Source organism: Apium graveolens, chromosome 3 (assembly GCF_009905375.1).
Source record: "Apium graveolens cultivar Ventura chromosome 3, ASM990537v1, whole genome shotgun sequence".
NCBI classification, from domain to species: domain Eukaryota; kingdom Viridiplantae; phylum Streptophyta; class Magnoliopsida; order Apiales; family Apiaceae; genus Apium; species Apium graveolens.
Genome location: NC_133649.1, coordinates 94,064,573 through 94,208,751, shown reverse-complemented (window position 1 = coordinate 94,208,751; position 144,179 = coordinate 94,064,573). Strand labels below are relative to the sequence as shown.

Genomic DNA, 144,179 nt, shown 5'->3' with positions numbered 1-144,179 from the left:
TTTCTTCTAATCGGGATGAAATTGTATATTGAACTTTGAAATCATAGTAAGGGTGCCAAAATGATATTGGTATTCTAAATTCAATTCTATTTGAGAATCTGATAAAGTATATGAACAAGGGCATCTATGAGTGTACCATTTTATTGGCAAGAAATATTTGATGAGAGGCTATCAATTGTTCCGATGCTAAGACCACTCAATTTAGAGTTATAATTGCTTTTCTCAGCCCCAATTGGAAAACTCTTTATTTTGAAATCGTCATCCAGGTAGCCACAAATTCTTAGTGGTAACAATATTGAGATTCTCTTTTTTGAACAAACTAAAATATGCTTAATTTTATATGTTCTCATGAACGACTAGTTAATGTCCTAACTAGTCGAAATTTTAATTAATACGATGAAAGCCTAGCTACTCGCTCTAGCTAGTTGCTATGGGCCAAACCGATTGAGCTGACCATTTTCTTAGCCGATTAATAATATTGCTTGATATGGACTATTATTATTTTTCTAGTTCCACTTCCAATCAAATTTTTTTTACAATGCATTATATATGCAAGATTAATCGTTGATGAAATTTTTAAAGGATGATTTAATTGAGACCTAACTAGGTCTCCCACTCAAACGAGAATTCATATTTAGTTTTATGAAATATTTTGTTCATAAAATATTCTATTCTTTCATTTATATAACGAATATCGAATTAAAATCATAAAGTGATTGAAGAACAATATACTTCCCTATTTGTTAACCTTTGAATAAAAGTTCTTCTATCAAATAGCATCTCTTTGAAACCTCAATGATTAACCTTTGGTTGAGGATGTTATTTCAAATTTCCTTCACTATTCGAAAAGAAAAGTATTCTTTCAATGGAAATATCTTACAAGTATCATTCGTATGATGTTATTATTCAGCAATTATTGCTTTTAATGGATATTCTTTATAATATCACAATATAAAATTCTAAGGACATGGAAGGATAATATTTGTTGTATTCTTCCTTTCAAGTTATAAATCTTTTGAGTGTTGCGACTCTTTTATTCAGAGCTCATTTTTTTCAGATATTAGATTTTGAAATCTGGTTAAGATTGTCTAAATTGCATCGATATCGTAAAAAATATTCTTCCAAGGCTAATTGCCTTCCGAACAAAGAGAGGTATAGTTAATAACTGATTGTTGTAATATGAGAATGAAAAATTCAATGTTATGATGGTGCAATCGAAGTATCGTGATGAGTAAGTTATTTTAAAAAGGGAATACCATGTTTGGTTATCATCCTAAGGATCTTTAACATGATTATAGAAGAACGATAATAAGATACCAACGTGATTAGTGAGGTACGCTTCTGTGAAACACTATCGGGATAAGTACTAATAAATTCGGGAAAGACCGAGCATGTATGAATTCGAGGAATATGATTTTGTGTGAAGTATAATGATTTGTCTATGCGACTTAAGTACCGTGACATAAGGTATTCTAATAATAATCTAGAATAATCGCGATAAGGTTCGCACTAAAACGGACAAAAAGTTTAACTTATGAGTAAATTTTGGAAAGGAAAGGCTAGGATTCAAATTTTGGCGATTGCGGCTTGTAAATGACCCAAATGGGAGTAAGAGTTTATTATAATAAATTTTGAAGGAGGATTATCAAGAAGCAAGTTAGTTGTCGTGCTATTTGAGGATTTTGAGTGATAGATTAAATAGGACCGCTTATTTTATTATGCAAGGATAGATCTCCACTCTACAAAATTGTTATGAACGCAGAAGAGATAATTCGGACAGAGAGACCCCGTGATGACTGCGCCGCGCAAGGACCCAAGATTTAATTTCACAACGGGACTATTTTCCAAGATATTTTGCGAAAAAGGACGGACAAAGGCACGACTTAGAGTTCTCAAATTGACAAGTAGAATGAGAGGACTATCCTGACCATTGAAGATACGTCTAGCGGCTTACCTTTTATTTGAAACGGTTTGGGGAATCGCCTATTGTTGACAGATAATTCGTGTAGATGTACTTACTATGCTAGAATATGCTAGCATATGAAAAATAGTCGCCGATATCCCTTATGAAGGACAACGTGAAAGAATGAAGGATGTTATTGTTAGAGCTGATAGAAGGAAAAGAAGATTGTACACGCCCTATAAAGGCCACTAGTAGCAGGTACTAATAAACATGAATACGTCTAAGACGCTAGCGAGAATAAAAAGTACGACCAAGAAGGTATCGTTGTACTATAGATATTATACGGGAAATGATTAAAGAAGTCCGACCGATGACGGAAGCTGAACGTTCCATGATCCTAAAACGTGTGAATCAATTGCGTATGACATGGTGCTTCCTTCAAGGTGGCAACATGAGGATGATTTGCCGTACATTACTACAGGAAGAAATGTTAAATCTGACGCTAAGTGTGTAACAGGAGACGGGCGTGTAGAAATGCGACGAGAATTTCTTACATAAAATAATCGACAGAGATGATGCGCCAAAATGGGAAAACGTTAAGGAACGAAACTCTAGCACTAGTAGGAGCGATGGAGGGGGAAACGAATAAGTTAAAGGATGATTCTAAACACTAGAAGATGCATTAATCGTCCATATTATAGATTTTTAAGGGAAATGAAGCGACCAATTGACGTTAATCGAATTACCAACAATAACGAGTTATCATGCGTGCATTGGAACAGGTACAAAGCTTTGTACGGAAGAAAGAATCGTTCTCTCTTAGGTTGGGAAGAAATTGGTAAGCGGAGGATACTGGACCATAGTTGAGTCAACAGACCGAAGGAATTCCTAGAACTTATCAGAACCCAGCTAGTGGCAGCCCAGGATAAACAATAGAGATATACGGACCAGAACTATAAAGACAGAAAGTACGAAGTAACAGACCAAGTATTGTTGAAAGTACCTCCCGAGGAGGGAGTGATGAGATTCTAAAGGGAAAGAAATGTTGAACCCAAGATTTATTGGACCGGTTGAAGAATTAAAGGACTAAGAAAGTTGACTTATAAATTAGCACCATCATCGAACGGTAGCCAAGTTTATAACGAATACCACGAATCGAGGTTAGGAAATTTAACCGTCAAAGCCATACATATGATTGAAAATGAGCTAATAAACTTGCAGCCAAAATTAGCGTATGTGGAACAACGTGTAGAGATCATAGATCTACAATAACAAGTACTATAAAATATATTTGACGGAGGAGTAAAACTTTTATGAAGAGATCAAATACTGCAAAGCCAACGTGAGAACTCGAGGTTGTCATGTGAGAAGCATATCCTTGCCTGTTTCTAAACTAATTCCGGGACGGAATCATTTTAAGGGGGGGAGACTGTAAGAACCCAAAATTTTCACATCAGTAAAAGACCTTTATGAATAGTAATATAACAACTCAAATTTTTGAGACCTTGTAAAAAAGCTTAATGAATAGTAACCCTGACAGATGGGAAAAACTTTTTAGCCCACACTATGTTGTGCATGAGAAATTGAGTTCCGGAGTTGATAACATGATTATACGTACCAAATAAGTGTATGTAAACGCTATTAGTTTTCGAAGAAAACGAACTTTGAAAAATGACCATATCTACGAACAATCAAGGATTACAAGAATCACAATATAATTGCTAATTTAAAATCCTACGAATTTATATCCAAGAACGATACTTCAAAACACAAAGAATGTATGTGAAATGATTTACACCGCGAACCGTTTATGAGAAATATTACGAAAATGATTAAGCGATCGAGCAAACGCGTAAACGAATAAATAAACGTATCAAACCAAACTAACTAAACTAACTAACCATGGTTAGAAACTAACCATGGCTAGGTTACCAAATAGTAACCTAAACTAGGAAGCATGATAACCTAAAGCTAGGAATAGTAAAGCTAAAACCTAAGACTAAATAAATTAGCTTGTAACCTAGGAAGCTAGCAAGATATGTCTTAAGATATGCCAACATTATCTATTCCTAGGATATATAATAGAAGATATACAAGTCATATAATACAATCTTCCAAGAGAAGCATTCAAGAAGCAACAAACTCTCTCTCTCTCTCTCACAAAACACCATGCTGATTTTCAAGAACACCATGGAGAGAAAAATTCATATCTCATTTTCTAATCATTCAAAAATCACCAAATTTTTACCAAACCTCTCTCATATCATGGGTAAGTCACTCACCAAATTTCATGTCCATCCATGAAGTTATCAATTTTATAAAAATGTTTGAAGTTGAGGGTGAAGAGTAACTCCGAAAATCACTAACTTGTTTTCTTGATTTTCATGAAAGTTTAAGGCTCCTAAATCTAGACCAAAGATTCATCAAGGATCTTAGGACTTTATTAAGTATTAAAAAGCTTCAAGGAAGGTATAAACATTCATCCAAACTTTGTTTAAGTTTTAAGTTTCAAGAAAAGTAAGGATCTTGGATATAAGTATGGTTTTGATGATTAATTTCATATTATCTTGATGTTTAGTTAATTAGTTTTAAGGTTGATGATTGTTGCCTCAAGAACATGATTTTCTTGAGAGTAGTTAGTGTTTATATGATGATTTGATGGTTGTTGATGGTGGTATAATGATTTAAGACGTAAATGAAACGCGGATCGTAATCATAACCTCGTTAAAATAAACAAAACTCAACTTAGGTTTCTGCAGAAGTTCCTGAATTTATAAACTGTAGTTTCCTGAAACGTGAGATTGATTATGATAGACAATGTTATGAGGATCGTTTAGGTGCTTGAATCGCTTGATTTCGATTTACGGATCAAAAGTTATTCGATTTCCAAAGATCGTATTCCCTAAACTATAATTTATTGTTCGAATAATGAGTATTATCTAACTATCCATTTATGATAGGAGAAGTAATCTCCAACGATTATTATTTCAAACCCAAATTATTATTAAAGATTACTTAAATTACTTAAACATAAATTAGTTGAGGAACATTGTTTCAAATATTCTTTAAAGTATAATTATTCGAGGTTTAATTATTTAATTATTAATTATTTATGAAATGATTTATTATGATTTAAAAATCATAAAACCTATTCAAAAATACTCCAGGATTTCAGGAAACCATACGAATACTTTCAGACCGTCGATGAATTTATCTCGACTTATTTTAAATATTTGAGCATAGTTTCAAAAGAAACTCCCCCTTATTTAATTATCTGTTGACAACGGTCAACTCACATCATTAATACTTCCTCCGAAAAATTCGGAAGTACGTATACATATACATATATACGCTAATAAAACAAGCTATTTCTATCAATAATTAAAACGCTTGGGGGAACTTCGATGTGGTTCGAGTTCTCAAGATATGATAGAATTCTGTTAAAGGACAAGGGAGAGGTGGACTCTAGTACTATGTGTGCTAGGTGGACTACCAAAGGTACCGCATGCGAAGGTACTCTGTGTACTCAGGAACTTGTGAAGTATGTGTATACCGAAAAATGGGACACGTAGCCCGAATGCGGCAAGGGTGATAACTGGGATACGAAGGTATCGTCCTTCTACTAGTAGAAAAGGTTACTATTTTCCTGTAGTACGACTGATCATCATATGCGGTGGCTCCAATTAACGTCCTATTCTTCCAACTGGAATTGTGATGCAATACCGTAACCCAAGCTTAGTGTTGGGTTTACCATTAAGGTATTCGCAGGATAATAAATCCACTAAAGAATTGTTTTCAAAAGAAGGTGTGTATCACCAAGGAAAACTATTTTTGAATAAAACATTTTTATCATATATGACGTTTTACTTGAGTTTATCATATAGTTATTTCATACTGTACATTATTATGCTGGGCATTATAGCTCACTCTTGCTTTCTTTAAAATGACACAGCACAACAGATAACCAATATGCTGGTGTGGGACTTAGTCGCTTGCAGTCATGGGGAGAATCTCTGGCAGCTTTGTCTCAGGTGGGCCAGAGTATCAGATAGGTATAAGATATCATTCATAATTATTGTAATTCATGTAAAGGTTATGAATAATTATTTGAGATCCTGTAAAGTATATTTGAGTTTTAATAACATATGATACTTGTTGTACGTCGTTTCTAAGGCTATAACTTGTGAGTGTGTGAGATTGGGGGTCTATGATATGGAATTATTGGATTGTTGAGTTAATGCAAGTTATACATGATTGAAGGATTGCATGACGACCCAGATTCCTGACCCCGAATTTGGGGGCGTTACAATGCACATTAAATCTCACACATAAACTATATCACATACATACATGGCAGATCCGATTCATGCTTAATAGATTGAAAAACTGTTAAACACGTAACCAAATCATCCCATTATACACATAGCTTTGATACCATTGTTATGGATTCAGACATATAAACGCAGCGGAAAATCAAAAATTTTGAATCCCTACCTCAGGATCTATCTATAATGAGCGGATGATTATGGAGAATAGGATCATGTACCTTAATAAAGCTTTCTTTCTGAATATGATGAACATTCTGATCTTGATGAACCACAACAGCCCTCCTTGCGAAGATCTACTCTCCAAAGGTATCCACACGAATGTCCGATCGTCCAACGATCACCGGAGCCGACACTAGCCGATATGGTTGTCTCATTCTCTCTCTCTCTCTCTAGCCTCTCTTAGATGTAGAGCTGCTATAGTTTTTCTTTAAAAATGAGATGCAACTTCTAACCCTAAAATTATACATCTTAATACATATATAGGGGAGAGAGAATTAGGGCCTAAGACTAAACCTAATGGGCTTCTAAAAAGAGCGATTCTATTTTGGGTTTGTATTATTATTAAATTCGAATTCTAATATATTTACAATTAATCAAGTCTCACTTAATTAATTAAATTCGAATAAATAATAAAATATTTAAATTCATAATTTAAATAACACTCTGTTCAAACGTTCTTTGTGTGTGGCCCTTTAGGTTATTATTACGTTGGCAATAATTTTATTTTCCAATAATAAAATTATAAATAATGAATGGCATCTAGTAATACATCATTGATCCCAAGTAATAATAATAAATGGTGATTCAATTAAACCTTTCGTGAATAATGTACAATGTAATATAATCCTTTTAGCCTTATATTATAGATCAAACTCGATGCATGCATTGTGTCATCCTCTGCAAGCGCTTAATCCTTCTTTCCTTGACCAATGAGTAAACTATTAAACAAATCACTATCTGAGCACGGCCATATATTTTATAGTCTTACTCAATCAAGAGGCCAATAATATAACTCCTTTAATATAGGAGGGCTAAATCCCATCTAGATTATTCATATTTCTCATACGATTCATAATATACCCAATGTCTACCTTTATGATTACCCGGTCAAGGATAACTTTCAATAGTATCAAAATATATTAATTCTCGTATAGAAATATAATGATTTCAGGTATAAGGACCAATACATCATTATCATTGTGAGATTAACTTATGACATCTTAAACATGTAGTATCTCACAACAGGTCAATCCGGCACCATGTATTTAATATATGTGCCTGTGTTTTTTACTATAGTATCACCATACCCATGATCAATAAGATGTGATCATCAGTCAACAAACACACTAGTCTCAACGAATTTTATCGCCCCTAAATAATAATACCTGAGTAGGGACCTTTAGGAATAATAATACTATTCTCATAATCTCATTTCTAAGTCACGTACTTAGAGATATAGATTTACATATCATATTCCAAGGATATTTATTAATCTAATATTTTATCGCAGAAAATAAAGATATAATAAATTACTAAAGAATAATCCATAGAATCATAATTAATAATCCAAATGTTTCATAATATAAACATAATAGTGTTGTCTCTAGGGTACAAACACTAACACTGAGACGATAGAGGATAAACTCGTAACCACTTGAGTTATCCAACTCTTAAAATTTAAGGAATTCTTACACAAATTAGTGGTCCAACAATCTCTTAAGTGGCTCGTCAAAAGTTTAGACATCCTTATAATCCCTTATGTTTAAAGAAGTACTTGTCATTGCTTATTTTGTTTTCACCATTAAATATCCATTTCCCTCCTCATCTACATCTTCATAACTTTTTATTAGTGAAATTTGAACTTAATATTGTCATATTTATAGAGAGCAAAAAAAGGAGTGTTGTTGGAGTTGACTTGTCATATAATATCCTCAATTACTGAAAATTATATTATTTATTATATTTATAAAGAATATGTTAAGATATTATTGGACTTGCACTAATGGTTCATGTAAGTAATGCATTGCATTACTCTACATGTTGGGTTTCGAGGCATAAAACGCAGCGAAAATAATGTTTAAAACTGTAAAAATCAGAAAAATTGAAACTCATCGCAAGATCCATGCGAAAAGACAATATTTAATTCGTTGTTAAGATGTTTACCTTAAGAAGTTCTACGATTTCTGTTGTCTAATGGAGGTACAAGCTTTCAACAATCACCACGTATCCCGTCGCGAAACGATCTACGCCTTGAAGGTATCTACACGAATGATCGAACGGAGGATGAGCGTGTACTAGCACTTATAAATCAGAAACCGCCTTTTCTATCTCTCTTTCTCTCAAGCTATTAGGGTTTGTGTTTTATCTTATAAAAATGTAAAAACCTAGTTGAGGCTTAAAAAGATAATATATAGGCAAGAGAAAAAAACTATTAACCCTAAACTAATTTAGAATTTTAATAAATCCAAAAATTCTAGTTATTATTAATTAAGTCGTACTTATTCACCCAATAACTCAATTTCAGATTTAATACTAAATTCGAATTTCTTATTTATTTAATTAATTAAGTCTTACTTAGTTAATAACAAATTATTCGAATTACTTACATTTAATTTAAATCTGAATTTAAATTAAATAATCCTCTGATCATTCTTTGTGTGACCCTTGAGGTTATTATTATGTTGCCAGCAATTTTAAATCTAATTTAAAAACGTAAACAATGAGCGGCATCTAGTAATACATCATTGCTACCCGATTAATAATAATTAAATCGGTAATCGATTAAACCTTTCGTGAATAATATACAATGTAGTATAATCATTTTAACCAAATATTATAGATTAAACTCGAGGCATGTTATGTGTCATCCTCTTCATGGTTTAATCCAGGTTTTCTTGATCAATGAGTAGCCTATTATTTCAAATCAACATTTGAGTGCGACGCCACGCATTTCATAGTCTACCTCACACAAGAGGCCCACAATATCTCTCCAAAATTAGGAGGGTTAAATCATTTCTTGATCATTCATATTTCTTACAGGATTCCTAATATACCCGAAATCCACTTTTATCATTACTCGGTCAAAGGCAACTTTTGATGTAATCAAGGTATATTAATCATCGTGTAGAAATATAATGATTTCAAGTCGAAGAACCATTATATCATTATCACTATGAGAATTATTTATGACACAACAGACATGTAGAATCTCACATTGGGTCTATCCAGCACCATGTATATTTATATCTGCTTGTGCTTTCGACTTTAATATCTTTATACCTATGATCAATGAGATGTGATCGTCATTCAACAAACATATTAGTCTTAATGCATTATTATTGTCCCTTAATGATAATATTCGACTATGGATATTTGGGAATATCGATACTATTCACATATTCTCATTTTTAAGTCACATACTTAGAGATATAGAATTTATATCATATTCCAAGGACATTTATTAATCTAATATTTATATTGCATAAAATTAAGACTTAATAAATTATTAAAAGAATAATCGATAGAACATAAACATTAATAATCCAAATGTCATAAATAAAATATAATAGTGTTGTCTCTAGGGCACAAACACTAACAATCTCCCACTTGCACTAGAGTCAATCACCCATGTATTTAATACCCATGGAACTAGTATGACCGTCATGCTTTTGCCGCGATAAAGCCTTGGTCAGTGGGTCTACAACATTATCATCAGTATGCACTTTACATATATGTATATCTCCTTTCTCATTAATCTCTCAAAGAAAGTGATATCTTCTAAGTATATGCTTTGCTCTGGAATGGGCCCTTGGTTCTTTAGCCTGCGCAATGGCTCCCATTGTTATCGCAATAGAGATCAGCCAGATCTGCGATCAATTGAACCATACCAAGTCCCGTTATGATTTTTCGCTACCAAACAACCTCTTTGGCTGCTTCACTGGCAGCAATATACTCAGCTTCCATTGTAGAATCATCTACTGTCTCTTTCTTTGAACTCTTCCAGCTTACAACACCTCCATTAAGGTAAAACACAAAACCTGACTGAGATACTGAATCATCCCTGTCTGTCTGGGAGCTAGCATCAGTGTAACCCTTTACAACTAGCTTCTCATCTCCTCCATACCCCAAAAATGAATCTTTAGTCCTCTTTAAGTACTTGAGAATATTCTTGACAGCTGTCCAGTGACCCTCACCCGGATTAGACTGGTATCTGCTCGTCATACTCAAGGCATATGAAACATCAGGACGAGTACATATCATCGCATACATTATAGATTTAATTGTCGAAGCATATGGAACTTTGCTCATACAGCCCTTATCATCTAATGATTTAGGGTAATTATCTTTTGAGATCACTATCTCATGAGACATTGGGATACATCCTCTTTTTGCCTCTTGCATCCCAAAATGATGTAATACTTTGTCAATGTATATACTCTGACTTAGGTCGATTAATTTCCTTGATCTATCTTTCTAGATCTTGAACCCTAATATATAGGTAGCATCGCCTAAGTCCTTCATTGAGAAACTATTTCCCAACCAAGTCTTAACAGCCTGTAGAGAAGGTATGTCATTCCGTATTCGTAATATGTCATCTACATATAGTACTAAAAATGTCACATGGCTCCCACTAACCTTCTTGTAAACACACGGTTCATCTTCGTTTTGAATAAAGCCAAACTCTTTGACTGTTTCATCAAAATGATGATTCCATCTCCTTGAGGCTTGCTTCAATCCATAAATAGATCAAAGCAACTTAAAAACCATCTTAGCAAAATTTGGATCGATAAAACCCTAAGGTTGTATCATGTAAACATCCCCTTCAAGGCTCCCATTTAAGAAAGCAGTTTTGACATCCATTTGCCAAATCTAATAGTCGTAGTAAGCAGCTATTACTATCAAAATCCTGATGGACTTGACCATAGCAACTAGTGAAAAAGTCTCATCATAGTCTATACCATGTATTTGTTTAAAACATTTTACAACTAGTCGCGCCTTATAGGTCTGTACTTTACCATCCATGTAAGTTTTCTTCTTGAAAACCTACTTACACCCTATAGGTTTTACCCCTTCAGGTGGATCAACTTAAGTCCACACTTTATTTTGATACATGGATTCCATCTCGGATTTCATGGCCTCTAGCCATCTCTCGGAGTCTAGACTGTTCATAGTTTCTTGGTAGGTAAGAGACTCATCATTGTCTATGAGCATCATATCATCATCTTGAGTCAAGAGAAATCCATAATATCCCTGTGGCTCATGACGAGTCCTACTAGATCTACGAACAACCTGTATTTCCGGAGCAGGAATATCTTGATGTACATCCTGCCCACTTTTCAACTCCGGTTCAATGTTATTTTGTTCATCTTGATATTCATCGAGATTTATAATCCTCCCACTATTTTTCTTTGAAAGTAACTCTCTTTCAAGAAATACAGCTGTCCAAACAACAAACATTTTGTTCTTTGTAGGATTTTAGAAACTATACCCTTTTATTTCTTCAGGATATCCCACAAAATAGCTTTTATCTGATTTTGGTCCTAGCTTGTCAGAGACCAAGCATTTCACAAATGCTTCGCTTCCTCATACTTTCATAAACGACATGCCATGATGTTTCTCAGCCCATATCTCATATGGAGTCTTTTGAACAGATTTAGTTGGAACTCGGTTTAGTGTATATGCAGCCGTTTCTAGAGCGTAACCCCAGAAACTTATTGGAAGATCTACTAGAATCTTCATCGATCGCATAATGTCCAACAAGGTACGATTTCTCCTCTCAAAAACTCCGTTCCATTGAAGCATTCCATTGAGGCATTCCAGGAGGAGTAAGCTGTGATATGATACCACACTCCTTCGAGAAACCTTTAAACTCGAGGCTTAAGTATTCTCCTCCACGATCCGATCATAGAACTTTAATATTTTCCCCTGTTTGCTTTTCCACTTCGGCCTTGTATTCTTTGAACTTTTTAAAAGGATCAAATTTATTTTTCAAAAGGTACACATATCCATATCTATTGAAATCATCAGTAAACGTAATGAAGTACTAAAAGCCACATCTCGCCATCGTACGCAATGGACCACATACATCACTATGTATAAGTCCTAATCGTTCGGTGACCCTTTCACATTGTCCGGTAAAAGGAGTTTTAGCTATTTTTCCAATTAGACAAGATTTGCATTCTTCATATGATTCGAAATCAAACTTATCCAGGTAACCATCTTGATGTAACTTACCTCATTTATGTGACCTAAACGACAATGCCAGAGGTATGTAGGTATGTTTGATTTGAGTCTATCGTCTTAATACGTTTATTATCATTACAATTTACATTATAGACAGGAGTATCAAGATCAAGAACATATAAACCATTAAACAAACGTGCAACCCTGTAGGTAACATTATTCAATGAAAAGGAACAACTATTGTTCTGAATCAAAAATAAAAAACCTTTCTTGTCAAAAAAAGAAACCGAAATAAGGTTTCTGCAAATCACAGGCACGTAAAAACAGTTATCTAGTTCTAAAATAAGCCCAGTGGGCAACGATAAATGATAAGTCCCTACAACTAAAGCAGCAACTGTTGGTGAGACTACGTAGCTGTATGAACAGTTACATGATAACTCAACATGATAACAACACTAGAACAGGACAGGTTAATAATACTACGTCTACACAAGAAATCAGGAAGAATGAAGACAAGGCAAATATAAAGAATCAGAAGATTAGAAGAAGGCCTGAAGTCTATTTATAGGTCACTGAAAGAAGTTCATTAATATGATCATGCCTCAGTGAAGAACAAAGGTTAAAGACTTTCAGGGTTTCATAAATGTTGAAGATTCAATATACAAGTGCTACCAGAAGATTTCAGTGTATTGGTATTGATTGAAGATAGACATGGCTCGAAGCATAGTAATCTGAAAAATTGAAGACAGGGTATAGACAGAGGTTAATGAAGACGTTGTCTAAAGTACCATAAAGGATTCCAGTGAAAGTACAGTTGTTTATTGACAGTCAGTGTCTGAAGCAATAAAGTTGAGGCAAGCTTAACAATGTAATCAAGGTTATAATACGAAGACCTGAATCGGGGTTAGTCGTCTATGAACCAGACCAGTTGCACTAGGCGTCAACAGCTCGTGAAAGGAATCTGGGTATTATTTTTACAAGAATTTTTAAGTTGAGGAACGTACTTGGATTGAACGTTTATATGTTAAAGTACGAGAAGAGGTGTGCGGGGTATACAGCTAAACAACTCAGGGGACGGGCGAAGCTCAAAGTTTAATTGTTAAATTAAATAAATTATTTAATGGACTTTAATATAATTTATTTAATAAACTTAAAGTGATTTATCTTATAAACTTTAAATAAGTTTATTTTATAAATCTAAAATAGTTTATTTATATAAGTTATATTTAAGTTTATTTTATAAATTTATTTAATTACAGTTTAAACTTATAAAGAAAAAGAAACAAAAAAAGAGAAAAAGAAAAAGAAAACAAAAAAAGGGAAAAAGAAAAACAAAAGAAAAAGAGAAAAGAAAAACAAAACAAAACAAAACAAAAACAAAACAAAACAAAAAAAATAAAAAAAAATAAAAAAAAAGAAAACATACAACCGTGTACTTGATGTTTTGGTTAAGTACATGCATAATTTAGTACTAGTACTATGTAAGGAGTACGCGCCACAAAAATAAACAGAAGATGCCCATGTGGTCACCACAGGGGAGTTAAAATAACAAGGCAATCTCTCCAAAAGCTAAATGATCGCCACAGAACACATGTACACCTGTCGCCACAGAGCTTCCTGTCGCCACAGAGGTCTCTCAATCTCAGCCACACATTTTATTGGATAAAGTCTACACTTTGCAGCAGAAGATAAGCAGCCATTCATTTTTCTGTTCATCTTCTCTCCCAAGAGAGAAGTGAAAATGGCAGCATTGATTTATAGAGAAGCTCAAGCTTTTTGTATATCCATTTAATTTCTCACTTGAGTAACGTTATAATGCCCGATTTAATTCTTGTATATTCATTGGGGAATTATAATTGTTACCCGATAATTAAATCCTAGACAAACAAAAGCTAGATCATTGTATAGGATTTGATTTGTAAATCTTTGTAGTAGCTAGAAACTTTATTATTCTTAGATTGTAGTCGGTTAATTTATTTATCGGAGTGTAGCAATACCCTCGAAGATTTATATACGAATATATATTTCCCCTAATATCTTGTGTTCCTTGTTTTTATCGTTCCAAACACTATTCCTCTCAAGAACACGAAACCACTAACCGAGCACTAAATATTTTATCCGCTAAAGATTCGAAAGAATTTTTTAATTTAGTGATTATCGTATTCAACCCCCCCCCTTCTACGATAATTCAGGATCTAACAATTGGTATCAGAGTAGACTGATTGATACACAAATCAGGATCCTTAAATTAATTTATTTTATTAATTTGCATTTACATAAATTTATTTTGTAAATTTGATTTAACAAATTTAATTTATAAATTAAATTTAAATAAGTTTATATGAACTTAATTTAAATAAATTTATTTTATAAATTTGATTAAATTAATTTATTACTTAAGTTTTAGTAAATAAATTTTTTAATTTAAATTAATTCTCTCGGATTTTTGCTGCCAGTTTCAGTAGCTAAGGTTATTCAGTTTGTTTTTCTGTTGATTTAGCTGCCATAGACTCAGGTGGTGAACAAAGAAAAGAAACCAATAGAGTTTGAAAAGTAATATTTAATTGGCAGGTCGTGTCTTTATTTCTCTGTAAGTATGTGAACAAAAGAAGTGTTTTTGGCAGCCCGAGGTTAAGATACTTGCGCGGAAAAGTTGAGCAGGCCCGAGTGAAGTTGTTGGTTTACGCGCCAGGCAACTAATAGAAAACAAACAAAACTAAGTGGCACACGCGGGAATCACTCACGCGCCTACACTAGCCTCCTGGTTATTGTGTTGTCGCCACACAGTCCCTTGGCGCGGAAACAACAGCTTCTGTTTGATTAGTCGCCACAGCGCCGCGCCAGTAGTGCTGGAGACACGCGCAGAAAGTGGAAGCAATGAGGCTGCCTGATTGGTGACAGTAAAGGCCACGCGCGGGGAAAAGGAACCTCAGGAATGCAGAATTTGATTACCAAGGCGTACATTTGAAGTCAGCCGTTCTTGTCGCCATACATCTATTGCCACCTGATTTTGTCGCCACAGAAAAGTATCTCGTGTACTGTGCATGGAACATCTGCTGAAACAGTCGCCACAACCGATATCTGCACTCTACAGTCACCATAAACGAGGTCGCCACAGAATTTTGAGATGGAATTTTATTAAGGCAAAAACTCTTCTGCAATCTGTGCTCACTTGTAGAAGGCTGGGTCAACTTAAATATTCTTTTTGCCCCTAATTTCTCTTTTCTGGTTTATTTATTTTTTCAATAAAATTTAAAATTCTTTAATTTAAATTTTTCTTAGATAATAATTTATGTTTTATTTAATTTTTAAGAAAATTTGAAATTCTTTAAAATTAGATTTTACGTAAATATTTATTTTTGATTAATTTATTTTACGTAATCAAGGTATTGGTAGACTCAGGATTCCTCCGGGCTTTTTAAAGTGGATTTTAATCTTTCGAAGAAAATGAAGACCATGTGCTATTCAAACGAAAATTATAGATAATGGTTTTCTTACTCCAAAGGAATTGATTTCAAGACCTACAGACGAAAATTGTGGAACTTCCTCAAAGGCTTACTTCATAGGATACCACTGGATTTTCAGACGCAGGGAATGAATGAATATTCAACGGGTACAATTTTTCTCGGAGATTTTAAGACAACTCTATGATTCTAGATTATACAGTCACACCATGATTTGTACCAATGCTATATTTATCCGGGAATCAATGAGATCATACAGGCAGGAATTGTGGAAGTCAGAGAGAATAGTCGGGACAAACAAACATCTCAGTTACATACAGTGTAGTTGGAACCTCAGGACAGAATGTAAGAGTTACTGATAGCTGAATCAAAGGAAGCTCAGGTAGAAGTACTTGAGGGACTAGATGTCAGGGCAGTGTTTCACTTGTCAGGGAAGTTTAGTTGAATCAGATTCACAAGGAATACATAATCTATATCCAAGGATCAAGCCTATCTATTCTGAAGCATAGATTCTTACAGATTCAGTTCAAGGGGTGATTACAAGACTGAGAATGGGACATTAACAAGATTTGATAGCTACAGGTATGACAAGACATATGTGTCAAGTAACTATCAGGGGTTTTGCTACAACAGAACAAGGAGCTTGATAAACAAGGTTGAGTAGGGATTCAGTTGAAGAGTTATGACAAAGGTGGAATGTTTTCTTAGGAAAGCAGCCAGTCAATACTTATAGTGCATGGAAAGAGTTGGGATGGATCAGATGATGAGAATAATGAATATCATATTTTCATAGCAATCTCTGAAGATGATCCAACTCACATATCTCAGGTTTCAATTTCTTGAACCACTGCAATATCTTGTTCTCAATATTCAATGCATGATAAGATCTTAGTGTTTAAATGTTTAACACTCGCACAAGCATGATAGCATCACACATAGATAATGCTGAACTAGTTTACTAGATTATTTTTCTGGTAACAAGGATTGATGTTTAACTTGTTCATGTTACTTTAGATGATCTTAAATATGTGTTTGAATATTTGTTGAACATGATTAATTGCTTTAGTGAGATAGATGTTTTCCAGCATATAAGACCTTTGTTTTTGCTTATTCTCTGTATCCTATTATAATATGATTTGCTCATTTATTCTGAATTATTTATTAAGATGTGTTAGTTATAATTGGATTGAGATAGCTAGATGAGATTCTTCAACGGGATTGGACTAGATAGAATTAGTGATTTATTTGTTAATTCTATTTGTTCCATATCATGTCTGTCTTGCTTAATTCTTATGCCTAATATTTCTGAATGAATGCCATGTATTCTTAATATAATGCTTGCTTATTCTTTATGCCATGAATGCATCTCCTGGTACCTGCATTAATTATAGAAGAAGCATATTTATGATTACAATAGGGCAAAGACTGCTAGTCCTCCATATATAAGGTTGGAACCAATTTTCCCCTAGCCTAGAGACAATATGTCAAGGGTATTAAAATGGAGAAAATGGTCAGTCAAAGATAAGAATTAGCATGATAAGGTTGCAGCTGTTGTTATCTCAGTTTATAGTAAAATCTCTAATCCACCTGGACCCAAACTGATAAGTTGGGTACCAAGATATGTTAATCCATTTGTGAGTGCAGGACATAACAGGTTAATTGATTCATATGTATTATTGGTAATTCATACTCAAGGCATATGATCAAAGAAAGAGCCTCACAATCAAATGTGATCAACAAAAGCTATTCCGTCAATAATCTTTGGAGATGACAGCAAAGGTTTTCATTACGGGACAAGCTATGCAGAAAAGGAATGTCATCATGGATTCAACAATTGCTATCACTGATAACAACTAATCATTGGAGTCACTGATAATAGTTAAAGCAACTTCCTTGCTAGAGAATCAAGGCACAAATCCTCTTATCAGACAGTTCTGCATCAAAGGACAAATTGTCAATTCAAAGAAGGATTAGTGTCTCATCTGAAGCAGGAAGGTTGAGAAGCTTGCTCTTCTTAGATTAAGGAAAAGAAATGCTCGTGGCTAGGCTGGAATCTCAGTAAAGGTGAAGTCAATGGTTTGCACCGTAAAGCCTCATCTGACAAAAGTTTAGCTATGGCATTAAAAGCTCTCACCCTTGAACATCAACTCAAGGAACTCTTTTGTGAAAAGTGGTTTGTGAGAGGACTGCCTCATCTGGAATTCAGAAGATGATAAATGTGAGGCATGTCAGAAAGAGGAGTCAAAGATAACATCACATCAAATCAAAGATATACCTTAGTGATGGTGGTTGACTACTCTTATGAAACAAAGTTGTTGTTCGTGTGTTCTCAAGACTAGACATCACAGATGGTGATTGATCACATCAAAGAAGATCAAGCTGGAAGTAATTGTAAAAGAAATGATCTTGTGGTCAGATAATGGGACTGAATTCAAGAAGCAGTTCTGATTATTATCTGTAACACCAAGAATATTTGAGACATATTCAGCACTGGAAGCTCCGTATCAAAATGGAGTGGTACAAAGGAAGAACCAGAACTTGATTAAAGCTACAAAGGAAATATCAAGCTAATCAAGACTTTCTAAATACCAAAGGGCTGGAGCAGTCAAAACAGTTTGCAACACGTAAGATCAAGCCTTGATATGGATGTATACATGAAGACCACTAATGAGTTAATGGCCAACAGAAGCAAACACTGGATAACTTGAAAGTATTTGAGAGAATGTTCTGCAAAAGCAAACAATGAAATGTTTTTATTTGTTTGAAGATCTTGGCATTTGCAGCTCAGACTTGTGAGGATATTCTTCATGGCTACTCAGTGGAGTCTACAGCCTACAGGGCATTTGTGGTTAATCAACAGAAGATGATAGACAGTCTAAGTGTATAGTTCAACAACTCAATGCTCCAAGCTTTTACAGGAAAAATTAATGGTATTGATGATTCATATCCAAGTAGTGGAATGACAGTGTATCTACACATCTCATTACTTCAAAGAAGCCAGACAGCAAGGATATGGATTTTCAGGAAATCCCAGCAACAGCTTAGGGGGAACAAAAGAAGGATCAACTAGTCAGACACTACACCATATTGAAAATTCAGAGAACAAAACAAGAACATATCTGCTGAGACAAAGGGTTTGATGTCAAGTCTATTCCCAGAGTCTAGTTCTTAAGTGATCCAGATGGTGGAGTAATGATTAGCAGGGCTACTGAGTGCGAATGATTATTTCTCTAGTTTTCTATCTGAAGAAGAAACTAAGAAAGTTACAGAAACTCTGATAGATCTGGATTGGTTGGGTGATTGCAAAGCAAAATGAACTCAATCAGTCAGCAAGCAGATTGTAGGGAAGCTGGTATCCAAACCAAATGACAGTATTGTAATTGGTACAAGGATAACCAGAAGTCAAACTGGATAATAATGGCATTGTTACGAGGGACAAGGCCAAACTGGATGCTAGGTTATTATCAGGAAGCAATATCTGACAGAAAGTACCAGTGACGAGACTTGAGGATATTATGACATATCAGGCACTTAATACATATTACACTTGGAATTGGACTCTAGTTGATGTGTACAAGTGCACTCCTGGTTGGTGAGTCAAAGGAAGAAGTCAATGCACCACAGTTCATGGACTTTGCAGTTGCAGATCTATTGGACTATGTATATCTCTTCTTCACAAGCTCACTTCAGGTTGGTATGAACTAGAATACTACTCAAGCAATCGTCAAGGACATGGTATGGCACTCTAACTGAAGTTATAATTTAATATGAACTAGTAGAGTCGTCATATTAGTAACTCTCTTATCACTAGACACAAACATATTGTTTTATATGTGTAGTGATATAATGATAATGTTATATGTTAGTCTAGTAACAAAAACTTGTGCAAGATTATTTGCTAAGTAATTGCAGAGTAGGTATGGAGGAGCATGTTGGAAAGTTACAATTCTTTTTGAGATTACTTTAAGCAGGCCAATAGAATAATTCTTTTAGGAGCTCAAGCAAGCCAAATGAACAATTCTTTTAGGAGCACAAGTAAACCAAAAGAATGATGGCAATACAAGTAAGTTAAGGATCTTTTGAAGATGCAAAATTTGGAAGATTCTGAACATGCCAAGACTACTTACCAACAGAAACCACTAAAGCTTGATCAGTGCAACTCAGGTATAATGACAAGCTATAGAGGTATGATGAGCTCACTCTTTTACTCAAATGCTAATAGACAAAATACAATGTTCTCAAGATGCCAATGTGCAAAGTTCCAAGTGGATCCTAGAGAATCCAATCTTATAGCTATTAACAAGATTATTAGATATCTTAAGGTACTATCAACTCTTGGAGTAAAGTACCCTAAAGATATTGTGCTTAACATGTTTGGCTGTATAGAAACAGATTATGCAGGTTGTAAGAAAGACAGGAGAAACATCTCTGAAGCTGTCAACCTTAGTGACAGGAGAAGTATCTCAGGAAGCTGTCAACTTCGTGGAAGAAGATTGATTTCTTATTATGATAAGAAACAACCTCAAATCTAACAACTCTGTGGACACTCTATGACAAGGCACCTTAACACCAGGTATCATTACTTTAGAGAGCATGTCTTTTAGTCAAAGAGTCACTTGCAGAAATATTTATTAAATCACTTGTTAAAGTTAATTTTCAAGGCTGGTTTGTAAGTGTGGGATACCATTCATTACACATTAGTTGGAAATCCCATCTGTAAGGAATTCTTATATAAGTTCACAAGTATTAAATCTTCAATATTTAAAGGACTTGTGAATTTATCAGTAATTCAATACCTCGTACTTAGTGCTACTATCTTCAATATCATGATTACAATGTCAGATACATGTGTGGTAGTTAAGTATTATAGCATTAAGTTCGAATACTATTTTAATTGATTTAAATTATGACTGTAGACAATTTCATTCCATATCAGTCTCATAATTTAAATTATATTAAAATCATATGCAACATAGTTATTTGTATCATGTACGAATAATTGTGATACTTTTAGTATTAGTGATGTTATTTAGAATTTTTATTCTAAGTAATCAATGCTTATTTCTAAAATCACTAATATTGAAAGTTGAAGTATTTTCTAAATTATGTGTATAAAAGTCACAATATTTTATATGCTTAGAAAGTATTTCTAAAATTACTAATTATCCAGAGAGTGATTGCCATGTATATAAGTCATATATTCTATTGGTGCTTACTCAAGGATAATTATAAATATTTAAGTGCTAGTATCTAACTCATCGATATTTAGTATTTATTTATTTAATACTTATTTTGGGTTGTTTGGATTATGGAATTTGAAGCAATTCAATGATTTTATTTGCTCCATAATTCAAACTAACTTAAAATAAATAAGCAGCATGATTGATTATAACTAAATCTGTCAATAATTGATATTAGTATATTGATTGTAACTTATGTGTTATAAGTTAATTATGAGATTTTGTTTTAGTGAATTTAGCAATGATTATATCACAAGAATTCACTGAAATTAGAATCATGATTGTAGCATGATTAGTTGTATGCTAATTTTTGACTTATATCAGTTAATGATGTTTAGTTAAGAGTTCACGTATGAACTAATTATGAAGTATTAGTATTTGGGATATTACCTAGAACTCCTCTAAGTAATCAATGCTTATCTTCAGTCACTTATACTAATATAGAAAGTGTGGAAATTTTTCTTAAGTACAACTATGGTTAAAATGTTTGATTGCTTTATTATAAGTAACCATATATTGTCAAGTTAGAATAATTTATATACTTATTTGCAAATTACTAAACACTTTGATAATAGATGCAATACTCAATGGATCAAAGTATATGGAACTTAGAATGGTTTTCTAAGATTGTAAACAAGACAATGTTGGTTAATGTTGCTTTATTTATCGAACCAATATTGTTTGAGATACTACAGTTGTTAGAAGTTAAAAATTGTATAGAATATGATATTGAATGCTAATATCTAGTTGATAGATAATTGGTATTTAATTAATTGATATCTTACTCTAATATATTTGAATTATGATGTTCGACAATTCCATGTCAAATCAGTTTCATGATTCAACTTATATTAAAGTAGGATGCAACATAATTATTGGTATCTAAAGTACTTGACAAGTATCAGTCAATGATATATTGTTAATATTTTGTTGCAGATAATTGTGAGATTTTAAGTTCTAGTGAATTCGTATGAGTTGCTATATCTGAAAGATTCACTATAATTTGAAATTAGCAGCATAGTCATTCTTTTTAAGATTATTTATCAATAAACAATTTTGTTGGTAATAATCTTATTAAGAGAGATTATGGAGCTTTTGACATGAATGAGAATTGCTTAGACTTTACCCTAAGTGATCATTGCTTTTACAAAAACTCATTCAAATTGAAAGACAAAATCTTTATTTCTCTTCTTAATACTATTAGGTCATCAATCTGTGTCTTATCAAATCATTTATCTATTTAGGCATAAAAACAGACTTGTGCACTCGAACAGTTTTAAGAGTAAAATCAAACTTCTTTCTACATTGGTGATTGTTTATTTCATTAAAATCTTTTGAAATCACTATTGTACATCATTTCTCTCAAAAGATTAAATGCATAATTTTCATTCATTATAGATCTTAAGTGCATTTTATCTCTACATTACAATATGCTCTGTGATACAGGTTCAGCCTCCAATGGCATTCTTTTATTTGATAGTCATGAGGTTGAAAACCCACAAATTCCATCCCAGACTGTAAAGACAAACACAGAAACAGAACCAACCAACACTCTCTTACCCCTAAAATGAAGTATGAATGAGCGTGAGGGAGAAAATGTCTTAGTGCACCACATAAGGAAGGTTCTGAAGTCAACCCAACAGCTCTGTCTCCTACAAAGTTGAGTAGTAGTTTTAAAACTGAGGCAACTGCTAGCCCCCATTCATCTTTTCAAAAAGATGTAATGGCTGAAAAGGCACAAAAACAGTGACGAGATTCATCCTCTCAACAGGGTATGTCTATTGAAATTTGTCTGTCGGCCAGGGTATCCGATGTAGTGTCACCACCTCAAACATAAATAATTCTTGATGTACAAGGAAAGGTTACACACACAAAGGATGAGTTGACGGAAATAAGAGTTTTGACCATTTTACGGCCAAGTTCAATTATTCAAGGTTCTTTAATGGACCAATTGCCTTTACAGGTGTTAGGAGAGGATACTGATCCAATAGCCATATGTCAGTGGTCAGTGTCTACCTCCCCATGCTTAAATCCCCTGGATGCATCTACGGATAGTGGATCTGACATAGGTGCAGATCGGAAACTTGTTGACAATGATTCGGATATTACCTGATGAGTCACAAGGAAATGTCTTCATAGACATAAGAAGGGAACTTTGATCTTTATGCTAAATTCTTCAGATCATTGTTAACCTTCCCAGAGTTTAAATCTGGAACCCTAAAAGGGAAACTAGAAACTTGTAGATTATGACTCAGATTCATCTGACGAGTCTAACAAGGATGGGGATTTGCGAACTCCCATTGCACCACCTGTGACCTCCTTAAGGATGGCTAAGGTGATTTTCCTTGCAGGTACAACTGGATTTTGGAGCTATGAGAGGAGTGATACACTAGTGAGAATGAGTGTAAACACGAGTGGAGAGAAGAGTGAAACACTTGTGAGGTACACAAAACAGTATCACACACTCACAGTGAAAAAAAAAGAGAAACACCATATCCCATTCCTTATCCCTAAACATGGTTCTTGTTACTCCAAGTCTCGATTCTTTTTATGATTGGAACCTAACTCTTAGGAACCTAATATTTACAGATTGGATTAGAAAGGAACAAGCATCTTTACTCAAGAAATCTGGAAATGCAGTATTTGATACAGAAAACAAGTAGCATTATTTACAAGTCCTGGTACATTACTTTTTCTAGTTGTTAGTTGTGTTATCTCTCTCTATTTAATTTGTGTGTTACATTTAACAATCAAATAGGGGGAGATTGTTGGTGAGACTACGTAGTTGTATGAACAGTTACGTGATAACTCAACACGATAACAATACTAGAATATGACAGGTTAATAATACTACATCTACACAAGAAATCAGGAAGAATGAAGACAAGGCAAATACAAAGAATCAGAAGATTAGAAGAAAGCCTGAAGTCTGTTTACAGGTCACTGAAAGAAGTTCATTAATATGATCATGCCTCAGTGAAGAACAAAGGTTAAATACTTTTAGGGTTTCATAAATATTGAAGATTCAGTATACAAGTGCTACCGGAAGATTTCATTGTATTGGCATTGATTGAAGATAGACAGTGTTCGAAGCATAGGAATCTGAAGAATTGAAGACAGGGTATAGACAGAGGTTAATAAAGACGTTGTCTAAAGTACCATAAAGGATTTCAGTGAAAGTACAGTTGTTTATTGACAGTCAGTGTCTGAAGAAATAAAGATGAGGTAAGCTTAACAATGTAATCAAGGATATAATACAAATACCTGAATCGGGGTGGTCGTCTATGAACCAGACCAGTTACACTATGCGTCAATAGCTCGTGAAAGAAATCTGGGTATTATTTTTACAAGAATTGTTAAGTTGAGGAACGTACTTGCATTGAACGTTTATATGTTAAAGTACGAGAAGAGGTGTGCGGGGTATACAGCTAAACAGCTCAGGGGACTGGCGAAGCTCAAAGTTTAATTGTTAATTTAAATAAATTATTTAATGGACTTTAATATAATTTATTTAATAAACTTAAAATGATTTATCTTATAAACTTTAAATAAGTTTATTTTATAAATCTAAATTAGTTTATTTTTTTAGGTTATATTTAAGTTTATTTTATAAATAAATTTAATTACAATTTAAACTTAAAAAGAAAAAGAAACAAAAAAAGAGAAAAACAAAAACAAAACAAAAAAAGGAAAAACAAAAACAAAAGAAAAAGAGAAAAGAAAAATAAAAGAAAACAAAACAAAAAGAAAACAAAACAAAATAAAATAAAATAAAAAGAAAATAAACAAAGAAAACATGCTACCGTGTACTTGATGTTTTGGTTAAGTACATGCATGATTTAGTACTAGTACTATGTAAGGAGTACTCGCCACAGAATTAAATAGAAGATGCCCCTGTGGTCACCACGGGGGAGTTAAAATAACAAGGCAATCTCTCCAAAAGCTAACTGATCGCCACATAACACATATACACATGTCGCCACAGAGTTCTCTCAACCTCAGCTACACATTTTATTGGATAAAGTCTATACTTTGCAGCAGAAGATAAGCAGCCATTCATTTTTCTATTCATCTTCTCTCCCAAGAGAGAAGTGAAAATGGCAGCATTGATTTATAGAGAAGCTCAAGCTTTTTGTATATCCGTTTAACTTCTCGCCGGAGTAATGTTATAATGCCTGATTTAATTCTTGTATATTCATAGGGGCATTATAATCGTTACCCGGTAATTAAATTATAGACAAACAAAAGCTAGATCATTGTATAGGATATGATTTGTAAATCTTTGTAGTAGCTAGGAACTTTATTATTCTTAGATTGTAGCCGGTTAATTTATTTACCAGAGTGTAGCAACACCCCTCGAGGATTTATATACGAATATATATATCCCCGAATATCTTGTGTTCCTTGTTTTTATCGTTCCAAACACTATTCTTCTCAAGAACACGAAACCACTAACCGAGCACTAAATATTTTATCCGCTAAAGATTCGAAAGAATTTTTAATTTAGTGATTATCGTATTCAACCCCCCCCCCCCTTCTATGATAATTCGGGACCTAACAGCAACCTTTGCTCCATTGCCAACACGTAGGTCGACTTATCCTTTTTTCAATGTCCCACTTCCCCGCATTTCCTACACATTTATACAAATATGAGAACCACATCCAGTATCTAATACCCATGAAGTAGAACTAGACAAATAAACTTCTATAACATAAATACCTGAATCAGAAGCTCCAGTATAACACCCCCAAATCCGGGGTCGAGGATCCGGGTTGTCACGAGTTCCATTTCCCTTAATAACACTTAATCTTAATAAACAACCAACTACTGCGTACTGTGACCCCAAAATATACACACACACCACAAGTTATAGTCTCGGAGATGAATATCAAAAATAACACAAGTCATTTTATTCCACAATTATAAGCCATTACACCTCAAAAGGGTTTCTGAATAAATTTATATTTTCTTTGCCATTATTACAGTTCATAAATATACATAAGTTTGGTACATCAACAGTTGAAAACCTAGCCTATTGGTAGTTCCTACCTCAGCTACAGCGGCATCAACGCTTATAGGAAACTGTGGAACGTTTCCTATCCGCTCGCGAATTGGGAGCTTGGTCTTGTTCATCTTTTCTAGCTGTTGTTGTGTGATGAAAGAATAAAGCAAGGGTGATAAACACGCCCACCAAAATAACATGTATAATAATTAACAATATATGAGCATTCTTATAGTACTCATGAAAGTCTTGGTCAAGCAGAATTGAACCAAGTTTGATATCTTAACGCGACGAAGTCGCAAAATATTCAGTATATATACATATATACTTTTAAAAATCTTTGAAATCCTCTGACATGTATAATATACACAGAGTTCCAGTTTATAACCATATAAAAAAATATCGTTACAAGGTGATCTCATATATCAAACCTTATCTCAATGTTTTTCTGAAAATCTTTGTCATGCATAAGATAATCCTTTACTAGATATAAGTTGAAAAGATGAAGTCACAAGATACTCCCATATACTTCTATCTTTTCCGAATACTACTTGAACTACCACCGTTCAAGGTATACTAAGTGTCAAAAGTTCATCACATAGATGAGACTACAAGAAAAGACTCGAATAGAATCAATCTTTAAAATATCATTTAAAATAAATAAAGTTACGAGATACTTCATTAATTCCCGATATATATACCTATATATATATCATACACTCCTTGAAAACCTCTGTTTTGAAAAGTATAAACAGAGTTGTAATACCCAATGAATTTGGAAAGAAGAAAACTTTGGCATAAACCTGATATCTTGCTGATCAGGCAAAGATACCAATTAAGTAACCTTTTCTACTAGTAGATTGATGAATCCCCCACCGGTCATCACCCTGACCGCATTAGGACCTTGTGTTGGACCGCCACCCAGCCTCTTACACGTTGATGGACTGCCACCCAGCCACTTACACTTTGATAGACTGTACCCCGTCATGTCGCTTATGCCGACTCATTTAGAAGGACTTACTTCCCGAATGTTGGGCAAGTAATCAAAAGCTCTTTATCAAATCAGCAACCTCGTTGGGAATATAAAATACACCACAGAGTCGGATCCCTTAGGTTTTGAGCGAGTATTTAAATCCCCTTCAAAAGGAAGATCTTAAATTTTAAAATGAGTTTTGGGATCCGCTCTAACTTTTAAAATCATTTTGAAGACTCGAAAATATTTTTGAAAGCGTTTGGAATAAGGATGATTTGATAGAATAAATCAATTCCAAGATAATCAAAGAATATCTGAATATTATGCTATAAATAATATTCCACTAACGAATATCTTTTATCAAAGTAAATGAAGTAAAAGTTTTAAAAATAACTTTCTGAAAATATTTACGGTAAGAATGATTGACGATATCAATCATTTCTCGAATACTTGGAGAATAACGAAACATTATTCTTTAAGAAAATAAAGAATATTATTTAAAAAAATAAATGGAGTCGTAAGTCCTCGAATGAATATTCAAACTAATATTCACTTATAATTTAAACTATCAAATAAACATTATTCGATTAATAGTTTTGAAAACTATATATATATAATATACTCGGGAACATCGCCTCCCGGTTTAGAAAAATGTTCAGCTCTGGGTCCCATATACTAAGGGTATACGCAAGTACTGCTTATCTCTAGCATAAGTAATATGCAGTTTATAAACAATTGAATTGATAACAGGATATCAAGATTCTGAAACAGGCATGTATATATATATATATCATGCTTCAATATATCGCAAGATTTGCTAATAACAACCATGCACTTATCTCAAGATAATGCATATCTATATTTACATCACAACAACAGTATAACGGGTAGAATACTTGCCTGAGTGTTCCAGGGTAGACTTAAGCTTAGAGTGGGTCCAGTAACCTATGAACAATAACATAAGCCGGAATTAAATTACGGTCGCTTAAGAAACTAGACTTTATCCACTTAGACCCTAACGTTCGCTTTTGCGCTTGACGATTTTCATTAGTCGCTCGAGTACCCTCGGCTCCACCATTATTATAAAATTAACCATTTAACATTTTAAGGCGACTATTTCGCAAATACTTTACCAACTGCCTAATAACCTTACATAAATTGTTTTGTAATCCAATTAGTCTTTTAAGGGCCTTAAACAAGGTCTCAAATTTATGCGAGGGGTAAGGGTTTGTTCGCGAAACGCCGTTACTTTAAATGGTCATTTCTCATAAACCGTACATCGGATCTAAGCGAACCACATACCAAAATGAATCTTACGACACGATCTAGTTAAACATGGTAAAGGTACAGTTTGGTCAGTGAGTGTTATGTTCCGAAAGTCAAGAACAAATAGTCTATAGGTAAACGGACATTACAACGGCTATGTTTACGCGATTTCTAATTTTTACCAAATCAATTTAATTCATCATCAATCCAACAATCCAACCAAAATCAATCCACCATTCATTCACCAATAACATACCATAACCTAATCCACCAATTTCTAAGTCAAATATTCAAGATTCATAACTTTAATCACTTAAGCATAATCATGACTAACTAATGATAATAAACAAGCATAAACTCATCCAAATCATACTCATTTCCTAGAATACTCCCATAACTATCATAATATGCTTAAAACCATATTAAACCAACTGATTTCTAAGGGTTCAAGAGCTTTATACCTTTCTTGAAGAGTGAGGATTCACTTAGAAGCTTCAAGGAGTGCTTATATGGCCTTAGGAAGCTTGGATCTTCAATGGAACCTAAGAAAACCAAAACACAACTAACTTGGTTACTATTCACCCTCCACTAAAATGATTTGTTTGAGCTAGAAAACCTTGGATTCAAGCACTCAAACTACATGCTCTTCTTAGTTATGAAATATAGGATCCAAAAAAACAAACCTTGTCATTTTCCATGAAGTATAGCTTGTGTTTTGAATTTCTAATTCACCATTTTTATGAAAAATTCGAAGTGAAGAAGATAAAATGGGGGGGGGAGAAGCTTGCTTTGTTTTATTGATCTTTGTGCATAAAAAATGCTTGGTTGATATCAATCCTTGGCTAAATATCTTGCAAATTGCTTGCATCATCTTGCCTACCTCATCATCTTTCCACTTGTCCAATCTTCATGGTGTGATGATGTCACCTTCTCTTTTAACCACATATTTTAGCTTCTCTTGGAAGCTTCCTTCCCATTCTACTTGTATGTGCTTGTCCCTTGGTCGTTTATTTGTTTTACGGTTCGCTTAACTCTCGTTCTCGTTGATCATTTGAGGGATCATATCTGGGATCTTATTACTCGGGTTTCCCTGAACCTTTATTAATATCTTATATTCCTTTAATGATCCTCTTCTATAATCCTTAAATAAAAATCCTTTCAATTATGTTGCCTTATACTTAATCCTTTCGGTATCTGGTGGATTTTTGGAAAAAAAACAAAATTTTCGAATCTGAATTATGACGACCTTTACATACACTCATTTCCTTTATGGAATACTAATACGATCTCAGAATTTCCATAACAGTACTCCTATATAGTGTGGTTTGATAATTTTCCTTAATCACCATCATCAGCAAAAAGTTACTATTCATCAGGGTTTCAAATATTTCCAAAAATTGGGTTTTTTACATCCAGTAGCCTTCTTCTTTTTCAAATCCTCCAAATAAGCATGACAGTTTCTCATCCAATGACCCGGTTTCTTGAAAAAGTGACAAGTATCACCCTTTGCAACACCACCTCCAGGCTTTAAAGCCTGTTTGGGAGCAGTTTTAGGAGTAGCAGCATGTAGCCCGCACTTCCGTAATATTAATTCTAAATCAAAACTAAGAGAAAATACAATTATCAAACCAAAATTCTATTACAATGATAACTATTATTACAAAAGCGCAGCTAACGGAAGTCCAAAAGTCAATTTATTCCAATACTAAGGCCCTTGAATTCTAATGTTATCCGACTTGGACTGTTACACGAAACCTAAAATATTAAAAGGGGTGAGCTACAATGCTCAGCATGTACAAATTGACTAACTATTTAACGGGAAAACAATGGGTGTTTTTAATAAAATGATTTTTCTCAAAATGATAATAATCTTGTAAAACAATTTCTAAAGTAGATCCAACCCAAAATTTTATATTTTAAAATTCAGAATTTAAAACAGAGTAAAACAGAATGAAACAGGACGAAATGATAATTCTTATAAAATACCATAGTCTTGATCTACGGTCACACTTTGCCAGTACCTGGCATCTAATTCTTATTCTTATTCTTTATACCACACTTTGCCAATGGTCGGTATCTAAAATTCAATAATTACGCGCCCTTAATAGGTATCTAAAGTTGCACACTTGTGCGCCTACTAAGGGTATGTAAGGCTAGTTCCGGAACTATAGTGTAAATTACGAACGAGTTCGAAAATGTAGACATTGGGTTTCAAAAGATTCTCGTATCTTATTTCTTATACAGTTCAAAACAAAATTCTTATATCTTATACGAAATTCAAAAATTAAAGTATCCAAGCTTTTTCGAAAATAAAAATTAAGTCAAAAAGTACTTACCTATGAATTTTACGATGATTTTTCTAAGAATTTTACAAGACTGCTGATTTTGAGAGAAAAAGACCTATGAATTTTAATACAAAAGACGAGGAAGACGAATATGATGTATTTATAACGATACAAAACCCTATTTCTTAATCTACAAGTTATTCATATTAGAATCTGATCCAAATTTTAGGGTCATTAGTCTAATCCAAATTTTAAATGCTAATCATTATCTAATTCTAGTCCTTTTTCCTATTATTCTTTTATTAATCTAATTCTAAAAATTACGGGATATTACAGAAACCTGAAATTGTAAGTAATAAGCTAAACAGCCCAACAACAAAACAACTGATACAACTAGTAGGCCAAGTAACACATACACATATAACAAAATATGATAATCTATACGATACTGTAATATCCCGTAATTTTTAGAATTAGATTAATAAAAGAATAGTAGGAAAAAGAATTAGAATTAGATAATGATTAGGATTTAAAATTTGGATTAGACTAATAGGCCTAAAATTTGGATCAGATTCTAATATGGATAACTTGTGGTTGAGAAATAGAGTTTTGTATCATTATAAATACATCATATTCATCTTCCTCGTCTTTTGTATTAAAATTCGTAGGTCTTTTTCTATCAAAATCAGCAGTCTTGTAAAATTCGTAAACAATTCATCGTAAATCGCAATTTGTTGATTCTATACTTTTCAGAAAGATCTTTTCGTTCTCTTCAACTTTTATGTTTCGTATTTTTCAAGAAAACGTCGTTTAGAGGGTCAAAGGAGTAAATTCAGACCTGGTCAGGTTTTGAGATAAGTTTTCGATCGATCTTGCTAGTTTTTTCAAATTGTGTGTTACGTGTTTATATTTGATTATCAAAACTTGGGCTAAGTGGTGATATATTTGATAGTATTATGTGTTATAGTATATGTATCTTTGTATATGTGTGGTGTCGAGATGATAATTTTGGATATCTGATTTGTGTCATGTTTTGTGAAAATATCGAATGAAAACTTAGGACCGTAGTCACCAGATTGTAGTGACAGTATTTTGAAAATTTAGGACCATTATCACCTGGTTTTAGTGATCGTGGCATGAGTTATTGATTTTGATTATTGTTGTTTATATGGTATGTATATCGTGTGTATAGAATAAGAATAAGAAAGTGTATCGAAAGTATTTGTTTTATATATCATATCTGCAACAGCCCGCACTTCCGAACTATTAATTCTAAATTAAAACTAATATAAAATACACTTTTAATCCAAAAGTCTATTACAAAGATTACGTTACGAAAGCACAGCTAAAAGCGGAAGTACAAAATTCAGTCTACGCCAAACCTATGTCCTCGAACTCCAATGTTATCTAACTCGAACTCTTAGACGAAACTGTAATATCCAGTAATTTTTAGAATTAGATTAATAAAAGAATAAGAGGAAAAAGGATTAGAATTAGATAATAATTAGGATTTAAAATTTGGATTAGACTAATGGGCCTAAAATTTGGATCAGATTTTAATATAGATAACTTGTAGGTTAAGAAATAGAGGTTTGTATCGTTATAAATACATCATATTCGGCTTCCTCATCTTTTTTATTAAAATTCGTAGGTCTTTTTCTCTAACAATCAGCAGTCTTGTAAAATTTATAGAAAATTTATCGTAAATCGGAATTTATTGATTATAGACTTTTCGGAAAGATCTTTTCGTTCTCTTCAACTTTCATGTTTTTTTAAGAAAACGTCGTTTAGAGGGTCAAAAGAGTAAATTCAGATCTAGTCAGGTTTTGAGGTAAGTTTTCGATCGATCTTGCTAGTGTTTTCAAATTGTGTGTTACGTGTTTATATTTGATTATCAAAACTTGGGCTAAGTGGTGATATATTTGATATTATTATGTGTTATAGCATATGTATTGTTGTATATGTGTGGTGTCAAGAAGATAATTTTAGATCTCTGATTTGTGCCATGTCTTGTGAAACTATCAAATATGAACTTAGTACCGTAGTCACCGGATTGTAGTGACAGTTTTCTGAAAATTTAGGACCGTTATAACCGGGTTGTAGTGGTCGTGGAATGAGTTATTGATTTTGATTATTGTTGTTTATGTGCTATATGTATCGTGTGTATCGAATAAGAATAAGAAAGTGTATCGAAAGAGTTTGTTTTGTATATCGTATCGTATAGATTATCGTATTTTGTTATCTGTGTATGTGTTTCTTGGCCTACTAGTTGGATCGATTATTTTCTTATTGGGTTGTTTAGCTTATGATTTACAATTTCAGGTTTTGTCCAAGAGTTCGAGTTGGATAGCATTGGAGTTCGAGGACATAGGTTTGGCGTAGATTGACTTTTGGACTTCCGCTTTTAGCTGCGCTTTTGTAATGTAATCTTTGTAATAAACTTTTGGATTAAAATTGTATTTTATATTAGTTTCGATTTAGAATTAATAGTCCGGAAGTGCGGGCTGTTACACAGTATGTTTGGATCTCATCCTCTTCTTGCCTTTCCATTTACCTTTCCTTTTGGCACTCCCTTTGTTCATCATCAGTATGGGAGCAGGGGACGCCTTCTAAATGTTGGTTTCGGCAGTTTTTAAAATAGCCAACAATTCGGTAGGTGTCTTGTCTATATCATTCATTTGTAATTCATTACAAACTGAGCATAGTTGTTGTTCAAAGATTGTAAGATCAGATCTATATGGGCTTCCGGACCAATTGTGGAACCCATAGTAGCAAGGTACTCCATATATCCAATCATCTTCTGAACATGCAGTCCAACCGGATCACGATCACCCTATTTGTATGCGTACAAAGCTTTGCTTGTACCAAACCTCTATTGACGGGCATGTCCTTCAAACATACATTTAAGGTGCTCAATCATGACATAAGCATCCATATGCTCATGTTGTTTCTGAAGCTCTAGACTCATAGTCGCTAGCATCAAACAGGTGACATCCGTGTCATCATCTGAATACTTCTGATAAGCAGCCTGTTGAACACGCGTTGCACCTTCAGGATGAGGTTCAGGGCGAGGAACATCAATGACATAGAGATTTCTCTCCTCCCTGAGGACTATCCTCAAGTTCCTTTGCCAATCAAGGAAGTTTGCTCATGTCAGCTTGTCCTTCTCAAATAATGATCGCACAGAGAAGTTGTTTGAGTTGTTTTCCATTTGATATCTACAATATTAAAATGCATAAAATGAATTAGTCTACAGATGATCATTAAATTATGTTCAAGTAATAATTCATATATATTCACAATATATATCTTCTACTATTTTTATCATATTAATAGTTCTAACTATTAATTAGGAAAAAGTATCTTCTATATCCTTTCTAGTGAGCCAAGATCCAAATTTCACAACATTTTAGTTTAGCTTTGGCTTTGCTCCTAAAATGTGATTCAATAAGATAGACAACATTTGTCAATTATATCAACTATATAACTCTTATATAGTTCGGTGGAACAACATTTGTTCATATTTATCTAATAAATCTCGCCAAACTCCATGCCTCCAAGTTCATAGTCTTATTGTGGTGACTTAGTTAAGTCTAACACAATAGTCAGAAAGTATCAATATACCTCAACGCATCTCCCATGATAGATGGGAGTACTTCACTCTGGCGAACCCACTCCTTATCGATCTAGGGGTTAACGCGTTGGCATATTGGAAGGCATCTAAACAACTTAATATAAACTTTAGGGTTTTGTTAATATTAGAAAGATCATGATCCCATCATAAAGAGATTCTCAATTTTTTCTTGAATGAAATACTTGAAATCAATATTCGTCAATGGTTTGATTTTCAGGTAGTGAGAGAGTCATAACGGTCTCGCTTAAAACCCACAACCTTACAAGTTCAATGAACCCGCTTTTGACTCGCCCCTATCAGAAATAAAAAAATCATATTATATTCCATGTTTCTGAAATACGAGAATCTCATGATCATTTGTTAAATTTTAAAATCTTGAATCGTTACAGATTTTATTTGTTTAGCAGGCATGGGTGATGTATCTAATACATACATACATTGCTAATCTAATTAAGCATGCATCATTCTAACTACTCTACACATTCATTCATCACATGATATATGTAAAGTGCAATAAAATAAACGTGGTAGGTTATGGCCCAATCCCATGTGATCATTATCAAGCTCATGATTAAGATCATGGTCAATCTAAGGTGGTTAAGTATATAAATACAACTAACTATTACATCATATGTCTTCTTGCTTTATTTGCTTCCTCGTAGAGCTTCCTTAGAGCACCTCCAATGGATTCCTTCTTCTAGTCTTCAATTCTTCAAGTACATTACATAAATGAAATAAAAAAACCTAATCTAATGAACTTACAAGAAAAACTTGAGTTACATTCGAGATTTAATATTATAAGAATCAAAACGACATGCAAGTCGTATTTAAAAATCAAAACCACAATAAAAAAAACCATTAATCTAAGGTCTAAAGGCCATAATCATCCACCATGCTCAAATAACATATAATAATATAATTTATCATATACTTATTATGATTAATCTAATTAATTATATCAAGTGGAAAAGATACGAAACACTATTTTCAGAATCAAAACAGAACCTTTCTGCTTGATTTTTCATCTCTGTATCATCATATCATATACATACAGTATGTTCCAGTCCCATATTATGTCCAGACCTAATTAATCATAACAACAGTCAACTCAGATCATCAATACATGCATAATATCTTCATATCTATCATGGAAAATCATCACCATACATAATATCAACATATTTTTCATGGCAGATCATCAACACATGCATAATATACAAATCGCATACATATAGTCATGGAAGATTGTATACATGATATTATCATCAAAATCAGTAAAAACAAACGAATTAAAACATTTCACAAGTAGCTCTGATACCATTGTTGGATTTCGAGGCATAAAACGCAGGGAAAACAATGTTTAAAATTGCAAAAACCAGAAAAATCGAAACCCATCACAGGATCCATGCGAAAAGACAATATTTAATTCGTAGTTAAGATGTTTATCTTAAGAAGCTTTGCAATTTCTGTTGTCTAATGGAAGTCCAAACTTTCAATAATCACCACGTATCTCGTCGCAAAACGATCTACGTCTTGAAGGTATCCACACGAATGATCGAACAGAGGATAAGCGTGTACTAGCACTCGTAAATCAGAAGCCTCCTTCTCGCTCTCACTCTCTCTCTCTCTCTCTCTCTCCCAAGCTGCTAGAGTTTGTGTTTTATCTTATAAAAACGTAAAAACCTAGTTGAGGCTTAAAAAGATATTATATAGGAAAGAGAAAAATACTTCTAACCCTAAGCTAATTTAGAGTTTTAATAAATCCGAAAATCCTAGTTATTATTAATTAAGTCTAACTTAATCACCCGATAACTCGATTTCAGATTTAATAGTAAATTCAAATTTCTTATTTATTTAATTAATTAAGTCTTACTTAATTAATAACAAATTATTCGAATTACTTACATTTAATTTAAATCCGAATTTAAATTAAATAATCCTCCAATTATTTTTTGTGTGACCCTTTAGGTTATTATTACGTTGACAACAATTTTAAATCTAATTTAAAATCGTAAACAATGAGCATCATCTCGTAATACATCATTGCTACCAAAGTAATAATAATTAAATCGGTGATCGATTAAACCTTTCGTGAATAATGTACAATATAATATAATCCTTTTAACCAAATTTATAGATTAAACTTGAGGCATGTTATGTGTCATCCTCTTCATGGTATAATCCAGGTTTCCTTGATCAATGAGTAGACTATCATATGAAATCAACATTTGAGTGCGGCGCCACACATTTCATAGTCTAGCTCACACAAGAGGCCAATAATATCTCTCCAAAATTATGAGGGTTAAATTATTTCTAGATCATTCATATTTCTCACACGATTCTTAATATACCCAAAGTCCACTTTTATCATTACCCGGTCAAATGCAACTTTTGATGTAATCAAAGTATATTAATCATCGTGTAGAAATATAATGATTTCAAGTCGAAGGACAATTACATCATTATCACTGTGAGAATTACTTATGACACAACAGACATGTAAAATCTCACATTGAGTTTATCCAGCACTATATATATTTACATTTGCTTGTATTTTCGACTTTAGTGTCTTTATACCTATAATCAATGAGATGTGATCATCAGTCAACAAACACACTAGTCTTAATTCATTATTATTGTCCCTTAATAATAATACTCGACTAGGGATATTTGGGAATATCGATAATATTCATATAATTTCATTTCTAAGTCACGTACTTAGAGATATAGAATTCATATCATATTTCAAGGACATTTATTAATCTAATATAATAAACTATTAAAAGAATAATCAATAGAACATCTATACTATATTATAATAGACGAAACATTAAAAGTTTGGTAGTCGGTCGGTCGGTTCTTGCTGAAATTATTTAATTACCCTTAGTTATTTATTTTAATTCTAATTACTCAGTTGGTGGATCAGTCAATTTCAATTCTAATTGATATTATAGTCAACATCCTCTAACAATATAAATTATATTTCATATCGAACTCTATTTCATCATTAATTAATATTAAAGTTAACTTTTTCTGCAAGTTTTAAATTATAATTCATATTTAGTTCTATATTATTCTAATTAATATTTTGGACAAAAATTAATTTAAGCAAACTAATATAATTATCGGGTTAAAACAAAATAATAAATATTACTGATTCGGTAAGAAAACTCTACAATAGAGTTAGGATAAACAAAATAATATAGATTAGTCATCTAATATTAAAAAAATATTATACAATTGATCCAAGATGACACAAAATTAAAATCAAAATATAATTCGACCAACTAAAACAAAATCATATATACTACCTATCCGGGCTAAAAACAAAATTATCTTATTGATCCGGACATAAATAATTAGAATTAAACTAAAAATACTTAGTTGGATTTGGTCGTAGTAATGAGACTCAGGCTAAATAAAATAATGTAAACTCTGATGTAGGATAAATCAAATTATTATCAGATTAATCATAATTCGTAACGTATTGATATGAACCAAAAATTAACTTTTAACTAAACATTATTATTATTATTATTATTATTATTATTATTATTATTAAAATACACATAACATAATTGGTAAAACTGTATCGTTTAATTAGTACTATTGTCTTTTTCAAATAGTTTTTATAGTTTAACGATTAAGTAATAACTTCTGTAAAATAATATTGTCGTTAAGGTTTCAACATAATGGATATATTTTATTTTTACTCTAAAAAAAACTATAAAACCGCTATAATAATATTATTTTTCCCCGGTATCAAGAATATTATCTTAAATAGGTTTAACTATTCTAAAAAAACTATGAACATATACGTGTATTAATATAATTATCATGGAGTCATATCATTTAAAAAAAAAGTAAAATATAAAAATAATGAAAATTTTTAAAAAATTCAATTCAAAATATTGTTTAATATATATATATATAATCTGAAAAAAGAATTGTCCATCCGTGCATCACACGAGTTTTAAGGTATTAAACATTATTTTTTAATGTCATAAATAAAACATAATAGTGTTGTCTTTTGGGTACAAACACAAGTTATGGCAAACAAAATGATCAAGAACATACAATACAAGTTACTTATGAAAACAATGAAATCAATAATATTGAAACCATTACTCAATAATCAAGTAAATTATAAAACTCATTCATAATTAAAAATTTCAATATATAAGAAGTTTCTCAAAGATTAAATAGTCAAATAATTGAGAATGAATCAATATCAACAAACATGAATGCATAATAACATAACATGAATGGGACAAAAGTTAAATTAATGATCAAATTATTGGGAATCTTAGCGTAGGTATAATGTGACAACTTGAGTCCCCATCTCGAGTATTTTTAGAAAATCATGTTAAGTCCTGATTTCAAATTCAAAGTAAGTTGAAGTATAGTACCCAAACGAAATGTGCTTATATCATACTTTTCCAAGTTAGTTAAATGCGTATCCCTAACTCCGGACTTTAGTCTATTACTCTATTGTAGTATAATACCACCTGGCTTCTGGTCTCCATTACTGACAATTTGACTGATCAAAGTCAGTTCTGATAACTTATATAACAACCCGGATCAAATATCTAAATTTTTGACTAGGTCAAGGTTCGACTCAGAAACTGAAATAAGACAAAATTTAATGGCACAAGTACAATCAACTTATGTAGAGTACAAAATCATCGTAAACCCAAAAACAATGTAACTTTTAATATAAATAATTTTGATCATGCACTGTATAATCATCAGTATCATCAATGTCTCAGATGAAGAAATAGTGATATGCATAAGACTTTTATCTACCTAAAATATTTGTTGTCAAAAAAATCGATAGATAATATAATGTAAAATGTGATATCTACACTGTACTAAAACATAATACAACTATGTCATCCTTGTCGACGTGTCATGTTATTATTCTATTATGATATCATGTTTGCTTATGTATCAATTTCTCATTTAATCTCTTTTTTATATTGTTTTAAAATCTTCTCTTTTATATACTCTACTTCTCTATCTTCATTAATTCTCATCCTACATTTTTTACTCATTAATCTCCACTTATTTTCTCTCATCCCCATTTTTCATCCTCTCCAGTTCTAATAACTCACTCATTTTTTTTATTCTTTTGACTAATTCACAATATTGTAAAATTCCATGTAAAAAATCTGTATATAACCTTTATTCAATATACACATTTTATAATATTTCAATATTATAAAAATATTAATATATAACATTTTCTTTAATATTTACTTAATTTTTTTTACTAAACTAATACATTAATTTCAAATAAACTAGATATTAGTTCTACAAAATAATTATAGGTTATTTGAGCATCTCTGATATAGGTTGCCAAAGACTTGCCAAATCTTAGGTGACATGACATCTTGATTGCCAACCAATTGGAGTTGTATGGTTACCAAGAGGTTGTCTACCAAGATTGTCAAAACTTGACAACTTCTTAAAATGGTTAAAATATATATACAAATGTAAAAAGTTTATATTAATAATGCATTTTTTAATTTATGAGTCATTTATAATTTAATTTAAGCGAGCACATAGGTAACAATTAAAGATTGTTAATTATTAAAGTAAAATTTTATCAAGTTGATATAAAATTGTGTAAAAATAAAATATTAATATATATATAATAGACAAAGTTGACGAGGACCCGTTACTTGAGATGCTCTTGTGAAAGGACAAAAGTGTGTACAGGAGGACGGTGCACGGTTCTCAACGGCTATATTGACCCATTAAGGAACCCAATGATATCGATAAATATTACCGTAAATATATCAAATAATACTACTACTACTAATAATAAGCTTTCCGTATCTTCCGACCGTTAAAATCCCCTCTTTCCTTTTTCCTCTCTCTCTCTCTCTCTCTCGGTAGAGATTAGGGAAAGATGACGATAGGAAACAATGAAGCTGCGAAGCGATGCAAGAAAGCTATCAAGTTCGGAATCTCACTCATCTGCAACTCCTTCAATTCCTCTAAATGGTAAACATCTCTATATAATTCTCACTCACTGTTTTTAGTATTGTTTAGCTTTAATATATGTAAACCTAATTTATTCTTTTTAATTCAATTAATAAATGCAGCAAAACGATGACCAAAATGGCGGTGGCGAGAATAAAGTTACTAAGGAACAAGAGACAAGTAGTTGTGAATCAGATGAGAAGAGACATTGCGCTGCTTCTTCAGTCTGGCCAGGACGCTACTGCTCGTATTAGGGTTCGATTTCCATTACTCGATTATTTACGGACTGGTATAATTTTCGTAAAAGTTAATATAAAATTCCGGATTAAATATATGAGAAATTGAGAAGTTATGGTTGTTACTCGATTGTTGATGAAATTTTCGGTTTAGATAATTAGACTGCACGTTAACTTTTAATCAAGTAACGTTCTTTGAACTAGAAGCTAGTTGTTCAAAGACATATTATTTGAATCATTAGATTAAGTAATTTGGTAGAAACTAGAAGCATATGTGGTGCTGCTGTTACTGGAAATCATCTTTGCAGCTTTTAAGAGATCTATCAGTGATTGATTTTGCAACGAGCAGCAATCATTAGCTTTTGTAGAATCAGAAGTAGGGCAATTGGGAGAATTACGAGTAGTTGTGACCAAAAATACTCCCTAGCTTTGGTAGAATTTTTGTTTAAAAAGATGGTTGGAAGGAAAATGGCAGAGCAAAGAACGAATATTATCTTTTTTTATGATTTCATTTATGTAAAGAACTATATTGATGATTCTTTTTTGGCATGTAGGTTGAACATGTAATTAGAGAACAGAACGTCCTAGCTGCAAATGAGTTTATTGAGCTCTTCTGCGAACTGGTTGTGGCAAGACTTTCTATCATTTCTAAGCAGAGGTAAAAATTAAAATTGCATGTATCTTACGACCAAGTTGAACTCTTTCACTGGCTTACTTCTGATAATTTTTTGTTACAGGGAATGCCCACAAGATTTAAAAGAAGGAATATCAAGCTTGATTTTTGCAGCACCTAGGTGCTCTGATATTCCAGAATTATTGGCAATTCGAGACATTTTCGAGAAGAAATATGGAAAAGATTTTGTATCCGCGGCTACTGATTTACGACCTAGCTGTGGTGTAAATCGCATGGTAAGTTTCTTGAACAAGTTCTACTATGTGATATTTATGTCTCCACATTACAGTCTAATAAGTGTATGAATTTATTCTGGAAGTTTCATTGGCATTGCTATCACTTCATGTTCATCTAGAACATCTTATATATTTTCGATCTTAAACACAACTTTCTAACTGCGGATTGTGTTGTACTTTCTGTTTACAGCTTATTGACAAGCTCTCTGTTAAAACACCTTCTGGTGAAGTAAAATTGAAAGTTATGAAGGAAATAGCCAAGGAGTATCAGGTTGAATGGGATACAGCAGAATCTGAGATGGAGCTTCTTAAGCCCCCAGAAGAGCATATAGTATGTTGCTTTCGTTCATATGAGCTACTCATAAAATATGATATCCCTCTTATCTAGCTACTCACCGTTGCTCTTTTAAGCAGGACGGACCAAAGACTTTTGTAAGCGCCACCAGCTTACCCATTAAGCCTATAGCAAACCAATCTACTGAACCAACAGCAACAACCAGGTAAATAAGCTGCTGAAAGGCATCGTCCAAATGCTTGTATAGAGGATTTATTAGACACTGAACCTTTTTAAATGTTCAATACTCTCATGCTTTTTTCTTTGGATATTATAAGTTAACACTGGAGTCTTGTGTCTGTGTTTCTCCCTTGTGCTTTTTTTTTTCTGTAGATATTCTGATATTGGAACAACAGCAACAACCAGGTAAAAAATCTGTTAAAAAACTTTGCCTGAGAACTTGTATAGAGGATATGCTATATACTGAACAGTTGTTTTCATGTTCAATATACCCTTGTGCTGTTCCTGTATATATTCAGTAGAATAAATACACACTGAATTCTGATGTCGGTGTCTAATGCTTGTGCGTTTTCTGTAGATATTCTGATATTGGAGGGAGGAATACCATGCAATATGAAGACACAGCATCAGCTGCTGAAGCAGCTGCTGAGTCTGCCAAGAAAGCGATTGCTGCTGCAGGAGCTGCTGCCTATTTGGCTAACAGAGACTCTTATCAGAACAGCCAAGGCTCTATTTTAAATGGTGATGTAAATGGTTTTAACCCCTACCCTGAAATAGATGCTATTTCCGGAAAGAACATGTCCCCTTACAATGACATGAACAGCCCAAGTTCTAAAGTTTGTCAAAATTTTCTGCCAAAGGATTTACCCAATCAAACCACATATAGGAGACATAGCTACAATGTTGCTCCATCCGTGTATTCGGAAGATGAATCAGAGTATGATGAAGAAATCGAAGTCGAAGATCCTGCTGAGACCAATCGACATTCAAACAGAAGTACTGTTAATACAAATCAAAAAATGACTCGGAGGAGGCACAGCTACAATGTCCAGCCTAAAGATACAGGTATTAAATTCGATGAATCAGATTGTGAGGATGATTTTGAGAGGGAAGAGCCCATAGGAGGCAAAAATCAACCACCAAATCGACCTGCGCCAGATGTACCATCATCTCGTGTTAACTCCACCCATCGCGTTCATCCCAAGTTGCCAGATTATGATGTACTTGCTGCTCGATTCGATGCTCTCAAGTATCCCAAAGTTTAATATGTAAAGAAAATTGAATTGCTTGCGAAGGAGGAAGGTGCTTAGTATTATATATAGTCTCATACTTTTTTGGTTGTTTATGGTTTTTAAACTCTTTAAAAAGAACCTGAAACGTATATGTTTAGTTCGTACAATGTTATTGTTGTAATATCAACCATACTACTCCTATGTGATACTGTAATATATGGGGTTACTTGGAGATTTACATTTGTATATTTCTTATCATTTTATTTCCTTTTTTGTGTTTGTAATTTATTTATAAACATCTAGTTTCATATTTATACCCGTTAAGCACGGCCCGCCGTCCCAAAAACAAAGAACATGAAGAAAATTTTTTAGAGTTACAATTTTCGTCTATCTACTTTCCTCTGTAGCCTTTCATCTCAACTTTTCTTCTTTTTTTCTTAACAACAAAACAGAAATTATCGTACATGAAAAAAATAATCAAATTATAAGTGTATATGTTGCATGCATCTTTTTATACCTTCAACATCTTTGATTGATTCTGTAAATATTATCAGCTTTGAGACGATTTACTTGCTGGTGGGGTGTTTCTGATATTGAGAAAATTCATCATGGACACCATCAGAAGTTGATTATTTAGCATGTTATTGATTTCTCCTTTGGCCAAAAGTTGGAAATTTCGATAATTAGGAGGATTAGGGTAGGAAGAATTAGAGAGAAGAAAAATGGGGGACGACAATGAGGTGTTCGGTAGGGGATGCAGTCAGGATCAATTTTTCAATCCGATACTCACAATGGGGTATCAGATGGGAGCCATTCTTGTTCTTTCTCATGCCTTCCAACTTGGTCTCAAGTTCATACCTGGTCCCATTGCTCAAATACTCGTAAGTATGTCATCAAACTATCGGAATTACATGCATTGGTATCTTTGTGTGTGCAATCTTATATGTGTACTTGCATTTTATGCATGCTGATTTTCATAAATCTTAAGAAGGATCGGAGTTGTTGATTTTTTGATAATTATCGGAGTTGTTAAGTATGTGCATGCAGTATCTTATGCATATGTGTCTCTTGTTCCCTTTGACTGCAGGCTGGGTTTGTTCTAGGTCCCTCAGGGATTTCGAATATAGAAGGTATAAAGAAGTTCTTCTTTCAAGCTTTTGCTACGGATTATTACGAGACAATGGCAATGTATGCGAGAATTCTTATAATGTTTCTGATTGGTCTTGAGTTTGATTCTCCTTATCTAAGACGAAACTTTAAACGGGCATTTGTTATAGCTTTGGGTGGTTGTGTGACATGTACCATTTTTGCGGTCGTTATAACCAGCTTTATATTTGAAGAAACTTCGGCTGATGGGAGCCATTTCTTGATGACCTCCATGATCGCAGTGGTTTTATCAAACTCGGGCTCTCCACTGGCAATTCGTTTGGCTGCTGAATTGAGATTTGCCACCACAGATATCGGAAGACTAGCCATTTCATCCTCTTTAATTGGTGACATGTATGCTGTGGGTCTTTCGATCGTAATATCCAGACATAAAAAAGAGAAGACTAAGACGTGGATTTCTGATGGTTTCATTGCATCGATTATCATTGTGACAGTAGTAGTGTCCAATTTATACCTTACAAAGCTTATGAACCGGAGAAACAGAAACAAAAAGTACCTGTCGAACATTGAAGTTTGTATTATACTGGTATTTATATTTGGCGGTGCAATGGGGATTGAGTCGATTGGATATAGCAGCATATATGCTTGCTTCTTTTTTGGCTTATTCTTTCCCAGGGGTGGAAAAACAATGCGGACATTGTTGATAAAACTAACATACATAATTCACAACTTCATATTCCCAATTTACTTTGGGTACTCGGGGTTTAAAGCAGATTTATCCGTAGTCTACAAACATATCTGGAGGATTGGAATTATCGTCCTTGTCATCATGTTGAGCATTGGTGGGAAGATTGCAGGAACCCTTGCTGCTTGCCATTTTGTGAAGACTCCCTTGAATGAGGGTGTTCTACTTGCTTTTCTACTGAATTTGAAATGCCATGCCGATATAGTAGCTTTGACAGCAGGCCAACAGAATGCAGTAAGTCCTACTTTCGACTTTTCAAATTGGCATACTTTGAGCTATGCCTTGTATATTCATTCTGTATATTCCTGAAATATTATAATCAATGTTACTTGCATGTTTAGAGTAATTATTCCCTTTTTAATCTTGTTTTTCATGTTTTAAATTTAATATTTTGCTAAGACGAGGGGCTAAAAAGATCACTTCTCTTTTTCTTTTTTCTTCCTTTTTGTGGATTAGTACAGATGGTTACCAGTCAAACATTCTTCAGTTTGATGATATGCTCTGTAGTGATTAGTTGTCTCATATCAGGGCCATTGATAGCTTTCTTGGTGGGAAGAGAAAGTGACACTCTTGGCTACAAACATGTAGCTTTAGAATCGCAGGATCCAGCTAGTGAGCTACGAATCCTGGCCTGTGTGCATAGTCCTCGCCCTGTATCGACCATGGTTGGGCTTATTGCAACTTCAAGAGGTTCTGATAACATTCCTATTACTCCTTACTTGATGCACTTGATTGAGCTTCCCAAGAAGATCAAGAATAAGAAGAAGAAGCATCCCCGGGATGAAGATGAAGAGTTTATAGATGAAGGCTATGGTGGCAATGACGTGGTGGAGATCAATGAAGCTGTTGATGACTTTATTGCAGAAACAGGCGTCATGATTCATCAAGTTAAAACAGTAGCACCCTTTACATCCATGTATGAAGATGTATGCGACTTTGCTGAGAAAGTACGAGCATCTATCATAATCCTTCCTTTCCATAAGCACCAGAGAATAGATGGAAAACTGGAGAGTGACAAAGTGGGCATACGAACTACTAATCAGAAACTTCTTCGGCATGCTCGATGCTCAGTTGCCATACTTGTAGACCGAGGACTTACAGCTGGAGCTCTGAAGGCTTCCGGCTCTGAATCGTTGCAAAATGTTGTAACTCTGTTTTTTGGGGGACCTGATGATCGTGAAGCATTGGGATTTAGCACACGTATGGGCTCACATCGTCATATAAATCTTACAGTCATTCGATTTCATTCTGCCGCAGCATCAAAGGACCAAAATGTGGAGGTAAATGTTGCCCAGAAGGAAGATGATGTTCTAATGGCCATATCAGATGATGAGAGAGAGAATGAGATAGATAACACTGTCTTATCAGAGTTGTACAACAGGTATGTCATTCGAGAAATACATCATATATTTTGTAAAGAAGCTGAACCAGCATTTATCTCACTTATGGTACTTTGGCTACTGATTATCAGGTATGTGACATCAGGGCGCGTGGGCTATATAGAAAAGCATGTAGATAACGGGGCAGAAACATGTTCATATCTAAAGGACATCTTGGACATGTACACGATGTTCATAGTCGGAAGGGGTGGAAGACGACAAACCACAATAACAACAGGATTGAACGACTGGGAAGAATGCCCGGAGCTTGGCACAGTAGGGGATTTATTGGCTTCGTCAGAATTTGATGAAAGTGGTTCAGTTTTAGTAGTTCAACAGCATAGTTGCAAAGACGACGATGACACTTATGTTGATAGTGATGAATGATGGGGTGTATGTAGTTTGCAAGAAACATCAGAATCTGGCAGAGCTCATCTCATGTATCTGTTATGAAGAAGACATGTGGATGTGGAGAAAGTTGAATGATTGAAAGTGAAGTTCATTGTCCATGAGCCTAGACAATGGCAGGCTTGCCAGCTCAACATTTTAGTGAATATTCATGGGCAAGAATTTGTTTATTCTAGGAACATATGTGTATACCTAGAGTGTTAGCATGTGTATATATGGCTAGAGAATTAGCATGTGTAGAGTATTGTTGGGAGATTGTGAAGGATTATAAAGGGTTAGGAAATACTGCTTGCAATCCAAGAAGATAAAACTTGTATATTACATATCCGGAAAGATTATCGTGAAAACAGATGTATAACCTTATCAAGTTGGCAGTCGATAAGAATTTCAGCTTCATCTTCTCATAGGGTATGCTGATATACGGAACCCTCTGTCCATACGGGAGTGTTCCTTTAATCTCTGGCTACTGCTTAAAAACAAAAACAAAGTGTGCTTCCTGTCACTTCGTAAATGCAACTCCATTAATGGAGTTTAAGATGTAGAAATGAAACATACAGCAATCATGAAGAAGAAGAAGATATTATTTAGTAAGGAACAAATTATTTTTACAACGCTTATCGTTTTCTCTCTCTCTCTTTGACTGACTTATATATCTGACACAAGACTCATTGTGAGCCACTAATCTGTAACTAACTTTTGCTGAGCTGTGTTGTGCTGGACCTGAGTTGGCATATCAGAATTTAGCATATCAGACTTTACCATATCAGACTTTAGCATATCAGAATTTATTTCTTTTGTTGTGTCTGACTGCAACTTTGACTCTTACTCTTTGTCTATATGATTAACATCCCCCCTCAAGTTAGGAGGAGAAAACAGATTACAAACTCCTAACTTGGAGTTAAAGAAAAACAGCTGAGTAGAAGATAATGCCTTTGTAAAAATATCTGCAGGTTGTAAAGAAGTGCTGATGTAGATTGGTTGAATCATGCCCAGTTGTAACTTCTCTCTAACCAAATGACAATCTAACTCAATGTGTTTTGTTCTTTCATGAAAAACTGAGTTGGAAGCAATATAAATGGCTGACTTATTGTCACAATAAAGAGTAACAGGAGTAAGAGACTGGATTTGGAAAGCTTTAAACAAATTCAACAACCAAGTCAGTTCACAGCAAGTATTTGCCATACTTCTGTACTCAACTTCAGCTGATGACCTGGAAATAGTGTGTTGTTTCTTGCACTTCCAGGAAATTAAAGAATTGTCAAACTTAACACAGTAGCCAGTAAGAGAATGTCTAGAAGTTTTATCACCTGCCCAATCTGAATCACAGTAAGTAGATAGAGACATTGGATTATGAGAGGACATTAAAATACCTTGACCAGGAGCATTTTTGAGATATCTAACAACCTTATGAGCAGCTCGTAAATGATCAGACCTAGGAGTTGTTATAAATTGTGATAACACTTGGACAGAGTAACAGATATCAGGCCTGGTGACTGTAAGATATAGTAATCATCCCACAATTCTTCTATAGGAAGAGGCACTGGAATCAGGTAAAAGAGGACTGACATTATCTTGGAGATTATGATTTTGCTCAATAGGAATCTTGGATGGTTTAGCAGCTAGTAAGCCAGTATCCTTGAGTATGTCAAGAGTATACTTACTTTGATGTAAGTAGATTCCAGCTGAAGACCTGGCAACCTCAATGCCAAGGAAGTATTTAAGGGATCCCAAATCTTTAACTTTGAACTTTGTAGCCAAAAATTCAATAACTTGCTGCATAAGAGACTTGGAAGAGCCTGTTATCAGGATGTCATCCACATAGACTAAGACTGCCAAAAATTGATTGTTGGATGTCAATGTGAACAAGCTGTTGTCAGAATGTGACTGACTACAGCCATACTCTATTAAAGCCTTGGAAGATTTAGTGAACCAACACCTTGGAGCTTGTTTAAAACCATACAAAGACTTTTTGAGTTTACAAACAACAGTAGAAGGATCTGTGATGCCAGTAAGATCAACACAGGTGGACAATTGAAGATATCCAGGTGGAAGTCTCATATATACAGTTTCATTCAAATCACCATGTAAGAAGGCATTTGTAATGTCCAATTGAGAAATTGGCCAATCTTTAGTAGCTGCAACAACAATAAGTAATCTGACAGTAGTCATTTTAGCAACTGGTGCATAAGTTTCAAAATAATCCAATCCATAAGTCTGAGTGAAGCCTTTGGCCACTAATCTTACTTTGTACCTTTCAATACCCCCATCTGGCTTGTATTTGATTTTGAACAACCATTTGCAATCTACTATATGTTGATTTTGTGGTTTAGGAACAATTTCCCAGGTGTTGTTACTCTCTGGTGCATTCAGCTCAATTTTCATAGCTTGCAACCAGTTGTGATCAGTAGAAGCTTGCTTATAGGTGTATGGTATAGATGACTGAACAGTAACAGCTAAAAATTTGGAGTATGATGATGACACATTGTCATAAGATATGTAGTTTTGAATCGAATAAGAACAAGAAACAGTGTTTACCTGATCAGTTATAAAAGTTGCAGAGTGTGGAATTAGATGCCTTGGCATACCTGTAAAATCTCTTAGTTTGACAGGAAGAGTTTTGTTTCTTACTAGTCGAATGACAGAAGTAGTTGTATTGTTAGTATCATGATTAGTAGCATGATCAGGAAAATGAACAACAGAATTATCAGTGTCATGTTGCAAATGAGATGCTGGAAACATCAAGTTATCAGTAGATGTATCAGGAATAGGAGGAGATTTGTCTTTAAATGGATAAATATCCTCTTTAAAGACTATATCTCTGGTAACATAGCATTTCTTAGTATCAAGATCAACCACCTTATATCCTTTTTTTATTGAAAGGGTAACCAACAAATAGGCATTTGAGTGCTTTGGGAGCAAACTTATCACCATCAGTATGAAAATTACCGATGTAACACAAACATCCAAAGTTTTTTGAGACTTGAATAGTCTAGTTTTTTTAAAAACAGAATTTCATATGGGGATTTGTTATTCAAATGAATAGTAGGAAGAAGATTTATAAGATGAGCAGCTGTCAAGACACAATCCCCCCACATGGTAATAGGAACATTTGATTGAAATTTAAGAGATCTAGCAATATTGAGCAAGTTCCGATGCTTTCTCTCAGCAATACTATTTTGCTGAGGACTGTAAACACAAGTAGTTTGATGAATGATACCTAACTCTTGCATTTTTGTTGTAAGAATGGAATTAACAAATTCTGTACCATTATCAGTTCTTATTGTCTTAATAGTATTTTTGAACTGATCTGATACATAAGACATAAAAGACAGAAGCAAAAAAGTCACTTGAGATTTATCAGACAAAAGATATAGCCAAGTACACCTTGAGAATTCATCTGCAATAGTGAGAAAATAATTACATTTGCCATGAGTGTTATATCTGTATGGCCCCCAAACATCACAGTGAACAATATCAAAGCACTCACTAACAGAAGACTGTTTGTCTGGAAAAGGAATTCTAGTTTGTTTTGAGAATTGACAAACATCACAACAATCAGCATTATCATGAACTCCTAATTCTGGGATTTTTTTAAGAACAGACAATGAAGGATGCCCTAATCTTATGTGCCACTGATTACTTGAGACATTACACACATTAGCATAAGGAATGAGATGATTTGTATGAAGTTTGTACAGGCCTGCATCTAATTCACCAATCTCTGTCTTCTTCTGAACAATAGGGTCCTGAAACAGACATTTTGAAGAAGAAAAAGAAATAATGCAAGCATTATCTGCTGTGAGTTTAGGTATTGATAACAAATTGCATTGAAAATCTGGAACATATAATACTTCTTTCAGAATAATTTCTGAATTAAGAATTACATGTCCAGTTTGAGTAACACAAGATCTGTGACCATTTGGAAGAAGCAATTCAGACTCAACATGCTGTATATTGACTAATAGATTTTTATGAGGAGTTATATGGTGTGTAGCACCAGAGTCTAGAATCCAAGTATGTGCAAAACTATTAAACTGAACACTATTGGCTTGACAAGCAGGAACAATGCATTGAAGTGTACCTGCACAGTTTGATTCAGACTTATCAGTATTCATCCATGTAACATTAGAGATAGCAGGTGTTTTTCCCTGAGTCTGTTGAAGTAGATTCAGAAGTTGCTGGTATTGACTTTCAGTGAACATTGAAGTAGACTCCTTGTTTGTACCAGTAACAGCAGCAGTTTCAGATTGTTCAACATCAGTAGTTGTGACGGCATTAGAATTAAACTTTCTTTGTGCTGATTTGACCTTTGGTTTTGGTTGACCATACAATCTATGCCAATCAGGATATCCATAAAGTGCAAAACACTTATCCTTCACATGACCTTGCATCTTACAGTAGTCACACATCACACTTGGATCTGTGAATTTCTTGACTTGCTTTGGCTTAAAGCTAGTGTGCAGTTTTGCATTCATAACAATGTTTTCAGGAACAACAATCACATTACTAGAGTAGTCTCTCTGATTTTCCTCTTGCAGCAACATTGAATAAGCTTGACTAATATCAGGTAGTGGATTCATGAGTAGAATCTGACCTCTAACAGATGTAAACTGCTCACTTAATCCCATAAAAAACTGACTCAACTTAGTTAATTTCTCATACTTAAACAATTTTTGAGCATTTCCACAAGCACAAATAAGTAGCAGTACAAACACACTTAGGTATTGGTGATAGATTATCAAGTTCATCAATCATGTTTCGAAATGTGGTAAAATAGGTAGTTATTGATTTCGTACCTTGACTTAGAGATGCTAGATCTTTTCGAAGTTGAAACAGACGAGGAACATTACTCTGAGAGTACCTTGCAGAAAGATCATCCTAGATTTGCTTTGCAGTGGTGAGATAAACAACACTTTTGCGAATTTCTGATGAAATGGAATTGAGAAGCCATGATATAACTAGATCATTGCTTCTCATCCACAAACTCAACTGAGGAGAGTTATTTGCAGGTTTTGGTTGTGTTCCATCAAGCTTTAATTTTGCAGATAGTGCGATCGTAACCGAACGACTCCAGTGGTGATAGTTTTGGTTGTTTAACAACTCTGTAACCAAAGATAAGCCTGGATGATCAGATGAACTGAGATAATACGAATGATTTATATCAATGACTGTATTATTCGCCATTGTAGATGTTCGATTACTTTGATTTGATGAGTTTGATCGAAGAGCAGATGCGTATGAGTACATATATATGTATTTATCTAGCTGATGATATTATATAGCTAGCTCTGATACCATGTCACTTTCGTAAATGAAACTCCATTAATGGAGTTTAAGATGTAGAAATGAAGCATACAGCAATCATGAAGAAGAAGAAGAAGAAGATATTATTTAATAATGAACAAGTTTATTTTTACAACGCTTATCTTTTTCTCTCTCTCTGACTGACTTATATATCTGACACAAGATTTATTGTGAACCACTAATTTGTAACTAATTTTTGCTGAACTGTGTTGTGCTGGACCTGAGCTGTCGTCATGTGCTGGACCTGAGCTGGCATATCAGACTTTAGCATATCAGAACTTATTTCTTTTGCTGTGTCTGGCTGTAACTTTGGCTCTTACTCTTTGTCTATATGATTAACACTTCCCCTAAAGGGTGGAATGTTAATACTTGGTACGAATACAATCTTCATCTTTTCTAGTTTTTAGGGGCTCTTAGTCCTCCCCAGAATCTCAACGAGCTTGTATTGTTCTTGAAAATCTAGAATGTTACCTTCAGTTTCGTATTAAAACTTTTATTTAAAAATGTAGCCACTTCAAAAAAAATCCGGGTTACGTCCCTGCATAATTATATTTTTAAGCCCAATACAAAGATATGCAATCTCAAAGAAAGAGCGAATTTGTCTGTTAAGAAAAAACAAAAGAGCTCATTGCTTAGCAAAAAAAAAGAAAAAAGAGAGAGAGAGAGGAAAATAGCTAATCAAATTTACTTCCAAACAGGTACGCTAAACATGTTTAGAACCTTCCAGGGGAACACGGTTTTAGAAATAAGTTAAGTTGACGTTAGACCACCACATCTCCAACCACAACAAATATAAATACCCACACAAACCCAACCCAAAGTACAATCAAACCCCTCCAAACAAACAAATGGCTTACACAACATCTTCATCAATCTACAGCTGCACTCAATGTGGATCCAATCTCAATCTAAACACTTTCCATTTATACCCTCCCGACACTTATTTCGATGCAGGCAATAAAGGCACTCTTTCTTTCTCCGCCATCGATTCTTCCAAGTTCCGGTTGAAAACCGAGGACAAGATCCGACCCTTTTTCGAGACCATTGATTATTGGGGTATTCAAAGAAAAAGGACCAGGATTTTGTGTAATAGTTGTGGGTTTCTTGTTGGTTATGTTTATGATGATGGCCCACCGTTGACTGATAGCCCTGGTCAGTTTCATTTTGGGCCTAGTCAGGTCATTCCCAGGGCTTCTAGATATAGGTTTAAGAAAAAGGCTTTGAGGATTACTCCCCAGACGTGAACGTGCTCAATCATTCGCGGAAAGTATTTAATTTATTCGAGTTACGGAAGTGTTTTTGTTATTGGTGTGTCATTCTTATGTGTATGGTACATTATGATGTAATATACTATCATAGTTCGGGTTTGTAAGTTGGTGTTATGATCAGAATTTTATGATTTTGTGTGTTTTTTTAAGTATCATTTCGGAACATATAAATTAATTTTATATGACTTTTTTATACTTTATGTAATGCAATGTTTGGACCTTTGATTATGTTTCCGTGAAATGATTAAGTTATAGTATATTTTATATTTAATTTGTTAATAATAATAATAATAATTTTATCTTATCTTCTTGATTTGGTATTCTCAGATATTGTACGATTTTTTATGTGTGTATTGGATTCGATGACTCGTTGATGCATCATCGATTTTTTGTATGTTGAACTTGCATATATTGGCTGTTGCAATTGTTTTGCATGCTAGTGCAGATGGTTAGGAGTTTAACAGATAGGTCAGACATCAAAATAGTCTCTTTACGAAGGTTGGAAAGAAAGCTTAAAGCTTCTATGTACCAGTAATGCATCCATTGCTCCTTCCATTGTCAAGGTTCTTGTGCCAAAATCTAGGACTCGGATCTCTGACAACTGCCTCTTGGCAGTCATGTGTTCAACTGTTCAGCTCCGCAAGTCAACACATACAGACGCACTTCTCAAAACTGCAGCTGCTGTATAGTTTTGTCCTCGACAAGGCTAACCAACATATTTAATTCCAAATTAGGATCCACAACAATCTTGTCAAAATCAAACTCAAGACTGTCTAGCAGAAATGGTCACAATTGCAACTTGCTGCAATTTCCTATTTTCATGTTCAAGTACTAAGTTGTATGTTGTGTACGTTTATGCAAACTGGAGAACTAGTACAGCTGACACGCCAAGGACCAGTAACATGCGAGAGATCCGATGCATGGATAATTTTTTTTTAACATAGTTGTTTATCACATTTACTTGGGGCATATGTAATAACCACTATCTATAACAATAATATCATAACATATAAAGGTGTGAGATGATAAAAAGGGCTGCTAATACATATTACTAATTAATGGTTTACAATATTTGCATAACTGTTGAGACAACACTTGAAAGATTAGAAGGGTTAAAAAAGTTTTTTGAGGGCTAGTTTTTTTTCTTTATAGAGAAATAAAGAGTTAGAAAGAAAAGGAAGGGAAAAATAAGCCTCAATGATCTACAGTCACTTTGAGCGCTCGCCTATAGTCTATACTGATTCTTGCTTTAGTATCTTAACTGTTTCTTTAAAAGTTAAACCCACATTTAACTTTAAGCTTTGCCACCTATATCTCTTTGGTCAACCAGATGGTTTCAGAAACGATCCGAAAAGGATACTGTATTTGATACAACAAAGAAAATCTCAGGTGTTACCAGTTTCTGCAGATGTTGGAAATGGTGTTTAGATTTACCGCTGGTTTACACTAGCTGCTCGAAGAGATACGGTAGGGCCTCTCAGCAAGCTCGCTTTGCTCACAAGATTATAATCCAGAAAGACAACTACAACTGTGATATCATCATGGAAATGCCGCCTAACCCCGCGAGCGACCTTTTTTAAATCAGAGTAACGCATTTCCCTTTTCTTTGCTGCTTCCTGCAAGGCAGATTTCACAAGCCTTCGGGCAATTCCCTACATTAACAGAATCATGTCAGTTTTCTACTTTTTTCTTAATTCTACTAGGCAGTCGAACTGAGCGTTAACATGTTATCATACAGAAAGTTACATGAAAAGGACCTTGAAGAATTTTGGCAAAAAAAATATAAAGTTACAAGTGTGGTCAAGTCAAGAGTGAAGTTCAAAATTACTTTTATGAAAAAGTTAACTGATTACATAGAGTTTCTGAAATGAAACAACATTATCAACATGATATGACGATACACATCCTAAGCAACTGTGCGTAACATAATCAGATAACAGATGACTTATTTTTTAATAGATAAGCACACTTCCACAATCCCATCTCGTCTTTGACAAGGTTCGAATCCTCGACATACCGTAGAGGGAGCCAAAAGATAAAAATAGACCATGTGACCATTGTAGATAACAGATGAATGGCTACCGAGGGGACACTTTTTTCAATTATGTATATATGAAAACATATTACAATTGTAAGATATTCTGCATAGATTGGTTTGTTAAAATATAAAATCCAAGAACTTACATTACGAGGATTGTTCTGTACTATATCAACTGCCTCCTGATTGGTAAGGTGCTCCCAGAGACCATCAGAAGCAAAGATGAGAAACTGATCCTGTGGTCCAAGCTCGTGCACTGATATCGCAGGATCAGAGCTCAATATGGGCCTCCTTATAGGATCGCGAAGGCGAAACTTAGCATACAAAGGCTCCCTATTATACTCGGCCTTTTTCAGATATACATCACCGATAGATCTAGAAATCTGCAAAGACAATTTCAAACAATAAGAGAGACACTAAATACATAAAGTCGCTCAGAATTCAAATTTTTGGGTATGGCAACTACACAAAAATTGCGGCCCATGAGTATTTAACAATTTACATCAGCAAAAGCACAGCTGTGATTTATGAATGTTTGTTTACATATGCTAACATGATTGCTCAGAGCCAGGTATAATATAAATAATCAAGAGACCATACAGGCTCATCAACTTCAATAATTAGTACTTCAATTTAAACTGCATTATGAATAAACTGTATGCCATTATGTACAAAACATAATTATACATGATAAAATTCTATGAAAGAAACACGAAAAAAGATAGATGATTGCGAATCAATCATCTGACATCCACTAAACCAGACAAAAAGTTAACTGCATAAGATGAAGTATATATTGGTTAGCTATCAATAGCAAACGGATTAAAACAAATATTAAATTCAATTTTGCAGCCAAAAAATGATTACATGTACTCACCCGCAATGTAAAGGTAATACTTACCGTCATGAATAATTAATTTGCTGGGTCATATTAAAAAGCCATATCATGGGAAGAATCAGAATCACATTCATTCCGAGTATAGGAGTCTTAAAGGTATTGTGCAAAAACTTTACCTGTATTAGACCCTTAACGCGCCATACATTATGCCTTAAGACAACAATCTGAGAGTCATCTGGGTGCAGAGAATGCAACTCCTGCCTAACAGACTCTATGCTCGCATTATGTTCCGCTGAAAGCTGAATTGCAAGAACCTCTCCAGTCGCCCTCACAGTCCTTCCAAGAACAGCACGAGAATCACCAAGGTTGGCAATATACAGTGTTCCATTACAGATCAAACCAGCAAGGCAGCAAGATCCAACAGCAGCTAACTGTGGTTTCATTGGCCACTGCCTAGCAACAATAGACAAAAACCCCTCTTCTGTTGCTTCATACGCTCTTCGTAAAATATCCACAGACATTGTTCCCGACCCTTCCTCTGCAGTAATCCCTGCAAAACACACATACCAAATAACTCAACACAAATCCAATTTCCCAATAATCAACAAAACTTCAACAACTTCCACTTTGCTTACTTCTAAGATTCAGAAAAAGATGATCATTAATGTACCGCGACGTCTCAGGTCCACCATGACCATCATAAACTCCAACAAAAGTCCCAAACGGCCCCGTCTCACGTAAACTCAAACTCCCAGACTCAATTTGAGACTGATCCTCAAGCAAATTATTAGCCTGAACAACAGCCATCGAATAATCACCAATCAAATGCTGCCCTTTATCCTTATACCAAAGAAGCCCATCTTGTTTACCAACAGTGTCTGACCTCACATTACTATCCGAAGACGACGAAAGCCAACAAGACTTGAAAAACTTAATCAACGTAGATAACATCCCCTCATTATAAAACAGGCCTTAACATAAATGCAACACCATCCAAGAATGGATGTAAACACCAAATCAACCCTAATCAAAGATTAATAACCCTTTTGCCCTAATTTAATATATGAATCAGTAACACAAAATTATTGAATAAAACAATTAAACAGTTGTAACATGTGCAAGAAATTAAAAAATTACAGCTTGAATAAAAAAAAATAGAAATGTAACAAGATAAATTACCCTAGGAAAACAATAGTTGTAAGACGAGGTGGTTGGTACTTGACCCAAATGAGAAGAAAAGGATGGCTAGCTGGATCTGAAAATCTATGGGATCAATTTGTTCATCTGTGTGTATATGTGTATGTATACGTCTTCCTCTTCTGCTTTTCGTTTCTTTTTTGCTATAGTTTCTTTTTCTTCCGTGCTTGTTGATATTCATATCTCAATCGCTCGTTTAACGAACCGTTCATACTTGACCGGACTCTTTTAAAAAATTGAGATTGAGTTTGAATAGAAAAATATAGTCATTAAATTTATCGAGTCGATCCAAGTTTAAGGAGGGGTATTTAGGACAAAAATATATGCTAATATTCACGCAAATATACGCAATTGCAAGTAATATAAAATTGTTTCTAGTTTGTTCCCACAGAGACTGGTTTAGGTTAATTTCAATCAATGCACTTATGCAACAATGGTATGGTTATTATTTAATGCTAAAACGAATAACAAATTGAGATTGTTTATAACTAAGATTATTAACTAACATGCAATTAACTAAAAGATTAAAAGGTTGATTTACTTATATAACACCAACATGGGATTTTAACTTCATTACTACTTCATTCAATAGCCTTCTTGTTTTTAACCTTAGCATGCAATCGTGATGACACTAATCAGACAACACGAAACTAGTAAACGCCAACTTTCGTTGTACGAATACCCTACTACCAGACATCCACAAAAGAGATAGAAACTGAATAGACACAAATTATATTGAGACCCTATATGTCTATATAATTTGACAACATAATGGTTTATTGTGCAAGTTATCTATCATGATTACAAAGGGAAAATAAGATGGTTAAAATTACCTGCGAATCATGCATATCAATACATGAACCTATGCTAGCATGGCAAGTTCTAAACCTCTAAATTCACTGTCGTTTCATTAGAGATTAACACGCTATCTTATAAGTTCGCGACGCTCATAAGACGAATAAGCACAACCAATACTAGGACATCATACAATCACCACACACTAAGACATCAAAATAATTTAACTAAAGAAATTCATAAGTAAATCCGTTAGAACCCCATGATAACGATTAGCCCATAACCGAACTTATCATCACCGTGGGTTCCGATGAAAGCATGGTATAATAAACTAAGTCTTTATAAATACTGAATAATAATCAAAGTACGTTAAACAAGAGTATAGGTTCATCAAATAAGAAACGAGCATCCAAGATTACAACTTAGAACAAAGAATCGCAAGAATAAACTAGATATTCTTCGCCTTGGTTGAATTGTGCTATACGGTCTTCTTACGTCTTCTCCTTAAGCTCTGGTACGTCTTGTTATGAAAAACGATCTTAAGTTATCTTTATATAGAAGCCCTGATCAGTAGAGAAGTCCAGAAATCAATCTTCTATTCAAAACAGGATTCTTGAAACCCGACCTGGCGCGGCCGCACGCGTCACCAGCGGACGCGCTGACATTCTGCTTCTCTGGCGCGAGCGCGCCGTCCTTCTGGAAAAACTGAAATTGCCATCATTTGCTGATTCTCGATGGCTTTTGTATGAGCGATCTCACTCCTTCCTAACACCATTTTAGCATCAAAGCAATGCTAAATCACCTTGATCCCTATTATATGCCTGAAATGCAAAAACACTAAAAACCACATCAAAAACATAAATAACTTGAGTACAAAACACCAATCCAAGCCTTTATAGAGTATTCTAAGTGGACATAAATACCACTTAACACACCCCCAAACTTGAACCGATGCTTGTCCTCAAGCATAAACAAACTCAAAGAATAAGAAATAAAAATGCATGAATGCAAGCTACATGAATGCAACGATCCCCTGAGAATAACTAAACCAACCAATGAGCAACATCTCAACAAATGCAGTTATTCGCAGAAAGATCAATCAAATCCCACAAATCAACTTATAAGCCAGAAACGTGCGTGTGTGCAGATGCTTAAAAGATATACTATCGCAACTAGATCAATAATCATGACTCACTACTCATCAAGGCAATCACAAGGTTATAAATAAAATAAAACCTAAACTCAAAATGACTTATAACACTTCAATTCTTATATCAGAGTTATTATATAGATTCATGCTTTATTCACAACACATAAACAATCACAAATATGCTTATTTGACCGTGCAATGAGTGAGGTCCACAAAAGACTTATGCAATAATACCCATGTAGCGAGCGTTAGGTTAGTGGATCCCAGACTATAAAAGCCTTAGGTCACTAGGCACAAAGTCCCCCAAGAACTTAATAACTCGAGTATTAAAGAGCCCACTCGTAATCAATTATGCATAACAAATTTAATTTTTTCTTTTCTTTTTTTTTTCTTCTTTTTTTCACATGATTTCTGAACGAGTGCGTTTCGCTCCACCTCGCTCAACCCTAGACTACTTATATAAAATGAGCTGGCTACTAGCCATTTGACACCTAGCCACAACAACTAGCAATGAAATCCAAAAAAAAAATCTACAATTTTTAAATATCCATGTTATGTTGTCATTAAGAGAATATCCTAAATTCTAAATATAAATAATGATTAAACCTCGACAAACAACAAAACATGACCATGATCTAGCACTCAAGTAACCTATAAGACTTAGAGAAATTTTTATTGTTTCCAGCAAGCTAATCAACTCGATAGGACTTAACATCACTATACACGACATCACTACACTAGCATCAATATCACAAATCAGTCGGAAAAGTAAACTTAAGGGATCATGTTATAATGCAAATGCATGCAATTATATGCAACAAACTAACATGCAAAATAAAAAACTACTACATGGCAAATATGCAATTATATGAACTAAACTATCATGAATATGCAAACTATATGGACACTCACATAACATATATTCCTTAACTACCACCCCTAAACTTAAAATATACATTGTCCTCAGTGAAGGTAATAGTAAGGAATCAGATATACCTACTAGGAACCAGGCTCATCACCCTCAACAGGTGGAGTGTCAGGAGTGTCAGGAATGTTTGGAGGCGGGTACACAGAGTCCTCACCGAATACTGGCCACTGGATCTCAACTCCTGTGGCTCTGAATACAGTCCCCAACGCCTGGGTGAGATCATGTGCAAACCTACTATGGATGTCATGCATCGCATCCATCCTCATCATCAAGTGCCTATACTGCGCTGACCCCAAACCAGCACTATCATGTGCTTCATCCTCCTGCTGATGCTGCTGTTGTGACCGTGAAGGACCAACCTCACCCAACTCAGCTCTCCAAGCCGCTCTTCTCGTGTTAGGGCTAGGACACACGCTAATATTCATGCAAGTATACACGATCGCAACTAATATAGAATAAATTCTAATTCGTTCCCACGGGGATAGGTTTAGGTTAATTTCAATCAATGTATCTATGCAACACTAGTATGGTTATTATCCAATGCTAAGACGAATAACAATTTGAGGTTGTTATACTACACTTAACTAAGAGATTATACTAAAGAACATAAACTAAGATATTAAGAGAGTTGAATAATATATGACACAAACATGGGGTTCTAAATTCATTAAATACTTCATTCAATAGCTTTTTCATTCTTAACCTTAGCATGTAATGGTAATGACACTAATCAGATAACACGAAACTGATAAACGCCAACTTTCGTTGTACGAATACCATACTACCAGACATCCATAAAAGAGATAGAAGCTGAATAGACACCAATTATATTGAGACCCTATATGTTTATAGAATTTGATAACATAACGGTTTAATGCACAAGTTATCTCTCGTGATTACATAAGGCAAGTAAGATGGTTAAAATTACCTACGAATCATGTATAACAAATACATGAACCTATGCTAGCATGGTAAGTTCTAAACCCTTAGATTCACTTTCGCTTCATTAAAGATTAACACACTATCTTATAAGTTCGTGACGCTCATAAGACGAATAAGCAAAACCAAAACTAGGTTATCATAAAATCACCACACACTAAGGCATCGAAACGAATTAACTAAAGAAATTCATAAATAAATCCGTTAGAACCCCACGATAATGATTAGCCCATAATCGGACTCATCATCAAGATGAAAGCATGATATAATAAACGTAGTCTTTATACTTAATAAAACCAAGTATGAAACAAGAGTATAGGTTTACGAATAAGAAAACTAGCATCCAAAGTTACAACTTAAAACAAAGAATCACAAGAATAAACTAGATCTTCTCCGCCTTGGTTAATTTGTGCTCTACTGTCTTCTTACGTTTTCTCCTTAAACTCTGGTACGTCTTGTTATGAAAAATGAGCATACGTTGTGTTTATATAGCAACCCATGCAGAGTAGAAGTCTTCTGGATCAAAATTCCATAAAAAACAGGATTTCTTTTTCCGACCCGGCGCGGCCGCGCGCTTGACCTGTACGGGCGCGCTGACATTCTGCCATCTTGGCGCGGCCGTAAGCTTTCACAGCGCGGGCGTGCCGTCTCTCTGGAAAAATTATTGACTTCTTCTTTTCTTGTTGGTTTCAGCTGGTCTTTTTCACGAGCTTTTATTCTAGACACCATCCTAACACCAAATTAACATCCAAACAATGTTAATGTACCCGTATTCCTGAATAATGCCGGAAATGCAAAAACACTACAAAAACACGTTAAAAACACTAACAACTTGAGTACAAAACATCAATCCAAAACTTTACTGAGCGTTATAAAGTGTCATAAATGCCACTCAACATACCCCCAAACTTGAATCGATGCTTGTCCTCAAGAATAAACAGACTCAAAGAACAAGAAATAAAAAATGCATGAATGCAAACTACATGAATGTAACGATCCCCATAGAATAACTAAACCAATCAACAAGCAACATCTCAGCAAATGCAGTTATTCGCACAATGATCAATCAAGCCCCATAAATCAACTCACAAGCCAGAAACGTGCATGTGTGCAAATGCTTACAGATTTACTATCGCAACTAGATCAATAATCATGACGTATTACTCATCAAAGCAATCGCAAGATTATAAATAGAATAAAAGCTAGACTCAAAATAACTTTAACACTTCAATTCTTAAATCGGAGTTTTCATGGATTCATGCTTTTATTCACAACACAAAATCAACACAAATATGCTTATTTGACCGTGCAATGAATGAGGTCCACAAAATACTTATACAATAATACCCATGTAGTGAGCGTTAGTTAGTGGATCCCAGACTATAAAAAGCCTTAGGTCACTAGGCACAAAGTCCCCTAAGAACTTAATAACTCGAGTATTAAAGGGCCCACTCGTGATCAATTATGCATAAACATATATTTTTTTCTTGTTTTCTCTTGTTTTTTTCTTCTTTTTTTCTTTTCTTTTTTCACAAATTTCTGAACGAGTGTGTTTCGCTCCATCTCGTTCAACCCTAGACGACTCATATAAAATGAGCCGGCTACTAGCCATTTGACACCTAGCCATAACAACTAGCAATGAAATCCAAATTTCTCCAATTTTTTAAATATCCATGTTATTTTATCATTAAGAGAATATCCTAAATTGTACATATAAACAAGCGATTAAACCTCGACAAACAAATAAACCATGACCATGATCTAGCCCTCAAACAACCTATAAGACTTAGTGAAATACATTTATCTCTAGCATGCAAATCAACTCGATAAGGCTTAATATCACTAAATAAGACATCACTACACTAACATCAATATCACAAATCAATCGGCAAAATCATCTAAAGGATCATGTTATTATGCAAATGCATGAAACTATATGAACAAACTATCATAAAAACTATAAAAAACTACTACATGGAAAACATGCGACTATCTGAACTAAACTAGCATGCCTATGCAAACTACATGCGACTCACACAAAATATATAAATCCTTAACTACTACCCCCCAAAACTTAAAATATTCACTATCCCTAGTGAAGGTAATAGCAAGGAATCAGGTATACCTAATCAGAACCAGGATCATCACCCTCAAGGAGTGGAGTGTTAGGAGTGTCTGGAGGTGGATGCACTGGAGTCCTCACCGAAAACTGGCCACTGGATGTCAATTCCTGTGGCTATGAAAGCAGTCCCCAATGCCTGGGTGAGGTCATGTGCAAACCTGCTATAGATGTCATGCATCGCATCCATCCTCCTAGCTAGATGCCTATATTGCGTCGTACTCAAACCTGCACTGCCCTGTGCTTCATTTTGCTGCTGCTCCGATCCCGAAGGACCAGCCTCCTCTCCCAACTGAGCTCTCCAAGCTGCTCGACGAGCCTGCGAAGTCGCACCAGCAAAAGTCTGATTCGCTGGCCTTCCACCTGGAAGATGGTCATAAGAATAACCAAGCCTCTTAGGATCGGGCTTCCCAACATACCACTCTGCCATATTCAACAGAGTTGAACTATCAACCGGAGCACTAGGGAGTTGCAGCTGCTCATGTGCGGGCCAACGAACACCAACCGCCATACACAACTTCGTCACAATGGACATATAGGGTATCGAACCCGTAGTACTCCCTCGCAAGAACCTCAAAATACCCTGATGGATCACCATCCCAAGATCCACATAATCTCCCTGCAGAATACCCCACAATAAACATGCACGCTCCACAGTAATCTCATGCACGTGAGAAGATGACATGATATTTGCACAAATAAAAGAATTCCATGCACGTGCAAACCTATTCATGCACGACGCAGGGAACGTGGTATACTTATTCGTGCCCTTCTTTAACTTCCAATGATTCTCAGGCACACAAAGGGTAGCAACAATCAAATCCACGTTAAACTCCTTCGAAGTTTTCTCATTCCAGTTCTCCTGCTCCTCCTTCTTCTCGGGCTGCTCAATCACCCTATGAATCGCCTCAGCACTGTAGTCCACCGTCATCCCCCTTACCACCGTGAAACCATTCTTCTCCGCCTTAACATTAGCATAAAATTCACGCACCACACTCATGGGCACAGCAATGGGTGTCTCGCAAAAAACAACCCAGCCCATCTCCAAGATCATCTCCAACAACTTACCATCTTTTCCCGATGGCAGAAAACCACGCTCCTTGGATATAGGCTTCGAAAGCAGCCTCACATACTCCGCCTCAGCCTCGGGAGTTGAAACCCAGGCCTCACACCACCTGCACTCGAAGAATCAGTGGTGTTGCTGCTTACTTGAGTTCGCTGTCTTTTTGGTGCCATTGAGATTGAGAGAATAGAAGATTTTAAGAGAGATTGTGCGTTTGAGAGTTTTGAGAAGTGATGTAGAAGTTTGTGTATAAGTGTATGTATATATAGGAGATTGGGAGAGAATTAGTTATGGAAAAGAAGTGGGAATTGATTACGGAAATAATGGGAATAATGGGTTTGATTTGGAGAGGGAAATTTGGGATGTGGAAGAGTAAAATTCGGGTGGGAATTGATTTTATATTAAAAGTCCCAATTTTTTCTTTAAAAACTGACTTATATTTTTTTCTGAAACAGGGACTCAGCGCGGGCGTGCGCCACCTCGGCGCGGGCGCGCCCAATTTCTGGAAAAACAATGCGGCCACGCGCCAAGTCAGCGCGGGCGCGCCCAGTTACTGGAAAAACAGCGCAGCCGCCCCGCTTCTCAGCGCAGGCGCACCGTGCTACTGTAGTTGTCTTGAGCACTAGACCCCTATCGTGCCACCTCTTGACTTTCTCCTTGTACATTTTGTTGTTATCATACGCTTGAAGCCGAAATTCGTCAAGTTCATTCAACTGAAGCATTCTCTTCTTACCATCTACATCCAAATCAAGGTTCAACTTCTTCACAGCCCAATACGCTTTGTGATCTAGCTCCACAGGAAAAAAATTCAGTGCCAACTACAGTAGCACGGCGCGCCCGCGCTGAAACTCCAGTAGCACGGCCCGCTTGTATGCGGGGCAGCCTCGCTGGTTTTCCAGAAGCACGGCGCACCCGCGCTGCCAGGCGGGGCGGCCGCGCTGGCTTCCTAGACCTAAAAAAAAGAAATTAGAAAATCAGGAATTTAAACACAAAATCAATTCATACCCGAATTTTCCTCCTCCACTTCCCATAATTTCCATTCCAAATCAATTCCATTACCCCCATTACTCCTATTAATCCCACTTCTTTTCCATAACTAATTCCTAATCTCCTATATATACACAGGCTTATACACAAACTTCTCCATTACTTCTCAAATTCTCAAACACAAATCTCTCTTATACACACATCTTTTCTCTCAACTTATTCAATCTCAATGGCACCCAAAAGACAATGAACCCAAGTTAGCAGCAACACCACCGATTCTTCTAGTATTGGGGGTGTGAGGCCTAGGTTTTCAACTCCGGAGGTTGAGTCGGAGTATACGAGGCTGCTTTCGAAGCCTATAGCCAAAGAGCGAGGTTTTCTGCCATCGGGGAGGGATCATAAGTTGCTGGAGATGATTGTGGAGATGGGTTGGATTTTTTTGTGAAGCACCAGCTGCGGTACCTATGAGTGTGGTTCACGAATTTTATGCGAATACAAAGGCGGATAAGAACGGTTTTACTATGGTAAGGGGGTTGACTGTGGATTACATTGCGGAGGCCATTCGTCGGGTGATAAATCAGCCTGAGAGATAGCCTGAGCAGGAGGATTGGAATGCGAAGACCGGTGAGGATTTTGACTTGAATTTGATAGTTGCTACGTTGTGTGTGCCAGAGACTCACTGGAAGTTCAAGAAGGGCATGAACGAGTATGCCACTTTCTCTGCCTCGTGCATGAAGAGGTTTGCATGTGCATGGAATTCTTTTATATGTGCCAACATTATGCCATCTTCTCACATGCATGATGTTACTGTGGAGCGTGCACGGTTATTGTGGGGGATTCTTCAGGGAGATTATGTGGATCTCGGTATGGTTATTAGGGTAAATTGAGGTTTCTATGAGGCAGTACTTGGAAGCAGCTGCAGCTTCCGAGTGCCCAGATTGATAGTTCGACGTTTTTGAGTATGCAGGAGTGGTACAGTGGTAAGCCTGATCCGAAAGGGCTTGGTTATTCTTATGACCACTTGCCAGGTGGACGTCCAGCACCTCAGGGATACGCTGGTGGTACAACTCAGGCGAGCTGTTGAGTGGCATTTATGACACTTTATAACTCTCCGTAAAGCTTTAGATTGATGTTTTGTACTCAAGATCCCCCATAAACAATCGAATGACAGTCTCGCAAGATCCCCTTGTTTCGCTGTACGAAATACATCTCTTGATAATCTGGTCAGCTACTTGCCTAAGAAAAAATGGCAAAGCCTTGACTTCAACCCATTTCGACACATAATCGACCGCCAACAAGATATACTGATTATTGCAAGATAAGACAAACGGGCCCATGAAGTCGATTCCCCAAACATCGAAGACTTCAACCTTGAGAAGCACATTAAGAGGCATCTCATCCCTCTTGGACATATTACCAACCCGCTGGCATCGATCACACTTCAAAACAAAGTTATGCGCATCCTTAAACAATGTAGGCCAGAAGAATCCCGCTTAAAGGACACAAGTTGTTGTCTTCTCTCCACCATAGTGGCCTCCATAAACAATCGAATGACAGTCTCACAAGATCCCCCCCTGTTTTGCTGTACGGAATACAGCTCCTGATGATATTGTAATTACTCATCACCTTCATCATTTCACTATCGGAATTCCCCAACAAGGCATTTTCTAAGGCATCAGACCTTAGCAATTGATCAAGTTCTGAAGTAACCACAGAATCGACCAACTCCACCTTTAAGCACTCCTTATTTTCTGTAGGGAATTTCATGGCATTGAACACATTAAAAGTTACATCCTGATCCAGCACTCGCCTGGTGAGCTCACCCTTCTACAGATATATCAAGGTTCGGCCAGTAGCCAAGAAAGGTCTTCCCAAGATTATGGGAATCTTCTTATCCTCCTCAAAATCAAGAATTACAAAATCAGCAGGAAAGATGAGTTTGTGCACCTTGACCAAGACATCCTCCACAATGCCTCGTGGATATGTAATAGAATGATCGGCCAACTGCAAGGACATATAAGTAGGCTTTGGATCAGGTAAGTCCAACTTCTTGAAGATAGAAAAAGACATCAAATTGATGCTAGCTCCCAAGTCACATAAACATTTGTCAAATAACATTTTTCCAATGGTCCAAGGAATAGTGAAGCTTCCAGGATCTTTAAGCTTCAGAGGCAACTTCTCTTGCAGCACAACACTGCATTCCTCCGTGAGAGCAACTGTCTCTAAGTCATCAAGCTTCACTTTTCGAGAGAGAATACCTTTCATAAACTTCGCATAACTAGGCATCTGTTCAAGAGCTTCAATGAAAGGTACGTTGATATGAAGTTTCTTGAACACCTCCAGAAACTTCTCAAACTGCTTATCCAGTTTTTTCTTCTGCAGCCTCTTAGGAAAAGGAGGTGGAGGATAGATCTGTTTCTCCCCTGTATTACCCTCAGGAGGAGTGTGTTCCGTAGTAGTCTTCCTTGGTTCCACTTCTGCTTCCTTCTGCACTTCTTCCTCAGCCACAACTTCATCTTCCGAAACTTGAGATTTTTCGGGATTTTCAACCTTCCCAGACCCTAATGTGATTGCCTTAACCTGCTCTTTTCCTTCCTTCTTTCCTGGAACTTTTGTGTCACTAAGTAGTGAACCAGGTTGACGATTCTGCAAGGCATTGGCAATTTTCCCAATTTGATTTTTCAAGGTCTTGATAGACACCGCTTGGCTCTTGCACATGAGCCTCAACTCCTCCAATTCAGATTTTTCATTAGATGGCTGCGGCTTGAGTTGTTGTCTTGGTGCATATCGCAGTTACTGAAAACCAGGAGGGTTGTATTGCTTTTGTAATAACCCCCAAAATTTTGAACTTTTTGTAACTCTTATGAATAGTGTTTTAGCTGAATGAGAAAACTTTTCATGCCACACTATGTAGGGGTTCTGTTATGGATATTCTGAGATTTTATTAGTACTCTATATGGTATATAAGTGTATGTAAAGACCTTCAGAATCCAATTCCGAACACTTTGATTTTTTCCCGGAAATCCACTAGATACGGAAAGAATTGAGTATAAGGTAATAGGATAAAAAGGATTTAAATTAAAGGATTATAAGAGAGGATCATAAAAGGAATATAATATATTGAGAAAGGTTAAGGGAACCTAAGTAATAAGATCCCGGGTATGATCCCTCAAATGATAAACGAAAACGAAAGTTAAGCGAACCGTATAACAGATCAGCGGTCATTAGGAAAACAATTAGGAAGTTAATCAAAGGGATTAGAGAGAATGATGTCACCCAACCAATGAGAAGAGGACAAGGAGGGAAATATGACATCATAGCATGACATAAGCATGACATGGGAAGGAAGGAAATGTGGTGGATTGTTAACCACACAAAACCAAGGTTAAATTGGTAATTAACCTAAAATAAAACTAATCTAATTCAATCAACCAAGCCAAACATTTCATTTCATCAAAACAAAAAAACACAAAACCTCTTATTTCTTCATTGCTCTCGGCATTTGCCATTTTCAAGAGAAAGAAATTTCAAAACTCAAGATCAAGGCTTCCTAAATTGGTAAGATAATTCCCTAGTCATCCTTATGCATAGTTATGGCTATCTTATGAGTTTAAGCATTCAATTCTTTCTCAATCTTCTTCAAGAAATCAATGAAGAAGATAATGAATAGTGATTTCAAAGTTTTTAACTTGATTTTTTCTTGTTTTCCTTTAAGATCCAAGCATCCCTAAGACTTCTCAAGGCTTCTTAAGGCTTCCTAGCTACTCCCACCACTTCAAGGAAGGTATATCATCTCCAAACCCTAGATTCCTTTGTATAATAAGATGATTTTGATTGTTATGGTGATATAGTAGCTTAATGCTTGTGGTTTAGAGTTTGGGTTGGAGTGGTAGTGAAATGGAATGGTGAATCTTGTTGTTTTGGTTAAAAGAACTTAAGTATAGTTAAATTCAAGCTTAAGCATAAGTATAAATGTTAATATTGAACTTATTGGGGATGTTATGATGTGATAAGGATGGACTTTGGTTGTATGAATGGATTGGGGTTGTTTGGTGATGAATTGGAGTGATATAAAATTGGGTAATCGCGTAAACATAGCCGTCGTAATGTCCGATTTACTTTAGACTGCTTTTGTTCATAACATTTGGACCCGAGAACTCCCTGATAGATTTTGACCATTGCCATGTTTAGATAGTTCATGTTACGAGCTTCGTTTTGATATGTAGTTCGTTTGATTCCGATGCACGGTTTAGGAGAAACGACCGTTTTAAGTAACGGCGTTTCGCGAACGAAACTTTTCCCCTCGCCTTACTTTGAAACATAGGTTAAAGACCAAAAAGGGTTAATTAGTGTATAAAAAAATTATGGTAAGTGTGTTAGGCAGTTGGTAAGACACTGGCGAAAGAATCGCCTTAAAACTCGTAATGGTTAATTTATTAAAAATGGTGGAGCCGAGGGTACTCGAGTGACTTAAGAGAATCAGTGAGCGCAAAACGAGCGTTAGAGTCTAAGTTGGTTAAAGTATAGATTTACAAGTGACTTTGGTTTAATTCCAACTTACTTTTTGTTTATAGGTTACCAGACTCGTCCCGAGCCTTTTTCCACCCCCAGTCGCTCAGGCAAGTTTTCTACCTGTTATAACTGTTGTTGTGATGTATATGTGTATATGCATGATCTTGCGATAAATGCATATTTGTTATTAGCAAATTCTTGCGATATATTGTAGCATATGATATGGTACATATGCATGCCTGTTTCGTATTCTTGCCATATATATCTGTTGGTTCAGTTGATAATACCTATGCTAGAGAATAGCGGTAATTTGCATATACCCTTAGTATAGGGACCCAAAGGTGAAAACATTTTCTAAAACCGGGAGTCGAGGATCCCGAGTAGATTTTATATATATATATTTATATATATATGGTTATAGTTTTCAAAACTATTAATCGAATAAGGTTTATTCGATAACTTTATTTTATTAATGAATATTATCTTGAATATTCATTCGAGGACTTATGACTCCTTTATATTATTTATTGAATATTATTTGAATATTCATTTGAGGATCTATGACTCCGATTATTTGCTGAGATATATTCTTTATTTTAGTAAAGAATAAGGTGTCGATAATCAAACTCACTTTTGATTATTCAAATAAAGATAGTACTTTCGTATAGGTATATCTTTGGTTATTTAATATTCATTTCAAGTATAAGTTTTAAAACTTCTACTTCAATTATTTTTATAAAGATTATTCTTTATGGAAATATTATTTAAATAATAATATTCAGATATTTTCTAATATATTGGGACTGATTTATTTTGTTATATCAGCATCACTCCAAACATTCTTAAAAATATTTTGCGAGTCTTCAAAATGATTTTTTTAAAAGTTAGAGCGGATCCCAAAACTCATTTGTATATTTAAGATCCTCCTTTCGAAGGGGATTTAAATACTCGCTCAAAACCTGAGGGATCCGGCTCTGTGGTGTGTTTTATATTCGCAACAAGGTTGCTGTTTTGTTAAAGGAATTGATTACTTACCCAACACTCGGGAAGTAAAATTCTTGGAACAAGTTAATCCATTAACAGGCATCGCCTGGGAAATATCGGTGAGTTCTCCTTTCCAACTAGATACGACTTCTTGGTGGAGCCGTATCAACAAGTTTCTACTTGGGGAAAGGGGGAACGAGCTTTACGTTTCAGAGTCATGGATTTCATCTGAACTAGGAGTGGCGTAAGTGGTCGAGTGGCGCCGGCCCAGCCTTATTATATTGGCCCAAATGGCCTGGAAGTTCCGCTAAGGCGGTCCATTCCTTAGGAGTTCAGTGTTCGGTTGACAAGTAAATCCGACAGGTTCTCCTCTACATGTAGAAAATGGTGGGGTTGTACTACTACGACTGATCATCGTAAGTGGTCTTCCTGGCGCGGCAAACTACCGTAATGAGTTTATCATCCATTTGGATAATTCTGCAACACTACCCGTAGCATTTCGATCGAAAGGCTACTAATGGGTGGTTGCCGAAGCATTGACAGGGTCAAACAGTTTTATTGGTGTATCCATTGAATGAAGTATCTCGTAACTTTATTTCTTTTCAAAATATTTCAAAGATCAAATATTTTCAAGTTTTATTGTGGTCTCATCTATGGGATGACCTCTTGAATCTTATTATACTTGGAACAGTAGTAGTTCTAGTAGATTCTAAAATGGTATAAGTGTAGCGAAGTAATTGGTAACTTCATCTTCTTTTAAAAACTTATATCCAGTAAGTAATTACCTTACACATGATAAAGGATTCTAGTAAGTATCCATTTAGATACTTGTATTATTGTTATCACTATATATTATCTTGCGAGCTGTAAGGCTCACTCTTGCTTTATTTCTTCATCACACAACAACAGTTAGGAAAGATGGCCAGACTACAGCAGACCCAGCGCAAGCGCGTGGGAAGCGTCCCGCGTCTTCCCGTTGATGTTGTAGCTGCTATAGCTGCAGAGGTAGATCTATTGATAGATCAGGCATTCTACTTTTGAGAATCAATTATGTATAATTATAACTTGTGGCAGATAATGGCAATTAACTGTAAATTTATCAAGTAATCATTTTGGGTTGTAATAACAATTAATTGTGGATTCAAGGACTTGTACTTATTTCAATTTCATCTCTGAGACTATAACGGGTTGTGGTGTGTGTTAGTGTGGGGTCACAGCATAAGGTTATTTATTATTAATTAAGTGAAGTGATATTGTGGAAAGAAAGACCGTGACGACCCGGATCCCTGACCCCGGATCTGGGGGTGTTACAAAAATGGTATCAGAGCTAAGCGTTATAAACCTCAGAGATGATGCGACGATATAATAACAAACTCACAAAGATAATAAGAACTCTTGCCAAGTTCATGGTCGGACTACTTAAAGTAGTGCTAACAGTTAAAACCCTTACGGGAACCCTTATAAGTATCATGATAGTAACTTAGCTCGTTTAATGTGTAGGCGCCTGAGATAGAGGACCCTGAGATGTTCGAGCGTGAGCATGATGAGGCACTGCTAGATGTTGAGGATCAGGAGGAGCCTGAGATGGAGGAGGATGAGGAGGACCCCTCAGAGGAGTCAGAGACGGAGGTCATTGCTATTTAAGATGAGGAGGACCCCTCAGAGGAGTCAGAGACAGAGGTCATTGTTATTCCAGATGAGGAGGACCCGGATGAGGTCCCAGTAGCTGAGGAGCGTGTCGGACCTATGGTAGTGTATGCTGGTACCCCTTTACCCACACTTCCGGTGGTCAGAGCTCCTACCCCTCCACCACTATCTTGGATCCCTTATGATGACAGCTCAGAGACCCATACTTCCGAGCCTAGGCAGACTGAGGAGGCACCCCCAGCGGCTCCGGATTCACCACCTCTTGACCCTACCCACAGGCAGTCTTCGTTAGCCCACGGCTATGTTCAGGATGTACTGAGGACCCGAGTGGTTGTTGCCGAGGCCCGACTGGATGAGGCCAGGAGGGAGTTGGATGCGGAGAGGGCGGGCAGGCATACCCGAGCTTATGAGACTAGGGGTTCTATACCCCGATCCTTGAGGAGGGAGCTTACGGGGATAGAGCTCACATCCCGAGCGAGGCTCAGATCGCTCAAGGGGGACAGGCATGGTAAGATCTCCAGGCGGCAGGCCGACTATATCTTCCTTCGTGCGATGGAAAGGGTATGGGAGCTGACCCGCTCCGGTGTGTGATTCAGGATTGACGATGGAATAGTCTAGTTGTCTAGTTAGCCGAGGCCTTAGTAAGAGCCAATTTTCCGGGATAGTGACTTGTATATATCATCCATTTTTCTGACTAGACAGATAGACTCTTGTGTATCACTTTTGGGACAGATGGCTGTAGCACTGTTGTACTTTTGACCAGATCAAACTATGTATTTCTCGCATTATGTCTATATTTGTTTCCTTTCGGTTCAGTTCCTTAGTGACGAGATCACTGTTTTTATCATTATTATTACTGCACTTCATATTAGAACTGTCATAAAATAATAAAATTGCGAGATACATTCTCCCCATTATAAAATTGTGCAAGACACAATGTTGTGTTTGATTGTGACCTAACGTTGAATTTCCCAATAATTTTTTTTATTATCAGTATCATGCCGCCAAGAAAGATTGGAACTAGGGCGAACCCTGGATCTGAGGACCAGGGAAGTCATAACCAGGATGATAGGAACCAGGAACACAGTGAAGAGGAAGACGAGGATTATGTGGAACAGGATGACTCCCTGTATGAAGAGGAAGAGGAAACATATGATGTTGAGGGATTTGAGATAGAGGCTGAAGAAGGAGAAACTGAGGTTGAGCAACCAGTACCAAACCCAGGCATGGATCCCATGGGCCAGTTCATGCAACTCCTAAGGCAGAACTTGGAACGTCAACCCAACCCACCCCCTCGAGGAAATAACAATGCTGTTGTAAACTCTTTCAGGGCTTTTAAGTCCCTTAAGCCCCCTGAGTTCCACGGATCAGACCCAGTTGAGGCAAGGGCATGGTTAAAGGAAATGGAGAAATCCTTTGAGATTCTGAGTATCGATGAGGCACAGAAGACTGTATTTGCTACCTACCTTCTGAAAGGAGAGGTTAACTACTGGTGGGAGGCCAAGAAAAACATGGAGACAGATGCTATTATAACCTGGGAGAGATTCAGTCAGTTGTTTCTGGGAAAGTATTTCCCGAGGTTTATGGAAAACCAGATGGAGCTCAAGTTCTTGGAGCTAAAGCAGAATAACTTGTCTGTAGCAGAGTACGAAGCGAAATTTACTGAGTTATCAAGGTTTGTGCCGGAGTTTGTGAGCACCGAGGAAAAGAAAGCTAGGAGGTTTCAGCAGGGACTGAAACCGTGGATTCAGAATAGGGTGGCAATCCTTGAGCTTACGGATTATGCCACTCTGGTGCAAAAGGCAACGATTGTAGAAGCCGGAAGTGAACAGATGCAGAAGGAAAGGGAGAAGAAGGGAATAAAGAGGAAAAATATGAGCATGGGTGGAGGTTCCACAGGAAGGAGCTTCCCAACTAGATTTAATCGAGGAGCAGTGTCCCTACCGGGAAAGAACACTGGGTTTAAGCGGCCAATGAGTGTGAATGTGAGCCAGAGCGGCCAGAAGTCAAGAATGTCCTATTCCAACCAGTCTCGACCCCCATTGCCAGCCTGTAACACTTGTGGAAGGATGCACACTGGGGAGTGTAAAGGAAAGCCAGTAACCTGCTTTAAGTGCGGTCGGGAAGGTCACTATTTTACAAATGCCCTTCATCAGCCCCTGCCGTCATTCCAACCACCACTTGTCATCAGTGTGGACGCCCGGGTCATTGGAAGAGGGAATGCCCAATGAACAAACCAACAGTTCAGGAGCCAGCAGGGCTGCCTCCAATAAGCCACCTACTGCGAGGACTTTCAACATGACAGTCCAGGATGCTATGAAAGACTCAGATGTGATAGCAGGTACCCTTTCTCTAAATTCAGTCAGTGCAAACGTTTTATTTGATTCGGGAGCAACTAAATCTTTTATATCAGGGGACTTTGCGCGTAAATTAAGACTTAAAGCTGAACCCTTGATAGAACCATTACAAGTAGAATTAGCCAATCATGAAATTATTCCTGTTAACCAGATTCACCCAGCCTGTGAGATAGGCATAGGGGAACAATCTTTTAGTGTTGATCTGATCCCTTTTAAATTAGGGGAGTTTGATGTAATTTTGGGAATGGACTGGCTATCTAGCAATGATGCTCAGATAGACTGTAAAGGGAAGAAAGTTAAGTTAAATATCCCAGGGAAGAAAGAAGTTATATTTAGAGGAAAGAGGCAGACGCAGAAATTTTTGACTATGGCCCAGGCCAGAAGGATGCTACGAAAAGGAAATGAGGCCTACCTAGCCTATGTGGTAGACACGCAGAAGGTGGTGCCCAACTTACAAGATATTCCAGTAGTCAACGAATTTGAAGATATATTCCCACAAGACCTTCCGGGATTACCACCCGATAGAGTGATTGAATTTGCTATTGAATTGGCCCCAGGGACGGCGCCAGTTTCAAAAGCACCTTACCAGTTAACCCCGTTAGAAATGAAGGAATTAGCTATCCAATTGCAGGAACTCTTGGATAAGGGTATGATAAGACCCAGTGTGTCTCCGTGGGGAGCACCGGTTTTATTTGTTAAGAAGAAAGATGGGAGCATGAGGCTGTACATCGACTATCGAGAGTTGAACAAGCTAACCATAAAGAACAGGTACCCATTACCTAGAATAGACGATCTGTTCGACCAGCTAAAGGATGCTGTTTATTTTTCCAAGATTGACCTGAGAACTGGATATCACCAACTAAAGATTAAACCCGAAGATATTTCCAAGACAGCGTTCCGTACCAGGTATGCGCATTATGAGTTCTTGGTAATGTCCTTTGGATTAACCAACGCCCCAGCGGCTTTCATGGATTTAATGAATAGAGTATTTAAGAAGTACTTGGACAAGTGTGTGATAGTTTTTATCGATGATATTTTGATTTACTCAAGGACTAAGGCAGAGCATGCAGAGCATTTGAGGATAGCTCTAGGAATACTCAGAGAGGAACAGTTATATGCCAAATTCTCGAAGTGTGAATTCTGGCGGAATGAAGTACAGTTTTTAGGACATGTGATCAATAAAGAAGGAGTATTGGTCGACCCCTCCAAGATAGAGGCGGTCTCAAATTGGGAAAGGCCAACCACACCCACAAAGGTAAGGAGTTTTATAGGATTGGCCGGCTACTATCGTAGATTTGTGCAGGACTTTGCGAAGATCGCAGCCCCTTTGACATGACTTACTCGTAAGACAGAGAAGTTTGAATGGACGAAGAAATGCGAGAACAGTTTTCAAGAAATTAAAGAAAAGGTTGGTAACGGCCCCGGTATTGGCATTGCCGGACGGAAAAGGAGATTTTGTGATATATAGTGACGCGTCGCACAAAGGATTAGGGTGTGTACTTATGCAGCACGGTAAAGTGATTGCGTATGCATCGAGACAACTGAAGGAATACGAGATTAGATATCCTACTCATGACCTTGAGCTCACGACAATAGTATTTGCCTTAAAAATTTGGAGGCACTACTTGTATGGAGAGAAGTGCGAGATTTTCACAGACCATAAGAGCCTCAAGTACATATTTACGCAGAAAGAGCTCAACATGCGCTAGAGGAGATGGTTAGAACTAATCAAGGACTATGATTGTGAGATTCTCTATCATGTAGGGAAATCCAATGTGGTGGCTGATGCCCTTAGTAGAAAGGAAAGACTCAGAATGATAACGACTTCGGAAGAATTGATAAGGGATTTTGAAAGAATGGAAATAGAAGTAAAGGTAACCGGAACCGGAACTGAAAAGCTGTTTGAGATATCAATGCAGCCAGAGTTATTAGAAAAGATTAGATTATGCCAAGAAAGAATAATGAACGAGGGCAGAGAGTCAATGACTGGAGAGGAGGCCCATACGGAGAAAGATGATAAAGGGATAATGAGGTACTCTTACCGGATTTGGGTTCCAAACGTTCAAGAACTTAAAGATGAGATTTTGGATGAAAGCCATAGTTCAAGGTATTCCATTCACCCGGGAAGTACCAAGATGTATAGGGATTTGAAGGAATATTACTGGTGGCCCAACATGAAGAGGGATATAGCAGAATGGGTGAGCAAATGTTTGACTTGCCAAAGAGTAAAGGCAGAGCACCAGAGACCCAGTAGACTTTTACGACCCCTGGAGATTCCTGAATGGAAATGGGAACAGATAGAGATGGATTTTGTTGTAGGCTTACCAAGGACGAAAGCCAACCATGACGCCATATGGGTAATTATAGACCGACTGACAAAGTCAGCCCATTTCATTCCTATTAATGAGAGATACACAGTCGATAGACTGGTGGACATTTACCTTAAGGAAATAGTGACGCGACATGGAGTTCCAGCGTCCATTGTCTCAGACTGAGACCCCAGGTTCAACTCCAGATTTTGGAGGAGCTTTCAAGAATGTGCGGGGACCAAGTTAAATATGAGTACCGCGTACCATCCCCAGACGGATGGGCAGAGTGAAAGGACCATCCAGACACTAGAGGATATGTTGAGAGTCTGTGCAATAGACCTTAAAGGAAGTTGGGATGATCACTTGCCGTTGATTGAGTTTTCTTATAACAATAGCTTTCATGCTAGCATCGGAATGCCGCCTTATGAGGCCCTGTACGGAAGAAGGTGTCGATCTCCCTTATACTGGGATGAAGTAGGAGAACGGAAGATGCTCGGACCCGAAGTGGTCCAAAGGACCAAAGACATAGTGGATCTTATCAGAGGACGGCTTGTAGCAGCCCAAGACAGACAGAAGAAAGATGCAGACCTAGCCCGAAAGGACAAGGAATATGAAGTCGGGGACTTAGTACTGCTAAAGGTATCCCCTTGGAAGGGATTAATGAGGTTCAGAAAGAAAGGAAAACTAAGCCCAAGGTACATTGGACCTTTTGAGATATTAAGACGGATTGGAAAGTTAGCTTACGAGCTAGCCTTACCCCCTAACTTGCAACAAGTTCATAATGTGTTCCATGTGTCAATGCTAAGGAAGTACCATCGGGATGCCAGGCACATAGTGGAGTACGAGCAGGTGGATATGCAACCAGATCTGACGTACGTGGAGAAGCCAGTAAGGATTATCGATAAGAAGGAGCAGGTGCTTCGGAATAAAGTGATCAAGCTAGTCAGAGTGCTATGGCAGAATCATAATATGGAAGAATCAACTTGGGAACTAGAGAGCGCAATGCTAGAAAAGTACCCCCATTTGTTTTCTATTTGATTCCGGGACGGAATCCTTTTAAGGAGGGGAGACTGTAATAACCCCCAAAATTTTGAACTTTTTGTAACCCTTATGAATAGTGTTTTAGCTGAATGAGAAAAATTTTCATGCCACGCTATGTAGGGGTTCTGTTATGGATATTCTGAGATTTTATTAGTACTCTATATGGTATATAAGTGTATGTAAAGATCGTCAGAATCCAATTCCGAACACTTTGATTTTTTCCCGGAAATCCACTAGATACGGAAAGAATTGAGTATAAGGTAACAGGATAAAAATGATTTAAATTAAAGGATTATAAGAGAGGATCATAAAAGGAATATAATATATTGAGAAAGGTTAAGGGAACCTAAGTAATAAGATCCCGGGTATGATCCCTCAAACGATAAACGAAAACGAAAGTTAAGCGAACCGTATAACAGATCAGCGGTCATTAGGCAAACAATTAGGAAGTTAATCAAAGGGAGTAGAGAGGATGATGTCACCCAACCAATGAGAAGAGGACAAGGAGGGAAAGATGAAATCATAGCATGACATAAGCATGACATGGGAAGGAAGGAAATGTGGTGGATTGTTAACCACACAAAACCAAGGTTAAATTGGTAATTAACCTAAAATAAAACTAATCTAATTCAATCAACCAAGCCAAACATTTCATTTCATCAAAACAAAAAAACACAAAACCTCTTATTTCTTCATTGCTCTCGGCTTTTGCCATTTTCAAGAGAAAGAAATTTCAAAACTCAAGATCAAGGCTTCCTAAATTGGTAAGATAATTCCCTAGTCATCCTTATGCATAGTTATGGCTATCTTATGAGTTTAAGCCTTCAATTCTTTCTCAATCTTCTTCAAGAAATCAATGAAGAAGACAATGAATAGTGATTTCAAAGTTTTTAACTTGATTTTTTCTTGTTTTCCTTTAAGATCCAAGCATCCCTAAGACTTCTCAAGGCTTATTAAGGCTTCCTAGCTACTCCCACCACTTCAAGGAAGGTATATCTTCTCCAAACCCTAGATTCCTTTGTAGAATAAGATGATTTTGATTGTTATGGTGATATAGTAGCTTAATGCTTGTGGTTTAGAGTTTGGGTTGGAGTGGTAGTGAAATGGAATGGTGAATCTTGTTGTTTTGGTTAAAAGAACTTAAGTATAGTTAAATTCAAGCTTAAGCATAAGTATAAATGTTAATATTTAACTTATTGGGGATGTTATGATGTGATAAGGATGGACTTTGGTTGTATGAATGGATTGGGGTTGTTTGGTGATGAATTGGAGTGATATAAAATTGGGTAATCGCGTAAACATAGCCGTCGTAATGTCCGATTTACTTTAGACTGCTTTTGTTCATAACATTTGGACCCGAGACCTCCCTGCTAGATTTTTACCATTGCCATGTTTAGATAGTTCATGTTACGAGCTTCGTTTTGATATGTAGTTCGTTTGATTCCGATGCACGGTTTATGAGAAACGACCGTTTTAAGTAACGGCGTTTCGCGAACGAAACTTTTCCCCTCGCCTTACTTTGAAACATAGGTTAAAGACCAAAAAGGGTTAATTAGTGTATGAAACAATTATGGTAAGTGTGTTAGGCAGTTGGTAAGACACTCGCAAAAGAATCACCTTAAAACTCGTAATGGTTAATTTATTAAAAATGGTGGAGCCGAGGGTACTCGAGTGACTTAAGAGAATCAGTGAGCGCAACATGAGCGTTAGAGTCTAAGTTGGTTAAAGTATAGATTTACAAGTGACTTTGGTTTAATTCCAACTTGTTGTTTATAGGTTACCGGACTCGTCCCGAGCCTTTTTCCACCCCCAGTCGCTCAGGCAAGTTTTCTACCCGTTATAACTGTTGTTGTGATGTATATGTGTATATGCATGATCTTGCGATAAATGCATATTTGTTATTAGCAAATTCTTGCGATATATTGTAGCATGTGATATGGTACATATGCATGCCTGTTTCGTATTCTTGCCCTATATATCTGTTGGTTCAGTTGATAATACCTATGCTAGAGAATAGCGGTAATTTGCATATACCCTTAGTATAGGGACCCAAAGGTGAAAACATTTTCTAAAACCGGGAGTCGAGGATCCCGAGTAGATTTTATATATATATATTTATATATATATGGTTATAGTTTTCAAAACTATTAATCGAATAAGGTTTATTCGATAACTTTATTTTATTAATGAATATTATCTTGAATATTCATTCGAGTACTTATGACTCCTTTATATTATTTATTGAATATTATTTGAATATTCATTTGAGGATCTATGACTCCGATTATTTGCTGAGATATATTCTTTATTTTAGTAAAGAATAAGGTGTCGATAATCAAACTCACTTTTGATTATTCAAATAAAGATAGTAATTTCGTATAGGTATATCTTTGGTTATTTAATATTCATTTCAAGTATAAGTTTTAAAACTTCTACTTCAATTATTTTTATAAAGATTATTCTTTATGGAAATATTATTTAAATAATAATATTCAGATATTTTCTAATATATTGGGACTGATTTATTTTGTTAAATCAGCATCACTCCAAACATTCTTAAAAAAGTTTTGCGAGTCTTCAAAATGATTTTTTTAAAAGTTAGAGCGGATCCCAAAACTCATTTTTATATTTAAGATCCTCCTTTCGAAGGGGATTTAAATACTCGCTCAAAACCTGAGGGATCCGGCTCTGTTAGGTCCCAATGTGTTTGTAGAAGGGGGGTTGAATACAAACGTTACCAAATAATCGAATAAAATGCGGAATAAAAAATGTGAAACAAAATTCAAGTTAAATAAAAATATTATTAAACTTGAAAGGTGTTACAACAACTGTATCGATTACAAGGTATTAATCTCAAATCAATTATCACAAATCTAGAATAAATTCGACATGAACTTTTTCTATTTTTGCAATAATTAGAATCAAATGCTAAACGCGATTTGAGATTAAGTTCTAGGGATTTTGATCCGCTAGATTGTTACACAAGAACAAGATAAATAATTTTAGTGGTTTGGATTTAACATTAACAAACTAGAAATTGATCTTGAATTTCTGCAGAGAAGATGATTTTATATTTCAAGGCGGCTGCTCTTTTGTTCTTGACTTGTGTGTTGGATGATAAAATGATATGCTGCTTCTCTGCTTCTATTTAAATCAACAAAACCAATAGAATTGACTTGGCATGACAATCCTATAGCTGGCAAGACTTTCGGTAGGACAATTGAATGAACTAGCAAGACAATCTGAATGAACTAGCATGACAATCAGAATGAACTAGCATGACAATCAGAATGAACTAGCAAGACAATCATCCTCCTAGAGTAACTTTCGGTATGACAATGGAAAATGGCCTAGCATGACAATCGGTATGACAATCCTGATTGTCATGCTAGTTCATTTTCAATTGTCTTGCTGATTTAATGCTTGAATTTAATCCAATTAAGCTTCTGAAAATTCCTAAAATTCCTAGAATTAATTCAGAATTAATTAATCAATTAATTCAATTAATAAATAAATTATTCTTCGCAGATATAATTTATTTTCTTAATTAAATTAGATGACTTAATTAATTAATAGAGAATTAATTCTAGTCTTGAGCAGCAACCATTCTTCTGCAAATCTTCTGAAAATCACTGAAAATTATGAATCAATTCCGCCACTTCAACGTTGACACTCGATGTACTGTCTGGTTCATGAGTGACTAACTTCCGTGACGTTTCTTCATGTCTTGACTTTGACGCTTTGATTTTCTTCAGATTAAATCCTTGTAATTAATGATACTCTGACGAGATCTCTGTCACTTGATTAAATCCACGATCTTGATTTATATCACTGAGGCATGATCAACTTCTTGAACTTCTTCCAGTGAATTAACTCCTCAAGTCTGTAGATGAACCTTGTTTCTGAATCCTTTGACAGATATTACTTTGCGAGATCTCTCTGACGGTCGATCCACTATTTACTTATTACATTCTTATTTGAGTTGAGTTGAATCCTCGAATATACAAATAGGCTATGACATATGACTTACAGGCTCTGTGGTGTGTTTTATATTCGCAACAAGGTTGCTGTTTTGTTAAATGAATTGATTACTTACCCAACACTCGGGAAGTAAAATTCTTGGAACAAGTTAATCCATTAACAGGCATCGCCTGGAAAATATCGGTGAGTTCTCCTTTCCAACTAGATACGACTTCTTGGTGGAGCCGTATCAACAAGTTTCTACTTGGGGAAAGGGGGAACGAGCTTTACGTTTCAGAGTCATGGATTTCATCTGAACTAGGAGTGTCGTAAGTGGTCGAGTGGCGCCGGCCCAGCCTTATTATATTGGCCCAAATGGCCTGGAAGTTCCGCTAAGGCGGTCCATTCCTTAGGAGTTCAGTGTTCATTGACAAGTAAATCCGACAGGTTCTCCTCTACATGTAGAAAATGGTGGGGTTGTACTACTACGACTGATCATCGTAAGTGGTCTTCCTGGCGCAGCAAACTCCCGTAATGAGTTCATCATCCATTTGGATAATTCTGCAACACTACCCGTAGCATTTCGATCGAAAGGCTACTAATGGGTGGTTGCCGAAGCATTGACAGGGTCAAACAGTTTTATTGGTGTATCCATTGAATGAAGTATCTCGTAACTTTATTTCTTTTCAAAATATTTCAAAGATCAAATATTTTCAAATTTTATTGTGGTCTCATCTATGGGATGACCTCTTGAATCTTATTATACTTGGAACAGTTTAGTTCTAGTAGATTCTAAAATGGTATAAGTGTAGCGAAGTAATTGGTAACTTCATCTTCTTTTAAAAACTTATATCCAGTAAGTAATTACCTTACACATGATAAATGATTCTAGTAAGTATCCATTTAGATACTTGTATTATTGTTATCACTATATATTATCTTGCGAGCTGTAAGGCTCACTCTTGCTTTATTTCTTCATCACACAATAACAGTTAGGAAAGATGGCCAGACTCCAGCAGACCCAGCGCAAGCGCGTGGGAAGCGTCCCGCGTCTTCCCGTTGATATTGTAGCTGCTATAGCTGCAGAGGTAGATCTATTGATAGATCAGGCATTCTACTTTTGAGAATCAATTATGTATAATTATAACTTGTGGCAGATAATGGCAATTAACTGTAAATTTATCAAGTAATCATTTTGGGTTGTAATAACTTTTAATTGTGGATTCAAGGACTTGTACTTATTTCAATTTTATCTCTGAGACTATAACGGGTTGTGGTGTGTGTTAGTGTGGGGTCACAGCATAAGGTTATTTATTATTAATTAAGTGAAGTGATATTGTGGAAAGAAAGACCGTGACGACCCGGATCCCTGACCCCGGATCTGGGGGTGTTACAGCTTTGCTGCATATGGCTGATAAGGCTGTTGCACCGCATTCTGAGTGTTGCTCCAGCTGAAGTTAGGATGATTCCGGTTCTTGGGATGATAAGTGGCTGGAGCTGGTTACTCCGATCTTTGAAAGTTGCTCACGAACTGAGCTGATTCACTAGAAATAGAACACCGCTCTGTCTCATGCGCACCAGCAAAAAGGTCACAAACACTAGTGATCTGATTAACTCCAAAGTTAGCCAAAGAATCCACCTTCATCGTCAAAGCCTGAAGCTGAGAAGCTATAGCAGTAGCTATGTCCACTTCCAGAATTCCTGCTACTTTGCCCTGAGGTAGTCTCTGAGTTAGATTCTGGTATTCATTAGCAGCCATCAGTTCAATCAACTCATAAGCTTCATCGTAGCTCTTAGCCCATAAGGCTCCACCTGATGCTGCATCAAGCATGGGTCTAGAAGTTGCACCCACCCGTTGTAGAAACAGTTAATGATCATCCAGTCAGGCATCTCATGGTGAGGACACTTTTTAAGCATATATTTGTAGCGATCCCAAGCCTCATACAAAGATTCTCCCATTTGTGGTGCAAATTGAGTAAGAGCATTTCTGATTGCAGCTGTCTTCGCCATAGGGAAGAATTTAGGGAGAAACTTTTGAGCAAGATCCTCCCAAGTAGTAATAGAGCCTGGTGGTAGAGAATGTAACCAACCCTTAGCCTTATCCCTCAGAGATAATGGTAAAAGCCTCAACTTAATAGCATCTTCAGTAACTCCATTAAACTTGAAAGTGTCACAAATCTTGATAAAATCCCTGATGTGCATGTTGGGATCTTCTATAGGAGAACCCCCAAACTGAACTGAATTCTGTATCATCTGAATCGTGCTCGACTTGATTTCAAAGGTGTTAGCCGCGATGGCTGGCCTGATAATGCTAGACTGAATATTATTGATCTTCGGCTTAGAAGAGTCCATCAAAGCCTTAGGATTCGCTGCTTGATCTCCCATTATGACTAGAGCTTCTTCTTCAGCTTTCTCCTCAACAAAAACTTCTTTAACCTTTTCTTCAACAAGAACTTCTTCAAATACTTCCTCCGCTTTATCCAGTGTTCTCTTGCGAGACCGAGAATGCGTTAGCATAAATGCTCTCTAGAGTACCTGAAAAAGCAACAAGCAAACAAGTAAGTAAAATATCCGAGTCAATGAACTTTAACGAACACTGCTGTCAAGCACATAAACTAAAAAATTAACACCGAGACCCCGGCAGCGGCGCCAAAAACTTGTTAGGACAAAAACACGCGCTAATATTCACGCAAGTATACGCGATCACAAGTAATATAGAATTATTTCTAGTTCGTTCCCACAGAGACTGGTTTAGGTTAATTTCAATCAATGCACTTATGCAACAATGGTATGGTTATTATTCAATGCTAAGATGAATAACAAATTAAGATTGTTTATAACTAAGATTATTAACTAACATGCAATTAACTAAGAGATTAAAAGGTTGATTTACTTATACTACACCAAAATGGGATTCTAACTTCATTACTATTTCATTTAATAGCCTTCTTATTTTTAACCTCAGCATGCAATGGTGATGACACTAATCAGACAACACAAAACTAGTAAATGCCAACTTTCGTTGTGCGAATACCCTACTACCAGACATCCACAAAAGAGATAGAAGCTGAATAGACACCAATTATATTGAGACCCTATATGTCTAGAGAATTTGACAACATAATGGTTTATTGTGAAAGTTATCTATCATGATGATTACATAGGGCAAGTAAGATGGTAAATTACCTACGAATCATGCATATTAATACATGAACCTATGCTAGCATGACAAGTTCTAAACCTCTAAATTCACTGTCGCGTCATTAGAGATTAACACGTTATCTTATAAGTTCGCGACGCTCATAAGATGAATAAGCACAACCAATACAAGGACATCATACAATCACCACACACTAAGACATCAAAATAATTTAACTAAAGAAATCCATAAGTAAATCCTTTAGAACCCCACGATAATGATTAGGCCATAACCAAACTCATCATCACTGTGGGTTCCGATGAAAGCATGGTATAATAAAATAAGTCTTTATAAATACTGAATAATAAATAAAGTATGTTAAACAATAGTATAGTTTCAAAAAATAAGAAACGAGCATCCAAGATTACAACTTAGAACAAAGAATCACAAGAATAAACTAGATCTTCTTCGCCTTGGTTGAATTATGCTATACGGTCTTCCTACGTCTTCTCCTTAAGCTCTGGAACGTCTTATTATGAAAAACGATCTTAAGTTATCTTTATATAGCATCCCTGATCAGCAGAGAAGTCAAATAATCAATCTTCTATTCAAAACAGGATTCTTGAAACCCGACCTGGCGCGGCCGCGCGTGGGCGCGCGCTAGCACAGTGCAAGCGTACCGTCCTTCTGGAAAAACTGAAATTGCCATCTTTATTTCCTGATTCTCGATGGCTTGTGCATGAGCGATCTTTACGACTCCTACCTAACACCATTTTAGCATCAAAGCAATGCTAAATCACCATGATCCCTGCTATATGCCTGAAATACAAAAACACTATAAAACACATAAAAAATACAAATAACTTGAGTACAAAACACCAATCCAAGCCTTTATAGAGCATTCTAAGTGGACATAAATGCTGAAAGGAATATGTTCTAAGTCCAATCATGTATTAGGATTTAGGAATAACTTTTATGTAATCTGTTTTGATTTCATTGATATTAATAAAGACTTGTTTTGCTTTACTTACGGGCTTTATCTATTTAAGTGTTTAAATAAGATATACCATAGTTTAGAGTAAAGCTTTTTATGGATTATGATGAGATCATAATAGTGAGACCTAAAAAGATGATAACTCTAAACTTAAATAGTTCCTGGTCGTAGGATTACTAACTGGTAATTAATAATCCGCAAAGATCGGTACATACTATGTTTGCTTCATTATGAAGGATGTCTTTTCTCATAGACATTTGTGTGGTGACACTATAGCTAGTATGTAGGTGCTTATTATAGAATAAGTTCACTGAACATGACTCGCCCAGCGGAACAACTGATGGAGTTCACTCACGTGTCAGCAGTTATTCGCTTAGTGATAGTTGTACAAGTATCCTTAGACTTGAGGTCATCATAGTCATCTTGTGTACACTGAACTATGCTTTGGTTTAGTTCTTAGTCTCCAGGGACAATTATTAGGGCTCTTCTGGGTATAGGAATTTGTACACGAAGATAGTGTATGATCAATAAAGGATCTACCCCTTCCAGTGAAGGAAGCGAATGTTCAAGGCTGATCCACATATGCTAGTTCAGGAATCTCTGGCCAGAGTGAATGAAATTAGAAAGGAGTTTCTAATTTACATAGAACTACGCATAGTAAATGGTAAGCAAGTGATTGAATTAGATAGGCTTGACACGAGATCCATGCCTTGTATTTAATCGGGACATTGTAGGGTAGAAGGAGTTTATTGTACGGTAACTATTCACTGAATAGGTTCTTGGTATTCTAAGCAGTGAATTCATATTATCCGGATAGTCGCGATATGCTGAGAAGTATCCCTCACGATGTAGAATAAATGTGATTAATTAATTAATCATATTTAATAAATTAGAGAATTTATATAAATAATGATAAAATAGTTTTATTATTATTTATTTCTACTACCGGCTTAATATTGAACCTACAGGGTCACACCATAAAAAGCGAATGATTTAATGGTGGAGGAATTAATTAATAATGGCTAATAATTATTTATTTGTGAAATAAATAATTAATTGGCAAATTTAATAATTGATTAAATGAGATTTAATTGATTATAAATTAATTAAGAAAAGTTCTTAATATTATTAATTAAAAATTTAATTTTTGGAAATTAAATCAAGAGAAAAAATTATTTCTAAAGTGTTTAGAAAAATGATTAGTAATTAAAAGGTGTTTTAATTATTAATGAGAATAATAAATGGGATAATAATAATAATATTTATGGGAAAATTTCAGCTGAAAATTTTGCCTATAAATACACTATTATAGACCCTAATTTTATTCTAACCCACATCGAACCCGAAAACCCAAAAAGTTTGGAAAACCCAATTCTCTCCACCTCCTTCCTCCTCCTTAACATCGTTTTCTTGGTGGATACCGGTGGAGTGCTTCACACTTGAGGAGCAACTGCTAAGGATCTCTGATCGTTGTCTCCGAATTATTTTAAAAGGTTAGATTCGATCCCTCGAATTTTATTCACGATTTATATGCTTTTATTTGGATTTTGTATGTGTAAAAATGTTTTACCATGACCCTGCTGTGTTAAAAATCCAACAATGGTATGAGAGCATAGGTTGTATGCATATAGATATGTGGTAAAAATTTCAGAATTTTATGTGCTTGTATGAATTAATTATGATTTTTACAAGTTATATTATGGATTAATTTTGTCTGATGAGAAATCGTTTCTCAGAATAATTTTGAATGTTGATCTGGGTTCTACAAGTGTTGTAGATCGTCTGGGTATTTTTTTTCATAATTTTAGGATGTATAGATTTTTTATTATGAATTTTTGAAGTTCTTACAATTAAATTCGTAATTAAATAAATCTTATATATATATTTATATGAATTGTTTGTATGTATATATCTGTTATCTATTTGTACTGCTGCTGTCTTGTCTGTGTGATGGCACGGGAAGGAAAGAAAAGCAGACAGGGAACAGGACTGTCAGGCTCGTTTTCCGAGGTAGGCGGCGGCGGCTGCAGAAAACAAAAAAATAAATAAATATAGGGTGTCACACATTCCGGGAATGCGTTACACACCTGTGGCGCATTCACGGAATGCGTTACACACCTGTGGCGCATTCACGGAATGCGTTACACCCTTTAATGGCTTAAAAGGGGTGTAACGCATCACCGGGATGCGTTACAGGGCTTGTAACGCGTTCCTGTAATGGGTTACAGCCCCTCTGTTGATTTTAAAATTGATTTTCTGGGAGTTTCGTAACTCCGTTTTGGGCATGCAATATACCGTTGGATTCGTTTTTCCGAGACGGATCTAATGGAGTGATCAATTTTAGTTTATATAAAATTTTTGAACTGTTTATATTTCCATGAAGTGTTTTAAAGCTGTTTTTGACTGTTTTTAATTGCTTTTAAATGCTTCATGTGATACATAGAGATGTATAATGCTTAGACTAATGTGCTAGATGATATAACATGCCTACCTTGATGTTTATTCATGTTTATATATGTGATATATGCTTAGTTTATCATGCGATGATAGATTTAGGTGAACTTAAATAAACATAAGGCGTTTGTTAGACAACCTAGTATAGTGAAATTGTTTCATAACCTTAATAATAATATTATGAATACAATCATGAGATTCTTGTGTTTATGAAACACGTAATTGAATATGAATTTTCGATATGAGAGAAAGGATGATTCTGTCAAGAACAGATTTCTATCTGTAAGAAAGGGTTATTAAGTGACGCCTCTTGACAATGCTCCACCTGATCTGGGAATCATCTGATTATTGATTATTGATTTGTAATATTTAATTTAAAAGGAAGAATTTCTTTATAATATGATTATGATTGTAACTTAATATAATCCCTCTAAAATTAAATAATATCAAGTAGTAATTGGCCAATGATACAACGGGCTTGTGTCGGTCATAGCCTTCCAACATGATAGAAAGTAGTTCTTATTTTTGAATCATTGTCGGTTCGTGCTACAGCCGAGGGCTTTGATTTCGAAATAAGAAATACTTGTCAATTACATAGAGATGTGTACATTGAATAAGAATCTAAAGGTCGGTACGTGCTACAGCCGTGGGCCTTTGGGGACTGATTCAACTGTACGGAATGTTGGGTTAGACTTGACTTAGAATATTGAGTTTGTCGTGCTACAGCCGAGACTCAATTATTCAAGAGGCTAAAGTTTGATTAGGGAATAACATGAGATGTAATTGACAAGAGTTGTCTGCCTATTGAACATTACATGGCGGTTCGTGCTACAGCCGGGGTTGTGTAATGGAATGTAGGATCCCTATTCCCACTAGCATTATGAATGCTTAATTTTTCACGTAGGGGGTTGAATAAATTAGGTAAACTGGTGGGAGCCACTTATGAATAAAGACCCGATTCATATAGTGTTTTGAAATGAAATCGAATATTTGCTAAGTGTTGTTATGTGTTTATCATTTACAGATTTACTTTGTACGTTATGTCTTCTGCACTATCACTCAGGAGCATACTAGATGCTCACAAATTGACTGGTCCTAATTATGCTGACTGGCTTCGAAACTTGAGAATTGTTCTCAGGATTGAGAAGCTGGAATACGTGATTGACTCACCTAAGCCTACTGAACCTGCTGGTGATGCACATAATTATGAACATGTTGTGTATCGTAAGTGGGTAGATGATGCAAATGTTACTCAATGCATCATGCTAGCTTCCATGAACATTGAGCTACAGAAGCAACATGAGCATATGGATGCTCACACTATCCTCATGCATCTACAAGAGTTGTATGATGTGGCAGGGAGGACAGCTCGATATGAGATATCGAAGGAGCTGTTCGGGTGTAGGATGTCTGAGGGATCTTCTGTGAATGAGCATGTACTTAAGATGATCAATTTGATTGAACGTCTTGGACAACTTGGTTTTGCCATGGATGGGGAGCTGAGCCAAGACTTGGTCTTGCAATCGCTTCCGAGTTCGTTCTCGCAGTTTGTTGTGAACTTTCACATAAATAAGTTGGATGTCAGCCTGCCTGAACTCCACAACATGTTAAAGACTGCGGAATCAAATTTTCCCCCTAAGAAGAGTTCTGTTCTTCTAATTGGTGAAGGTTCCAATCCTAAGAAAAGGAAGAGGAACTCTTCCAAAAAGAAGAAAGTAGGTGAAGAAAAGCCAGTTCCACCAAAAGCTGAAGACCCCAAGAGCAAAGTTGTTTGCTTTCACTGTAACAAGGTGGGGCACTGGAAGAGTAACTGCAAGGTTTACCTTGCAGAATTGAAGAAGAAGAAGGGTAGTGAGACTACCGCTTCTGATTCAGGTATGTTCATGATAGAAGTGAATATGTCATTAAATCAAATTTCTACTTGGGTATTAGATACCGCCTGTGGTTCTTAAATCTGTAATTTGTTGCAGGGACCAAGGAGAAGTAGGACTCTTGAGGAAGATGAGGTGATTCTACTGATGGGAAATGGAGCAAGAGTTGCTGCTGAAGATGTAGAATCATTTCATTTACATATGCCTACGGGCAAGACTATTATTTTAAATAAGTGTTATTTTGTTCCCTTCGATTGTGAGGAATATTATTCCCATGTTATACTTGGCTGGATTTTCATTTATTATTGAGAATAATGAATGTTCTATTCTTAGAGATAATATTCTTTATGGACGTGGTACTTTAAATAATGGTCTGTATAAATGTGACATAATTTACTTCAGATTAAACAAACTAATAAAAGAAAAGGGATGATGAAAATCTCACTTCATAGTGGCACTGCAGTCTCCATTTAGTAGACATGGAGAGAGGGCTGCAAATTTGCTAGGAATGGTACACACAGATGTATGTGGACCAATGTCTACGCATGCCATGGGTGGATTTTCATACTTCATTACTTTCATAGATGATAGATCTGGATTCGGATATGTGTTTGATGAAACACAAGTCTGAGGCCTTTGAAAAGTTCAAAGAATATAAGTATGAAGTGGAGAAACAACCAAATATAGTATTATAACTCTTCGATCAGATCGAGGTGGTGAATACTTTAATGGAGTGTTTCTAGATTATCTCAAAGTAAATGGTATAGTCTCCCAGTGGACTCCTCCAGATTGGTATCTGAAAGGAGAAATCGAACTTTGTTAGACATAGTTCGGTCCATGATGAGCTATGCAAATCTTCCAGTATTCCTATGGGGTTATGCATTGGAAACCTCAGCATATTTACTGAATATGGTGCCTTCCAAAATCTGTTCCTCAAACTTCGTATGAGATATAGAAAGAAAGGAAACCGAGTCTTAAACACGTTAAGATTTGGGGATATCCAGCTTATGTCAAGAAAGTTGACCCAGATAAGCTGGAATATCGATCCGTAAAATGTAGTTTTGTGGGATATCCTAAAGAGACTTTAGGGTATTACTTTTACACCGATCATCGAGTGTTTATCTCCAGACATGCTACCTTCTTGGAAAAGGAGTTTATCCTTGAAGGAAACAGTGGGAGCAAAATTGAACTTGATGAAGTTCAAGAAGCACAAACTACTACAGATCAAGTGGAAACACCTATTCTGACTGAACAACCTTTTGTGGAACAGCCCATTCATAGATCAGGGAGAGTGTCTCGCCAACTTGAGAGGTATTATGGCCTTGTCATTGAGAATGACAATGAGTTGTCGATCATTGATGATGACGACCCTGTGACCTATAATGAGGCTATGAGTAGTGTTGACTCAGAGAAATGGCATAATGCCATGAAATCCAGAATGGAATCTATGTATACGGTATACAAAAGATAGATTATAGCAGATGGCCAGGTGGAGACCTATAAGGCCAGGCTTGTGGCAAAAGGATTCAAACAAAGGCAATGGATTGACTTTGATGAAACCTTTTACCTGTAGCCCTGTTAAAATCAGTTCGGATTTTGCTTGCGATTGCTGCTTACTACGACTATGAAATCTGGCAGATGGCCAGATAGTTTTCTTTCCAAGGGAAATGAAAACCTAGTGTGTAAGCTGCTGCGAACCAAATATGGTTTAAAGCAGGCTTCTCAAATGATGGAACATTCGTTTTGATGAGACAATCAAAGAGTTTGATTTTATCAAAAAAACAAAGATGAACCATGGGTCTACAAAAGGGTTAGTGGGAGCGCGGTAACATTTCTTGTATTGTATTGAATTAGAGTTGACACACATAACAACATAGCAGACCCACTCACAAAGCTACTTTATGAAAGTCACTTTGATCGTCATAAAGACAAGATGGGTATTAGATACCAGAGTGATTGGCTTTAGTACAAGTGGGAGATTGAAAGGAATATGTCCTAAGTCCAATCATGTATTAGGATTTAGGAATAACTTTTATGTAATCTGTTTTAATATTATTGATATTAATAAAGACTTGTTTTGCTTTTATTACGGGCTTTATCTATTTAAGTGTTTAAATAAGATATACCATAGTTTAGAGTAAAGTTTTTTATGGATTATGATGAGATCATAATAGTGAGACCTAAAAAGATGATAACTCTAAACTTAAATAGTTCCTGGTCGTAGGATTACTAACTTGTAATTAATAATCCGCAAAGATCGGTACATACTATGCTTGTTTCATTATGAAGGATGTCTGTTCTCATAGACATTTATGTGGTGACACTATAGCTAGTATGTAGGTGCTTATTATAGAATAAGTTCACTGAACATGACTCGCCCAGCAGAACAACTGATGGAGTTCACTCACGTGTCAGCAGTTGTTCGCTTAGTGATAGTTGTACAAGTATCCTTAGACTTAAGGTCATCATAGTCATCTTGTGTACACTGAACTATGCTTTGGTTTAGTTCTTAGTCTCCAGGGACAATTATTAGGGCTCTTCTGGGTATAGGAATTTGTACACGAAGATAGTGTATGATCAATAAAGGATCTACCCCTTCCAGTGAAGGAAGCGAATGTTCAAGGCTGATCCACTTATGCTAGTTCAGGAATCTCTGGCCAGAGTGAATGAAATTAGAAAGGAGTTTCTAATTTGCATAGAACTACGCATAGTAAATGATAAGCAAGTGATTGAATTAGATAGGCTTGACACGAGATCCATGCCTTGTATTTAATCGGGACATTGTAGGGTAGAAGGAGTTTATTGTACGGTAACTATTCACTGAATAGGTTCTTGGTATTCTAAGCAGTGAATTCATATTATCTGGATAGTCGTGATATGCTGAGAAGTATCCCTCACGATGTAGAATAAATGTGATTAATTAATTAATCATATTTAATAAATTAGAGAATTTATATAAATAATGATAAAATAGTTTTATTATAATTTATTTCTACTACCGGCTTAATATTGAACCTACAGAGTCACACCATAAAAAGAGAATGATTTAATGGTGGAGGAATTAATTAATAATGGCTAATAATTATTTATTTGTGAAATAAATAATTAATTGGAAAATTTAATAATTGATTAAATGAGATTTAATTGATTATAAATTAATTAAGAAAAGTTCTTAATATTATTAATTAAGAATTTAATTTTTGGAAATTAAATCAAGAGAGAGAATTATTTCTAAAGTGTTTAGAAAAAGGATTAGTAATTAAAAGGTGTTTTAATTATTAATGAGAATAATAAATGGGATAATAATAATAATAATATTTATGGAAAAATTTCAGCTGAAAATTTTGCCTATAAATACACTATTATAGACCCTAATTTTATTCTAACCCACATCGAACCCGAAAACCCAAAAAGTTTGGAAAACCCAATTCTCTCCACCTCCTTCCTCCTCCTTAACATCGTTTTCTTGGTGGATACCGGTGGAGTGCTTCACACTTGAGGAGCAACTGCTAAGGATCTCTGATCGTTGTCTCCGAATTATTTTAAAAGGTTAGATTCGATCCCTCAAATTTTTATTCACAATTTATATGCTTTTATTTGGATTTTGTATGTGTAAAGGAGTTTTACCATGACCCCGCTGCGTTAAAAATCCACAAATGCCACTTAACAGTGGTCAACTCGAACTCAATTCGAGATTAACTCGTACTCGACTCGAATAATTAAACTTCACTCAAACTCAACTTGATACGCTATGTACATAAACAAAAATATTTTAATTTATGTTAATATCATATTATAATAAATAAATGTAATAATATATATTAAACATATTAAATTATGAACATGCATTATATATTGAAAATATAAGTTTGAAATGAATTTTTTAAATAAAATATTGTAGAACTCGAACTCGACTCGGGTTTGGATCGACTCGACTCAACTCGACTCGAGATGTTCATGAAAAGCTCGATTCATTTTTTAACGAGTTCGAATTCGAACAACAAAAAATGATTGTTAAGGTAATCGAGTTTAACTCGACTCATTTTAAAAAACTCAAACTCGAACTCACTAAGCAAAAACTCGACTCGGTTTGTTTCCAACCCTACGCATATCTGTATCATTTTTATCATTTTATTTATGCTCTAAGTCTCCAATTTTGTACACACAAATAAAAATCTCCAATTTTATACTAACACACTATGTACCTATTTTTTTAAATTATTTTATAATATACGTGGCTGGATTTAAAATTTATCATCCCATCATTTAAGACTTTTTCGTACTTTGGTGGCTTATACTATATTTTTTTGCACTTTTTTGTCCGAATTTAAAAACTCGGCAACTGTGTGGCTAGAACTTTTTTTTAAAGCAGTTTCATGGCTCCGTGTAATCACCATTAACACCGTTGTAACGTCGTCTAGTGTTCTTTGTTTAAATATTAAAAGAAAAAAGTAAAAAGGTCCGATATAGATACATCATTTTGCCTCCAAAACCATATTGCTGCTTTGTCCCGCTTTTTGGAAGAGGCGATCAAAACTCTAATCCAAGACCCGATCGTGTGAAGATGAGTTAGTATAAGCGATTGAAAGAAGATGAACACATATACGCTCCTCGTGAGTGCCCTGATTACAATGGTATGTCTGAAATCTTTGATACTTGTATGCAAATAATATAGCTGGGAAAATGTTTATTTTGCTTTGAATTTCGAAGTACTTGTTGATACTATATTATGATTAGTTAGTGGTAGTTTATAGTTTATTTTCCCCTAATCGAACTGTTTTAGTTTTTTATTGCCCCACTACATGTATTTGCATACTTGTTTAAAGTGTAAAGTGTTTTGTGTTGTTTGTCAATATGCAGAAATTGAGTATTTTACTATTAAATTTCATCATGGGGTGAAATGATTGAAAACCCTAGGTCTTATATTGGGGTAAAGCTGATTATATTGATTATGTGAATTTAGCTGAAATAAGTTTAATCGAAATAATGAAGAACATGTAAAAAAAATCGGGTGCATTGGGGGATTTGCCCAGTTATGTTATAAATTACCTAGTACAAATATGGAAAGAGGATGTTTTGTATTAGATTCAGATGAAGAGGTAATGTTAATGTGTGAATTTATGCCTAAGGAAATATTTGTTGACATCTTTGTAAAATTTGAAGCTCCATTATCTTCTTCACTAAATGCAGCAGTCAGGAACTTAGAATTAAAGAACCCACACCCCCTGAGCAGCCCCCTATAGGATAGCTTTTGAAGAACATGATGAAATTGATTTGGATGGTACTCAATTCCATTGCATTGCACAGCAGGAAAATAGATATTGAACAAGAGCTTAGGGAATTAGAGGGCTTAGTCAAAGACTTTTTAGATCCTGACAGTGACGAGGATTATGAAATGAGAGAAAATGAAAGTAGTGATGAAACATCCCATTTAGATAGTTCCAATATAGATGAGTCAGATGATGATTTAATATTTGATCAAAATGTTGATGATATTTATTATGATAAGGTATATAGTGCTTCTGATGGTAATTCAAGTGTGTATGCTGATAGTGAAGATGAGGGAATGGTAGGGAATTCAACTGATGAGGATGACTTATGTTATCCTGCTTTTAATGAAAAAATTGACATGATAAAAACCTGTCTTTCAATTAGGAATGTGCTTTAGGGATTCTAAACTGCTTAGATAGGAAGTAAAGAAACATGCAATTATAGAAAGAAGGCCAATCAATAATTATAGGAATTTTGGAAAGAAAGTGCAATATGTGTGTGAAAAACCCTGTGAATGGAAACTTTATGCTTCAACAATGCATAAAGGAAGCTCCACATTTCAGATCAAGACCTTAAATAAGAAACACACTTGCTCACCCACATTTAAGCAGAAATAAATCAATTTAGCTTGGATATACTGAGCTCAGAATGAACCCAACTTGGCATGTATATGCTTTTCATAAGAAAATTGTGAATGATTTGAAATGTGATGTTAAGCAAGCATGCTGTTTATAGAGCTAAAAGGAGGGCTTTGGTGAAAATTAGTGGAACACATGAGGAGTAGTACACACGGGTTTGGATGTATGCTCATGAGGTGAAAATAGTGCTACCATCTACCACCATTAAGATTCTGACTGAGAATCCTGATCCAGATATATATAGAGGTAGGTTTATGAGATTTTATGTTTGTCTGGGACCACTGAAAGAAGCATTTAGTAAACATTGTAGTAGAATTATTGGGTTGGATGGTTTCCACCTCAAAGGGCCTAATGGTGGTCAGCTTCTAGCAGTTGTTGGAGTGGATGCAAATGATGGAATGTATCAAATTGCATGGGCAATTGTGGAGGCTGAGAATATAGATGCTTAGAACTGGTTCTTGCAGTACTTTGTCAAGATATTCAAATTGTAAATTATAAGGATTGGACTTTTATTTTAGATAGGTAGAAGGTAGTTGCATTTTCCTTTCAATTTTAAAAAGTTAATTTCTGCCACTATTTGTATAACCACTAATGTGTAATGGTCTTATGCAGTAATTAATTAATGCTTTAGAATTTGTTGTGCCAAATGCTGAACACGGATTCTGTGTCATGCATCTTTTCCAGAATATGGTCAAAGAGCACAAAAGTGCTGCACAAAAAGATTTTTAATGGAAGGTGGCAAGGGCAAGCACTACATGGGAGTTTAATCTGCACATGGATAAGATGAATGGGGTATGCTCAATCACCATCTATTTATACATGTTAATACATATGCAATATCACTGAGCTATGCATTTATGTCTATAATTTTACAAGGTAACTAGCAAGTGTTATGAGTTACTCAATCAAAAACCTAGACAACAATGGACTAGGTCTGCTTTTAGAACAACATCTTGCAGTGATATGTTTGTTAACAATCATTGTGAGGTGTTCAATGACAGTATTAGAAAGTACAGGGACCTACCCGTTTTAATAATGTTGAGAGAGATTGATAAAGTAGTGATGAGAAGGATACAAGGGAGAAGGGATAAAATGATGGAAAAAGAATTGGTTATTTGTCCCAGTGCCCAAAAAAATTTGAACAAATAAGTAGACTTATGTATGACTCTATTTGTCTTATATATGACTATATATGTTTACGACTTAAATAATGGTTTTATATTGGGGCCCTACACTTTTCACCCGGTTGTGTGGTAACTTGGTCCGGAGGAACCAAATACAGTGTAATATGCTCTAAGGGGGACATGAATTAGTGGTTTTATATTGGGATATGACAGGGACTCATTATTATCATGCATGTATAATATTTAGGAATGACCCTTGGGAAATTCATGTTAGTGATCATTAAAAAAAACCTCAGTACATGAAGGTAATATATTTTCTTCAAATTCAGCTTAATATCTTGGAACTACTCTATATTACATTACTAATTTATTGAATTAAACAGCGTTACAGTTACACACTAGAACCAATAGTTGGTTCAGAATTTTGGTAAGAGGCCCCTGAACCAATGCATCTACCACCAACTATAAGGCCTCAGATTGGTAGGCCCAAGAAGAAAAGAGATACCAAGAATGATATACCTGCAAATGCAACCAAATTGCCAATGACTGGAATGAAGATTAATTATAAATATTGTAAGGCAGAAAGCCATAACACAAGAACATGTCCTGCCAAGATATGCTCTTCGTATTTGTACTTTTACATATTTTTAGGATTTTTGCTAATCATATGTATAAAATTGCTTAAATAGGAAAGTGATGAAATTAAGAAGGCTGCAGAGGAAGACAGAGAGGCAAAATTTTCAAGACAACAGTTAGTTGCAAGACTTGAAAAAAGACAAGACATAATTCAAGGACTTATTCTGCCAAGGTACTAAAAAATATTATCAACTCTTGTCATGTCCTATGTGTATCATTTGATTATTACCAATTAATCAAAGGTTTTTATTTGTTGAAAGCAACCAAGAATTGTAATAACTCAACCAATGTTGTCAACAGTGGTACAACTGCTGATGACAGGGTTGAACCTTCTATGTAGAAACTTAAAACAAGAAGAATATCGAGACAACAAGGTAAAAATGATGGAGCTAAAGGCAATAAAAGAGATCAACCTCTAGTGCAGAAGCAAGGAGCAACAAAGAAAGTGTCAAAAATATAAAGTGACAATCTTGAAAGCCAACCAAATACTGATCCTAAACCAAAAGAAGTGGCTAATGATGACTTTCAAGACAACTCACTCAACTGGAAGAGAAAACAAGTAACTACTTTAAGACAACTTCAAGCAGTTAAAAGAAATAAGGTGGGTGAACTGGAGGAAGGCAAGAAAGCTAAGATGGCTGCAAAACTAGGATGAAGGATTTAAGTTTCTGTGTCAATGACAACATATGCCTATGAAAGGCCATTTTTATCACTATTTTGTTGGTACTGTCTATGACTACTTATGCATGTGAAAGGCCACTTTTGGTTTGTGCATTTTGTTGGTGATCAAAACTTTAGGTTATGGCTGATGATCAAAACTTTCTATGATCATTTTGTTAGTGATCACTTAATGCACTTTCTTGGATTTGGTATGACTGATTTTAAGACAAATGCAATGTTTGCTTTTTTGGCATAATGTTCAACTTTGTCACACTTAAAGAGTAAAACCAATTTCATTGTCAAATAACCATACATATCACAGAGAATAACTTCCATAGTATCAGACCAGGTTCTACATCACTACTATAATAACATAACAACTTGAAATTAAAAATAGACATTTAATATCCTTTTACCAAGTACATTATAAATCACTAGACATTGCCTTTTTCCTCACTAACTGTGCTAAACTATGTATGGATAACATACAACAGGAGAAACACAACAAATGCTCGCCATTTCGTGACTTCATTCTTCAATAGCTTGATCTCCTTAATGTACTTATTTCGACTAGCCACCAACTCCATGATATGATCATTGTCCTTTCTTCCTATGTTCCTCAACAGACTGTTAACCATATATTTGCTTTGACCATCTAACTCCGGCTCAACCCATTTGAAGAAGTTACAGGTTTGGGTACCACATGTTAGGATTCGACGCCCCGGATTATACTCAGTCCATGAGATTTTTTCCACTACCCAAATTCTGCAAAAATACCGATGGTTCATTTTTGGTTTTAATCTGCTTGAATTTGTAACTTTTCTGATTTGGATATGTTAAGATGAGGAGTACACGCATATATACACACAATATAGACGTTGATAGGGATAAAATAAACCTTGACTTTGTTGTAACTATACATGGTTTGGGCTACAAGGCCCATTAAGAAGATGTATAACATTCAGACCAAGAAGGTCAACACATTGATCAGGCCTGATGGAACAAAGAAGGCCCAAATAGCACTGAATATTTACTATTTTCATAGTTGTTAAATATGGGAAAAATCAGCTATTAAGATAAGTTCTAATGAGGATATAAGTCCTTGGAGAATAGCTTCCAAGGGACCTAATTGGATAAAGAATAAGTTTCCTACCTTCTAGGACTCCAAAGTCCATTCTAATTCAGAGACTTGCCCACCAAGTCTCCTAACTCTAATCCAATTCAAGGATTCCCAATATCTATATAAGGGGCCTCACCCCTCCAATCAAAACTATGTTTTTTGGCTTGATTCTCTAATTCGCAGAGATACGTAGGCATCTCGTAAAGGCAGAGTTAAGCTACGAAACACGAGAGCAGCCATTAAAGGACTTAAGTTCCCGAACCTTAGTAATAAATACAATAATTAATACACCCTAGTTTTAAATCCATAACATTTGGCGCCATCTGTGGGAAACGTAACAACAACTATGGCAAGAACATGGAGTGGAAATAGCACCCCTGAAGGAACTCCAGCTGCAATAACTCAAGCAATTTCGTCAACGGTGGAGATAACCCTACTCTTGTCCTATGCCTCTGCCCAAGGAGGAACCCTAGTAGGGGTAACTGAACCTCAGCCATAAGGGACGATTCCCCCGGCTCCACAAGGGACGAATTCCAAACTTTACCAGTTATATACGCTTGTGAATTCTCGACCCGTTGGGTATGAGTATTCAACTATTGTGACCACTAACCCCCCTTATGGGATGCCCCTCTACCTCGAGGTGGGAGGAAGTGGACATGATAACCGGAGTGAAACACAAGGGCAGGTGCCCCAATATATACGTGGTTTGGCTCCTATCCCGGAGGATCAAGAATTTTCTGGCCCTTACACTGAGAGAGACTCCGAATCTTCGGATGATGATGTGGCCCCAAGAAGGAGGTGTCCTGGCAAAGAGCCGATGCCTGATGGTAGCCAGCATCCTAGGAGCACCCGATGGATGAATCCCCAAGAAGTGCATGAGAGAATCAGGGCTCACGAGGCTGAGATTCAAAGGCTGAAGCGCAACCTGGAGGCGCACCTGACCCCCAAACCCCCACTACCACCAAGGAGGAGAAATCCTCCTCCAATCATAGACCTGGATGGTCCACAACAGAGAAGGGCTGTTATCCCAAGGGCTGATCCAAGTGATCTTCTGCCCCTATGAGATCCTGACGATCCCACTCCACCATTTACTGAAGAGATAATGAATACCATATCTCAAGAAAGTTTAAGATGCCCACCATCAAGGCTTATGATGGCACTGGAGACCCCGTTAATCATGTTAGAACATTCTCTAATGCACTGTTGTTGTAACCCGTGAATGATGCTATTAAGTGTCGAGCCTTTCCTCAAACCTTGGCCGGAATGGCTCAAAGATGGTACAACCGTTTGCCTCTGAATTCTATTGGGTCCTTCAGAGAGCTAAGTCAGGCTTTTATTAAGCAATTCATCAGTGGGAGAGTGCATGAGAAAAGTTTAGTATCCCTCATGAGCATTATGCAGGGAGCAAAAGAATCCTTGAGAGGCTATCTGAATCGTTTCACCAAGGAAGCTTTGAAGGTCCCAAACCTTGATGATAAGGTAGCTATGATAGCACTGTAACATGGAACTAGGGATGAGTTCTTCAAGATGTCATTAGCCAAGCGTCCCCCTGAAAGTATGTTATAGCTCCAAGATAGGGCCGGGAAGTACATCAAAGTGAAGAAGACCATGAGGAAGACGGTAGTGAATAACGAGCCCGCTGGTGGCAAGAAGTGAAAAACTGATCTGGAATATATTGCTAAGGACAAGTATCCTAGAACTGAGAAAAGTAATGATTCAACCCCGAAGAAGGGAGGATCAGGACAAAAGTTCACTGAATATGCTAAGTTGAATGCTCCTAGGAGTCAGATATTGATGGAAATTGAGAAGGATAGAGATGTTCATTGGCCTAAGCCCCTGAAGGTTGATCCTACCAAGCTGGATAAGAGCAAATATTACAGATTTCACAAGGATGCTGGCCATGACACCGATGAGTGTAGATAATTGAAGGATGAAATAAAGTTCCTCATTCGAAAAGGGAGGTTGAGCAAGTACTCTGAAGATGGAGGAGATAGGAATAACAACGGAAGAAAGAATTTTGATGATCGTAGGAGGGACCAAGACGATCAGGGGCGAAATCCATAGCCTAGGGGACCGATGATAAATGCAATCTTTAGACGACCACGACCCCGGGGGCCTGTGATAAATACAATTTTTGGAGGACCAACTGCTGATGGTTCATCCAAAAACTTAAGGAAAGCATATACTAGAGACGTTATGCATATCGTTGGGGAAGCCCCGAAGAGGGCTAAGATAGGAGTGATAATGGCATTTGATGATTCTGACTTAGAGGGTATGAAATTTCCTCATGATGATCTGCTGGTTATAACACTGATAATAGGGAATAACCCGGTGAAAAGGGTCCTTGTAGATAATGGTGCCTCGGTGGACATTTTGCTCCATGATACCTTTTTAAGGATGGGTTACAATGATTCTCAGTTAACCCCGACTGATATGCCGATATATGGATTTGCATGAGTGGAGTGCCCCGTGGAAGGGATAATCAAGTTGCCAATGACCATAGGTCAGGAACCAAGACAAGCAACACTGATGTTGGACTTTGTAGTGGTAATAGTTGGATCGACTTACAATACAATCATGGGAAGAACGGGAATACATGCTTTCAAAACAGTCCCTTCTTCCTACCATTCAGTGATATGGTTTCCCACCCGGAATGGGATTGGAGAAGAGAGAGGAGATCAAAAGATAACAAGGAGTTGTTATGTGGCCTCTCTTAGGGTTGATGGAGTTGGAGGGCAGGTTCTGCCTATTAAAGATCTGGATATCCGTGAGAATAATGAGAAAAGAGAGAAGACAGCAGAAGATTTGGTTCCGATTCCTTTGGCTCCCGAGGATCTTGAGAAAGTAACTTTCACTGGAGCATCACTAGAGTAGCCCCTCAGAGGGAAGTTGGTGAAGTTTTTATAAGAGAATAGTGATGTATTTGCATGGTCGACAGCTGATATGCCTGGCATAAATCCGGAACTGATCACTCACAAGCTGAACGTAGATCCAAATCGAAAGACTGTGAAATAAAAGAAAAGAAGTTTTGCTCCAGAGAGGCAGGAAGCTATTAAGCAAGAAGTAGAGAAGCTCTTAGAGGCTGGTTTCATTGAGGAGATACAGTTTTCGGAATGGTTAGCAAACCCAGTGATGGTAAGAAGGCTAATGGAAAATGGAGAATGTGCGTGGATTTCACCGACCTGAACAACACATGCCCAAAGGACTGTTTCCCGTTGCCAAGGATATACACATTGATAGATGCTACTGCTGGTCATGATATGCTAAGCTTCATGGATGGATTCAGTGTAATATCCCATATTTTTAGATATTATTATTATTATTATTTGGAACTATTTATTTGATTTTTTAATGTGAATTTTAGTGAATTATCTGGTAATTGAAGTTGATGTTTTGGATGTTTATATATGATATTCTTTGAGTATTCTAATTTTTATATGTTCAGAATAAAATATGGATAATGGTGATATTTTTATGGTAATTTTTGGACTGTAATATGATTTTATAATGATTTATACATTTAATAATTATTTTCTGAGTATTTATAAAACTAATTTTATAAAGCCGGGAATCATCCAACCACAACCGTTTTTACGTTTTTACAACCCGAAACTCTTTGAAAAACTCCTTTCTAACCTAATATGTTAATTCCAGACATTTTCTGTGTTTTGACTTTTTCGATCCGGAGTACGGTTTGACCCGTGCGAGTCCCGACGCAAAATTTTCAATACAATATTCGATTTGTGAATCAATAAAACCCGTATTATCGGAAGACGAGATATTATTACATTATTTTCGTATAAAATATTTTATAAGAAGCCCGATTTTGATAATTATCCAAATCTGATACTAAATTGTATCGTTTTTATAGTTACTTAGCGGCTAAGTAATCTATATCTGGATCCGATATGATCCAATGGGATACTGGTTACGTGTTTTAAAATGCATTTATATGAATCAATCTGCAATGTGGATGCGTGTTTATTAGTATCTTTATCGAGGTACTCATTTTATCTCGTCTTATGTGTGTTGAATGTATTTTACATGTTTTCGTGGTCTTCTGTGTTAATTTAGGAATCGTTTCTGTATTTTAAAAATTAAGAGGACGGGACCCCACCGGGACGTTAAAGCCCACAAAATTCACGTTTTTATTTTAGTAAAATCATATGTATTTTAAATACCCATTATTTTTGTATTTTTGAATTATTCACAATTTTTGGGGAATTTTGATATAAATTTTGTATTTTATAACTTTTAAAATTATTCCCTCTAATTATTATTTTTGGGCCTAATTATTTTCATTAAGGGATAAAAACACCTTTAATTAATTTTGGGGATATAATTTTAGGTTTAATATAAATAGCAGATTATATCATTTTATTTGATTTTATTTTCCTTTTATTTTCAGATATTGAAGAACACCACTTTGGAGGTGAAATCCATTCATCAATCTTTGATTCATGATTTCCAGAGATTTACTAATCCGTTTTTGATGTTCTTTATACCGAATTGAAGCCCTCAATGAGCTCTTTCGTTTAATATCAACATCACAATCTGAGGTGAAGTAATTTGAAAAGTCGATTTTAACATTCTTGAGTTGAATTTCGTTTTGATTTTTGAGTGATTGTTGGTTGTTTTTGTTGATTGAATAAGCTTCCTGGTATTGTTTAGAGTAGATTCATATATTCATTCAAATGGTTTGAGTCCTGAATCGATGTAGACGTGTTCTTGGTTTTGTTATTTTTATTTTTTAATTCCTGAATTTTTTGTGATAGTTTGATTGATTTTGATTATGGGATATGATTGTAAATGTTGAGGGCTTTAATTCGACCTATTACCCGTTAATTTTGGTTGAAGAATCAACGAAACCGATTTTCTGATGAAGTCGCCGAAAAACTTCTTGATTCTGGCCGGATGTCGAACTATGCTATGTGTTTGACGATCTTTTACGGTTTTCTGGATTTCTGGATTTCTGGGAATATGCTGAGTGATTTTCCGTTAAAATCAGTACTGAACTGTGTGTGTTTGGCGGGTTGTGGGCTTCGCCGGAAACCGACTATTCGACGGAAAAGACGACGGAGTTTGGGTTCTCCAGATTCCGGCGACAACTCCGGTGAACTAGGTTGCTGTTCTCCGGTGACCCAGTTACCCGTTGTCCGACCCGGTTAATTTCCTTCCCGACCCGGTTTTGATCCTTGAAAGCCCATTTCCCATTTTAGTAATTTGTTTCTAACAATTTCTTTTTACTTTTAATTCAAAATTCAATTTTTATTTTTATAAATCATTCTTTTATTTTAAAAAATCATTTACTTATTATTTTAAATTCTAAAAATTATTTACTTAATTATTTTAAATTCCAAAATTTATTTTCTTTTATTATTTTTTGAAAATTGAATTTGATTTAATTATTTATAATTTATTTTAGTTAATTATTTATGGATTTAATTAATTGATTAATTTATTTAATCAATTAATTTTATTTATAAATAATTAAATAAAATACAATTATTTATAATTAATTCAAATAAATCCTAAAAAATTGTTTTAAGCTTTAAAAAAAATTATATTTTGGTATTTAAAAACCAATTAATATTATTATTAATTGATTTATTCCTATTTATTCTTATTTTATTCGTAATAAATAAAAGCAATCGTCTGTTTAATACGAAACGAACGCGTATAGACTCAGAAAAATATTACGCTTTCAATAAAAATACTTTCGAGACTTAAATTCTTTTGTTTCGAAAGGTCTCTTATTTTACGAATCATTCTAAGTCGATTATTGATCGAAAAATCATATTTTTGACTCGATTTCAGTTTTAAACGTACCGAGTCGAACCTTTTGACGAACCGAGCCTTGTATTATGTGAATTATATGATACGTGAGTTATGTGTTTATATTTCATATGAATTACGTGCGTATGTGGGTCAATAGTCATGTGTTTGGCTGTCTTCTTTATTTGTGGGCTATCGTATGAGTAGACAATAGGGTTTTGACGAGCAGTTCGTCAAGTAATTATCGTTTAGACGATTAAGTTGTATCTTTTAATTGTAGATGCAGATCATTCGAGTTGATGAGGACAAGACGTTGGATAAAGAGTGAGATGGAATGGTATTCGATGTCTGGCTTCTAGCAATCGCATGAGCAACATATCAGTAAAGTATTGAAAAGAAAGACGGTGATGCCTTGAGATGCCAGACCGAGATAATTGCGTTTCTACGAATGTGACTAACTACTAAAAACCCTAAGGCAAGTATCCCTATCATCACTTATTGTTCAAGTGATATATATTTTGAATCCTATTATGCAAGTATTATTTTCCCTAATCTCAGTTCAGAATAGATAAATATTTTACATATCGCTGAATTAAATGATTATTATGCAAGTACTCTCTACTATTCTATGTTCAGAATAGTTAAATGTTTTGACCTATCAAATTACTGGATTTATACAAATGTTTTGGGTTTTGAGAAAAATAATTTGGTTTTGCGCGTATTCCTACCCAATTGAATGGGGGAATAAAAGTTTTTAAGGGTGTCGAGTATTATGACCCCTTTCAGTAAAATGTTTTTAAGATTGGATAGTTGCGTTAGAGGTCGTGGCGGCGGTCCAGCGTGAGCTATGTGTTATACGGGATGTAACACCTTGCTAGGCCGATATGTGCCTTGGGTACCCCTTTGTTTAGTTGGATATGCTTCGGCATACCGGTGTTGCTCTGCGGCTGATCACCGGCGGCAACACACCATCGTTCTAGGATTCCAATCTAAATGTGGTTTTTATAATCTTATAAGGAATGGTTTAACAAGTGTTTTGGTTTTGTATAAAAAGGTGAAATGTGGTTTTGATTCAGTTTCTGATTTATGATGATACTTTCGTTGTTATTAAATATCAAAGGTGGTATTAGTATAGATGATTGATGTTGACTTCGGTATGAGATGTTATGAGCATCAAAGTTCATATTGATATCTAATTTGATATGACAACAAAATGAGTATTAATATCAAGAGTTCGGTTTTGAATGAAGTTTATGATTCACTCCATGATCATTGGTTCATGTTATTGTTGTTTACGATAATTCCGTAAACAGAGTTTTACGAGTTTTATTCTCGTCAAGATTCAAAGTATTGCTGAAGCATTTCACTCAAAAATATCAACAAAAGTTTTGAATACAGTGAGAAACAATTATCCGATTCTTTAATAAATTTTCTGTTTCACCAATTATGATTTTAAAATGTTCTGCGCTATTGCAGATGTCGGTTTTATATCAAAACGACCCTATATTTGCTATAAGAACTTGCTGAGCATTTCTTTCGCTCATACTTTCCTATTTTTAAATTTAACCTCCAGTGAGAATTAACTAGCGCTATTTAGTTGCATAATTCAAGGAAGTAAAGAAGAAGCTTTTGAAAGGTGGTTGGTCCAGGGTTTGCGGACTAGTGTAAGTTCTATTATGTAAATTTGTTTATATTATATTATATTATAGTTGTGTATTGTATATTTTGGCCTAGTATACTTCTCTTCGAAGTAATACTAGCGGGTTTAGTATTGAGTTGGAAATTGTTAAAAAGAGTTTTAAAAGAAAGAGAAAACTTAATTATGGAATTTGAAAATCTTGTTTCTAGAATTGTAACCTTAAAAGATCTTGGATTAGTTTGGGGTCATAGATGCTAAATATCTTCCGCTGGCATTTATTTACTGGTTAAACAAGTTATTTTGGATTGAGGTTTCATAGTGACGACCAAATCCTCTGACCCCGGATTTGGGGCGTTACAAGTTGGTATCAGAGCTGAGGTTATAGTAAACTAGAAACGAGATTGTGTAGGAGTGTGTATAGCTATGTGAGGACGCTTGAGCTCATATCAAATTCCTGTTGGACTATTGGATATAGTACCAATGATTAAGCTAAGATAAGCGCATTCGTTTGAGTTGGTTGTGTTGAGCTGGACAAAACTCTTGGCAGTTGCAAACTTCTAGTGTGGAATCTTCCGAGGCATACTATGTTTTGACGATGATGAAGACTATCAATATCCTTAAAACATGAAGATGTGTCTAGAATCGGATGGCAAATCAACAGAAGAGTTCAAATAGAAGATAAGTATTAAGACTTTGGAAATACCTTCTCTTTCTATAACTTCTTCTGACATCTCTCACAAAGAGGTATCTGTTGGAGGATATATTCTCTAACACCCGTTTAATCATTTTATGCAAGATTCTTGTTTTCTGGATTCCATTTCATCCAGAAATATCAGCTTTTGAAATCTTTTCAGTTTTATTCATTTGAGTTTGAATTCTTTTTATATTCTTTCATTCTGACTAAGATGAACAACTCTAACTATAGGGGACACAAGGTATACTTGTCTGTGTGATATGAGTTGGATGGGACGCCATCACTTTTGTGTGTTATGACTACAAGAAGGTTAACAACCTTTAGCAGTGTCTTAATTTGGACACGCAACACCAAGTTCGTTTGATCAGATTGATCTTTCAATTATTCTTTCATTTCAACAACGCTTTCTCATAAATTCAGATTTTGGTCCTGTTATGATATAAAATTCTTTTTCTTTGGAATTCCATGATTTTATCATCTTAAATAATCGAAGGTATGCCAATCAAGTCAAGTGAGTTATCTTGGCCAAGTCAACGTAAGGCTATGTGATGGGATTAACAACAGCAGTGAATTGCAATGCGATTAGAATATCAGTGGCGTATAATGAAGTAAATCTATTTCATTACTTCTCTCTCTATTTATCTCTCTATTTCTTTTTCTCTATCTTTCTCTCTATCCTTCTTTCTCGCAATCGGTAAAAGTAATTCTATTGAGGAATTGGTCAAAGGATGTGGATGGAACCGTGGTGCACAGTGAAATTTCTGTAAAAGTTTTATGATACAAGGAATACAAGATTTATTTAAGATTATCAAAAATTGAGGTTATTTAGAAATGGAAAGTTGGCCAGAAGATCCCTAGTGCTCCCTTCTGCTGATTCCGAGGACAGAATCCTTATAAGGGGGGTAGATTATAATATCCCATATTTTCAGATATTATTATTATTATTTGGAACTGTTTATGTGATTTTTTTATGTGAATTTTAGTGAATTATCTGGTAATTGGAGTTGATGTTTTTGATGTTTATATATGATATTCTTTGAGTATTCTAATTTTTATATGTTCAGAATAAAATATGGATAATGGTGATATTTTTATGGTAATTTTTGGACTTTTATATGATTTTATAATATTTTATACATTTAATAATTATTTATACATTTAATAATTATTTTCTGAGTATTAATAAAACTAATTTTTTTAAAGTCGGGAATCATCTAACCTCAACCGTTTTTACGTTTTTACAACCCAAAACTCTTCGGAAAACTCCTTCCTAACCTAAACTGATAATTCCGGAAATTTTCCGTGTTTTGACTTTTTCGATCCGGTGTACGGTTTAACCCGTGCGAGTCCCGACGCAAAATTTTGAATACAATATTCGATTTGGTGAATCAATAAAACCTGTATTATCGGAAGACGGGATATTATTACATTATTTTCGTATAAAGTGTTTTATAAGAAACCCGATTTTGATAATTATCCAAATCTGATACTAAATTGTATCATTTTTATAGTTACTTAGCGGCTAAGTAATCTATTTCCGGATTCAATATGATCCAATGGGATACTGGTTATGTGTTTTAAAATGCATTTATATGAATCGATCTGCAATCGGGACGCTTGTTTATTAGCATCGTTATCGAGGTACTCGTTTTATCTCGTCTTATGTATGTTGAATGTATTTTACTTGGTTTTAGGGTTTTCTAAGACGGGATATTATTACATTATCTCGTCATATGTATGTTGAATGTATATAAATTTTGAATACAATATTCGATTTGGTGAATCAATAAAACCCGTATTATCGGAAGACGGGATATTATTACATTATTTTCGTATAAAGTGTTTTATAAGAAGCCCGATTTTGATAATTATCCAAATCTGATACTAAATTGTATCATTTTTATAGTTACTTAGCGGCTAAGTAATCTATTTCTGGATTCAATATGATCCAATGGTATACTGGTTATGTGTTTTAAAATGTATTTATATGAATCGATCTGCAATCGAGACGCTTGTTTATTAGCATCGTTATCGAGGTACTCGTTTTATCTCGTCTTATGTATGTTGAATGTATTTTACTTGGTTTCAGGGTTTTCTGTTAATTTAGGAATCGTTTCTATTTTTCAAAAATGAACGGAACGAGACCCTACCGGGACATTAAAACCCACAAAATTCACGTTTTATTTTTATAAAATCATTCATATTTTAAATACCCATTATTTTTGCATTTTTGAATTAGTCACAATTTTTGGGAAATTTTGATATAAATTTTATTTTTTATTACTTTTAAAATTATTCCACCTAATTATTATTTTTGGGCCTAATTATTTTAATTAAGGGATAAAAATACCTTTAATTAATTTTGGGGATATATTTTTAGGTTTAATATAAATAGCAGATTATATCATTTTATTTGATTTTTATTTTCATTTTATTTTCAGAAATTCAAGAACACCACTTTGGGGGTGAAATCCATTCATCAATCTTTGATTCATGATTTCCAGAGATTTACTAAGCCGTTTTCGATGTTCTTTATACCGAATTGAAGCCCTCAATGAGCTCTTCCGTTTAATATCAACATCACAATCTGAGATGAAGTAATTTGAAAAGTCGATTTTAACATTCTTGAGTTGAATTTCGTTTTGATTTTTGAGTGATTGTTGGTTGTTTTTGTTGATTGAATAAGCTTCGTGGTATTGTTTAGAGTATATTCATATATTCATTCAAATTGTTTGAGGCCCGAATCGATGTAGACGTGTTCTTGGTTTTGTTATTTTTATTTTTTGATTCCTGATTTTTTTGTGATAGTTTGATTGATTTTGATTATGGGATATGATTGTAAATGTTGAGGGCTTTAATTCTACCTATTACCCGTTAATTTTGGTTGAAGAATCAACAAAACCGATTTTTCGATGATGTCGCCGGAAAACCTCTTGATTCTGGCCGGATGTCGAACTATGCTATGTGTTTGACGATGTTATACGGTTTCCTGGATTTTTGGGAATATGCCGAGTGATTTTCCGTTAAAATCAGTACTGAACCGTGTGAGTTTGGCGGGTTGTGGGCTTCGCTGGAAACCGGCTGTTCGCCGGAGAAGACAATGGAGTCTGGGTTCCCCAGATTCTGGCGACAACTCCGCTGAACTAGGTTGCTGTTCTCCGGTGACCCAGTTACCGTTGTCCGACCCGCTTAATTTCTTTCCCTACCCAGTTTTGATCCTTGAAAGCCCATTTCCCATTTTAGTAATCCGTTTCTAACAATTTCTTTTTACTTTTAATTCAAAATTCAATTTTTATTTTTATAAATCATTCTTTTATTTTCAAAAATCATTTACTTATTATTTTAAATTCTAAAATTATTACTTAATTATTTATTTAATTCGAAACGAACGCGTATAGACTGAGAAAAATATTACGCTTTCAATAAAAATACTTTCGAGACCCAAATTCTTTTGTTTTGAAAGGTTGCTTGGTTTACGAATCATTCTGAATCGATTATTGATCGAAAAATCGTATTTTTATCTCGATTTTAGTTTTAAATGTACCGAGTCGAACCTTTTGACGAACCGAGCCATGTGTTATGTAAATTATATGATACGGGAGGTATGTGTTTATATGTCATATGAATTACGTGCATACGTGGATCAATAGTCTTATGTTTGGCTGCCTTCTTTATGTGTGGGCTATCGTATGGGTAGACAATAGGGTTTTAACGCGCAGTTCGTCGAGTAATTATCGTTTAGACGATTAAAGTTTTATCTTTTAATTATAGATGCAGATCATTCGAGTTGATCAGGACAAGACGTTGGATAAAGAGTGAGATGGAATAGTATTGGATGTCTGGCTTCTAGAAATCGCAGGAGCAGAATATCAGTAAAGTATTGAAAAGATAGACTGTGATGCTTTAGATGCCAGACTGAGATAATTGCGTTTCTACGAATGTGCCTAACTGCTAGAAGCCCAAAGACAAGTATCCCTATCATCACTTATTGTTCAAGTGATATATATTTTGAATCATATTATGCAAGTATTGCTTTCCCTAATCTCAGTTCAGAATAGATAAATATTTTACATATCGCTGAATTAAATGGTTATTATGCAAGTACTCTCTGCTATTCTATGTTCAGAATAGTTAAATGTTTTGACCTATCAAATTACTGGATTTATACAAATGTTTTGGGTTTTGAGAAAAATGATTTGGTTTTGCGCATATTCCTACCCAAGCGAATGGGGGAATAAAAGTTTATAAGGGTGTCGAGTATTGTTAGGTCACACACACTGTAGAAGGGGGTTGAATACAGTGTTTACTACAATCAAATCGAATATAAGAACTCAAGTAACAAAACACATATTTTATTTAATACAATAAACTCTGTTACAAAGAACTGTCCTCTCTCAGTGATGAGCAAATTATCACGAGAGCTGCTAGGGTTACAATGAATAATAAACTCGATTATGATAACGCCTATAGTGTAAACCCTATGCCTGTGTTTATATGCTACACAGTTACAAGATAAACTTCTAATTGATATCGAATATAATTCTGCTTCCTAATATATATCAATCAGTTATCTTTTCTTCCAAGTATTCTATTCTTCATAGAATTCTTCTCCATGCATATCTCTTCTTATGTTTGTCTTGATCTTCTTTCCTTTCAATCAGCCGCCTTCCTTAACTGAACGTCTCCTTAAGTCCTGATATTACCTCCTGATAAATATCTCCTGATAACTTAATTTCTGACAACTTAAGTTCTGATATCTTAAGTCCTGACTTCAGTATAAGTACTGATTTCCAGTTAAGTACTGATTTGTCCTGTAAAGTAAGATCTGAAAACTAAACACAAATCATATTATACATGACATCACAAATATATCTAACAATCTCCCCCAACTTGTAAATTAGCATAATATACAAGTTTAACAGATATTTGATGATATCAAAAACATTAAGTACAAATGCATGAGAATTTGACTAGATAACTATAACTTACAGTCCTTTTAGCTTTACCATCCTCAAGGTTTGATATCAGCTTTAGTCTGTATACACTTCAGAATTTAAGCAGTTGTAGATCTTTGACTTGGCTTCAATTTCCGATCTCTTTGATGTCAGGAGTTGTTCTGAGATAGTTCTTCAACAAACATCTCTCAGCATATTCAAGTTCATTGATCATCCTCCTTTTAACATTCTTCAATTCAACTGTATCTTCACCAGTTTGAAAAATAGCTGCCCTGAGATAATTTATTTTAGCTTTCCTTATATCCTGATCTAGTCTGATGATATAGGCTTTATCAGACTCTGGATTGAATTCAAGTCCCTTAATACCAGAAAATGTAGTGATAATTTTAGCCGTATTAGGCTTCATTTCAACAATTTCTCCACTGTGAGATCTGTACTTGGGACAGTATGGGCTGTCAGACTTTACAGAATAAAGCTTCTTCTGTCTCTGAATATTTGACTTTAAACACCCTACATCACCATCTGTTGATTTGTTTTTAACTTGAAGTAGAAATAGAACATGTTCCAGTTCTTCAAAATACTTCAATGAAATTGCATTCTCCCTGATATGGAATACCCTCCCATCTGTCATAAAGTATAACATAATGTCTTCTTTCAAAACAGAATGGTAAACCATTTGTACAGATTCAAGTTGATTTAATCTCTCAGGAGTTTCTCCTACACTTAGTTCACTTAAGGAAGTTGGATCATTGGTAGTATTATTTACTCTCTTCTCTTTTGAACTACCCAATCCAGATTTATCTCTTGCTTCCTTTCCTATAACAACTCTTCCTTCAAAACCACTTGATGTAGTCTTCAAAGGTTGAGTCTGTTGAGCATTTGTGAATCCTGGAAGTAGCATCGTTGAAGGTTTAACATGAGCAATGTCAGAGGTTTCCTTTTCCTTATCTTCTGATATCAAGCCAACTTGAGCTATGTCAGCGGTTGCTTGCTTCACAATCATATCAGAATTTACTAAGTCCTGATCTTGAACAACATGAGCTATGCCAGAGGTTGTTTGAATATCCTTTTTCTTCAAAAAATCAGACTAGCATCTTCATCAGATATTTCTTCCTTATCCATGACTGGCACATATACCTTTACAGGTTCACCAATTTTTTCTTTGCCCTTGGATCTTGGATCTATCTCCACTTGTGATTTGGCTTTGGTTGCCTCATGATTTGTCCTTTCTTTTATCACAATGCCCTTAGGCTTTGGAAGTTTCTTTTCAATAACAGAAGCTTTAGACTTGGAGTTGACTTTTTCTGCTTTAAGTCTAGTTTCTTCTTCCTTTATACTTTCAAAGTGCATTCCAGGATTTTCTTTAAGAAATAATCTCTTTGAAATCTCTTCATCAAGTTCCAGATGTTCAGAAGAACTTATCCTATTACCAGTATCAGAATGTATTCTTCTCCCAGTATCAGAACTTGTTCTTTGGCTTGTAGTTCCAGCTTTGCTTGATGAAAAACCTTTGCCTTGACCATGACCTCCACCCATTCCAGAGTTTCCCTGGTCATCATTTTTATCATCCTTACCCTTCAGTGATTGAATAGATTTGCATTTGGACTTAATTACTTTGTCCCCCTTTTTGGCATCAGCAGGTAAAAGAAGAGAGACAAGCAATTCCACTGAGGATTGGATCTCATTGAGTTGAGTTTGATGAGAAACTTGATTCTTCAGAATTTCATCAATCTGAGCTTGTTGCTTTTCCTGAGTTTTTTCAATATACCCAATTCTGTCAAAGGCTGGCTTGAAAACCTATTCTTTTCCAATTTTATATTCATATCTTGCTGGATCAAAGATTCTTGAATTTTATTCACCTTGTCATGAGTTATGGAGTGTTGACCTTGAAGGTGCCTTGTACTCATTGCAGTAACTCTCAGCTGTGCCTTGAAATCATCATTTATCAGCTTTGGCAAGGTGCTCAGCAAGAATTTTTTCAGTAGGACCAAAACTAACCGAGTTCCATTCCTTAGTCCACTCCTTTCCTCTTGGAGTTTCACTCCAAGGTACTGGACCAGCTGCATCAGCATCTACAGTTTCAGCAACTTCACCAGTAAGTGCAGCATTATCAGCATCAGAACTTACAGAGCCTTCAGTATCAGCATCCTCTGATAAAATGACAATATGTGAGGCTATAGAGGCTTCAACATCATCCTCTAACATCTGATCAGCATCTAAGTTCTGATCAACAGCCAAATCTTGATGCCCACCTAAAATCTGATGCTCATCATCCAGATTCAGAAGTGGTGTAGTTGGAACATCTTCATTGAAATCAGCATCTTAAATTGGTGTTGTTGGTGGAGTGAGTTGAGTTGGTGGAGCTTCCAAGTACAGAACCTTAGGCACAATCAAGTTATGAATATCAATTTCAGCACTTGTACCTGGGTCTTCAGTATGCACTGGATCAATTATTGGAGAAACAGGAGGTGTAGACACTATCTCTGGAATATCCTCTTGTTCTTAAATAGGAGACTTTTGAGCTAATTCAGCAGTAGGAAGTAATTCAATGACTATAGGTTCTGTTGGGATCAGAGATTCCTGACCCCCTTCCTTAGCTGCTTCCAGAGTATCTTCGGAGTGTGATGATATACTTATAGCCCTCCTGGATCTTTGCTTCTTAAGTCTCTTTACAGAATTAGAGACTTTGGGAGATTCATCATCAGTATTTAGCTTTCTAAGCCTTTTGAGGGGCCTAGAACTCCCAGTTTCATTATCTTTCTGAGAAGAAATTTTCTCAGCTTCTACAACAACATGTTCTGATATCGGAACCTGTTCCTCCAGTGTTTTCTCATATCATCTAAATTTATTATTGACCATTATTAAATTAAAACATTTATCACAGGATAAAATTTGAAATTGATGAAGTAAAGATTAACAAATTGCAATTAAAACATGCACAGTCACAAAATTTGAGAAATAAAGATCAAATCTTGCAATTAAATAAAATTTCATTCACATATCAGATGATTACATTTGACGAAATTTATCAATTACATGCAAAAGTACAAGATAGATCTAATCTTAGAATCCTAACATCAACAACCTTAGTCCTAGTCTAAGAAGACCTAACGACTAGCTTCTTCTGCTGCTGACGAAGAGCACTGCAAGACGAATGATTCGTTCTTGCTGACGGAGAGCTTCTCTCCTTTCCTCTTCCAGACGATCACAATGGAGATGATAGTCCATATAAAAGAATAAGAGGTCTGTGTGAACCTCTTGTGGAACTGAGTTCCAGATCTCTTCAGAAATGACAGTTACATGCCACTCCTATCGCCAATCATCACAACTCAACTCGATATTAAAAGTATCATAGTTCAGGAGCAAGTTGAAATGAACCATGTTTTGATGAGTATGTAAAAAGAGTGAGTTTGTGAGAAAATGAAAGATGTATTGGCTGGAATGAATAGTTGATTTAAATAACCAATAGAATACTAATAGACGCAAGGAATATATAATAGTTACAGGTAAAAGTAATGATACCTCGTCTCCCTAAACCAATGTGTAATAATAACAGTCATTAAACGATCTAAAGCCAGAGTTAATGGGCACGGGAAATAATAACAATTACTGTACACATGTAGGTTTTCAAGAAATACACTAACCACTAACCCATAATGATTATGACTGATTTATCTCACTTAAACCAATATTCTAAGAAAATATGACCGTTCAAGTAATGACAAAAAATAAACCAAGTAGATAAATACTGCCACGTCAGCATCAGAACTTGATTATTATCAGGATTTAAAAGTCATCAGAATATGGCTCCTTAACTCGAAAAGTGGATGTTTATTCCTGTAATTCTTCACACAAATATTGATATGGGTACATCAGAACTTCCATCAGAACTTGTCCTCAGAATTTATGCAACTGACACTTAAACTGTACATCTAAAACAACATTTATCACCACAGTAATTTTCATCATTCATATGGAGTGTATGTGTGTGTAATAAGCTAAATATCAGACAAGAGTAAAGTCTGATTCACTTCAGTACATCTTAGAAATAAGGCATAACTATGAACTTTGCTCAAAATCTGTCATTATTCTGAAGTCTACTATAGAATGAGTTCATGCATGAGTCCACCTCAACTGTTTTGTGCTCATTTTATGCATCCTTTGAAATTCTTTTTACAGTGGCTTCTCAGTGTAAGTGAGTCACGACTGCTTATTAGAATTTATGCTGTTATCAGATTATTGCTCCAGTAATCAGAGCATAAACTAAGTAGATTTAGAGAAAACCATTCCAAGTTCATTTACCAATCTTGTAAAAGTAGCTTCACATAGTGGTTTTGTGAAGATATCTGCTAGTTGTTGATCTGTTAGAACAAAATACAATTCCACTTTACCTTCATCCACATGTTCCCTTATGAAGTGGTACCTAATGCTGATATGCTTTGTCATTGAGTGTTGAACTAGATTACCTGTCATAGAAATAGCACTTTGATTATCACAGTAAATAGGGATTTTAGAATATGTTAACCCATAATCCAGTAACTGATTCTTCATCTAAAGAATTCGTGCACAACAGCTTCCTGCAACAATATATTCTGCTTCTGCAGTTGATGTGGAAATTGATTTCTGTTTCTTGCTAAACAAAGAAACTAATCTGCCTCCAAGAAATTGGCAGCTTCCACTTGTGCTTTTTTTTATCAATTTTGCATCCTGCAAAATCTGCATCTGAGTAACCTATTAGCTTAAAGTCTGATTCTCTAGGATACCATAATCCCAGATCAGCTGTACCCTTAAGGTACTTGAAAATTCTTTTCACAGCTGTTAAGTGAGGTTCTCTTGGATCTGCTTAAAATCTTACACAAAGACATGTAGCATACATGATATCAGGTCTACTTGCAGTTAGATAGAGTAGTGAGCCAATTATACCTCTGTAATCAGTAATATCTACTGATGTACCGGTATCCTTATCCAATTTTGTTGCAGTGGCCATAGGAGTGGATGCACTTGAGCAATCTTGCATTCCAAATTTCTTCAAAAAATTTCTGGTGTACTTAGATTGACAAATAAAAGTTCCTTCTTCATTCTGCTTGACTTGAAGGCCCAAAAATAGCTAAGTTCTCCCATCATACTCATTTGATATCTTGACTGCATCAGCTTGGCAAACTTTTTACAAAGTCTATCATTTATAGAACCAAAAATGATATCATCAACATATATCTGCACCAAAAGTAAGTCCTTTCCATGATTGAAATAGAATTAGGTTTTGTCAATAGTCCCTTTGTTAAATCCACTTTCCAGAAAAAACTGAGCTAATATCTCATACCATGCTCTTGGAGCTTGCTTAAGGCCATAAAGTGCTTTATCAAGTCTATAGACATGATGGGGAAATTTTGAATCTACAATACCTGGAGGTTGTTCAACATTTACTTCTTCTAATTCTCCATTAAGAAAAGCACTTTTTTCATCCATTTGAAAGACTATAAACTTTTTGTGAGCAGCATAAGCCAAAAATATCCTTATGGCTTCCAATCTAGCAACTGGTCCAAATGTTTCATCATAATCAATTCCCTCCTGTTCAGAGTATCCTTTTGCAACCAGCCCTGCTTTATTCCTTGTAATTATGCCATCACTATCAGTTTTGTTTCTGAACACCCACTTTGTACTAACAACAGATCTATTCTTTGGTCTTGGCACTAGGGTCCAAACTTTATTTATTTTAAATACATTTAACTCTTCCTGCATTGCTTGCACCCAATCAGCATCTTGAAGAGCTTCTTCCACTTTTTTTGGTTCAGTCTGAGAAAGAAAAGAGTGATAGAGACATTCATTTGATGTTGCTGTTCTAGTTCTTATACCTGCTTCAGGATCTCCAATAATCAAGTCAGGTGTATGTGCTTGAGTCCACTTCCTTGCAGATGGAAGGTTATCTCTAGAACTGGATGCTCCCCCATGATCCATACTGTCCCCATCAACATTTTCTGATGCTCCCCCTGAAATTATGCTCTCTGAGTTGGATCCTTCATAATTTGAGTTTCCAGAATTATCAGAACTTGGCCCATCAGAATTTGATGAATCAGAACTTGAAGAGCCTGTTCTGGATTCTGATGCTTCTTGAGATGTGGTTGAATCTTCAATATGCTCCCCCTGCACAGGTGCATTTTCCTTTGGCATAGTCACCACAGTTTCAATAACATCAGAGTTTAACCCATCAGAGTTTGCAGTATCAGGATTTAGACTATCAGGATTTACAAAATCAGAATTTAAAACTTCATTCTCAAATCTCAGCTGATCATGATCATTGAAATCTTCAAGTCCAATAATCTTCTTATCATCAAAAGAGACATTGATAGATTCCATGACAACCCTTGTTCTCAAATTGTAGACTCTGAAGGCTTATGTGGAAAGTGGATATCCAACAAAAATTCCTTCATCAGCTTTTAGATTAAATTTGGATAGCTGTTCAGGATGAGTCTTAAGAACAAAACATTTGCATCCAAATACATGAAAATACTTCAGATTTGGCTTCTTTTTCTTCACCATCTCATATGGTGTCTTTCCATGCTTGTTGACAAGTGTTGCATTCTGAGTAAAACAAGCAGTCTGCACAGCTTCAGTCCAAAAATAGGTTGGTAACTTTGCTTCATCAAGCATAGTTCATGCGGCTTCAATAAGAGTTCTATTCTTTCTTTCAACAACTCCATTTTGTTGTGGAGTTCCAGGAGCAGAGAATTCCTGCTTGATTCCATGGTCTTTGCAGAACTCTTCCATAATCAATTTCTTGAACTCAGTGCCATTATCACTTCTTATGATTTTCACAGAGTCTTTAACCAATTTATCCGGTTGTTTGACATGATCAATCAAGGTAGATGCAGTCTCACTTTTTGTATGCAAGAAATACACCCATGTGTATCTGGTGAACTTATCCACTATGACCATAACATATTTCTTCTTTGCAATAGACATGACATTCACTAGACCAAATAGATCAACATGTAGTAGGTGATAAGGCTCAAGAATTGGAGATTCAGTCTTGCTCTTGAATGGAGATTTTCTTTGTTTTTCCTTTTGACAGGAATCACAAAGGCCATCAGGAGCAAATACTGATTTTGGCAGTCCTCTCACAAGATCTTTCTTGACTAGTTCATTTATATTGTTGAAATTTAAATGAGATAGTTTCTTGTGCCAATTCCAGCTTTCTTCAATTGGTGCTCTACTTAACAGACAGATTGCAGAACCATCAGTACTTATTGAAAGCTTGGCTTCATAAATGTTACCATGCCTGTATCATTTCAGAACAACTTTGCCTGTAGATTTGCTTACAACTTCACAGTGTTCTTCAAAGATATCCACATGATAACCTCTATCACAGATTTGACTAACACTCAGCAAATTGTGTTTAAGTCCTGAGACTAGAGCTACTTTTTTAATGATGATATTTCCAAGATTGATATTTCCATATCCCAGAGTTTTTCCCATGTTGCCATCGCCATAAGAAACACCTGGGCCAGCTTTCTCCATAAAGTCTGATAGCAGGGCTTTATTTCCAGTCATATGTCCTGAACATCCACTGTCCAGAACTAGGATGTTTTTCTTGTTGCCCTGCAATCACAAAGACCACTAATGATTAGTTTTAAGGACCCAGACTTGCTTGGATCCTTTGGCCTTATTAAGTTTGTTAACATTTGTAGCGGATTTAGCATCAGAATTTATGTTAACAGTTTTCTTATCAAAATTTGCAATATCAGACTTTGCATCAGAACTTACACTAGAAGGAATAATGCTAACTTTCTTTAAAGAAGGTTTTATTTGATAATAATCATAGTACAAACTATGATATTCCTTACAAGTATAAATGGAATGCCATAAACTACCATAATGAAAACAAGGATTTTGTGGTCTATATCTAACAGACTGACTCTTAACTCCTGATTTTGAAGGTAAGGAGTTTATGTTCTTATTCTTCTTGTAAAAAGAAGCCAGATGGTTAGAATTTCCACAGTTATAACATTTCTTTTTAGGAGCATTAGGAACAGGCTTTTAATCATTGCTTTTATTCACACCTACCTTTCCATTCCTATTTTTCCTAGGTGGCTTTACCTTGTTTACATTCTTAACATCTTTCAGCTTATGCTTAAGCTGCTTCTTTGTCATTAAGCCTATGTTAACTTCAGTTGGCTTATCCTGTTTTGGTTTGTCAGAAGTTAATTTCTCTTTAACTTCTGATTTATCAATATCAAACTTTACAGCTATAAACTTAACAGGATTTGCCTTTGGCTTTTGTTTAACAACTATAGGCTCAATTTCTACAGTTCCTTTATCATTTTTATCATCTCCATAACCTAAGCCCTCTTTCCAGTTTCCACTACTTAACAAATTCTGAGTTGTTCTGCCAGAGTTAGTCCAAGTCCTGATAATCTCTCTTTCCTTTTCTAACTCAGTTTTTAGAGATTCATTCATTTTAAGCACTTCATCTCTAACATAGAAAGCATCATCTCTATCTTTCTGAGTTTGATGGAACATAACTAACTCTTTTTCTAAATAATCATTCCTCTTTTTATAAGCAAGATTTTCAGAAGTTAATCTTTCACATGTTAAAGTTTGATCTCTATAACTAATGAACATGGTTTTAAGATATCTTCTCAACTCAGTAATATCATCAGTATGAAAGGCATAAGTTGTTTGAGGTACCTTTAACTCAGCAGCTTCAGAACTGCTATCAGTATTTGCCATCAAGGCATAGTTCACCTCACTTTCAGAATCTGAAGTGTCTGTCCAGCTTTTCTTCTTTGTGACAAGTGCCTTGCCTTTGTCACTCTTCACTTTCTTGCAATCAGGAGATATGTGGCCTTTCTCACCACAGTTGTAGTATTTGACATTTGAGTAATCTCCTCTGGCAGACTTTCCTCCTTTGCCTTCAGATTTTCTGAAACCTCTCTTATCAGAACTTGCACCTTTCCTGGAAAACTTCTTTCCCCCTCTGAATTTCCTGTATGCAATCTTTGTGATTCCTTTCACCATAAGAGCACACAACTTCATCATATCTTCATCAGGGTCCATCTCAGATAGACTTTCAGTTTCTGAATCCTCATCACTATCAGAACTTGATAACTCAGTATCAGACTTTGTGATGAGAGCCTTTCCTTTGCCTTTCTTTGAGACAGCCACTTTAGGGAATTCTTCCTCAGCCTTAAGAGCAACTATCCTTGACTTTCTCCCATGCCTCTTTCTTCTTTGATCCATCTCAAGTTCATGAGTCTTAAGCATACCATAAATTTCATCAAGAGTAGTTTCATCAAGAGCATAGTTGTCTCTTATAGTTGTGGCCTTCAAATCCCAACTTTCAGGAAGAGCTAAAAGGAATTTGAGATTAGTATCTTCAAGATCATATTCCTTATCCACCAGTGACAGATCATTCAAGAGTTTGACAAATCTATTATATAGACCAGTTAATGACTCATCAGGTTTTGAGTCAAAGTGCTCATACTCTTGAGTGAGTATAGTCCTCCTGTTCTTCTTAATTGAATCAGTTCCCTGGCATCTTGTCTCCAAGGCATCCCATATCTCCTTTGCAGTCTTGCAGTTAATTACCCTGTTTGACATGACATTATCAATGGCATTGTGCAACAAATGTCTTACCTTTGCATCCTTTGTAATAGATGAGATATCGTCAGCTGTATATTCACTTTTCTCCTTTGGTACAGTCTGTGCTGGCTGATCTGCAACTACAACAGAGAGCTTGGTTGGCTTATGCGGTCCTTTATTGATTCTGTCAAAGTATTTTGGATCTATAGCTTCTAGAAACATAGACATCCTCACCTTCCATATGGTATACTCAGAAGGCTTCAGTATGGGAACCCTTATAGTCTCATATCGAATATGGATTTGAGTCTTTGGAGTTTCTTAGGTTTTGGTGGGCTTGGTTAGAGTTTGTACTTCTTCAGACATGATTGTTTTTGGATCTTTACTGTATGTATGTTAATTGATTGCTCTGATACCACTTGTTAGGTCACACACACTGTAGAAGGGGGTTGAATACAGTGTTTACTACAATCAAATCGAATATAAGAACTCAAGTAACAAAACACAGATTTTATTTAACACAATAAACTTTGTTACAAAGAACTGTCCTCTCTCAGTGATGAATAAATTATCACGAGAGCTGCTAGGGCTACAATGAATAATAAACTCGATTATGATAACACCTATAGTGTAAACCCTATGCATGTGTTTATATACTACACAGTTACAAGATAAACTTCTAATTGATATCGAATATAATTCTGCTTCCTAATATATATCAATCAGTTATCTTTTCTTCCAAGTATTCTATTCTTCATAGAATTCTTCTCCATGCATATCTCTTCTTATGTTTGTCTTGATCTTCTTTCCTTTCAATCAGCCGCCTTCCTTATCTGAACGTCTCCTTAAGTCCTGATATTACCTCCTGATAAATATCTCCTGATAACTTAAGTTCTGACAACTTAAGTTCTGATATCTTAAGTCCTGACTTCAGTATAAGTACTGATTTCCAGTTAAATACTGATTTGTCCTGTTAAGTAAGATCTGAAAACTAAACACAAATCATATTAGACATGATATCACAAATATATCTAACAAGTATTATGACCCCTTTCAATAAAATGTTTTTAAGATTGGATGGTTGCGTAAGAGGCCGTGGCGGCGGTCCAACGTGAGCTATGTGTTATACGGGATTTAACACTTTGCTAGGCCGATATGTGCCTTGGGTACCCCTTTGTTTAATTGGATATGCTTCGGCATACCGATGTTACTTCGCGGCTGATCACCGGCGGCAACACACCGTCGTTCTAGGATTCCAATCTAAATGCGGTTTTGATAATTTTATAAGGAATGGTTTAACAAGTGTTTTGGTTTTGTATAAAAAGGTGAAATATGGTTTTGATTCAGTTTTCATTTATGATGATACTTACGTTGTTGTTAAATATCAAATGTGGTATTAGTATAGATGATTGATGTTGACTTCAGTATGGGATGTTGTGAGTATCAAAGTTCGTATTAATATCTAATTTGATATGACAACAAAATGAGTATTAATATCAACAGTTTGGTTTTGAATGAAGTTTATGATTCACTCCATAATTATTGGTTCATGTTATTGTTGTTTACGATAATTCCGTAAACAGAGTTTTACGAGTTTTATTCTCGTCAAGATTCAAAGTATTGTTGAAGCATTTCTCTCGAGAATATCAAAAAAAGTTTTGAATACAATGAAAAATAATTATCCGATTCTTTAATAAATTTTCTGTTTCAGCAATTATGATTTTAAAATGTTCTGCGCTATTGCAGATGTCGGTTTTATATCAAAATGACCCTATATTTGCTATAATGAACTTGCTGAGCATTTCTTTCGCTCATACTTGCATGTTTTTAAATTTAACCTCCAGTGAGGATTAGCTAGCACTGTTTAGCTGCGTAATTCAAGGAAGCAAAGAAGAAGTTTTTGAAAGGTGGTTGGTCAAGGGTTTGCGGACTAGTATAAGTTCTATTGTGTAAAGTTGTTTATATTATATTATATTATAGTTGTGTATTGTATATTTGGGCCTAGTATACTTCTCTTCGAAGTTATACTAGCGGGTTTAGTATTGATTTGGAAATTGTTAAAAAGAGTTTTAAAAGAAAGAGAAAACTTAATTATGGAATTTGGATATCTTGTTTCTAGAACTGTAACCTTAAAAGATCTTAGATTAGTTTGGGGTCATACATGCTAAATATCTTCCGCTGGCATTTATTTATTAGTTAAACAGGTTGTTTTGGATTGAGGTTTCATAGTGACGACCAAATCCTCTGACCCCGGATTTGGGGCGTTACAGGTTGGTATCAGAACTGAGGTTATAGTAAACTAGAAACGAGAGTGTGTAGGAGTGTGTATAGCTATGTGAGGACGCTTGAGCTCATATCGAGTTCCTGTTGGATTATTGGATATAGTACCAATGAGTAAGCTAAGATAGGCACATTCGTTTGAGATGGTTGTGTTGAGCTGGACAAAACTCTTGGCAGTTGCGAACTTCTTGTGTGGAATCTTTCGAGGCTACTACTTTTCGACGATGATGAAGATTATCAATATCCTCAAAACATGAAGAAGTGTCTAGAATCGGATGGTGAATCAACAGAAGAGTTCAATTAGAAGATAAGTATTAAGACTTTGGCAATACCTTCTCTTTTTATAAGTTCTTCTGACATCTCTCACAAAGAGGTATCTGTTGGAGGATATATTCTCTAACACCCATTTAGTGATTTTATGCAAGATTCTTGATTTCTAGATTCCATTTCATTCAGAAATATCAGCTTTTGAAATATTTTCAGTTTTATTCATTTGAGTTTGAATTCCTTTTATATTCTTTCATTCTGACTGAGATGAACAACTCTAACTATAGGGGACACAAGGTATACTTGTATGTATGATATGAGTTGGATGGGATGCCATCACTTGTGTGTGTGTTGCGACTACAAGAAGGTTAACAACCTTTAGTAGTGTCTTAATTTGGACACGCAACACCAAGTTCATTTGATCATATTGATCTCTCGGTTATTCTTTCATTTCAACAACGCTTTCTCATAAATTCAGATTTTGGTCCTGTTATGATATAAAATTCTTTTCTCTTTGGAATTCCATGATTTTATCATCTTAAATAATCGAAGGTATGCCAATCAAGTCAAGTGAGTTATCTTGGCCAAGTCAACGTAAGGCTATGTGATGGGATTAACAATAGCAGCAGTGAATTGCAGTGCGATTAGAATATCAGTGGCGTATAACGAAGTCAATCTGTTTCATTACTTCTCTCTCTCTATTTATCTCTCTCTTTCTTTTTCTTTTTCTCTATCTTTCTCTCTATTCTTCTTTCTCGCAATCGGTAAAAGTAATTCTATTGAGGAATTGGTCAAAGGATGTGGATGGAACCGTGGTGCACAGTGAAGCTCCTGTAAAAGTTTTATTATACAAGGAATACAAGATTTATTTGAGATTATGGAAAATTGAGGTTATTTGGAAATGGAATGTTGGCCAGAAGATCCCTAGTGCTCTCTTCTGCTGATTCCGAGGACAGAATCCTTATAAGGGGGTATATTGTAATATCCCATATTTTCAGATATTATAATTATTATTATTTGAAACTGTTTATGTGATTTTTGTATGTGAATTTTAGTGAATTATCTGGAAATTGGAGTTGATGTTTTGGATGTTTATATATGATATTCTTTGAGTATTCTAATTTTTATACGTTCAGAAAAAAATATGGATATTGGTGATATTTTTATGGTAATTTTTGGACTTTTATATGATTTTATAATTATTTATACATTTAATAATTATTTTTTGAGTATTTATAAAACTAATATTATAAAGCCGGGAATCATCCAACCTCAACCGTTTTTACATTTTTACAACCCCAAACTCTTCGGAAAACACCTCATTAACCTAATCTGATAATTTCAGACATTTTCCGTGTTTTGACCTTTTCGATCCGGAGTACGGTTTGACCCGTGCGAGTCCCGTCGCAAAATTTTCAATACAATATTCGATTTGGTGAATCAATAAAACCCGTATTATCGGAAGACGGGATATTATTACATTATTTTCGTATAAAATGTTTTATAAGAAGCCCAGTTTTGATAATTATCCAAATCTGATACTAAATTGTATCGTTTTATAGTTACTTAGCGGCTAAGTAATCTATTTCCGGATCCGATATGATCCAATGAGATACTGGTTATGTGTTTTAAAATACATTTATATGAATCGATCTGTAATCGGGACACGTGTTTATTAGCATCTTTATCGAGGTACTCGTTTTATCTCGTCTTATGTGTGTTGAATGTATTTTAAGTGTTTTCGGGGTTTTCTGTTAATTTAGGAATTGTTTCTGTTTTTCAAAAATTAACGGAACGGGACCCCACTGGGACGTTAAAGCCCACAAAATTCACATTTTTATTTTTATAAAATCATTCGTATTTTAAATACCCATTATTTTTGCATTTTTAAATTATTCGCAATTTTTGGGGAATTTTGATATAAATATTGTATTTTATTACTTTTAAAATTATTTCCCCTAATTATTATTTTTGGGCCTAATTATTTTAATTAAGGGATAAAAACACCTTTAATTAATTTTGGGGATATAATTTTAGGTTTAATATAAATTGCAGATTATATCATTTTATTTGATTTTTTATTTTCATTTTATTTTCAGAAATTCAAGAACACCACTTTGGGGGTGAAATCCATTCATCAATCTTTGATTCATGATTTCCGGAGATTTACTAAGCCATTTTTGATGTTCTTTATACCGAATTGAAGCCCTTAATGAGCTCTTTCGTTTAATATCAACATCACAATCTGAGGTAAAGTAATTTGAAAAGTTGATTTTAACATTCTTGAGTTGAATTTCGTTTTGATTTTTGAGTGATTGTTGGTTGTTTTTGTTGATTGAATAAGCTTCCTAGTATTATTTAGATTAGATTCATATATTCATTCGAATGGTTTGAGTCCCGAATCAATGTAGACGTGTTCTTGGTTTTGTTTTTATTTTTCGATTCCTGGATTTTTGGTGATAGTTTGTTAGCCAAGCCCGCTCTGAATGAAACTTTGTACTCATACTTGGCCGTTTCAGAGAATGCCTTCAGTGCTGTATTGGTTAAGGAGGAACTTAAAGTCTAGAAACCCGTATACTATGTTAGCAAAATTCTGCATAGAGCTGAGTTGAATTATTCGACTGTTGAGAAGTTTGCTTTAGCCTTGGTAATGGCTTCAAGGAAGTCACGTCCTTACTTTCAGGCTCATAAAATTGAAGTGTTAACAAATTAGCCCTTGAGAAACATCATTCATAGTCCTAAAGCTAGTGGGAGGCTGATTAAATGGGCAATATAATTAGGAGAATTCGACATTAAGCACAAGCCCCGAACGGCAATAAAAGCCTAGACATTGGCTGACTTCGTGGTGGAATGTACCATACCTCACCAAGAAGTCGGGGGGCAGGAAGATACTATACAAGAAACAGAGGATGATAAAGGAGAAAAAGAAAAAGGCACTAAGGAAAAGGAATTTTGGGTTCTCTATTTTGATGGAGCATCAAAAAAAAATTCAAGCGGAGCAGGGCTAGTTTTACAAAGCCCAGATGGGTTCTTGATTGAATATACTATGAAGCTAGACTTCCCAACTACAAATAATGAAGCAGAATATGAAGCTCTGATAGCTGGCCTTGGCCTAGAAGGAACATTGAGGGTCAAGAACTTGAAAGTCTGTGGGGACTCGAAACTGGTCGTATCCTAGGTAAAGGGGGAGTTTGAGGCAAGAGATGAAACTATGGCAAAGTATGTACGCCTAGTAAAGGCTGTAATAACCCAGTTCGATGAGTTCCATGTTGAACACATTCCAAGAGAGGAAAATGCTAAGGCAGATGCATTGTCTAAATTCGCTTCATCAGAGATAGAAAAGAGCTCAGGAAGTGTATACTTTCGTATTTTGAAAACACGAAGCATTGATGTTATACTTGTAGCCCCTATAGAGCTAGGGACGTCATGGATAGATCCCAATAAGGCCCATATTCAAACTGGTTGGCTACCAAATGATGTGACTGAAGCCCAAAAATCGACTGTTCGGACACTAAGATACTCTTTGATCGATGGGATTTTGTACCAAAGGTCTTATGTGGTTCCTTACTTAAGATGTCTCAGGCCTGATGAGGCACATTTGGCTTTGGAAGAAGTACACAAAGGTATCTGTGGGCAACACCTGGTGGGCAGAGCACTGGCTTATAAGGTAACCCGTTTAGGCTTTTATTGGCCAGAGATGATGGCCGATGCCAAAGACTATGTGAGGAAGTGTGAACGTTGTCAGAAACATGCACCGGTTGTTCGACAACCTCCTGAGATGCTGACTTCCATGAATTCTCCCATCCCTTTTGCTATGTGGGGAATGGATATACTTGGGCCTTTTCCTGTGGCCACAGCTCAAAGGAAGTTTTTAATTGTAGCCATAGATTATTTCACTAAGTGGATTGAAGCCAAACCTTTGGCTAAGATCATAACTAAGCAGGTTGCACAATTCTTGTGGGAAAATATCACATGCCGATATGGAATTTCCCGTATCTTGGTTACCGATAATGGAACACAGTTCAACAATAAGGAATTCAAGAAGTATTGCGAGGAGAATGAGATTGAGCTGTGGTTTACCTCCGTAGCTCACCCACAAGCCAATAGACAAGCGGAAGTGGCGAATCATATAATCCGGGATGGACTGAAGAAGAGGATCGAGAAATCAAGGAATAACTGGGTGGATGAAATACTCCCAATAATATGGACTTATAGGACTACTTGTAGAGTCACCACTGGAGAAACCCCATTCATGTTAGCATATGGGGCAGAAGCGGTTGTTCCTGTAGAAATATCACACTCGTCTCCCATAATCCGAGCATACGATGCTGAAGAAAATGAGAAAGGGCAAAGATTAGCCCTGGATTTAATTGATGAAGTACGAGATGAGGTACATGCCAAGATAGTGGAATATCATAAGAAAGATTCTTTTTACTATAACTTAAGGGTAAAGGAAATATTTTTTAAATAAGGGGACTTGGTTCTAAGAAAGGTGGAAGCCTCTAGAGTAGGGCAGAAAGGAAAACTCGCCCTGAATTGGGAAGGGCCGCACAAGGTTAAGAGCGTTCAAGGAAGAGGATCTTATAAGCTGGAGACCGTAGACGGAGAAGAACTACCTCGAACTTGGCATGCTCAAAACTTAAAAATTTACTATCTATAACTTGTATTTGCTATAGTAATGGTAACAAGGTTTAAAAGCACCTGGAAGCTTTGCTCGCTTAGAAATTTTTTATAGATTCGATAGGAGTTATTTTTTAGTTTTATCAGGGTTGAACCCATTTCATTTATGGTGTTAAAAATACCAAGTTATAATGAAAAACGTTCAGTTTGATCTAGTTTGTTGAATTGTTAAATTTTGAAAAAACCAAGTTATAAACTTGAGTTAAGGAAGTTGAAAGGTTAGACTATGATAATACTTGAGATTTGATTACTAGGAAAGAGAAGTAAAAACATGCAAAGTCTGTTACAAAGTCTGAAAACGTCTGAAGAAAAGTAAATTACATAAGGCAAGGAAATTAGGCGTTTCGCTTAGAAGGCTCAGAATCCTCTCCAGAGCTGCTGCCACAGCCATCTTTGGAGCTCTCCTCGGAAGTTCCCTCGGTTTGCCCATCAGAAGCTTCCTCCGAAGTCTCTGAAGAAGTCCCCTCCGAAGTCTCTTCAGCTGGATCTTCAGTCACAGTCGGCTGGGGAGTTTCCTTTGAAGGCTCCTCCACCCTGGCTTTCTTAGCGGTAGGGGCAGGTTCTTTTTCAGAAGAGGATTCATATTCCCCCGAGCTAGACTCTATCTCCTTCCTCTTCTGACCTTGGCCCTGGCTCCCCGATGGTGCTCTGACTGAGGAGGCAGAAGTACCCACCTTAATGAGATTAGCTAGCTTGTTAGCGACGCTTCCAAGAGTTGGGACTTGTTGAGGATAAGGGAAGGAAGCTTTCTCAAGAATCTCAGGAAACTCATCCTGGATAGCCTCTACAGCAGCATCCCAGCCTTCCTTATAGCTAACCGGGTGAAGGAGGGCATCGTGCTCCACCATCAAATCTTTAAACCCATGTGTGTCCATCCAGGTGTCAAAGGATTTGTCCTTTTAATTCTTGAGGATCACTATCTCAGCCCGGGCCGTTTCCAGATCAGAAGTTGAGGAGGCAAGTTGGGCCTTGAGGTTCTCAATTTGCTGGTTGGCCTCTTCCAGTTTCTTATTTGTGTCCTCTAAACCAACCTTCCAAGCCTTAGCTTGGTGAAGCACCCCTTGGAAATGGACGTTTTCCTAGAAGAAATAAGAGAAAGTGAGAAAAGGAGAATCATGATAAAAAGCAATAGTAGTGCAAGATAAGAAATATACCGTCGCTAGGGCCTGAGCACCAAAAAGCTCATTAGCCTCCAAGTCCTGCTGGAGGACATGGTCGTGGTAGTCTACCGGGGAAATAGACTGAATTGACCATTCCTTGGCATGTTTTGTATTGCCAACGATCGAGTCCTTTCCCCGGGAGGGTTGGAAGAAGTCCCCTGGTTTCTATTTTGTATGCAAGGTTTGGTTGGGGCCTTCTTCGTCCCCTTCCTTTGTCTGAAGCAGGAACTCTGGGAAGCGATCCCCAAGACGCGGGTCCTTGAAGACCTTTCCAGCGCGCTTCATCCTGGTTATTTCCAGGTCCTTAGGCTTGGTAGCCTCTTCGATCCTCTCAGCCACTGCACAAATTAAAGAAAAAGGAATTGGAAAGATAATAAAGTAAAAGGCAAGGGTAACAGAAAACAACTAAAAATGAAGGAAACATACCTTGCTTAGGAACGAGAGAAAGACCGTGTTCCACAAGAACCGTCTCTCTAATAAGGTCCCAAGAATGGGACGTCCCGTTGTCCTGGGTAAGGAGATTAAAGGCCTTAGCCTCCTCCTCAGTCAAAACGATGTCGTTTGGACTCCCTTCAACAACTTGCCCAAAGGACGAGTGAAAAAGCTTCCCCCAGTCGCCGCCTTCCCAGAGGACATAGAGAAACTCTTTCTTCCTCCCCAAGTTGTTATCAGGGATGAACTTCCCATTCACTATGTGAGGAATGGTGGGGTGCTGGTTTAGAGAAACCCACCCTGGATTCTTATCAGGGTTATTCTTGAACTGAAAGATCTTTCTAAACACAGCGACCGAAGGAGGTACGTTATGCTTGGCGCATTGCGACAAGTAGCAAATGATCAACCTCCAAGAGTTTAGAGGGAGTTGGCAAGGGCTGATGCCCATATCTGCTAGCAAAACTGGAATAAAAGGATGAAAAGGAAGTCTGATACCTTCCCTCAAGGTGTCCCTAAAGACATATAAGGAGTCCTTCTTCCAGTGGCAGGCCCTGTCGGCCGGACCTGCGAGAACCAGCTTGTACGGCTCCTTGATCTTGAAGAAAGATCTCATCTTGTCCAACTCTTTTGGATCCCGAAAAATGTTGACATGATCAAACGCATCCAAATGAGCGTCAAACGGATACTCGTCCCCTTGGGTGTTGATCATATCAATCAAGGAAGTATACCTTGACCGGATGGGGAACTCATTTGACTTTTTGGCCACGTTCATCTTGGCCAAACAGGTTAATCTCTTATCTGCCATCGGAAGAAAGCAGAAAAGAAAATAGTTTTTAGACACAAACTTTATACATAAAGAGTGCATAAAAATGAATAAAGTAAGAGAGTATCCATCTTACCTGAAATAATGCTGGAAAAAGGGGCTGGTTTGCTACAAAGAAAACTTCGAGGAACTAAAACTCTGACCTACAGTTATCCTTAAGCCTCCAAGATTTTTGAGAGAAGAAGATAGGAAGAGAATTGAGAAATGAGAAGTGAGGAGTGAACAACTCCACTCACTCCTTTATATGGAAAGGAGGGGCAGACGAAGGGAAAAAAGCCCATTAAGTGGAAGCCCAAAAGCAAAAGCCCAACTTTCAGAACCTTCCAAAGGAATATTGAAAGTTTCCGGAGAAAATCGGAAGGCTCTCGAAGGTTCGATCAGGATTTAGGCCCAAATCCAGGCCTAAACCCAAATTGGACTAGGCCCAGGTCTAGGCCCAAATCCAGGCCCAAATCCAAATTGGATTAGGGAAAGCCCAGGCCCAAATCCAAATTGGATTAGGAAAAGCCTAGGCCCAAATCCAAATTGGATTAGGAAAAGCCCAAACCCAAATCCAAATTGGATTAGGAAAAGCCTAGGCCCAATTCCAAATTGAATTAGGAAAAGCCGAGTTCAATAAAATTCCTAGTCCTAAGAAAGACCAGGATTGAGGTCGAATATGAGGTCGTGAATCCAGTTCGAAGTCTTTCGAACAAGAGCCTGAAAGACACCCATCAATTCGACCAGGATTGAAGTCGAATATGAGGTCATGAATCCAGTTCGAAGTCTTTCAAACAAGAGCCTAAAAGACACCATCAATTCGACCAGGATTGAAGTTGAATATGAGGTTGTGAATCCAGTTTGAAGTCTTTAGAACATGAGCCTAAATAACCCCCCCAAATCGATCATGATTGAGCTCGAAATATGAACAAACCTCGACCAGAACCCTGATCGAGATCCAGGTCGTCAATTCTGCTCGAAATTGTTCGAACAGAAGCCAAAAGGTGGCCCGATTTCAAACAGCATCCAGGTCGTAAAAAATGACTAGGATCCTGATCGAAATCCAGCTCATGAATCCTAGTCAAAATTATTCGACCATGCTGCAGGAGCTGGCCAGAATTTCATCCAGTATCCAGGTCGATAAATCAACTAGGATCCTGATCGAAATCCAGCTCATAAATCCTAGTCGAAATTATTCGACCAGGCTACAGGAACTGGCCAGAATTTTGAACAGCATCCAGGTCGATAAATCGACTAGGATCCTGGTCGAAAAAAGGGCTGAAAATTGGAAAAATCTTGAAAAATGAGAATAAATTCCCAGAAACTAGGGAAAAATCCCAGAAAATATGGGAAGCCTGAATGAATGAATTCTAAGGGCAAAAATTATTGTAAATGTGTAGGTCGCTCCACACTTTATGAAAAAACGATACCTTGTAAAGGACAAAGTGAACTTAACTTCAGCAAAATCTAATACGATTTCCCGGAAGTTGGGGGCAAATGATAGGGATAAGATAAACCTTGCCTTTGTTGTAATTATACATGGTTTAGGCTACAAGGCCCATTAAGAAGATGTATAACATTCAGACCAAGAAGTTCAACACATTGATCAGGCCTGATGGAACAAAGAAGGCCCAAATAACACTGAATATTTACTATTTTCATAGTTGATAAATATGGGAAAAATCAGCTATTAAGATAAGTTCTAATGAGGATATAAGTCCTTGTAGAATAGCTTCCAAGGGACCTAATTGGATAAAGAATAAGTTTCCTACCTCCTAGGACTCCAAAGTTCATTCTAATTCAGAGACTTGCCCATCTCCTAACTCTAATCCAATTCAAGGATTCCCAATATCAATATAAGGGGCCTCACCCCTCCAATCAGAACTACGTTTTTTTAGCTTGATTCTCTAATTCGCAGAGATACATAGGCATCTCGTAAAGGCAGAGTTAAGCTACGAAACACGAGAGCAGCCATTAAAGGCCTTGAGCTCCCGAACCTTAGTAATAAATACAACAATTAATATACCCTAGTTTTCAATCCATAACAGACGTTGAAATATGAACTTACCAATTTGCCCTTCCTCATCGTTAACGGTGTTAACGGTAATTAGGGCGAGCCATGCAATTGCAGATTTTTCTAACCACACAGTTGTCGAGTTTTTAAATTCGGCCAAAAAAGTGCAAAAAAATATAGTACAAGCCACCAAAGTGCAAAAAAGTTCATCATTTAATTTGCAATCTATTAATTTTACAAACATTTATTGTTTTCTAGAAATTTTTTATCTAAAATAATTATGTTACTCTAATTCGAGTTGTATCTCGTTAGTCATGGAATCATGCCTTATAATAATCAGAAGCAAGAGTATCCACATGGCAACACTATGAGTTTCCCATATATATGTCCCTTTAACTAGGGGCTGTGTCTTTGAATAAGTTAATTATAGATCATGACAATGTATGTAACTAATGTGATACTTTAAATATAATGTTTGTAATAAATTTAGAAAAAATATATTTGATTATGCCCTAGAAATCATGATGAAGACATCAAAATAAAAAAGTTACAGTAATTGAATGAAAATCTTACTAAGTCCTGATTTTAAAAATTCAAAGTGAATTATTCGAGAAGTCACTGTAGATAAGTCTAAAATGAATTGCTTTGAGAAGTACAAATTTAACTAATTCGAGAGGTAGACAAAACTGATTCGAGAAGTCTACACTGATGCGTGGAGAAGTCTGCACTGCTGTGTAGAGAAGCCTGCAGTACCAAATTGAGAAGTCTGTTGCAGCTGACTAGGTAAGTTCAGTCTTCTAACAGACTTCTATGAGTTATCAAATTGAATACTTGAGCAATCCCGAGGTTCATTACAGGACAAATCATTGAAAGACTTTCAAGGGAAAAAAATAATCAATCTGTCAATATGTGATTGTTAGTGACTTTTAATGTACAGATTGCACATGGAAAGTCTACAACGTATATGAGAGAGGAATTCCTGGATAAAGCCGTGAAAAGAAAAAAATTGATATCTGATAGATAAAAAGCAGCAGAATCATATGGTAACATATTTCCGGATTTAGTCGGTTTTGCTTAACCAAGTTGTCGTATCTAGAACTTTACTTAAAATATAAGGGAAAACTTTGTGCTCGATTATATAAGGGCGTATCTTTTCTCTACAAGTAAAGTTTTTAAGGTTTTATAGATTGAATAGTCTTGTACACAAAGTTTTGAATAACTCTCTCTAGAAAAACAAAATCTGAGTTTTTACTTTACAATGTCAAGTCGTAATAAATTTTTTTAACTTAATAAAACTAATAAATTTTGAGTATTTGGTTGTATTTGTTTGTTCTTAAATCTCTATTATCAATATCTATACACAAATACCGAGTTATTACAACATGTATTCAAATTGGGTTAAAAAACACAAAAGAATCAGGAAGTACACTCAATATCTAACATATTTAACATTTATTATTTTATAATATATATTGAAATTCTTTTATTATTAGTATAATTTTTTTAAAAAATATATTTCAGAATAACTATGTATGTTCCAATCAAAATTAAACTTTTAAAATAACTAGACCGGACTATCTATTTCAGAGATTTTCTCACTTAATTATTTATTTAAGGTGGATAATTCATAAAATTTTGTTCGAAATTGTAAGAAATGAAAAAATTATGAGTTTTCTGACTTAAAGGCGAGATTTTTAGTTTTATAAAATTGCAATCAAATTTAACTGAAAAACGCTATATTTTACTTCTATAAACAATTTACTTACATAAATTTGATTAATAATATATAAATGATAATATATAGATAATAATAATTATAATAATAGTAGTAATAATAATAATATAAAACATCAAAATTGACCCATGCGGTGCACAAAATAGAAGTTATAATATTACGTTTAAAAATATTATATTTTTAATTTGTATTATGGACGACCCTTTTATAATGATAATAATAATAATTTTTATCCTAATATATAAAAAATTAGTAATTAAGCAACTTAAAAGATTCGATAATGAACAACAACATATCATAATTAAAATTTTATATTGCTAGCATAAAATACAAACATGTTTTTAGCAAAGAAATAGTGAAAAACACAAACAAAGGCAAAAATATATGTTTTGAATTTTATTGATGGTACATTATTGTATTTAGATAACAATAATTATCATAAATTTCATTAAATATTATTTGGTTTCGTGCATGCATAATAGTGAAAAAATACGGAAAAATCTTAATAAAATCAGAATAAAAACGAACCCTTTACATGATCTATGTCAAAAAAAAACTTTAATTTAAAGATGAAGAATAAAGACCTTAAGCAGTTTCAATAATTCATTAATTGAAGAATAATAAATATCCAAAACTTTTTCAATCAACATGCATCCTACTCTCGCAATCTATGCTTTATTAGTATTTACACGAATACTTGTGGTCAAGGACCAGATATTTGCTAGCACGCATCATTTTCTTATTTTACTCATTTTTCTCTCTGATGACTAGGATTTTTTAATAAAAGTTCTTAGATTAAAATCAGCCATAAGAGATATTATATAGAGAGTTGAAAAACAAATTAACTAATTAGGAGTTATTATTAATTTGATATTATATTGGTACTATTAATAAGTTTGACTTAATTATTTAACAATTGAATTTCAAAATTAATATTAGTAAATTCAAATATCATTATTTATCTCATTAAATAAATCATTACTTAATTACTATTACAAAAAATGAATTACTTTAGTTTATTAAAAATTCAAATTTAAATTAAATAATCATTCGAGTATTATTTCGTGTGGCCTCGTAGGTTTTTGTTATGTTGGCAACGAATTTTAAATCAAATTTAAAATCGTAAACATTGAGCAACATATAGTAATACATCATTGTCACCTAAGTAAAAATAATTAAATTGGTGTTTTGATTAAATTTCTCGTGAATAATGTTAAATGTAAGATAATTCCTTTAACCATATATTATAGATTAAACTCGGGATATGTTATGTGTCATCATATTCATAATTTAATCCAAATTTCTTTTATCGGTGAGTAGATTGTCTCATTCAAATCAACAATTGAGCATGATCATGCATTTTGTTATGCAAGACATGCCATAATATAACAAGACTAAGTCACATTGACAATCCTAAGAATCAGTTGGCTTGTAATAGTTTGTGTAGTTTGTAAATGTAGACTTTGTGTATGTAAATATGATTAGAAGACTAGACTGAAATATTTTTCTATGAATAGCCATCAAGCTAAGGAAAAAAACTATGGAAGAAGATCAAGCCTGATCATGCCTCATAATGAAGATACATAGATTGAAGAAAAATAATGTTGTAGCGGGAAAATGTTATAAGTCAGATGTCGAGAAGTCACAGATCAAGAAATATCGAGAAGTCATATCGAGAACTGTTCAAGCCTACAGAGAAGTCATATCGACAAGTCTTCTTATACCGCGGTATGGAGATATCATCAAGTCTTTTATATTACGATGTGGAGATATCGACAAGTCTTCTTATACCTGCGATGTGGAGATATCGTCAAGTCTTTTATATCATGATTTGGAGACATCGACAAGTCTTTTAATTCCGTGATGGGAGATATTGTTAAGTCTTTTATATCGCGATGTGGATATATCGAAAAGTCTTTTTACCATGATGTGGAGATATCAAAAAGTCTCTTTATACCGCGATGTGGAGATATCGATAAGTCTTTTTATATCACAATGTCGACATCTCGGTAAAAGGCTTTTGTACTTAGAAGATCTCGATAACAGTTTTATTTACATAATGCAACTACCATGAGGATTTCAAATTATCGGTCAACAAACTATTTATCATTAAAATTGAAAATCTACAAATACAGATTAAATAGTCCAAAGATCAAGGGCCAAGATGAAATGGACAAAGGAGTGTAGCAGCTCTGGAAGATTGTCTTTCAGATTTGTAGCGCTTAAAATAGAAATAGGCAAAATAACTTTGAAAATTGTGTTAGTCTATTTTAGTATTATTCCTGTAAACTCTGCATGTTATTCTATAAAGCATGCCACACGTCCTTTGTCTAGAAGTAATAAATCAGTCTAGAACTCTTTATAATTCTCTTAAGTAGAAGCTAAGTTCTTAATATTCAAGAACATAGATTTGTAGGACAACCCAGTTGATTTTTGAATAAAATCAAGCGAGTTTTGATAATTATTTTATCTGTATTTTACAGTTACTTAATTATCACTACATACATACTTAAGTTGTTTAGTTCGACCAAGCCTAAAACATTTAACTTGATTTATTGAAAATAACTTGAAATATTTTAAAGAAAAATCAAGAAACACACATTCAGCCCCCCTGTGTGCATTCCATACCTAATAAGTGATATCAGAGAAAAATCTTAAAGTAAACAGGTTAGATCTTGGAAGTAAGAGTGCACAAAAGCTTAGCAGTATCAAGATACCTATCTTTGACAAAGGGAACTACACACTGTGGAAGAAAAAGATGATGTTGTTCATTAAGATGGCTCATCCACTGTACCCTGAGATTCCAAGGCATGGACATTTTATTCCTATGGTGAGGATACATGAAATAAGTCAAGATGATGTTGTTGTTCCAGCTATGTACACTGAGCCAGAGAAAGAGAAGGTCTCACTAGACAATGGCTTGCAACTCATCTTGACTGAGTCTCTTGATAATGTTATGTACAATAACATTATTAACTGTGAGATAGCCAAACAAATATGGGAAAAGATAGAGGTTTTATGTGAAGGTACTGAAGAGGTGAGATCAAACCAAATATAAATCTTGGTCTTGCAATATGAGGGTTTTATGTCTAAACCAAAGGAAGGCATTACTAAAATATTTGAGAGATTCAATAAGCTGATAAATGAGTTGCAGTTACATGAAAAATTCTATGAGAGTGATGAGATAAACTTGAAATTTTACTCACTCTTCATGATCACCTAGAACAAAAAATTTATGCAATAAGGGAAGGAAGGGACCTAAGTATAATGATATTGGAGGTTTTGTATGGGATTCCAAAAACCAATGAACTTGAGATATTGCAGAGAAAGCCATTGAAGTTAAACCAAGAACATGTAGTTGATGTGTCAAATGCCTTGATAACAAATGACCAAAAGATGATTGAAGATGAAATTGAATCTCAAATTCAAGTTGTACAGCCTATTGAAAAAAATGCAAGGAACCTAAAAAATAAGTTATCTTGAAAGTAGGAGAGGAAGAATTTTACACTTTTGATGGGTTGGATGAAATTGATCAATCCATGGCCTATCTGGCAAGAAAATTTTCTTACATAAAGTTCAAGAAGCCCAGGTTGTAACGACTCGTATACTTTTATATTTAATTAAAGTGTAATTATGGAATTATTAAATGAATAATATATGTGTATAGCTTATGTCAGCTATGTGTTGTTTTACATTTATCTATGTGTGTGAATTATGGTGTCCAGGATTGTTCGTGTAATTAATTATGGACTTGTATTGAATTATTTTCACTTTTAAAAGTGGATTTAATACAAGTTTATTTGTGTAAATATGTGGATTATCTCTAAAATTATTTTTATGACTTTATAATTTCAAATTTTATTTTTGGGATTTTATAAAATTTAGAAATCAATATTTCATCAATTATTTAACCCTGTATGATTTTCTGATTGCATTTATTTGTAAAATCTGTATTTAATTCCCGAATTCTTCAAAAATTATGAAACTCATATTTATTTAAGTTGGGAATATTCCGGGAATTTTAAAATTATTTTGGGGATTTTTGAGATTAATTTCACCCGCGTGTTGATTCATTTATTTGTTAAAAGCGGGTATAAATTGCATTTCAGAAATTATTTTAAAATTTCAAGATTTACGTTTTTATTAACTTCGGGATATTTATAACGCTTTAAGACTATTTTCGTGATTTTCTGAGTTTGTTTTAAGTACAGGTCGGTTCATTAATTACGGATTGCGGGTATGAGTTGTGTTTCACAAATAATTTAAAAATTACGAAAATTGTATTTTATTAGTTTTTAAATATTCAGAGAATTTTAAAGTTAAATTGGTGATTTATAGAGTTTTATTTACCCGTAAAAATTACTCGATAAAGCGTAAAGCTCGGGGCAAGCGGGACTATCAGGAAACAAGGTAATATACGTGTCCAACTCCTGTCACTCTAATTAAACGTGTTATACAATGATTTGGGAAGGGAATAAAAAAATAATAAACTGAAAACTCCCCCCTTCTTCCGCCACCGCGGTTCCCCCTTCCCTGACCTCTCTGTTCGCCCGTACCACTATTCTCTCCCTCTCTATTTTCTTTTCTGCCCTGCGAATCTCTTCCTTCTCGCTATGTCTCCTTGGTTCTAGTCGAAGGACTCAGAAATTGGTATTAAACTAAAGATAACCTAGTGATCAGTCGTCAAGCGCAGCGAGGTTCCAAGCGAAGGACCTGAGCGTTGAGGTCGGATCCGGGATTGTCTGCTAACTAATTGATAAAGCCGAGCGTCCAAGTCAGTCCGAGGTCGATCGGTATTAGTTGTAAAGCTCTACAAGGCAAGTACCACCGACCATTCTTTTATTGTTTAGTATATATGAATGAAAAATTGTTTTATTTTTGAACAGGAACAAAAATGTTTTAAGTTACGTATCCCCTTTGTTTGAAAATGTTGTTAAATATGTGTTTTTGTGGAAAAGTAACTTCTGAAAATACCTATCTCTAAAGTGTGATTAAAAATAGAAAAGAGGTTTTGAATAGTGTGCTATGACAGAATTGATTTTAACAAGAGATAGGTAAAAGTGATTTTGAAACTGGATAAAACGAATCAGATATTGGATAACGTTGCGTAAGTGGCTAATTCGGTTGCGCGCATTACATAACCGATTAGTCTAGCATAGTTAATCAGAGACCTAGCTAGTCTCTGCGGATCCGGTGATTTTGTGTGAAAGCCCGATCAACTTTCCTAGGCATTTTGTGTGATAGTCCGGCCAACTATCCTAGATAATTTGTGTGGAGGCCTGATCAGCCGTCCCTAGATAACGTCCAATACAAATCTGATTGTGATTTAGTGGTTCCCGTAATGGAACAGATGATTTTGTGATTCCAGTAATGGAACAAGTGATTAAGGTTCCAGTAACGGAATAAATGGTTTTGGGTCCCCGTAATGGGACAAATGGTTTTATGGTTCCTGTAATGGAACAGAAGGTTTAAAAATGAAAATAGCATGCTAAAATTTAACTATGGTTTTCTGCACAGCACACGACAGTTGATCTTGTTTTACAGAGCATGCTAGTTTAGATATCCAGTTTATACCTGTTTTACATGTTTCTAACGAGTTATGAATTCTGTTCCTATAACTGCTTTACTTTAAATTGTTTTATTTGTTATTCATATAGTGGTATTGCTGAGCAAGCAATTGCTCACCCTTGCAGAATGTTTTACATATATATTGCAGATGCCTAGGAGATTTTTCTGTGACAGTCGGGGCAGAGTTCCAGTTCCTTCCATGTCAAGCTCCTCTGAGGTATGGTGTTGGATCAAAGATGGTGTATTGAGTTGCTGTATTAGGTTGATGGGTCGAAATGTCTTGTGTAAGTTGGTGTTGTAATTAGTTGTAACCTAAATTATACTTAAACCTGGAAAAGATCTTGGTAAAGGGGTCGTAGTTATATTCTATTATTGAATTGTTTATTTTATGATTGTTGTTGATGACGTCAACTCCTGACCCCGGGGTTGAGACCGTCATAGTTGGTATCAGAGCTACAGGTTTGAGTCCCTGATTTAGGTTAAGAGTAGAGTAAGAAGAGTGTGGAAAGGTTCATATAAAGGTGTGAGTCAACAACTCAATCAGAGGAGCGAGTCTATGAGTTCAGTCAAGGGTTTCAGAGGCGTAACCCTGACGTTTGTTGAAGACTGGCTGGAACTGCTCTAGTTAGAGTACGTTTCCTTTGTATATGTATTATTGGTAAGTTCCGATAGAGATTTCTAGCTTTTCTCTCGAGAAAACGAGTCTGATTGTGTGAATTCAGCATTTGAGCGAGCCCTTGGTGTGTCAGCTGAAGAGACGCCAATGTTATTTCTAAATATCATATTTAATATGTTAAAGAAATGTTGCTGGACCAAGTGTGTGACCTCGGTAAGTTCATATAGTATGATAACAGGTCAGTGGCTGCTATGACAACCAAGTTATATAGTGAATATGGATTAGTACCATGGTTTGTATCTTTGAACCCTTACACCTCTTTCTTGAGACGTATTTTGTTTACAAAGTAGTTGTTTCCTATTCTATAAGTTGCTTACTTTTCCTGTGAGAAATTTGAGAACTCAGAATAAGCAACTTAGGATTCTGTTGATTCCATTATAAATCATAATTTCTCCCTCCTTATTTGTGAATTTTCTAATTAAACATTGTTTCTTTCCTTGGTGACTCTTTTGGTTGATTGGGGCAAACAATGCATATGAATTGACCGTTTGTCTGTGTGACAAAAGGGTCTAGTGGGATGCCACCGAAGTATGTGTTGTGAGCTATACGGTACTAAGACTGGACATCTTATGTACTTGTATGGTTGCTCTCAGTCATACCTATGTTTTCTTCTCTTTTCCTCTCTGTATGATTGATTCTTTGACTTTGACATTTCCTTTAAAGTCTCGAGGCAATGAATTGCTAGTAGCTTTTGTAATTGGACAGTCCTGGCTGTGGAAAGTAAACAAGAGTTGACTGTCTGGAGGAATAAAAATTTTACATTGAGATGCTACTTCCAAAATGAAAATGGTAGAGAGGATTCATGATTCGATATTGAAGGTTACAGTTTTATAAAATTTAACTCCGTGGGAGATGGGTCAATTATAAAAGATAAGGAATCTTATTCGGAAGGATGGTTGATTGAAACTCAGATTAGTGCTTTAGCCAAGTTTGTGATTCTTAAGTTTAACTTGACTTATCAGTTTACCCTTTTTGGGAGGTGCCTAGTATAGCCATCTAGCTTTGCGGTATATGAAATTTGTTAATGCTGTATTTTAATGGTGCTAGAAGGTTGCTCGGTTGTTGTTGTGTTAAGAGGGCATGCCATAATGTTTAGTACCTTTATATTTCAGTTTTCTGCGCTGCTATTGATTCTACAACGGTTTTCGTTGCTTTTGTTGCTAGTGTTGCTAATCTATATATCTTTTATAAATGGATCCTAAGAATAAAGACATGGGTATATTGATTGGGCAGTATTTTCCTGACACAGGTGCACCGTTTGAACAGTGATATTTTTGTTATACACTCTCGTTATGCTTATAAATCAATTCCCTGTTATATTTCAGGAAGATGCCACCCAAGAAAGCTACCCAGTCTAAAGGAAATAGTGTTAGTTTGGCGGAGGGTCCAGTTATAAATGAAATTCTAGACTTGTTGCGCCAGCAACAGCAACAACAGTTGCAGTTAATCCAACAGATTCAGCAGCAACAACATCAACACGAGAAGCTAAACCAAACTACTAGTTTTAAATCTTTTCAGTCTGTTAAGCCCCCAGAGTTTAAGGACGAAGTGGATCCTGTTGTTTCCAGAAATTGGCTGAAGGAAATGGAGAAGACATTTACCCTCACGCAAGTAAGTGATCATCTCAAGACCGATTATGCGAGTTACTTTCTTAAGAATGAAGCAAATTATTGGTGGGAATCCACTCATGCGTTAGAAGGAGAAGACCCTATTTCTTGGACGAGATTTACATAATTATTCTTAGAAAAGTATTTTCCCAATGGTCTAAGGAATCAATTGGAAGTCGAGTTTCTAGAACTGAAATAAGGTAAAAGAAGTGTGTTGGAGTATGAGGTCAAATTTACAGAATTGGCCTGATTAGTTCCTGAGTATGTAAGTACGGAGATTCAGAAGGTAAGGAGGTTCCAACAAGGGTTGAAGCCTGAAATTCACAGAGGAGTGGTGGCATTGCAACTCAAGACATACTCCTCTATGGTTCAGGACGCCCTGGTAATAGAAGGTGATC

At 35.5% G+C, this 144,179-nt stretch overlaps 4 protein-coding genes and 1 non-coding gene across 9 annotated transcripts; 4 read left to right on the top strand and 1 right to left on the bottom strand.

The window, feature by feature from the left end:
- The first annotated feature begins 40,069 nt into the window (after nt 1-40,069).
- On the top strand, nt 40,070-43,185 carry LOC141712613 (uncharacterized). 2 transcript variants are annotated; one of them, XM_074515616.1, is made up of 8 exons: nt 40,070-40,288; nt 40,390-40,522; nt 41,058-41,161; nt 41,241-41,412; nt 41,603-41,743; nt 41,827-41,912; nt 42,080-42,112; nt 42,285-43,185. In XM_074515616.1, the coding sequence occupies exons 1-8, from the start codon at nt 40,194-40,196 to the stop codon at nt 42,970-42,972; spliced, it is 1,452 nt and encodes a 483-aa protein (XP_074371717.1). In that variant the 5' UTR covers nt 40,070-40,193; the 3' UTR covers nt 42,973-43,185. The 2 variants fall into 2 exon arrangements, with proteins under 2 accessions (XP_074371717.1, XP_074371718.1); XM_074515617.1 differs by lacking the exon at nt 42,080-42,112.
- A 114-nt stretch (nt 43,186-43,299) lies between these two features.
- LOC141712612 (cation/H(+) antiporter 2-like) lies at nt 43,300-47,235 on the top strand. The gene is made up of 4 exons (XM_074515615.1): nt 43,300-43,820; nt 44,027-45,025; nt 45,253-46,172; nt 46,263-47,235. The coding sequence occupies exons 1-4, from the start codon at nt 43,662-43,664 to the stop codon at nt 46,555-46,557; spliced, it is 2,373 nt and encodes a 790-aa protein (XP_074371716.1). The 5' UTR covers nt 43,300-43,661; the 3' UTR covers nt 46,558-47,235.
- Nucleotides 47,236-52,477: 5,242 nt separating this feature from the next.
- On the top strand, nt 52,478-53,459 carry LOC141712611 (uncharacterized protein At4g08330, chloroplastic-like). Its single transcript, XM_074515614.1, has one exon. The coding sequence runs from the start codon at nt 52,731-52,733 to the stop codon at nt 53,124-53,126; it is 396 nt and encodes a 131-aa protein (XP_074371715.1). The 5' UTR covers nt 52,478-52,730; the 3' UTR covers nt 53,127-53,459.
- A 978-nt stretch (nt 53,460-54,437) lies between these two features.
- LOC141712610 (putative protein phosphatase 2C 79) lies at nt 54,438-57,446 on the bottom strand. Of its 4 annotated transcripts, none has more exons than XM_074515611.1 (5): nt 57,206-57,446; nt 56,662-57,077; nt 56,203-56,576; nt 55,335-55,571; nt 54,438-54,802 (listed from the first exon to the last, which is right to left on the bottom strand). In XM_074515611.1, exons 2-5 carry the CDS (start codon nt 56,975-56,977, stop codon nt 54,581-54,583), a joined length of 1,149 nt encoding a protein of 382 aa, XP_074371712.1. In that variant the 5' UTR covers nt 56,978-57,077; nt 57,206-57,446; the 3' UTR covers nt 54,438-54,580. The 4 variants fall into 4 exon arrangements, with proteins under 4 accessions (XP_074371712.1, XP_074371713.1, XP_074371711.1 ...); XM_074515612.1 differs by having other exon boundaries at nt 56,662-56,818; nt 57,206-57,444; XM_074515610.1 differs by having other exon boundaries at nt 56,662-57,446.
- A 26,456-nt stretch (nt 57,447-83,902) lies between these two features.
- On the top strand, nt 83,903-84,009 carry LOC141716487 (small nucleolar RNA R71). Its single transcript, XR_012573195.1, has one exon. It is a non-coding gene; the product is annotated as a small nucleolar RNA R71 (small nucleolar RNA).
- Nucleotides 84,010-144,179: the final 60,170 nt, after the last annotated feature.

What these genes read in the sequence shown, in the direction of transcription:
- LOC141712613 (XM_074515616.1), top strand. Translation starts at nt 40,194, where the DNA reads ATGACGATAGGAAACAATGAAGCTGCGAAGCGATGCAAGAAAGCTATC. An exon ending in TCTATCATTTCTAAGCAGAG is followed by an intron (nt 41,162 to 41,240) that starts GTAAAAATTAAA and finishes TTTTTGTTACAG; the next exon opens with GGAATGCCCACAAGATTTAA. An exon ending in GAACCAACAGCAACAACCAG is followed by an intron (nt 41,913 to 42,079) that starts GTAAATAAGCTG and finishes TTTTTTCTGTAG; the next exon opens with ATATTCTGATATTGGAACAA.
- LOC141712612 (XM_074515615.1), top strand. Translation starts at nt 43,662, where the DNA reads ATGGGGGACGACAATGAGGTGTTCGGTAGGGGATGCAGTCAGGATCAA. An exon ending in GTCCCATTGCTCAAATACTC is followed by an intron (nt 43,821 to 44,026) that starts GTAAGTATGTCA and finishes CTTTGACTGCAG; the next exon opens with GCTGGGTTTGTTCTAGGTCC. An exon ending in TTATCAGAGTTGTACAACAG is followed by an intron (nt 46,173 to 46,262) that starts GTATGTCATTCG and finishes ACTGATTATCAG; the next exon opens with GTATGTGACATCAGGGCGCG.
- LOC141712611 (XM_074515614.1), top strand. Translation starts at nt 52,731, where the DNA reads ATGGCTTACACAACATCTTCATCAATCTACAGCTGCACTCAATGTGGA.
- LOC141712610 (XM_074515610.1), bottom strand. Translation starts at nt 56,977, where the DNA reads ATGTTATCTACGTTGATTAAGTTTTTCAAGTCTTGTTGGCTTTCGTCG. An exon ending in TCTTTTTCTGAATCTTAGAA is followed by an intron (nt 56,577 to 56,661) that starts GTAAGCAAAGTG and finishes TGTGTTTTGCAG; the next exon opens with GGATTACTGCAGAGGAAGGG. An exon ending in TACAGAACAATCCTCGTAAT is followed by an intron (nt 54,803 to 55,334) that starts GTAAGTTCTTGG and finishes CTGTTAATGTAG; the next exon opens with GGAATTGCCCGAAGGCTTGT.